The 144,179-nt window shown below is 42.9% G+C and overlaps 3 protein-coding genes across 4 annotated transcripts; all 3 read right to left on the bottom strand.

The window, feature by feature from the left end:
• Positions 1 to 22,098: 22,098 nt before the first annotated feature.
• On the bottom strand, positions 22,099 to 51,682 carry TRIM36 (tripartite motif containing 36). Of its 2 annotated transcripts, none has more exons than XM_054186633.1 (10): positions 51,590 to 51,682; positions 42,369 to 42,603; positions 34,756 to 35,099; positions 33,086 to 33,232; positions 31,920 to 32,015; positions 30,725 to 30,978; positions 30,076 to 30,200; positions 29,246 to 29,539; positions 28,691 to 28,988; positions 22,099 to 27,174 (listed from the first exon to the last, which is right to left on the bottom strand). In XM_054186633.1, exons 1-10 carry the CDS (start codon positions 51,650 to 51,652, stop codon positions 26,820 to 26,822), a joined length of 2,211 nt encoding a protein of 736 aa, XP_054042608.1. In that variant the 5' UTR covers positions 51,653 to 51,682; the 3' UTR covers positions 22,099 to 26,819. The 2 variants fall into 2 exon arrangements, with proteins under 2 accessions (XP_054042608.1, XP_054042609.1); XM_054186634.1 differs by lacking the exon at positions 51,590 to 51,682 and adding an exon at positions 43,653 to 43,782.
• A 10,837-nt stretch (positions 51,683 to 62,519) lies between these two features.
• PGGT1B (protein geranylgeranyltransferase type I subunit beta) lies at positions 62,520 to 108,666 on the bottom strand. The gene is made up of 9 exons (XM_054185925.1): positions 108,403 to 108,666; positions 102,682 to 102,800; positions 94,751 to 94,818; positions 89,040 to 89,191; positions 79,753 to 79,885; positions 73,215 to 73,260; positions 71,500 to 71,684; positions 71,109 to 71,217; positions 62,520 to 66,372 (listed from the first exon to the last, which is right to left on the bottom strand). Exons 1-9 carry the CDS (start codon positions 108,603 to 108,605, stop codon positions 66,197 to 66,199), a joined length of 1,191 nt encoding a protein of 396 aa, XP_054041900.1. The 5' UTR covers positions 108,606 to 108,666; the 3' UTR covers positions 62,520 to 66,196.
• Positions 108,667 to 109,731: 1,065 nt separating this feature from the next.
• Positions 109,732 to 122,281, bottom strand: CCDC112 (coiled-coil domain containing 112). Its single transcript, XM_054186167.1, has 10 exons — positions 122,048 to 122,281; positions 121,060 to 121,175; positions 119,367 to 119,488; positions 115,270 to 115,359; positions 113,885 to 113,960; positions 112,903 to 113,293; positions 111,657 to 112,073; positions 110,770 to 110,865; positions 110,077 to 110,179; positions 109,732 to 109,989 (listed from the first exon to the last, which is right to left on the bottom strand). The coding sequence occupies exons 1-10, from the start codon at positions 122,096 to 122,098 to the stop codon at positions 109,955 to 109,957; spliced, it is 1,497 nt and encodes a 498-aa protein (XP_054042142.1). The 5' UTR covers positions 122,099 to 122,281; the 3' UTR covers positions 109,732 to 109,954.
• Positions 122,282 to 144,179: the final 21,898 nt, after the last annotated feature.

The raw sequence follows: 144,179 nt of genomic DNA, 5'->3' as shown, positions 1-144,179 counted from the left end.
AGAATTCTGTTTGTTCCCAAGAGATGACATGTCTGCTTTGATAAAAATTTTCCATTTGATGCTCAATATAGATACCAGAGATATGTGAATTTCAAGTGCTGCCTTTCTTTAATTGGCATTCTCAGAAGCAAAATTAAACTGGTGTTAATGAGTGTAGCCCCAGACAAATTGATAGTGCTAAATAAATTCTTAACAGCTGAGGATCTAGCATAGCGTAAATCTTAGTATGAGCTCAGGTATTTCATTCAAGAATCAGACCTGAGAAGACAAGTACTTCTGTAATTAATGGTAGGTGCTTCCTGCTGTAGGTTCAGATAGTTCGTATGTGTGTTGAAGCAAAAAGAGCAGAAGCTACAAAATGACACTAAGTATCTTCTTCCAGAAGCCCCCATACTGGGGCCAATCTACATACATCCTGTAGAAAGACATCAGTCAACTGGCATAAGCTTCCCAAATTACTGACCATTTATCTTAGCCCTTGATAAGATTGCTCAAGGCATTTATTTTCTCATTTTGAATTTTATGCTTCCTCATTATAATTTTGCTAGTAAATGATAAGAATACCAAGAGTTAGATACAATACCCTAGATAAGCCCATTTGTATCATAAAAGTAAGCCAGAGACCAAGCTGCTAAATCACATTTTGAAGGGCCATTGATCAGACTTCAACACATTCTTGTGGAACTTTCCTAACCCCACATATTTTTCACCATCCATTTCAATGTGAAAGCACCTAAACTCAGTTTAACCTAAGTCACCAGAACAACTTACATGAAGAACTGCGTCCACACTAGACGACAGAACAACGTGACAACTTCATGAAGCATAGTTTCTAAGGGGAAGGAAAAAAAACACGTCTATGCTGCAGACACAGTGGGAATTGCTGTACTCCAAAAGACCCCTCAGCTAGCTGGGGTTCTCAGAGCAGGTATCTGTGATTTACAGGCAAGGCTGCCTGGTCAGCTGCATGCTAAGGGTCAGGCAGCTGCAAGTAAAGGCCACCAAACTAGGGACTACACCTGAAATCTCAAAATCCTAAAGCAGGCAATCGCCAAGGCTGTGGAAGCAATGCAGCAGACTGGCATGTGTCCAGAAAAATGAAGCCCAAGAAAACCATTATACTTTTATCAACCAAACCTGTGATCTCAAGCAATTAAATTAAGTACATTTGACAAGACCTATTTTCTTTTAAGCCTTATTGACTGACATTAATTCTACTTCAATCTTTTAACCATTCCATCTTTTGGCCACAAATCAATGCAAGATTGACCTAAAATTACTCAGGTCATTTCTACTTACCTTTCTAAAAATATTGTGATGACTTTCATGCTGTCCCTAGTCTCTTGGAACATATACAGTTATAAATTTACAAGAAATTGCAGACATGGCCCAGAGATGTCTACTACAAACACAAGCATTTTTCCATCATCTTGTTACCCTTGTTGGAGTCGAAAGGATGGAAGAAACTGGAGGAACTTGGACCTCCAACCTGTGTGTTTCCTTGCCAGAGGGTGTTTGTCTGCTCCATCTTGAGAGCTGAAGATGGTACCTCATTAATCCCTACCTGCTCTCGTACACCCCTCTTGGTCATTCTGTTCTTAAAATCTTAATGCACATTAGGGTGCGGTCAGTCCTACGCTGAGAAATTTGCAATAGGTACTTCTGCAAAATTCCTCAGGGTTGTCCATTGTCCCTGTGAAGAAAAGCCTGGGTGCTGGGAAAGCAGCATGAGTCAATATACCCAGGGGAGGGAAGAGGATTTGCCCCATAGGGTGTGATGCAAATTAGGAGGAATGCAAAACCATTGAGTAAAATAAGCAAGTCCCTCTCAAATATAATTTGTCCTGATCCTGGATTATACACTGTTGACATCATATTTCTCTTCTGAACCAACACCCAAATCTTAACATTTTATAGCATTGCCAGGCTGTTTGTTCTTGGATTTACCTCTCTCCATACCTCTTACTTCTGACTGAAGTAGTCCTAAATGTCTGACTTCTTATAAAATAATTTTTCTTTCAGAACCCTGGGTTTTGTCTCCTCTTCATTCCAAACACCATCTCATTGCTTTCAAAATAGCCCTTTTCATTATGAGTACCTTAAAAACCACACCCATCAAATCACTTCTTTCTCCAGAGTTGATGGTGATGATGATAATAATAAAAAAATCAGAAGAATCAGAGTATCAGAAAAGAATATTGGGGAGTGAAGAATAGACTGCAATAGTAATTAGTCTCTATAAAATAATTAGCACTTATAACAACATGCATGTTAGACTGGAAAAAGGCTTGAAAATTCCAATCATTAAATGAAAGTGACTGAAAGTAAGAGACATAGACATCCCTGAGATGAGCATAGCTGCTACATTTCCTTATGCAGTGATTCCTCATGTAACAGACTTGTCTCTGACTTTCAGGACAATCCAGCAAACTGAACGTGTTACTGATGTCTTCAGAGAGAGTTTTCACAAGTCAAACTCACTTTGTTATGCAGCGTGAAAGCAAAAATGCACAAAGTCATGTAGTATTTCCAGTGAAGACATGCTAAGAAATAAATGAATCCTGGCACCAAGATCACAAGGCCCCAGCATGATAGGGCCCATTGCATCCTGTAAGGCCAGAGGGAGAACAGTGAGGAGCATCTCAGTCACATTAAAGTCAGAGGTGAAGCTCTCTGCTGAGGCCTGTAACACCCAGACTTCATGTTTATTTTGACAGTATGTGGTAGCTGCAAATAAAATGTATTTTTCAAGGTAAATCACTGCTTACTCCGTGCTCCAGCATCTTAGTCAATGCCATTCATTGCAGAAAACAGGTGGTTTACTGGGTTTATAATTATTTAGTTATCAATCTCTATTTAAAGACATGAACAGAATTGACTATTCTGCACTCGACCTCTAGTTAAGTATCATGACACAAGCGGCCTTTCAGACTGGTGAGGTTCTCTCTTGAACTGACCTCCACTGTGCTTTTTCACTTCTTTTTAGCTCATCTACTAGGCCACTATGTCCTTCATCCAGGTTGCAGATTCAAAAGCAAAAGCAGTGGAAGACAGTGGCCAGGTGTGAAGCAGGGCTGGGTGCTGTAAGGGCACAGATTTTTTTCTGGCAAGACAGTAGTGACTGATTCTGTCTGCTTGTTTGATGGCTGTCATCCTGGCTGCAGGAGGTCTTCTCCTTTTCTTGATATTCATTCCTGTGTTTTCAATCAGCAAGGGAATGTATGGACTGCCAGGAGAATGAATTTCCTATATCCAGGTTGTGCCAGGAAGCAAGCTAAGGAGCAAAACTATTGAAGTTGACCAGGTTGGGTATTCAGACACACATCTTTGTCTTGGCCAGTTAAATTGCAGAAACATTATTTGAGGGAAATGACATTTGCTGATAATGGATTGAGATAGTCCCTGAATCAGGAAATAGGAGTCCCTGAATCAGCATAGAATTTCACTTTAGGCAGAATGAGGAGTAAGAGAAGAATCTAATTTTTTTCTCTACTTAAAAAGGAGCCCCAGAGTACTGCCAAATCTAGAGAACATCAGCGTCTGAACTGAAGATCTGCCATGCAGAGGCACACAGTCATTCATAAAACAGGGCCAGGTTCACTGTTGATGTAAGTGGACACAGCTTTTTGTATCTCAGGGAATTACTTCTCTTTTAATCAGCAAAATGTTCTCCTCAGCATCATGGACAAATACTCAGCTCACAAATCCACCATTGCCTCCAGCACCCTTTGTGTGTGTGTCAGTCTTCAAAGAGCAATCAAAGTTAAGAAATCGGGTATCTCTCTTCCAAGGGGGAAAGTATCACAGCTCAGTGCACTGAAGGTCTCTGCCTCCTCTAATGGGACCGTTGACCCAAATCCTTCGGTATCACCCCTTGGATAACCTCCTCTGATTGACAGGCCTAGCACTGGAGCAGGCAAGCCCCAAGCTCACTGGGGCTCATGGACTAGGTCAAGAGCAATGGGAGCACACTCCCCACCCTTACCACTATACTCTCCACTTTATGCGAGGATTTCTCCCACACTAGCAGTAAAAACCCAGGTGGGTTGGCAACTCCATCACCAGCTGAATTTGTGTTGGCCATTATGACTGCAGGTACTGAATTTTAGGCATATTCTGAACTTGTAGAAAGCTTTGTAGATCAGCCCTAAGTCTGAGGGAGTCCTCAGTGCAGCTGTACAAAGACTCACGTACGCAGTAGCATAAGATAAGACACTAGCAACAAGGAATGGAGAGTTTACATCACCTTCACTGCCAGGAAGTGTATATCACACCTACCATGGAGTGATATCACAGGACCCTCTGAGGTGGGGAAACTGAGGCACGAGCATGAACGTGAAAGTACCACAAAATTTTCTGTCATTCCTCATGCAGAAGGCATTCATTAGGGCCAGGATGACTAACAGGGAAGTTTGCATATTCATTATCCAATGTGAATGTATAGCATGATGAGGAAGGACTTCAGCCTCCGCAGTGGTTTTTTACAAGAATGAAAAATCATCACAGGACACTAAATACCTCAAAGGCATCTCAGCAAAGCAAGTGTCACCATCCCATGCATCTTGCTCTATGCAAAAAGTATTGACCTTGCTAAAAAGGACCCAACAGATACCTTGCTGAGTTCACCAGCACGAAGTGGATAAGAAGCAGGGACTGAGAAGCACTGTAGCAGCCCATTTCTGAGCACGAGTAGACAGGTGCTTGGTACACACAGGTCATGTGTGTACATGAGTGATCATGTATGAGAATACAGTCAAGTGTTTGTGTAGTCTGAAATACAGTGTCTTGTATTTGAGCTGTGAATATACTGATGAAGAAACCGGCTGGAAACAGTTGCATATTTGTCCTTCAAAAAAGCAACATCTTCATGAAATCTTCATTGAAGATTGCACTGCGTGGAAGCAGCACAGCACTGACTGAGGCTGGGACACTTTATTGCAGTTCAAAACAAATACCAAAGTGTCATGACACAAGAATTTAAAAAAATATATCCATTTTTATTCCTCTAACCAACTACCTTCACAGAGCAGTAACTGTGATAACATCAAGTCCTGAAGCAGAGGAATAATGTAATGTTTATAAAGTCTCGTTTGCCTACCGGTCTGGAATTAGAGATAATTTTCCAATGTTAACTGAATGATAGCAAATAAACCCAACTGCTAAAGGAAGCAATTTATAAACTAAGGACCATTATGAGGACATCTTTATAAACATCCAGGAAGAAACAGATCTCTAAGAATGCTTTTCTTAAGCGATAGCCACTTGTTCTTACACAAAGGCATATACCACATTAAACATCTGCATTTGTGTACAATCTCTACAGCTGTATAGGCAAAGTTGGAACCTGGCAAATATTTTATTGTTTCCTGCTGTTATCTGGCTGTAAGGTCCCACTCGGGATTCAGGTATGTGGGAGCTTGGCTCTCAGAACTGTCCTGAAAAACAACCCCCACATTTCTCTGCAAAGTCCCAGACTGAGATGTTACAGATCAAACTTACAAAAGTTTTCTGCTGTTTGCCCTGCCATCGCATACACATACAGTCTAGATGAACACTTCCCTCTGTGGAGAGTGAAAAATCTCTGCCATGTGACATTGTACTACTGCAGCTGCCAGGTTCCCCACAGCCCTTTTCCATGGCTTTCACCCCCTTGGGGCCCCAGCAGTGCTCCCAGACAGGGTGGCCTCCTGCAGCCATGCTTGGCCAGCCAGCACCCATGCAGCCACCTGGCCACCACCACTTCTGAGAGCCGGCTGCCTCAGCTTACCCTGATGCACATGAGCAGGCAGGACTCCTCGTGAGGGAGCCTGCAGGGACTTGTGTGCCCTTTTGCCACCCCATCAGGATTATTTTAGCTATATTTTCCAACATAAAATAACTACTCAGCCATCTGTGGAGGAAATTCTCTGTTGCACCCTGATTCAGAAGCAGGCATGGACCATAACAAGGCTCTCCACTATTTGATGAGTTAGCGTCAGCAGGTCAAAAGAGTAAGCAACACAGTGCTCAAAATCACTGCCAGAAGAGACTTCTAAAACACCTATAGAAACAGCTCAGGGAGTAAAATCAATTCCCATTCCATTATGCAATATATAAATACTTATTTTTAATAAGACGCTGGGCTTTCAGTCTGCTAGAGGGGACTCTGCTCTGGAGGTCAGTGCTGATCACTAGTTCTTAGGCTCCCAGTAGGCTGCTTAGTGTAGCTATCAGGAAATTGCTTATCTCATTAAATTACAGCATAATAATGGACAGAATCCCACAAACCTGGCAACATCATTTATAGTCAGCACCAACCAGAAGAGATCAGGACTGAAATAAATCATACAAGAAAAAAGAAACGAGAAAGAGATCGCAGAGATCACTGCATGCCTCTAGCGGTAGTTTGTTATAGAGTATCTAGCACGTAATTGCCTGTTACCTTTTCATAATGTGGTTTCATTGAAAATGACGTTACCCCCTTCCCATTGCATGTTGCTTATTCTCATCCATGCAGTATCAGTCACCATCCTTTTGAAAACCATAGGCTGGGGGTCTGAGGAAGGGGAAGCTGGTGGCAGTGTGGCCAGAAACACCTTAAAACAGTTCTGCAGCTGAAAAATATGATACAGAATTACATCAGTATTCTTTACAGAAAATGTGACTTAGCAGCCTTGACCAGAAACAGATCCCTTCTTCACTTATTCATGTTGCAGTGCTGATGGCATAGTCCTTAAATAAGTCACAGATGCTTCAGAGAAACGAGCATGCATGTGTCAGAAAGGAAGAGATGACTACAACAATTTCTGTGCTAATTGTAGAGTAGACTCATGATGCTCCTGAGTGGGGCTAAGGAAATAAGCCACAACAAAAGCACAAAGAGAGGAAAAGCAGGTAAACAGATGGGGAAATACAGAATTAGCACCCTGGATCCCATGGAAATGTGAGCCACGAAAGACTGAGGGACATTGCAACAGCTGAACTTGTCAAAAACAGTCCATTCCTCTCCCACAGTGCTCTTCAACCACACAGTCTATAAAACAGGGGTATCGAGTCCTTGATGTTGAGAGACTGGCTTGGTAATGCCAGGTGAAATAACAGTCTTCTGGTCAACTCCTTCAAAAACACTAGTTTTATAACTTCCATGTGTCTAACTAACTGGAAGTTTTCTGGTCTGCCCCTAGAGAAGCACTTCCTTCTTAAATTCATTTTCTTTCCTGTTTAAGAAAAAATACATATATCTGCTGAAACTTAAAGACAGAAATTTGTTGAGAGTGTGGGGAAAGAGACATCGGTAATTCAGACTTCATCTCACAGGCTTGCATGTATGAGACATATGAAGCAGCTTTCTGTTCTCCCCAGATATGGATTCAGTTTTGGGGCTGTCTTTCCATAAAAATAGAAGCTGCTTGAGAGGGTCCAGAAACAGGCTGAGGATGGCAAGCAATCAGCAAGCTAGAAAGCATGACTTTTGGAGACAGATTAAAGAAGTTGGGGGGGGGGGGTGTACTTGAAAAAGAAATGACAAAGGAGGAAGGGATGTGCTACAGCTCTGAAAAAACTCAGGAGACTTCTGCATAGAAAAAGGGGTGATTTGCTCAAGTCCATCATGCATAAAACTTAATCAGGGAAGCCATGCAGCTGCAGGAGAAGGAGAGAAGGAGACAGTACCAGGATTGTCTAGAGAGTCTGTGGAAACTCCCATGCTGGGGAGGGTTAAGGATACTTCAGGCAACGCTTTGTCAGGACAGAGTTATCAATGGTCCCCCCTCCAAGCATGGCTCTGGACCCTTCTGGGTCAATTTTCCTTATATTTGTCTCTTTATTATGGAGCAATCATTTACTGAGCTGATCTTGGAAAATTTTTTATCTTTTATATGTTGCAAAAAAGAAAGTAAAAAATTAATACATATTCTTGCATGTATACTTGCCAGCTGGCAGCACCCTGCAGGTTTCCTTTCCCACCCTGAAGAGTTGTATTGTTTAGTAGGAGACTCTAAGAGATTCCGATATCCAGGGAACTGCTTTAGATGGCTACAGGCCCATCTGGACAACAAATTTAGAAATTGTCCTCTGAACTGATGATGCTGCAGCATAAATGGGTGTTATGTCCCCTTCCCAGCTATGTTTTCATTAGCAGTTTAAGAAATAGTAATGTGGTCTTCTCCAAGTTCTTTGGTTTTACAGTTATTTATTTTCTGAGACACACAGTGACTGCAAACTGAGTGTTCAGTATTAGAACAAGCTACACGTCCTTCTGGAAATGTAATGAACATATGCCAAGAACGGCCTCCAGCTGGGGCAACCAGAGCACAGATCCTGCTTGCTCAGCCAGAGGAAGGCTCCGCTTCGTCCCACCTGGGGCAGCTGCTGCCCACAGACTGTTTTGTTCCCTCTGCGCTCGGCAAGCTCAGGGCTGGGGGAGCAAAGGCAGTGGTAGGCATTTGCAGGGAACAGTTGGCACTGTGAACAGGACACTGCCTCTGTACTATGACCGTGGGAGGGGTGCCGAAGGGAGGGAAGTCGGTTTACTCCCAAGTGGAGAAAAAAAAAAGGGATTTTGAAAACTTGCTTGCAACTCTGCACACTTTTGGCAAGCGACAAGGTGTGTATCCTTTTTGACTGGCTCATGTACTCATACAAGCAACCCCTGATCACCTGGTGATACAGCAGTTGAGAAAGCAGACTTACCACACAGTGCGAGCACCCCATTTTGGTTGCTCCTGCATATGGTGGCACAAAGCTGAGTGCTTCTGGCATTTCTAAAGAGAGATGAACTGTAGGCCTGAAGCCTGGTTGGTCAAATTCAGGAAGGAATCTGTTCTGCTGTCAATAGCCCTGCTCCTCAGCACTGACAAGTGAACACATACGCTTTTCCTCTATTATACCTGTCTTCACTTTATCCGTCTTATGTGTTTGCCTGCTGGTTAGCCTTTGAAATGTCTCTTAGCTAAATGAACTAGGGAGCATTTTTACCCCTGTAAAAACGTATACCTAATGTGTATATCCTGCCTAATACCTAGTGTATACATCCTGCAATTTGTTCTTGCGCTTTGAACGAGTTTTCTTAGTACCAGTGCAACAAAAGCAGATGGATTACATATCCTGCACCTCCTATCACATCTGTGGCCCACAGATGGCCCGCAGATGGCCACACCACTATGATGCAGATTCACCTGTGGCCCTTCTGCGTGGGAGACATGGGTGAGGAAACCCTCAAGAGCTCTTCGTCAATCCCGGGGTGACTTTGCCTTTGCCATCATCTGATCTGGGTGGGAACGTGCCAGTACAGCGATTTCTCTGCCACATCTCAGCTCTTGGAGGGGCTGCAGCACTCCCGGGTGCTCCCCGTGAGGCTGGTCGTGGCTGACCCTCCCCGGGCGATGCTGGCGGTGCTGCCGGAGACAACCCTGCACCGAGCCGCCGGCATCGCCGGTGCGGGGCTGCCCTCTCCCGACAGCACCGCGGAAGAGCACACCAGCCTCAAACGACTGTGGGTGCTGGCGACCAGACACCCTTTGGAACAGACCGTTCAGATACTGCTAGCCTTCAGTCTTCTAGGTATATGCTCCTTTTTTTCCTCACTGACATTTAGAAATGCTTTGCCTTTACAGTAGCTGATTTGTACTGAATTATATATACCCTAACAGAGAGCTTCCTCTATCCATATATCACAAACCAATATATCTATACCTCTACCACCTGCAGCAATTCGGTAACTGAGTTTGAACAGTGCTGTATATTGATTGTAGCTGTAGGTTTTAAATTTAAGCAGGCATCCTCCTTTCAGTGTTCCCTTTTCATACCCCAGCCCCCTTGCCTATCATGGCACCCCAAGTATAAATGCATGTTCCCTAGCCTTTCACATGATCTAATCACATTTTTCTTTATGGCATTATGGTCTGTAATCAGCTCAAACCAAAAGGAGACAAATCTGAACCTCGGTTTCTTGTCAGTATAAATCCACAGCCTTCTCCTGGATGTCCAGGAGGCCACTGTGGGGACACTGAGTGAGCTGCAACAGGGCAGCAGCCCCAGACCAGCAGCGTCCCTCAGCTGCTGGCCAACCGTGCCAGGGTCAGGATGCAGGCAGGGCCTCACTGGTACCCTTGCAGAAGGGATCCCTGTGAGGTCTCACCGCACCTTTCCCTAATAATTCACCCCAAGCATCCGCCTTGTAGACACACCGGGAGGGCACTCAGTATAATCCCCATTGCCCAGCACTGCCCTCTACTAACCTTCAGGCTGGTAGTAAAAATGGTAGTAAAAACCAAACCAGACACAGGGCCGCAACTTTTGTGTGCAACATGCAATGAGCAAGAACAGTGCCAATGGCCCAGAAAATGGGCTCTGGCGACGTAGTTTACTTGCTTCGTGCTTTCAGCAGGTCTCCTGTAGCAGGCTTTGCTGCTTGCTTCTCTTAAAAATAGATAAATAGCAAGGCACTAACTTACAGCTTCTACCTATTGCTTTCCAGTATTTAACAAAAATATATTTAATGAAAATAAGGGACTGAATCCTTTGCTTCACTTGAAATTCTGTTTAAGAAGATTTCTGACTGCCCTGTACCCACAGCAGTTCACAAGAGGTGTTGTAACTGCCAGCTGCATGATTTAATGACAGCAACTTAATGGAACTTAGCTCATGACTTCATTGTCAGACCTGAAAGGCTGCAGACTGCACAGTGCCACAGAAACCTGGCTTTTCAGCTGAAGAAATACCTATTTCAAATTGAATCTGAGTGTTCGAGTAGAAGCAGAGATGAACATGCTAATTGCCCAGAGCCATGATCTCAGAGATTAAAAGTCCAGGCACCTGACATCACTGTGTGTAAAAATCGTCATGCAATGAGAGGTAAAACATGCGGGTGAGTGAGGAGAGAAACAGCAGACATTTTTGGAACACAAAGGAGTCTAAGACTATTTCTTTGCAAGAATCTAGTTTTTATTTTTAATGTGTTATAGATCATGGCTGTCGTTAAGTAAAGATCTTCATCATTCCATGATGTGGGCATTCATCCATGTGGGCAGACACTCACATCCCTCCAGCAGAAAGTTAATCTGGAGTTGAAGGAAATATGTTGTTCTTGGCTTCTTTCAGGGTCTGTTCTGGAATTTATGAAGTTACTGAAAAGCTGTGATGAGGTCTTGAAGCTAATGCAAGCAAGATGGGTATAAATTACCTTCTCAAAGCTTGTTCTGTTCCATTTGCTTGGCTTTGTCTTTGACAACCATGTTGTATGGAAAATGTTTTGCAAAAGCAAATGATCAGTTGATGTTTTGTCAGTAGAGTGCACTTTCTTAAATATAGGAGAGCTGAGCTTTCCTGGAGAGGATTAGCTATATTTCAAAATAAGAAAGATTATTTGATATTTTCTGGTTGAGGCTTAATACATATTTTCTCTCTCTTCTGTTGAATCCAGCAACAGATTTTAATAATTGAATGTGCAAAACTTAGCACAAAAAAAGAATCTGAAGCTTGTTAATGTTAACAGTGTCAAATGATAACTACCCAAGGATCAAATCAGAGTTTGTTAATGAAGATATAGAACACAGTTTTCCTTCCTCTTCAACAAATAGTTTGATAATTTGCAGTATTGTGGTCTTATCCCTTTGACAAGATTGAAAGCTTCAGCTGTTAAACAAAACAACCTAAAATTAATTATCTGTTAAATATTTTTTCCACTGTTTATGTCAACATTTACAATATTTTGCAAAGCTACTCCAAGAAGGGGAAGGGCAGAGAGATATGAAAGTTCTGGTCAGTAGCTCAATTAGGGAAGAGAGAAGTAAAAATTGGCAGGCTCCTGTATGACAAGGTTATAACACTTCCTAAATTTTCTGCAAAATTTATTTTCATATCCTTTTTTCTTTTCCAGTATCTTGACTTAAAGCTGCTCTTCTCTGATTTCTTATTTGCTTCAGCAAACCTTGGAACAAAGCCCACTTCATAACTTCAACCAGTTGGGGACTGAACATGTTTTGACTCATTCACACATGATATAAACAGGTTTGAATGAAACCTAAGCTCGCTTTGTTAAATTAGATAAATCCAGACCATAAAAATAGCTATGTTGGTTAAAGAATATGATTAAAATCCTGTCTGCACTGAAAAGGAGAAATAATTACGCCTGCATCAGACATCTGCTTTCTTAGTGATGTCTCAGTTCAGGAAGATGCAACCCGTAGGATATTATGGTCACTTTTTAGACTTTTGTCTTTTTTAAATAAAATTTAACATTGTATAGAAATTAGAAAAAGTTGCTTTTTTTTTTTTTTTCTCAATAAAACTTTCTTTTCCTTTAATACCCTCAGCAAATGATGGAACCACAGGGGGAAAAAAGAAAAAAGCTTTGTGTCATTTAAAAAGAAATTACCAAGTGTAAGAAATTCACATTTTGCTAAATACACAACAGGAACAAATGTCATCTCAAGACTAAAAAATCTGCTTCATATCGATAGGGAAAATTCGTCTTAAATCAGAGTTCATCCTAATGACAATTTAAGAACTTCCAGCAGATTTCTCTGTAATCTGTGTAGAAGATGGCAAAGCCAAACCTAAATTTCTCGTTACAAACACATTGCAAATGTGAGCAACATTGATCTCAACAGTGAAACACAATATAATCCCCCCCAGAGTCGCACTGGGGAGGTGCAAGCTTTTAACTTAATTCCCAACAAGTTGGTCTCTGCAGAATTACTTGTTGCGCTATTTCAACAGGCTGAGTATTGCTTAGCATAACAGCTGTAGAAAATAAGAGTATGTTTTCTCTGGTCCTTTGCTTCTCAAAACCTTTTGATTGTCACTGTCTAGCATTTCTTTGCATTGTATGTGCCATATCAAAGGGAACAGCAGCCACTGGAGCAGTGGCTTCACCATCAGGTTTGCATTTCAAAGGAGAAAAACCATTTCCCAGATTTACTTCAAAGCAGCCAGCCCTTGTGCCTTTGCATGTGTTCTGTGGAGAGCAGCCCCATGCCACCAGCAACTCTGGAAAATACATTAAAGCCTGGGTTGGTCCCATGTCAAAGAGCACTTCACACAATCTTAAATCTTGTGCCTCTACCTTGAGAAGTAAATGGGTATTTGTGAGACTGCAGATTGTATAAAGCAAAGGACATACTAACTATACATGAGCTGCACAAAGCGTGCTTAGCCTGTCTCCGGGGAAATACTACGAATGGCTGCTGTGAAACCACACAGCAAATCTCTCCTAGCTATTTTAATTTTTACTTATCAGACCATATACCTTGATTATGCATTCTTAAAAATATTTCGACATTTCTTCCTTGCTGCCCTGCTACATGTTCCGGTCTCACCAACCCATATAATGGGCCTTATTGGGATGAACCTGGAGCTAGAGGTCCTATGAGGAAAGATGTCCCGAAAGGTGACCGGGGGCAAGTCGAGGGTAGGCGCAACGCTGCAGCAGCAGCTTGAGCTGAGACTTGGCACTAATACTGGTTGCTGTTGCTCAGCTTTTCCTGAGATTTTCGGAAGTGGGGAAAGGCACAGGGACCCGCAAGGAGCCATCGGCTCCCAGGAGAGCGGCTGAGGAGGCGGTGCCAGGGCCAGCAGCGGCCACACCCCCTAAAAAGGCAGCGCTGGGGATGGTGAAATTTCTGTCTGTCCAGACAGACTTCAAATGCAAAATTTAAAGGCCTTTTGTACATCAGCATAAAGATAATGAACAGGTAATCGTTCAGTTGGCAGAACATTTTAACCATTCGGGGCATTATGTTCAAAGAACAAAATAGGTTGGAAGCACCAATGGAGAACAGCTATTGAGATCAAAGAGTTTAAAGCCAGAATAGACCTGTTAGATTAGCTTGCAAATATTTGATGCAATCTCTGAGCAAGGGAATGTGTCAGTGAGCCGAATGGGCCACCTCTCTGCTGCAGTCCCACTGAACGAGGCTCAGCGTACTGCACTTAGCGCTTTGCTAGCCCGTGTCAAAAGAATAGGGCTGATCAGACACCCTGGAACAGTAGCTGTACCTCAAACAGAAGGTAATTAAGATACCTGACATGAAGTTGTTTTGCTGTTTGAACAAAACAAGACGGATCAGTTTCTTTCAGCACTTCTTGAGCATATCCTACAAGGTCATTATTTTCCAGGAGCCCTTGATATTCTTCGGCTTGTGTTTGCAATTTTTCCAGCCTTAAATTCTTAGAAGCTTCAATTGCCCTAAGAGCTGCAGATTTCCTCTCTTCCAGGACATGAGATAATTTCTCAAAACACTGAGATGCTTCTGAGCTGGTTACTGGGGAAAGTTTGTAGCAAGATTTGTTAAGTCTACAAGAAATAGATTAGTGGAATCGGATCTTACCTCCCTGAGAGAGAAACCAAAACAGCCACCAAAAAAAACACAAGCTAAAGAAGATTCACTACGCTCCCTCTGCCAGGCTGAAGGCAGTGGCCATAATGAGAGGTGTGAATGGACGCAAGTCCCTGCTAGCGGCAGCAAGCGATCCCCCTCCTTGCCCGCCTCCCCTAGCCAGGTGCCTCTGTACAATGGGTATGAGGGTCTTGAGGAGGCAGGCCAGCTCATGGATGACATGGAAGGCAGTCTAACCATACCAGAAGAGTTGCCAGGACCGGAAAGGCCTACCCTCTGTTTAACAACCACCTCCATGAAGAAGAAGAGATGGGTTGTAGTTGTAGGTGACTCCCTTCTGAGAGGAACAGAGGGTCCAATATGGCAGGCAGACCCTCTTCTTAGGGAATTCTGCTGCCTCCCTGGGGGCTGGGTCAGGGACATCACTAGGAAACTCCTAGCCTGGTTCGACCCTTAGACTATTACCTGCTGTTGCTCCTGCATATGAGTGGTGATGAGGTGGCAACACGTAGCCCAGGGGTAATCAAAAGAGACTTCAGCACCTTGGGAAGGTTAATAAGGGAATCTGGGGTGCAGGTTATCTTTTCTTCCCTTCTCTCAATTATAGGCAGTGACTCTGAAAGAAGCAGGCATGCTCAGTCTGTCAACACGTGACTCCATGGCTGGTGTCACCGCAACAACTTTGGGTTTTTTGACAATGGGATGGCCTACCTGACACCAGGCTTGCTGGCGTCAGATGGTGTGCATCTTTCTGCAAGGGGGAAGAGGGTATTTGCTCATGAACTAGCGGGGCTCATTGACTGAGCTTTAAACTAGATGTGTTGGGGGAGGGAGATATTATCAGGCTTGCTCAGGAAAAGCCAAGGGATGACACTCCAAGGTCCAAGGGATGGGTCACTATTGAAGGCCCTCAACCTATTGGTCTGAGATGTGCTCGGTATGCTGCAGCACACTCGAAGACTCATGGAGAAGAGCCAGGGGCTCCTGAGGCAATAGGAACCGGAGGGTCACAGATAAAACACCTCAAAGGAAGGCCGTGTGAAGAGTAGCATGAAGGAAATGCAGCCACTCTAGCCTGTAAGTCAGCTTCATCAGGTGCCTGATGAGCCTCTATGCAAATGCACGTAGCATGGGAAACAAGCAAGAGGAGTTGAGAGATGTGCACACGCCTCCAGGGCTATGATCTCATTGGCATCACAGAGATGTGGTGCAGCAGTGCATGGAGCTCCACCTGGGGACAGATGAAGAGCTAACGCAGAGTTTATGGGTCAAGATTAAAGGAAATGCAGGGGCAGGTGACTTACGGTGGGGGTCTGCTACAAGCCACCTGACCAGGATGACAGAGTGGATGAGGCCCTCTATAGACAGATAGGAGCAGCATCACGTTCACAGACCCTAGTCCTCCTGGGGGACTTCAACCACCCGGATATCTGTTGGAAGGACAACACAGCAGGGCACAACAGTGGTCATGAAACGGTAGAATTCAAGACCCTTAGGGTAGCCAGGAGGGTGCACAACAAGCTCTCTACCCCGGGCTTCAGGAGAGCAGACTTTAACCTCTTGAGGGACCTGCTTGGCAGGGTAACATGGGAAAAAGCACTGGAGGGGAGAGGGGCCCAGGGAAGCTGGTTAGTATTCAAGGATTGCCTTCTCCAAGCTCAGGAGCGGTGTATCCCAAGAAAGAAGTCAGGCAAAAAAGCCAGGAGGCCTGCATGGATGAGCAAGAAGCTCCCGGGCAAGCTCAAAAGCAAAAAATGAAGGCCTACAGAGTGGAAACAAGGACAGGTAGACTGGGAGGAATACAGAGAAACTGTCCAAATGCCCAGGAACCAAATTAGGCAAGCTAAAGCCCAAATAGAATTAAGTCTGGCTAGAGACATCAAGGACAACAAGAACTTCTGTAAGTATGTCAGAGATAAAGGCAAGACTAGGGAAGAAATGGGCCCCCTGTGGAAGGAAATAGGAGACCTGGATATGGAGAAAGCTGAGGTACTGAATGACTTTTTCTCTTTGGTCTTCACTAGCAAGGACTCTGACCACACCACCCAAGTCACAGAAGGGAAAAACAGGGACTATTAGAATGAAGAACCGCCCACTACAGGAGAAGATCAGGTTTGAGACCATCTAAGGAACCTGAAGCTACGTAAGTCCATGGGACCTGGTGAAATCCATCCATGGGTACTGAGGGAGCTGGCAGATGATATTGCTAAGCCGCTTTCCATTATATTCGAAAAGTCATGGCAGTCTGGTGAAGTTCCCACTGACAGGAAAAGGGGAAAAATAACCCCCATTTTCAAAAAGGGAAAAAAGGAAGACCCAGGAAACTACAGGCCGTTCAGTCTCACCTCGGTGCCTGGCAAGTTCATGGAGCAGATCCTCCTGCAGTCTCTGCTAAGGCACATGGAAAATAAGGAGGTGATTTGTGACAGCCAACATAGCTTCACCAAGGGCAAGTCATGCCTGACAAATCTGGTGGCCTTCTACAATGGTGCTACAGCATTGGTAGGTAAGGGGAGAGCAACAGACGTCATTTACCTGGACTTATGCAAAGCGATTTACACTGTCCCACATGACATTCTGGTCTCTAAATTGGAAAGGCATGGATTTGATGGATGGACCACTCAGTGGATAAGGCAGTGGCTAGATGGCCGCACTGAAAAGGTTGCAGTTAACGGCTCAATGTCCAAGTGGAAAACAGTGACAAGTGGTGCTCCTCAGGGGTCAGTTCTGGGGCCAGTGCTGTTTAACATCTGTGTCCGTGACATGGACAGTGGGATTGAGTGCACCCTCAGCAAGTTTGCTGACGACACCAAGCTGTGTGGCATGGTTGACACACTGGAGGGAAGGGATGCTATCCAGAGGGACCTGGACAGGCTTAAAAGATGGGCCCATGCGAACCTCATGAAGTTCAACCAGGCCAAGTGCAAGGTCCTGCACCTGGGTCATGGCAATCCCAAGCACAAATGCAGGTTGGGCAGAGAATGGCTTGAGAGCAGCCCTGAGGAGGACTTGGGGGTGTTGGTGAATGAGAAGCTCAACATGAGCCGGCAATGTACGCTCACAGTCCAGAAAGCCAACCGCATCTTGGGCTGCATCAAAAGAAGCGTGGCCAGCAGGTCAAGGGAGGTGATTCTGGCCCTCTACTATGCTCTGGTAAGACCCCACCTGGAGTACTGTGTCCAGTTCTGGAGTCCTCAGAACAAGAAGGATGTGGACCTGTTGGAAAGGGTCCAGAGGAGGGCCATGAAGATGATGAGAGGGCTGGAGCACCTCTGCTATGAGGACAGCGTGGGAGAGCTGGGGTTGTTCAGCCTGGAGAAGAGAAGGCTCTGGGGAGACCTTATAGCAGTCTTCCAGTACCTAAAGAGGGCCTATAGAAGAGATGGGGAGGGACTCTTTATGAGGGAGTGTAGCGATAGGATGAGGGGTAATGGTTTTAAACTGAAAGAGGGGAAATTTAGATTAGATATTAGGAAGAAGTTCCTTGCTGTGACGGTGGTGAGGCACTGGAACAGGTTGCCCACAGAAGTTGTGGATGCCCCATCCCTGGAGGTGTTCAAGGCCAGGTTGGATGGGATTTTGAGGAACCTGGTCTAGTGGGAGGTGTCCCTGCCCATGGCAGGGGGTTTGGAACTAGATGACCTTTAAGGTCCCTTCCAACCCAAACCATTCTATGATTCTATGAATATGGACTACACTTTTAAAAATAGTAATGATAGGTCATCTTTAAAGTAAAAAAAAATCAAGCTCGTAAACTAGGTTGTGGAGGTTTTTTTAAATCATTGCAAATAATAAAATACTAAAATAGGCAATAAGTCAATACTTTAAACAAGTGAATATTAGTATTTTCTCCTTACCAGATATAATTTTACAAGTGATTATGTGGTCTCCAAGGGTATGTTCTTTCCATTGCTTCTCTAAAAAAACCTTTCTGCTTACGTTAACACTAGAAATCCAAGACCTGGCTAAATAGAAGAACCTGAGGAGAAGGAAAAACTAAATAGAAGGTGAGACACTAGAAAATCAGTGAAAGTGAAGCCTACCCATACTTGGGTCTGCTTACTCAGCTCCAAAATCAGCACCTGGGACCCAACAAAAAATTATGTCAGGGCCCTGAGGAAAGGCCCCCCAAGCCCTTGTGTCCTGTTGTACTGGCTGCTCTCACGGCAAGTTAAAAAAGGTGTGCTGGAAGATACACTCATTCTCTTGAATGCGTTTACACTGCAAATATGCATGCCGTATGTTACTGCCCTTTGATTAAAGAAGTAATGCACCTGTCTGGGTGCTGCAACTGCCAGGTGCTGGATGGTTCACGGGGAACTGGATGGGACTTGGGGTGATGCCAGCCTGCCTCCATGGACCCTGACAAAATACAAGCTGCAAAAAGTTAAAAAAAATAATCTGTGAATTAGCAAGTGAATTGAGGTATTTAGAGATGAAGTAGGATTTGCAGAGAGAAGTCTTACCAGTACATCCTTTCCTCGCTAGTGTCTTGAAAATGCTTTTTTTTTTTGTAATTTTTTATGCCTGGAAGTGCTCTGAAATGAAATTAAAATAGCACAAGCCTATATGTACTATACGTGATTTTTTTCTCATAACAAGTCCCAGTCTTATTCATCTTTATTTTTCTGTCTCAATAGTTCTCTAAAATGGAGTCTATTGTCATTAAAAAAAAAAAAGGAAATTAATTAACATTCCGAGCTAGATTTACTTTGTGTAAGGGTTTGCCTGTTCCCTTGTGAGGCAGAAAAAAGTTTTAAAAAAATCAGCATGAATGCACACCTGTATAAATACCCTGAAGTATTAGTGTGTGCCTGATACATAGTACCTTCAAAATAAGGGAAGAAGTGACAAATTCAGGTGAAGTCTGGAATGACTGTGCAAAACCAGCTTCCTTTGCCAGTTAGCTCCCAAGTGGTCATCAGAGAAGGCTTCTTCTGCACAGGCAGATGCTGTGGGGGCCCAGATCCTGCAAGGGCGTCCTGTGGACGTGGCCATGGAGTACTTCTGCCAGAGCAGAGCTGCAGGAATCGGGCTTGAAAAGTAATCCCCAGCATCATTCCCAACTCCAGAGTCTTCTTGTGAGTCCCAAGAAACAGCAGAGAGGGAGGTGACAAGCGTCTGTGGAGGTTCAGTGAAGAAAAGCTGAGGAAAAATCATCTGGTCAGCTCTGCTGGGGTGCAATGTCACACTTTCACACCTTCTTCTGGCTTAGCATTCACGTGTACAGGAGATGCACCACCAGCACCATCCCGGGTCCTTCTGGCTCACGGTGAGCAGTCCCTTCAGCCCGTACATCCCCAGGTGCATAGGAAAGGACCACCCTCTGTCACCTCACATAGACTAAATACCTGGAGGTGGTGAGCACACCTGGCCCAGCAATATGCAAAATCCTAAAATGGTCCTAAGAACAATTGTCAGTATTATATGAAGGAGCGTTGTGTTTTCTGACCTGCCTAACAATTTCATGAGTACTCAAGTAACTTTCCAGAAAAAAGAGACCTGCACATACATACAAATACAAATGCATACACCCACATGTCTATATATAGGTAGGTTCAGTGATGAATGAAATGGAAGTGATGCTCGTTTTCCATAGTCAAGTAGTTAGTTTAGATCCCTGCAATTCTCTTATGAAATGATTTCTCAGGTGAATTCTTAATTTTTAATCTTCATTCATCACTTAACTTGGCTTTGAGGAGTATTTAGGAGATTATTTCTTAAAGGGAATTTTTTCATTCCATTGTTTTAGTTATGTTGGTTTTGTGGCATGCTATATAACTAAGTATGATGACTCATTTAAATTGCAGTAATATAAATTCTACTCTTTGTTACACTGCAGTTCTCTTTTTAAGGAAGGATGGACAGATATTCAGACAAGTTTTTTTGCTGGAGATGGGCATCCTTTAAAACAACTGACACAGATAGAGGCCAAACATAATCTTTTTACTTAAGCTCACGCAGAAACAAAGTTGTCTGCACATTATGCCATATAGGAAGAAACTGGGCGGTATGCACTGAACTTTCTTGTTTTAGCCCACCAGGTCGCAGTGGGTTACCAGCCCCAGAAACAGCTATTTCTGGACACCATGCCAAATTGTGCTGCGCGTTGTACACGTTTAGCAGCACTGGCGGGAACCTGCTCGACCACCCATGCAGAATGGTCACTTGCAGGCCCTGAGGAAGAAAAGTCATTTTTAGTCTCCTATGAAACTATTTTTTTTTTCTGCCAAGTTAAAAGTTTTCTGTCTACCTAGAGCATTTTCTCTTCATCTCTTACTGATAGTTTTAAGGATAGCTCCACATTTGTTTTCCTCCTTCCTATATCAGTTGCAGTGCATGGAGGAGCAGAGGGCGCTTGCTGAAAAGAGCAGGAAATCCAGTAGCTGCACCAAAGCTGAGCTGATACGGGTGTGATGGATCAAGTGAGGCAGAATTTAATAACCAAGCAGGAAAAGATACATTTTTTAAAGAAATATTTTTTGATAGTGTTTAAGCCTCCCATTTTTCCCTTACAAATGTCTTAGGGGAGACAGGAGGAATAAAAGGGTTAAGAACAAGGACTAAGCCTGTCAAACCAGGCAGGCTAGCTAAAACAAAGGGATCCTTTCATGCTAAGTTGGATTTGCCCAGTGCAATGTTTATAGTTGGGCAATAAATACACAAAAAGCCTTATTATTTTGCCAAGGAGCTAGAAATATCCTTCAGGCCAAGTCATAGCAGCTTCTTTCTAATTTGAGACTCCGGTGCAAACTGAACTTCTCTCTTACATAGACGCACGGTTTGTTTTTATGAACATCAAAAATAAGCTTCCAGAAAGTTGTTACTGAGCAGGAGTTGAGCCAAAGACCACGCACCATCTCAGTCTTCCCCCGATGGCACACACCTGGGGAAGTGCCAGTCAGCTCTGCATTCATCTGCTGACGTGGCGCCAAGAATATTCTTCAGCCCAAGCCCTTTTCAAGTACTTCCTCAGCCACCCTTCTGTCTCCACAGTGTCGGTTTTACTCAGCTTCGAGCAATAAACAAACCCGTTATTTGCACCATTGAGGGCAGTCAAATCAGAAAGTTGAGAAAATTCAGCAGTATACTGCACACAGGTTTCAATACTCCTGCTTTCCCAGCAGCGTCAGCCCTTCTCTCCTAAAATACACACCTAAGTAAATTGACTGTGTGGCTGCTTTAGCAGCGGGAGCACAGCTGAGAGGACATTCGCCGTGAATACAGCCTCCAGTGCTCGCTGGCGCACAGCACACACAGCATGCCTGAAGGCAGCAACCACCAGAAGCTGGAACTTGAAACATCATGAAAGCAGCAGCATTGTACAGTACACGGATAAACACTGAATTTTCAAAGGGATGCAGATTTAAGCAGCGGCACCAATTTTCAGAATTGCAGAGAATGGCAGGTCTCTCGGCTGGGCTGCTCTCTTGGAGAGCTGAGCAGCATCTGCTTCCTCCCTGAAGGAATGGGTAGGTTCCCCTGAAAATGCCCAAGAGCCAAGTTCCTTCTGGACACACATTTTCTTCCCCTGCCTGGAGCCCCAGGCAGCCACATTCCTAATATCAGCATCTTAAGTAAAAGCTTGATGTGGCAGTTAGTCCAAACTAGACTCTTTAGTCCTCCTAAAATTAGAGGTACTGGTATATGGGCAGACTTGGAAATGAAAAGCAGTGCTTTCTCCCTGCAAGTCACCTGTTGTCATCTATTGTAAGAAACAGTACTTCAGCTGGTGTACTTCAGAGCTGGGATGTAATAATGTGAACAACCAAGCTACTGTATTTTCAGCTTTTATTAAAAAAAAAAGACAACACATTTACATATCAGAATATTTTTTAACAAGGCCTTTTTGTTAAAGCTTTAGATATCTAAAAAGTGTCTACATGATTCACACCTGCATGGAGCTTTGCAAATCACACAGTAGTCACCAAACAGCTATATTGCACAAAGATCCACACAATACCACACCATTCTTAGCTTAGTCTACATTGTAAAGTGCTGTTTTGTAGGAAGAAACTTGTTCTGGAAAAGTAAGTATCTGGATAGGCAAGTACCGCTGAACTGTATTTCTGAAAGGTGACACTTCCATTGTAGTGGAAAATATCTGACAGTGTGTTGTCAGTGTGTCTAACAGTGTGGGGTTTTTATTTAATAAGCTGGAGTAAGCACCATAGAGTACTGTAATGAATGCATCCTAAGTATTCAAGTAACACCAAAAGCCAAATCAATTTTTAAACTCAGAATGAGATAAATACAAACAGACATATCAAAAGGTAGATAAATGTTTAAAGTAGCGTCAGTCTCTGTCCCGTAAAACAAGTAATTGCATAGCACAGCACATCTTAAATGAATGTAAGATAAAGCTATAGTAGAAAAAGAAACACTACATTTTTAATTTCTTACTTTCATATTCTTAAAACAGTAAAATTTATTTTTCTTTAAATAAATGAGTGTGAGAGACTGTCTTCATATCTAAGACCAAATGTTCAATTTATAAGTATTTCCAGAAAGTAATGAAAGGCCAAAGCCTGGTGATACTGGTCCAGGTGCTTATAAAGAATCCAGATGTGGAAGTGTGTAGTGCTAACTGTGACATAAAACCTCTAATTTAAAACAGTTTCTGAAACAGAGGAATCAAAAATGATATAGTCGCCTGTGGAAGGAGATTTGGTCTGGGAACAACAAACCAGAAAGTTCAACCATATATTCTACAGCTTTGAGGCCACACTAGGTTTGGTAGATGAACAGACAAATAGTGATTATACAATGGGGGAAGTCACAGCTACCGAAGAAAGAATGCTTTCTCCTGATTCTATTTGACAACTGGGCTCACACACACAATAACATGAGTCACCTACTCTACAGAAAGTACTAACGTGTAGAAGTTTTCAGTGCTTGACTAGCTAATCATGGTTTAATAAATGACTGAGGGGAAAAAAAAAAGTGGAAGGAACACTAAATTTTAACAGCAGAAAGAGATGTGCTGCATCTCACAACAACTTAAGTTGCTCCAAGATCTGCAAAAGCAAGCAAACGAAAAAATGACCACGTTTGTGTTACCTCTGAAGCTACTGAGGAACATTCAAGTCTAGAAGTAACTGAAGAGCTGCAGGAGGTCCTCAGGAGTAAGTGACTAGGTAAAAGAGCAGATGAAACTCAACATTAACAAATGCATAATAACACACAAGATGGGGAAGCCCTGTATGTGCACAGCTTGGTTACACCTAACCATCAAGACTTTGTGGAAAACACTGCATAAGAAACTTTGTAAACGTCAGCTTAGTGTTCGGTATTAACCAAAACGGCAAATACGTTTTTAGGACTATAGAAAGAAGAAAAACCTAGAATTTTGTCATCCTTCACAGCAACAGAGTGTCTGTATGGAGGGCTCCTTCAGTCAGCCTCACAAGGCAAGAGGAGAAAGAGATGCAGCAGGATGCTCACCAGTACAGAATGGCTTCCATCCAGTGAGAGGAAACATGAAGTGGAAGGGAGCATAATGGGAAAGTAAGGCTCTCACAACCAACTATTACAAAAAGAAATGACCTAAAGGATAACTAGCAAGGGACAGTTTGCCATTTCTCCTGCAGGAGAAAGTTTCAGAAGACACCCAATGCTTCACACCTGCTGCCTGGGACATCAAAGTGTTTCTCCAACAAGGACACAATGCAGCTGTGGAACACACTTCCATCAGCCTTACCAAGGCAGAAACATTAGCGAGTGAAACCCAGACAAGAAGTTGCCCTTGCTGGGCCTTTCTAGCCCCGAAAAGGCTTACATGCTCACCTTGGCACAGATTACATTTCTGCCAATTTCTCCCAACAGTTGCTACCAGAGGCTTAGGAGAGAGGACACTGGGAGGGCAAGACTCCAGGTCAGATGAGTAAAACAGTTCAAACAGCAAAGCACACAAATGTTTTGCATTATGACCTACATTCATTTAAATGTGATTTTCAGGTCCCATTTCGTAGCTCTACAGCTGTATACATGTACTTACTAAGCATACTTCACACACACTCATCAAGGTACAACACTATCCCCAAATTAGAAAGCATATCCCCAAATTAGAAAGCACCAAGTATATATTAGAACCATCCTTCACTTTAGATCCTTATTTTTCCACAACACAAATTAACAGTGCAAGTACCCAAATGTTTTTTTACATAGATTTCTATGAACAGATGCAGTCCACCTCCGTGCCCAGTAAGGTCATGTAACAGATCCTTCTGGAAGATACATCAAAACATATGTAAGACAGGGAGGTGATTAGAGACAGCCAACACGGGTACACCAAGGGCAAACCATGCGACTCATCCAGTGGCCTTCTGTGATGGAGTGACTGCACCAGTGGACAAAGGAAGAGCTACAGATGTCATATACCTGGACTTCTGTAAGGCCTTTGATACGATCCCCCACAACATTCTTACCTCTAAATTTGAGAGATTTGGGTTTGACGGATGGACCGTTCAATGGATGAGGAACTGGCTGGATAGCCACATCCAAAGAGTTACAGTCAACAGTTCAAGTGCCCAAGTGGAAACCAGTAACAAGTGTTGTCCCTTAAGGGTCTGTACTGGCACCAATACTATTTAGTATCTTCATTAACACAGACAGTGGGATTGAGTGCACCCTCAGCAAGTTTGCAATGACGCCAAGCTGAGCAGTTCATTCACTAGAGGGAAGGGATGCCATCCAGAGGGACCCTGACAGGCTTAAGGAGCAGGCCTATGTGAACCTCATGAGGTTCTCCAAGGCCAAGCACAAGGTCCTGCACCTAGGTCTGGGCAATCCCCGGTATCAATACAGACTTGGGGATGGAGAGCAGCCCTGCAGAGATGGACTTGGGGATCCTGGTGGATGAAAAATTGGACATGAATCAGCAACATGCACTTGCAGCCCGGAAAGCCAATTGTATCCTGGGCTGCTGGGCAGGCAGGAGGGCAAGGGAGGTGATTCTCCCACTGCTCTCCCAAGACCCCACCTGGTCTGTAGCGCATCCAGCTCTGAGGCCACCAGGACAGAGTGGGTCCAGAGGGCCACAGAAATGATCAGAGTGCTGGAACACTTCTCCTGTAAAGAAAGGTTGAGAGAGTTGGCGTTGCTCAGCCTGGAAAAGAGAAGGTTCCGGAGAGACTTCATTGCGGCCTTTCAATATATAAAGGAGAATCGTAAGATAGACAAAGAGAGACTTTTTACCAAGGCCTGTGGAGACAGGACATGGGGCAACAGTTTTAAACTGAAAGAGGGTAGGTTTGGGTTAGATACAAGGAAGAAATTTCTAACAACGAGGGTGGTGAGACCCTGGCACAGGTTGCCCAGAGAAGTTGTGGATGCCCCATCCCTGGAAGTGTTCAAGGCCAGTCTGGATGGGGCTTTGAGCAGCCTGGTCTAGTGAAAGGGGTCTCTACCCATGGCAGGGCAGGGGAACTCAATGATCTTTAAAGGTACCTTCCAACCCAAACCATTCTGTGATTCTATGATTCTATGAAAAACTACTATGTGATACAGCTTTTAACATGAGAGGAACAGAAATTTGAAGGGAGACATCCTTTAAGGCAGAAATTGGGTCTCAAAACTTAATCAGTGCATTTTTAAGATTCTTACTAAAAAACCAAGCTGCTACTAGATCAAAAAATTAACTTATAGAAATAAGTATTAAAAGAAATACCTGATTTTTTTTTACAGTTCACATATTATTACTCATGTCAATAACTCACTTGCTTTTGCCTAAATACCAGGTACTATTACTCACGCATGCAAACACTTCTGATTTTCGACTCTAAAGTCTGATGTTTAAGGTAGAATTGCACTTTATATATTTTATATAGCCTACAGTAAAAGCCTGGAAGAGTAAAGAAACTTGTCATTATGCCACCAACTATATGACACCAGGTGTCAGAATTAGTTTTAGCTTACAGTCATATTAAAGGTACATGACATGCCATCAGACTCTAGTTTATGCTCCTCTTTCCAAATGCAACTGTCATAGTTTGGTTCTCTTTTACCTCAAACCAGGACAACAACGTAAACGTTCAGCTGCAGTTCTGTTGTATTTTTGCAAGTTATTTCACACTGAAAGGCCCAACCCCTGGTGCTCAGGGGTTAATTGGAAAGCATTTGACCCCTCAGAGGCATTCAGGCAGATTTCTTAAAAGGAGAATGGCAATCACACACTGTCAGCTTTGACTTCATTAAATGCAAAACTGACTATGTAAGGATTTAAGTTACATAAAAGGCAGATTTCTACCCCTGAAGAGTAATTTTGGTTGCTAGTCAAACTTCTTCCCTGCTCCCCCCTGGGAAGAAAGTCTGTGGAGAAGAGCATTGCACAGATCACAAGAAAGGCAGGAGAGTTCCACCATTTGTTTAAAAAAAGCATATGGCCCAGAGGCTTGTGAGCAACACATAAATAGAATGTAACTACTCAGGACTGAAAATTAAGGTAGAATTTTTCTGCTCTCATTTTCCATCTCAGAACAGCAATCGGAAGGGATTCATGCACTAGATGTCGTCGTGGTACTCGCCGTACTTTGCTGTCACAGCTTCCTCAAGATGAACTGCTGCACCACCCATTAAGGCAAATGCTGGGTACATTACGCCAGAGCAGTCCACGTTGCACTCATAAAGGCATTTCATACAGCCTGCGTCATAAAACCCCAGCTTGCCTTTGTCACAGTCGAGGCAGATGCCCAAGCACGACGGCAAGGGAAGGATTCTGCTCGCTGGATCTTTGGGGGCAGCAGGTGTCATAGGGATAAAGAACTTCTTCATGCCCAAAGTGACCAGTGTGAAAGGCTGTGATGAGTCAAAGAAGGCATCTTCACTCCCACTGTCATGACCACTGTCTTGCTCGTATCTAGAATAGAAAAAACAACTATTTGTTTTTGTCAAATTCTGAAGTGAGATCAGTGATGTGAACTGGAGAAAACTTTTCTGTAAGCTAGGTAACACCACACGGTCACCCACAAAACCTTGCTGGGTAAAAATATACCTAAGCCAGGAGGTAAGATGCACTTAGTAGGTGGAGAACGCTCACTTGGGCCACTTCAACCGATTCGTAACTGCTAAACACTAATGAGGATGAGACCACAGAAGCTTTACTAAGGAGCAAATATATCTAAGTGTACTCATGCTAGGCAACCATTAATGAACCTAGAGGTACAGTAAATTAGTTAACTTGAGAAGTAATTTAGCGCATATGACTAATCATGACTCAACAAGACAGCAGTAAATACATTTAACATTACTATTGTCCCATGAGTTTTCCACACTACTGCTGTATTACATTGTCTTTAAAATGCACAACACAAAAAATAGTGACTTAAGTTTTTGGGTTGTTTGGTTGCTTTTTAAAAAAAAAAAAAAGTGCTCTGCCTGGAGGCTTCCCTGAACCCCTGTTTCCCAGATCGTTACTGGGGAAAGTCTGTAGACAGATTTGTTCAGTTTACCTGCTTTTCCCTCTACTTCCATTCCCAAATGAAGACAGACCGGAGAAGCACACATTCTTCATCCCTAGCTAGGTTTGCATTTTTGGGGTATCTGGGGAGAGGTTGGATGTGTGTCAGCTAAAGATTTCCAGATATTTGTGTGGATAAGGAGAAAGAAATCAGGAAAACAGGATCTAATTTCTCACTTTTCAAAAAGGCTCCCTCTGACTTTCAGAAGCTCAAGACAGTGGCTTTTTCACACTTGCAGTACGTTATGCAGGAGAAAGCCAACACATTTAGATTCATGAAACAGCTGAGAGCCCCTAGGGGATAATCCTCCCAGCCAGCTGTTCCTAGACACATCCAGGCTTACTACAACTGTAAGTGAGAGCTGGAAATCTTTTTGCTGGTTTGTCCATTGTACTTTGGCTTGTGCTCAGCACCACTCCAGTACTGTATGCAAATGTATAGCCTGGAACAAGCCAGTGACTTGGCATCTACCCTGACGCAAGCTACAGCAAAGGTACGCAGATAACGCACAGTGAACATTGTACCCCTGAATGGCTGCCAAACCTAGTACGCTAAGGGAATTAAGGCAGAGTCTGACTACTGGCAATGAAGCATTGATTCAATCTTGCAACTGATGCTCTTTTTTTTTTTTTTTTTTTTTTTACCTTCTTACTTTAACTGACATATCTTAATATCTACAGGAACCTGATTTATTTCCCAAAAAGAAAGAAAACAGAACTCTGGATAAGTAGAACATCTTTCTACTAATAGTAGGGGACGAACAGGACAACCTGCTTACACTATATCCTTCAAATCACTTTTGACTGGCTAGGTTCACCTTGTGTACTCATCAAGACCAGACTCGCTCTTAATTTGTTTTTTCAAAAAGCCATCTCCTTATATAAAACATGTATTAAGCAAGAGTCTGCAGTTTACCTCGGGCTGGTCACATCATGGGTATTATGGAACAACTTCTGTATCTTGTTACTAGAAACAACTCCCACTTTCACCAGGTATGAATAAGCTTCCACACGAAAAGCCCAAAAGTGCTTTCCTTTAGCAATCCCAGTGTCGCCGATGATGTAATCCAGGGTTGTGTAGCATCCAACCTGCATGCGGTCAGATCCCAGCAGCAGAGGAAATCCAGCCCTGCTTTCCACAGAGGTTCTTCCTGGGTTCAGCAGGAGATGTTCACTGTTGTACCCACACTTGTCATCAAAAAGAAAACTGAAAACTGAAAAACAGTATCCAAAAAGATTCCTCTTAGTTAAGTGCTTGGCCTTCTGTGCTTATAAACTACATTTTAAGTCACGCTGGCATTAGAACACAGTCTCAGTACGCTACCTACTTAACCTGTTTGTTAACTGTGCTTCTAATTTATGCAACCGGTAACAGTGTAGTAGAAGTCTGGAAGCTACTGGAAACCACCTACAGCTCTCAACACCAACAGACACAGATTCAGCAGCTTGTGGACATAAGAAAAACCAATACCTGGAGCTGGAGGCGTATGCAAAACAACTTCTCGGCTCCAAGGGCTACAGATGGACCCTTTATATCCTCGAACTCTGAAGGCATAGCTGCTGTCATCATCAAGATCAGAGATTATTTTGCTCTTGCTGCAAACTTCGACCTCCTGCCACGTCGTTGTCTCCTCTTCTCTATTCAGTTTATGATACTCAAGAACATAGATATCAGCTGAATCTGTCTTCCCAGGGCATTCCCAACTGATCAGAGCTTTGTTGTACATTTTGCTCTGCTTTTCATTGATTTCTGGTATTTCTAGACCTGGAATGCCAGAGATTCAGGAGAAAAAAGCCTCAAATTTAGACACACGTTGCTTTAGAATTAACCATACAAGCCCTTTGTTGAGTGGCTATAGCACTGGGGCGGGGATAGCTGACTCACTCCGTCAAAGAGTGCAGATGGGGATGTTTCTGTTCATGCACTTAAAATAGATACCTTACTTTCTGATTTTACTTTGAAAGTTGTATTATTTATATTTGCTGGCAACTAAAAAAAACATATAAAACCTATTCTTTTCTGTCATACAACAAAATACTTCTAGAAAGACCTAGTATTACTTAACTACAATTTTGGAAGCCAGTGTAAACCGGTACTGAATGCAACAGCATCTTCCCTTCTTTACCAAAGCTGAAGCTAACACTGCTGCCAGGTACTGCCTTGTGGATCATGGAAACAGAAGGGACAATGAAAGTCACAAGACTGAGTTCTGCAGCTGCAGCCCTGCATAAGTTATGCCTCTTTCCAGTGAAGCCCTTAAAGTTGTAACTCGAGAAAGACATGAAGCTCTTGCAACTCACCATTGGAATGGAAGGACAAGTCACCAAGGATCTCTTCTTGCTTGGCTATGTCCACCACAAAGTCTTCAAAAGTAGTTTCAGCTGCTGGCCTGAAGCTCTTCAGAGATTCAGTAGCTTTTTGGATTCTGAAAGCACAGAAGCAGAGGGATGGCAGAACAGAGAAAAGGATATTCACATGTGTGCATTCCTTAAAGTAAAAATGCTAGGTTTTCTGTTTTCATGTACTTACTGATGTCTCCCAGAAATTTCTGTCTCTCTAGACAGAATTCAAATGCAAACTTTAAAGGCCTTTTGTACATCAGCATAAAGATAATGAACAGGTAATCGTTCAGTTGGCAGAACATTTTAACCATTCGGGGCATTATGTTCAAAGAACAAAATAGGTTGGAAGCACCAATGGAGAACAGCTATTGAGATCAAAGAGTTTAAAGCCAGAATAGACCTGTTAGATTAGCTTGCAAATATTTGATGCAATCTCTGAGCAAGGGAATGTGTCAGTGAGCCGAATGGGCCACCTCTCCGCTGCAGTCCCACTGAACGAGGCTCAGCGTACTGCACTTAGCGCTTTGCTAGCCCGTGTCAAAAGAATAGGGCTGATCAGACACCCTGGAACAGTAGCTGTACCTCAAACAGAAGGTAATTAAGATACCTGACATGAAGTTGTTTTGCTGTTTGAACAAAACAAGACGGATCAGTTTCTTTCAGCACTTCTTGAGCATATCCTACAAGGCCATTATTTTCCAGGAGCCCTTGATATTCTTCGGCTTGTGTTTGCAATTTTTCCAGCCTTAAATTCTTAGAAGCTTCAATTGCCCTAAGAGCTGCAGATTTCCTCTCTTCCAGGACATGAGATAATTTCTCAAAACTCTGAGATGCTTCTTCTTTAGCTCTTTCACTGTTGCACTAGGAGGGAACAAAAGACGTTTTAGACAGATTCCACAGCACTGTGGCTGTGTACAGAAACATACTCGGGGTTGTTCAAGATATCAGAACAATCTAGTCATCCGTTTGACAGACAAGACTAATGAGCTTTGTTACGCACTTCAGCACTGAAAATGCCATCAGCACTGCACCCTAGCTAGTAAGCATCTACTATCTTAATAAAGAAAACGAAGAGCAGGACAGTATTCCTCTGATTATGTCTTGAGTTATGCATGGCATTTGTCTAAACAGCTCATGGGAAAGCACTGTAAAAGCAGGTCAGTCTCTGAAGTCTTCACACCCAAGAGCTAGGTGCTTTTCCACCTTCCACAATCACCCTGAACTGGGGGTCCAGCTCACCTTCTCACGTACGCCCTCAGAACTGTAGCGCCATCTCTGACTAGTGCCCTGGCTGAAAGGAACTACAAAGCATGGAGACCGCCTGTATCAAGATACAGGCAGGGCCAGGAGCTCCTACAACTTCTACCATCGTGTTTTTCGGCTTGTTACGTGAGCTCCCAGCTCTGTGATTCTTCTGCAGGGAGATTTTGCCCTGAATTTTGACTTCACTGCAACATCCTCAAGGTAAACAGACAGCGGAAATTGTGCAGCACCATTAATACACAAGAGCTGTAAGACTAACCCACCTCTCTTTGGTTAAGGTATCAAATAAACTTTATGTCAGTTAAATTCCCAGCAGCACCCAAAACTTAACTCCCCTGTGTATGCTGCCCAGATTTCTCATGCTCTCGGGATTAGGTCTTCCCGTGCGATTCAGGACTAACAAAAACTCTTCAGAAATTGTTTTACTGGCTAAGTGAAAAAAAAACCCCAAGGATCTGAAACACTTCACTGAAATCAGTTCAAATCCTTGGTGTGTCCATGCAAGGGCCATCCCCAGACAACCCGCAAGCCAGCCTTACCTCTGTTTCTTTCAGCAGCAGATCCAGCTGTGTGATGTGAGCTTTCACCTGGCTCTCCTTACTGATGAGGTAGTCGATATCCTTTGAAAGCTTCTCCTGTTAAAAGAAAAAAACAACAGCCAAGCTGTCAGGCAGAACAAGGGCATCCCACCCAAACTGACAACCAGCACAGGCAGGCCATCCAGCTAGCGCTTGGTTTATCTAGCTACAGGGACAAGAGCCTGCCACCGGTTATGAGCAGCAACTCCATGGAGAATTGCTGGGTGACCTTCGACGAACTGGCCAGGGACATGAGGCCACTGCTGTGAGGAGGACTGGGGCACAGGCCCTCAGGAGAAGAGGTAACAGCCTCAGCCGGCTCACTCTTCCCCAGCCACAGCAGTCGCCCTCTCTCTTAGGCTGGGAACATGAGGCTGTGAGACGTTACGAAAACTTACCGAAAAGCCTCATTAGTTATTAACTCATTTGTAGTCAGATTTGCTAGAAAAATGAGAGGTTTGAAACACAAGCTTATGAGTGTCTCTGCTCTTCCTCAGTTGCAAGAGTTAACAGCTCTACAGGAAAAGCCTTGCAAACAGGCGAGGAGGCCAAAGAGCACAAGGCAGGCTGGCCTGGTCTTTCTTTTTTTTCCTGTGAGCAAAGGAGGAAGAAAAGGAAGAAGAGGAGGTGGTGGCAATCATTCTTTAACAACAAAGCAACGTTTGCAAGTCTGCCCTGTTCCACTGTGCTTAGGGGAATTAACAACTACGCAACTTCAGAAACATACAAGGTCCCAACAGATACTTCAGATGTCGGTTCTTCAGGAGTGCTTCTGAAGTATCAGCTCACCGGAGCCATAAGGACACATATCTTAAAAAAGTTAGATTGTAAACTATTAACTGCTTGAACCTGCATTGGTCAGTACTGCTGTGAAGTTGACTAAAATAAGGTAGAAGTACTTTTAAGGGGTCAAGCCTCATAGAAAATATAGTTTGGTTTCTCAGACGTGCACTATGTCACACTGATACATGTACATTAACAGAGGTTGCACAACAGCGTGGCCCATGACTGGTTCAGCCTCCTCTAAACACACGTCCTGGCCTCCTGCCAGAGGGAGTTTGCCCTTGCACCAGCAGCTCAGCACTCTTCCCCTTCTCAAGACCAGGTCCGACAATATTTAGTTTTACCTTAAGGGTTTTGTAGGCGGTGCTCATGGTGGTTACTCGATGGTTTGCATGACATCCACCCAGTTTACACAGATGACAAACAGGCCTCCTGCAGATTTCACAGTACATGTTTACCCTCTCCATTTCATGTTCTGGACACATCAAAATCTGGGGAAAAAAAAAAAAGAGAGCAGAGAGAATGCAGGTGTACTTCCAAAAACTGAGGTGCTCAACAAACCATCAAAACACTCAATTATCCCACAGCAGCGACTGATTCATCAGCGGATTTTTATATATTCAGTTCATCTTCCACATTTGATATTTGTCCGTGCCAGTGAAAGCCAGCAGATGAAAACACACAATTTCACGAGGTTTACAGTGAGTAAACCTGTAGCAATGCCTGTGTACACATCACACGGCCTCCACACTGCAACCAACCCGTTTGGTAATCCCTGAAGCTGTTGGCATGGCTCAAGCTCCCTACACTCCTGTTCAGAGCTGTAAACGCAATATACAACACATCCACCCTGTCAAATTTAACTGTGTCCACACTAGCATCTCTTGAAACAGCTATGAACTGTTCCTTAAAGCAAGACCTGACATAATACTGTAATGATTTTTAAGCATAAGCTAGACTCTCATGAGCCACATAGCCATTGCTGCTGGAGCAACAAATGAAATGTAGCCACCACCACCGGTCACAGTTATTTTAAAGACAAAAGGCTTTCAGTGTTTCAATTTTCCTCTCTGACTCCAATTACAAGTTATTCATGCTGAGCGCTAATTCCAGCATCAGCTTAAACAGCATTGTGAAAAAGCTGGTGTTTGCTGAAACTCATCTTTCAAAAACTGAGCATGTTGGAATAACTGCTCAAAGAAGGAAAAAAAAAGTGCTGCTCAACTCCAAGATTAGGCAAGAGATAAAACCATTTAAAAGGTGCATAAATAGCACAAATACAGACACTCTAAGCTAAAATTGCAGACCATCTCCAAAACCAACTCTCAAGCCCCAAATGTTATCTTCGGCTATGATGAAAAGCCCAGAGACACAGGAAGCCTTCAGGAAAATCAGCTGTGCAGGCAGACATCTCCAAAAACCATAGTCCTGCTGTTAGTCTGTGGAAGTAATTCTTCCACAGCAGTGCACAGTCACACCTAACAGAAACCACAAATTTTTATTCATCTCCACCTATAAGCAAGAATTACAGCCTGCAAGCTAGAGACAGAAGAGGTCAGCAGATCACCTTGTCCAGTTCTCTCAAAAGTCAACAACAACCAGCCCAGTATGTACCTCGCCCATCCCCACCACACACGTCACAAACTGCTCTCCAGTCTGGTTGTAAATTAAAGCGATGACTGGGAGCATTGTTTAGGAGACCAGCAAATACTCTATGCGTTCAGTTCAGGTCTTAACAATGCAACGCAATGCAAATATGCACCCTTCTTTCTTTATATTAAGCTCAGACAGTCCTCCAAAAAATTCTCTGTAAGAGCACAGTAAAGATCAGTTTACTGTTGTTGGGAACTTCACTTCAGCATCACAAACCACAAAAGCTTGTGTTCACTCAATAACTAACAGCAATAGTCAATAAAGCAACAACACTCCTAAAAAGCAACTGCCACTGCACAGATATGGCTGAAGCTATATGTGAATGCTGCAACCCAAATTCTGTAAGATAGGGTTTGCTTACCTTGGGTCTGAAGTTGGTGGTTGGTCCTACATATTCATGCTGGGCTTTCAAGGTCCCCCAGGGATGGTGTATTTTGAAGCATTCATTGCAATAGCTTGCGCTGCAGTCCATGCAGCTCTTTGTGGACTCTTGAGGTGGGGGTTTGCAGAAGTTACACATAATAGCAATGGCTGCCCTGGCTGCCTGCCTGTATCTTTCCACGATGGTTTCCAAAGTAAAGTTGCGAAATAAGCCATTGATGCCACGTTCTCCAAGATCGATATCCCGCTGACAACCAGGACAAGGAAACAGACTCGATCTAGGAGTCAGTGAATTGCGTTTTCTGCCCGTGTAGATAGCAGAACCTGATTTAGGAGGAGCATAAACAGAAGATGTTTAGATTTTAAAGGGAGAAGCACAGGAATTCGTGAACCAATTCCAAACTATCGCAGCACATCATCCAAACCAGTACAATACCAACTCATACGCAGTCTGCCAAGCCAAAGAGAATACATTTGCCATGACAAGGCAGTGTAATGTCTGAGTCCATGGGACATTACAAACTACTACTCTAAAACTTAATGCTATGTTAAGATGAATTTAGCTCTCCCAATCCCATAGTTTTCATCTAGTTTTGGATGCAGTCAAGCTGCAACCTTTCGAAACAGCAAACACAAAACCTTCCAGAAACCAGTTGGGTTTAGGTTAAGTGGCTACCCATATAGAGAGCAACAGCTTCATACCATACTGAAGCGAAAGATGCTTATTCCCAGAATGAGACTAGTTATTCCGAGACAAATATAGCCAACTTCGAGCTCCCTGAAGTTTGCTTTGGCTAAGTCAAACTTATCTGGCCCATCCCAAGAGGCATCATAAAAAAATAAAAAGGAAAACAAGAGAACTAGGTATTACCAGTAGGAAATCTCAGCCAAATCACTCAGTCAAAATATGCAGAGACTGACTTGGCCCTGGCTCAATGGCTTCAATAAAGGAGAGCTGTTCAGTAAGCCCTGCATACCAAAGGGCATGCTGAGATGGTTCTATCTGAGAGATTCCTCTACCCTGAACTGGGGAACCACAGATCTGGACAGTCATACAGGGTACACCTATCGCTTTTCATTCCAAAAGGGGACAGCAGAGAAGCTGCACTCCTACCAAACAGCTACGTGAAAATTTCCCCTCCTCTCCAAAATAAAAGTGACCAAAGCCCATGGCAAAGCCACAAGCCTATGGAGCCTCTTCAAGGGGACGGCTCACACAGACCCAAAAGCTACTTATGGGGTAACGCTTTGAGGCTACCCAACAGGTAGTCCATCCCCATGTCTCACTCATGAACCGCACAACCACCAAAAAGAGTCCTTTACATATTTCTGAAGAAGGCTAAACCAGTGTTTAGCCTTAACATGTATTCTGTCAGCCTCCCCTTACAAAAAAACATCCTCTGTAGCTGGAGCGTGGTTGTAAGATCCCTTTGGGAGGACCGTGTGTTGGTATAACTAACAAATTTGTAAATGGAGGTATGACTTAAAGCTGAATTCTTAGTGTTGAAATTGGTTCTTCGTCAGAAAGGGAAATTTGTTCTCATCTATTTCTTTAGTCAATATCTTCCGATCAGAAATGCTGATGCTACATTTCTTTCTGAGGTGTCCTTTGATGATACCCAAAAGACACTTGTCTTGTGCTGCTCTCCCACAGCTGCTTTACCCAACAATCCAAAACCTCCCTTTCTATCCTGGCCTTTCCAGTCTCTTTAAAAAAACCAAACAAACAAACCAACCAACCAACCAACACTCCCATAAGGAACTAGTTCCTTTAAAAATCTTTGAAATGTGCGGCAGTCTCAAACTCAGCTGGTCTCATGCCTTTCTGTAGGTTCTGAGCAGCACAACTAACCCTCTGGGCAAGGGAAGCAGAGATTTTTTTTTTATTTTTTTTTTTAAGTACTTACTCATTAATTAACTACACAAACTGTACGTCCTGCAGTACCTGTAACTTGGCACACACAGCAACACACGCATGCAATGCACAGCAGCAGCAGTGAAACGCAAACTGTATTTCCCACGTGTGCCCCGAGCCAGCACTGTACACGGGAACACGGGGAGATCTACGCACACGTCTACAATGGCCGCAACGAAAAGATGATTCCGCATGCAGTGCCATGCAGTCAACAGCTACAGAAAGGCATCTGCAGTACTTACATTTGCTAAAACTAAGAAAATGAATAATGGCACAGTGTCGTATGCACAGGGACTGCCTACAAGCAGTATGCTATACCAGAAAGCAAGCAATGACAAAGCGAGATAACAAGAAAAAAAAAATAACAAAAACCAAACACGGTGCAGTGGTCAAGTTTAAAAATAGAATCTGAAATTTGTATCCAGTAGCATGCTTTTGAAGTCTGGCCCAAGCGGCTCAAACGTGGAGGGGGTGTTTGTTTGACTCAAAGGTGAGTTCAGCTCCATCCCAATGGAGGCCTTTCATTCTGCCCGTGGTGGACCGAAACCAGACCGTCATCACGAGCCATGCTCTGCCAAGTCTGGTGACACCCTGCTTACGGAAAGCAGCCCAGCACCAAGAAAGTCCTGGGCACCTTCAGATGTCTTATCCCTTTTCACTGTCACCACTCCCAAGAGCCCAGGGTTGCTTTTTTCCTCCCTTTGTTTTAAAACCTGGAAGTTTACTTGCTGAGCTTCTCGGCGTGTTCTGCCGCTTCAATACATAAAGTATGGAAATACTCTTTTTTTGCCCAGTGAGTGTTAAAATATTAACATGCAGTAAGAATTAGTCTGCTTTCTGCTTATAGGATTTCTACACTCATATTTTAAAAAGAAGGCACTGATGAAGTGATAAATTACTTCAAGCACTACCTTTCCTATCTGTATTGTGTCCAGTTTTCTAAAACTGAATTCTGCTTATATTTAAAAAAAAGCCCCCAAAGAAACAGAGCAGCAAAATCCATGGTTTTTGTAGTCATATTAGATGTGCAGCTCAGAGAAACTTAGGTCCTCCCTATATTCCCTTTTACACTTTGCCAATCATGTTTACAATAAACAAATATCTATTTTGTGAAATATCAGGAATCATCACAATGAATTTTGCAGTGTGGCTTGTAAACTGACTGCTCCACTTGCAATGAAAACTCAATCAGTAACTAAAAAATTAGCACAACATATGCTCGTTCTCAAGACTCCAAGCTCACACATATTAGGATACAGATTGCAAAGACTCAAGTCAAAGAACAATCTTAGGTATGTCTTTTAAAGACAGTGTTCAAATGTCCTCTTCCCAAGGAGAGGTACCAGCACTTAAAATGTTGAAAAGCTCAACCTGCAGCTGATGGTTTGCAAAGGGATAAGACATCTTAAAGACAAAATTGTGTTTTCCAAGTAAACAGTATCACCAGAATTCTATGGTTATGGAAGACATGGAAGTTAAATGCGTGAGAGTTTAAAAAAAATAAAGATTTTAAAAGTCAACTGGATTCTCATAAAAGTTCTTTTCAAAAATATCCACGTGTATTTCCACCCCCCCAAACTCAGTTAATGCTTTTGGACAGATTTTTAAGAAGAAGGAAAAGAAAAAAAAAACATGCGAGAAGTCAGTAGCTGCAAAATGTCATGTTCAGATACTTTAATCTTTGTCAAAATCAAGGGTACTTTCTGCAGAAAGAGCAGATAAAGACAGCTTTTCAAGAGCTCTGAGGGTGTCTACAGTATCTTTGTTTTATGACACTTTCAGTCTTCAGATGAGAAATTTAAACTTCCCCTTCCGATTAGCTGCTTTGTCCTCCACCAAATGTAAAATTCAGATTTGTGTTTAGTTCAGTTCACGTCTTTCTTGAAAGACCCAATATTTCTATGGACTGCTGACGTGCCTGCCAATATTATGGCAACACAGAGCTTTGGGGTTTTTTTTACCTTTTTGACAGAGCATCACATCAAAAAAAGTATTTATGTTATCAAACCCACACAGTGGCTGAGATGCTCAGACTAGCTCAGTTTTGAAATTACAGATACTCAAAGCAAGGAGGCATTGGCTATCCTTCGACCTGACTGTGCCACTAAGCTTGCCATGCTTAGTGTATGAATGTGCCATACACTTGCCAAGTGTATGAATTTAAAATATTTAGTTTTCCTTATATATTCATGTGCTGTGATAAATTGCGAGAACCAGAACTACCTACTAAAATTAACGTGGTGTAAATTTCAATCTGCTTCTTTATCAAATTAAGCGGGCTCAGATAGAATGAAGAACAGGTATTACCTTCCATTTAAAAGCGATGGCCAACCATGACCTCTCAATGTTACAAAGATCAACCTAATAATTACACTTCACTACCAGTAAGACAGCGGTTTTACTGAAACTTGAGCAAGTAAACTCTTGAAACTTAAAAAGCATGGGGTGGGGGTGTGACTGTTGGGATTTTTCTTAAAAGGGAAGAGAGAAGGTGGCATTTTTGCACCCATCAATATATGTTCGGTCATGCATACACACAAAAAAAAATATAATCCAACCCTTAACTGAATTCCAGTCCAGTTGACCTTTAAGTCAGTGTTAAACAGAATGAAAAGCTTTCCTTATAGAAGTCCTTTGCTGTACCTTTGCTCACTGCAAAAGCCATTTTGTGGACTTGACCACTGACAAAAAGCTATATGCTAACCAACAATATTTAACTCGAGATCTAAATGCTAGACTATCTCTAGCCAATACAAAAAGTGAAGCATTTCTACCTCTCCACCCAAAAGACCTCCTCTGTGAGGCTGCGAACAATGAACAGAAAGCTGTTTAGAAATCAAAAAATGAGATATACCATTGGTTGGCAATGGCTCAAGTGAAAAGCATCAACTGTTTTCTCTCCTGTGGCTGTTAAACTACTGCAGGGCTGAAAGGCAAGAATGTTTAATTTCCTAGCGCATGAAACAACTGTAATATTTAGGCAGAACAGAAAAAGGGAGAAAGAAGAGATTTGAGGGGGGGCAGGGAGAGATATTGCAAACATTCAGCTTCTGCATCATCCATCAGTGCTGCACAGTTGTCAACATAACCACATTATATCCTTTACTCTAATTACACCAACGTGGTAATTACACTAACATTATAGAAAATGGACTAGCAATAAGAAATATCCTTTTTTTTATTTACATGCAACATAATTTTTAAAATTTTTTTTTAAACCAACACATTAGATTTTAAGAAGCACACACACTCCATTTCAACTGAAAAATAATGAGTTCCAGCCTTTTTACATAAATTGTATTTGTAAATGCGAGCTGTGCACACACAACAAATACAGAATGTGGACCAGTTCCTTCTGGCATCTCAAGAATTTAAATCCCAAAATCATTTTAAATAGATGACGCTCCTCATGGAGATAGCAGAGATCCCATAAGTGGAAAAAAAGAAAAAAAAAAAACACAGAGGGAGCAAGGTGTCATACGCATTTTCAAATTTAACAGTAACGTCTTGACAGCAACATGCCCTGCACAAGGCTACCAGAAATTCTAGTGGGTTTTTTGTTACACGCGTGAGGCCCCACTTTGGATGTTTTCTTGTATGTTTTCTCTCTTACGGGGCTGTTTTATTACAAATTCCTCTAAGGATCACAAAACGAATTAGGGAAGGCAGTGCACAGTGTGGGCCCTTCAGACGCAAGATGAGAACTGTACGAATACAACCTGCAAGCTGGCTGAACATTACCGGTACCAAACGTCTGAGAGCAAACCTCACACCCCACGCAGCAAGGGAGCAGGAACGCCTCGAACATTAGAAGCAAAAGACAGTATAACCTGAATGTCCAAATGCATTCTTTAAAGCTCCCATTTCCATATGCTTTTCATTTTGCAAATTCGAAGTGTCTGAGATCATAATTTTCCTGCGATGTGCATCGACCCAGTGCTCTTTGGGGGGGAGGGCGGCACGGTTAAGAGGGGGAAGCCCATTATTTCCAAGCCTCAGCACTATCTTGCTACTCATCAACCTGGCATGAAGTCCTCAGGAAAGCATTCATCTCCCTCTGCCAGCACGTCAGATGAGGAGATAACACATGTGTACATAACTTCCCATTGGTTTGCCGGGATGGGGGCAGACTACTATGGATTTAAAGATTACAACCCCTGAGGCAACTTGCGTGCCTGTATCTTGGGGTGAGGGGCAGAAGGACTAGAACTTTCTTGCCCCATCGTCGTTAAGGGGGGAAGGAAGCAGTAAGGCTGAACCCTGTGAGAAGGGCAGCCAGCAACCACGGCAGCGCTGCGAAATGAGCTCTGCAGATCTCCTCGTGAAAACCCAAAGCGGGACAGCTGCAGTGGAAACCGGCCGCCGCTTCACCCCGAGCAGTCGATGCTGTGCCAGAACACCATGCTCCCTGAGGAAAAAAGGGAATAGACTTGGGCTTGAGAGAAGGCAGCCACCAGTGAGCTCTCTTCATTCAAACTTCACGAGGACTCAGAAAGCAGCTGGAGCCTACGTATGTACATCACTTAAAAACTGACTGTGGGGCTGGGCACCCCACATCGAGAAAACGGGACTGTAATGAAGACAACTAGCCATCTGGTTTGGGGAGTCCCTCAAATCATGTAAACCTCATCCGGCCAAGCTACAGTAAACGCTCTTCGATGGGCATTCGCTTATCAAACCAATTTGAAAAAGTACCAGTACTAACAATTCGGGAGTTGTTTAAAAGAAGTGGGTGAAATAAAACCTTTGAACTTGGAAGACTGTGATTTTGTTTGAACCTTGAAGACTGAGAAGGATGAAAGTTAGTAACGTATGAAATGCAAGATGCAGCTTTAGGGTTTGTCTTGTGGGTGGATCTTCCAGAGCGCTGCGGACTGTGGTTTTAAAGTGGATAATTATGTCAGAAGGAAGCCTAAAAACCAAGAGGAGGTTTCTTTCAAGAAGTGTAACATGCACAAAGTACTTTTGATGTGCATCTGTAAAAGCAGGCCAGCTCACCCGTGGACTACACAGACGGCTGTCAGACTCTTTCCAGTGTGGTATCACAAAAAGCATGAGGAGTCCTACAGCGAAGCACTCCTCAAGCTTCGAGCAGACCACACTGAAAGGGGCTGTTGGCGCAGTCTTCTTACAGTTGCCTGTCCTCCAATTCTGCAACCGTGCAATGATCATCATCTATGGAAAATGATTTATTGTAAGCATATTGAAATGGGTGGGACAAACCCGTCAACTGTAAAGTCTGCAGAGGCTCAGAAGGAAGCTGGAACTACTGAATTTAGGCTGGCCAAACCTGAGAGAACCACCTCAACAGTACTACTGACAGGCAATTTTTTTGCCTGTCAAAAAAAAAATTGCTGAAAATCACATCTCAAACGCTAGTGAACATGATGCTATTGCATCCTGATGTAACTGAAATATGGGGATAAAAAACCACAATGGTTACAAGGATTTACAGGATGCCACAAAGACAAATCTATTATATATGAAATAAAGTGCATTGTCCTTAAAAATATTCCCATTGTTCTTGCCACAGAATGAACAAAAGTTGCACTATCTTAAGTCATCTCTTTGACCGTGTCAGGAGTACTGGGAAGACATTTTACCAATGCAGATACCATTCAGCTCAAGTCAGTCTAACACATAAGATTAGGAAAACGCACAAAAATTCTGATACGTACCTGATCTACTAATCCTGTCAATTCTGTCCGTGCTAGGAGAAGAGATTTTAATTCGAGGGCTACTCTGATTAGAGGATTCAGAGCCTGCATCAGCAAAAGAGTCTTCAAACGTAAAGAGTATTTCTTTCACACATTTGTGACAGACATTGTGCTGGCAAGGAAGGATCAGTGGATGGGTAAATAATTCCTTGCATGCTGGGCAGATGAGCTCTCTTTCGATACCCTTAATGGCAACCTTCATGACAGAAAGGGGGGAAAAACAAGTGTGAGCGCAGAAAACGTGAGCCAGCAAGACTTCACCGCACAGCTGTATGTCACTGTGTCACCATGTCACCAAACCCCCAGCTCTGTTAGAATAATCGTTGCACACAGTTTTAGCCGGTTTGAGGCACTCCTCTGGCTAACACTGCAAAAAAATCTCAATTAACATTTATGAAGGCACTGACAACGTTCATTTCAACCGAAGCGAAGGCTGCCACGAGGCAAACTCAGTTCATCTTTAGGTCATGTCTGCATTGCAGGGGAGGAGAGGAGGGGAGTAGTCTTAATTCCCAGTCAAGGACCTAGTGAAATGAAAGCAACCATACTTCTTAACAATAGGAATCCACGCGTTTAACTCGGCTTGCTCGCTCACTTTTCAAGAAGGGGAAAAAAACAAACAAACAAACAAACCAAAAAACACCTAAGAAAAAAGAAATTAAGTGTCAGGCTGGTTAAACAACAGGCTCTCCCGCCGTATAATAATCCACATGTAAGGACTGAAACTGCCTCGACTTCATGGGGCTGATAGTTCGAGCCGGGGGCGTTGTTAATTTGTTAATTTATTTATTAATTTCCCGCACAAAGGGCGTGCAGCCCGCGGATCCGTGCCGCCCTCCCAGCCGCGCACTGGCCCCGCGGCCACCTGGCACGGGCTACCCGCCGGGGAAGCCACGGGCCAGCCAGACCTCGGCCGAGGAAGATGCATCAAGTGGCGAGCGCAGGGCACACCGGGCTGGCCCGGCGCCCGCCTCGTCTCCTCCCGGGTCCCTGGTCTCTGCAAGCCGCGGGACTAGATCGATTTTAACGATGTCCCTCCCGGGGAGGGCTTTCGCCAGCCCCCAATGTCTCCCTGCGAGCCCTGCCGCCGCCGGCCGCGCAGGGCGGAGGCTGCCGGGGTACACCGGGACGGGCGGGGGGACACACGACACGAACACCCCCCCACTCCGCTCCCCCCCCGCAGCTCCACCACCCCTCGCAGCACAAGGCGACCCCGACCCGCCGTCCGCCTCCCCCCGCGCTCACCGAGCTCTCCAGCCGGTCGCTCTCCATCCCCGCTCCTCCGCCGCAGCGGCTGCCGTCCGCCCGGGCCGGCGGGAGGCTGCCGGCCGGTGGGGGCGCGGCGGGGGGGTGCGGGAGGGGGTGTGTGTCTGGGGATCGGGGCGGGGGCTGGTGGGGGGGCGCTGCCGTCCGCCGGGCGGGGCCAACGCCGGCGCCCAGCGCACAATGGCACGGGGCGGGGCCGGCAGGGGACAGCCACCGCCCTGCCACCGCCCCCGGGGCGGGGCCCTGTGTCCCCCACCCCCACCCCCACCCCCACCGGGCCGTACCCCCACCCCGGGGCCATCCCCCCCTCACCCCCCGGGAGCCGCCCCCCCCATCCCCCTGCAGCCCGCACCGCCACGGTCCCCAGGGAAAACTGGCGCGCTTTTTAAATTTATTCAGTTTTTAAATTTTTCTTTCGCCAAGGGGCACCGGAAAGGTCGCCCAGCCCAGCGGCGGCGGGGGTATTTAGTACTTTCCCACTCAGCCCCCCGCTCTTTAATAACATATCCCGGTGACACGGGCGCGCGGCTGTCCCCCGAGAGAAGAACATCACGGTACGCTGGGCACGGGAAAGCGAGCCGGGACGCGGCACTTTGAGGGCACAGTAGGCAGGCTCCGGGTAGATTTGGGGGCAGCTAGGGTGTAAAAGATGTTGGGGAGGTGATTCTGCTTGTCTGCACCTCCTACCCTCCCCTTGGAGCACGTTTCCATCGGAAAAGGTGCAGCAAACTTTCCCTTTTCACCACCAGCCAGGGCAAACAAAAATTACTCTTAAATCTCCAGCTTCCTCAGGTTCTGGCAAGGGCAGAGACACAACACTGTCTGTAGTTAATATAGCATTAGGCTATGGGAGAAAAATCACTAGTTAGGAAATTCAGAGTGAAAGCATACAGTGTCCTTACATTACACAACGGAAGGGGGTTTAGTTAATTAAAACAGACGGAGCCTGTACTACATGAATGATGAAATGCCGTCAGTTTGACTAACCCTAAATTTGACCTACTTGCCTATTTAAAAGACTAACATCAAAATAAGAAGTTCCTTTTTCCCCTCAGAATTACCTTCCATATGAGTCAATAAAACAAGCACGCTTGAAACGTCTTATTTGGGTTTTGGTCATTATTTACATCTGGGCTTCAGTGGCCTGGACATGAAATTTAAATGGAAAAATACACTCAGAAATCATGAAGACAGACGTGATGTTTTTGCATGTCCAGCACTACAAAGAACTTTCTAGAGAATACGTGTAAAGATGTTATTTCACATTTATTTTAGAAACCACCCTCATAAAATACAGAGTGCTGTGCTTGAAATGCTTCTGATAATGCCAGTAATGCACATTATGTATATTCAGACTGAAACAAATCACTTAACCGAGCTGGTGGGGGAAATGGGTTGGTAAGGGCAAGAGTTGTCATCCTTCCAACTACCTTTTGGGTCATGATTTGCAAGCATCTGAATAACTATATTATTCCTTAACTACCTCTAGTCTCCCCACATTTCCTGATGTTACAGGCAGACTTTAAAGGATGTAGCTCTTGATAAGCCCTTGTCTACATTAAGCATGCTACCTACCTATTGCTGACACCGGGAGTGGTTGATCTGGGGCGAAATAAACTATCAGCTGCAGACCAGAACAAAGCCCCTTTGCCTCTGCTGCCACCTTGGAAGCAGCATGAAGAAATTTTCTCTTTGGTGGCACAGCGAGGTGAACCGTTCTGCACTTCATGCCAGGGGTGTAGGTGCCAGCAGAGGCACCTAGTGTGGACAAACCTGAAGCACGCGTTCTCCCCTGGCCCTCCCACAGCCTTGGGATGGACCACAGTGCCAACTGCTGTTATGGCCAGCACCTGTGAGTGACTCTTTGTTCAATCCTTTAATAGATCGTTAAGGTATTATCTTGTTTGTGTGCCTGTTTGCTCAGGCTTCGGGGTACTTTAGAGCAGGATTTTAATTACCACCTCCTCCTCATCCACCACATTGAGGTGTTACATGGATGACGAGGTGCTCGAAGGCCTCTGCATGGCAAAACTCCCCCTTCTGCACTCACACTTTTTTACTAGCCTTTTGACCCATCCTCTGCCTAGGACAACTGCATTCACAGTGCCAAAATCCACATTAGCTTTAAGGTACCGTGAGGCAAAAAAAACCCAAGTGTCAGGAATCACTGGTACGTTAGAAAGATAAGAGTACAAACCACGGTCAGAAGGGACTGCTGTTGTTGGCCTCTGCAGACAGGGTTAGTAGGACCAGCCTGGCCATGGAAGTCAAACCTACCCTGCTGCTTTGTTTCCAGCCACATGCGTGCATCGATTGGACACTCCTTCTGCTAACGAGGCACTCCTTTTACATCAAGTAATACCTGGAAAGTGCCGAGATAGTTCAACACACCCTTTGTAACTCACTCCTGCCCTCTCAGCAGGCAGGGTCTGTCAGGGCATTGCTGGCATGCTCTGCATTCCCAAAAGAGCAGCACAAGACAGAAACTGGAGGGGAATTTGTCATCCTATTTTCCCTCCTACCTCAGGTTAGATGTGCTTGTTAATTTGATCAGCGCTGCGCAGCAGTCTCCCAAGCACTTGTTTGCGGTAACCACCAGCACAATTCACAGAAGGATGTGTCACTGGTTTTCAATGAGCCAAAAAAGTCCTACACCGGGTTTTACAAAGCAGTGGGGATCCTGCTGCATGAAGCAGCACAGCCCTGCCCCAAAGCGCTCGGGACAGGCTGGCAACATCTCCCCTGCCTTCAGGGGTCAGGTCCTCAGAACCAAAGCTTTCCAAGACTTTTTTTCTTTTCCATGTGGCTTTTGCAGCCGTGGCTCAACCCTGAGACCCTTCCAATTGAACTGCTGCTACCAGCCTGGTGTGAGGCTCCCATCGGAGCAGAGATGACATGGAGATACGCAGGTTGAAGAGTGAGATTTGTTCCTGTGCTAGTGTGACTGTCCTGGGGACTGAGTTACCAGAGAGATGCCCTTCTCCCTGTGCCATGGAAGTATTTTCTGTCAGGGTGGATGCAGTGGGCTTTTAGCCTGCACCTCACTCTCTGTAAATTGTCAGTGATAGGATTTGCTTCTCTACTTAGCCCTGAAAAGTTGAACCTTGAAGATCACTGTTTTCCCCAGGATTTTCTCAGTCATGCAGGCTGAAAGCTCTATCGTTCACTCAGCAATAAGGCAGGAATTCATGCTGCCTGAGAGAAGCGTGCCTGTTTGGGCTCAGGAATACAGGCTCATCTTTGTCTTCTTGATGGCTACCGTTCAATTGCATCACCCTGAACGGCCAGCGAGGGCCTACTGACCTTGGGTGTTTCAAAATTAAAATGATGACTTGAGGATTTCTTGTCATAAAACAAAAATACCAAAGCTTAATCCTTTCATTCTGGTTGTTCATCTGCTCTGCAGAGATGTGCTACAGGCCCATAACCCTCATGGTCGGATGGGTTTCCTAACAGATCCCATAACCTGATCAGCTTGGACCAAACAAGTTTTGAAGGTCACACCAGCCACTGCTATGCACAGAGCACTGAGCCAATAAAGACTACACTCACCGAACTTCCAGAATATTGGGATGCCGATCGGCTTTGTGTAGGATCTGTAGCTAACACATCTCAAAGTGTGATAAATTGGCCCAGTGTATCTTTACTTTTTCACTTACTGAAAGTGTATAGTACTCTGCTTCACCCCTGGACACCTGCAGTTGCAGGGGATCCAAAGAGCAGCTATAGACAACAGTCCATACAGAGGACTCTGCTGTTTCCCTCCATGCATTGTAACCACTTGCCAAGCACGTGAAAGAATTATAATGAAAAAGCTTCCCAAAAATGACATTCAAACTAAAATACCCTCCAGCTCTGAACTAAGAAAGAATCATACCTGTAAACAAATTATTACTGCTTAGTAGAAATGAAAGGGAGTGGTTATTTTTAAAAGGATTTGGAATATAAGAGATTTAAATTTAAAAAAAAAAATAAATAAAATTTACAGGAAGCCCAGCCATAGACTCAAGTTTCTGACAACATAAAGATATGGCATGAAAAATATGAGTAGTACACACGTAGCACACGGGGAATGGCTATTCTGTCCCGCTGCCTTCTCTCCTGCGCTGCTGGTGGTAGCTACCCCTGTCACGGAGGGCAAGGCTGGCAGCTCGCCCTTGCTGTGTCACACCCCATCATCAGAGAAGCCACCACTGGAGTGATGAGGACACATCTAAGCTGTGGAAACACACCTTTGTCACACAGGCTGACTAACCCAGCTGAGTAACTCAGATTAAAAACTGTGAAGACAGGCAAGTTGGATTTTAACTCCTTTTAGCTGCTAGATTTCAAACTCAGACTCCTCTGCAGTATCTAACTTAAGCTGTTACCTGAAATTGAACTCCCAAGTTATCTTTACATGCTCTTTTAACCCAAGTCACCTTTTTACGCAAATACACCTCATAATACAGACATAATCTGGGCACGCTTCTGGATACTCCATCAACAAAAGAAAGTTGCTTTTAAAGTGACAGGCTATTCTCCTCATAGGGACCCAAACCCCAAACAAGCGCTTTCCTACACATAAGCAAGAAATACGTAAAGCTTTATCTTCTGAAAGATAAGGAGCAGAACTTCAGTTCAGCTGAGTCAGGCAGCCTGGAGCAACCCACCAGCCCCCACAACCACTAGTAAACTTTGCTGTATTTCCTCTCTCCAGTTCCTCATGCGATTCGGTTTTTGCACCCCCACATAGCTCTGTCGCTTACCCTCGCCTGGAGAAAAGCTGAAATGCCACCACAAGAGAGTTGTGCATTGGTCACTACATGAAACCTGGCAGAAGGGAGGGAAATAAATCAGTGTCACCTGCAGTGTCCAGGTGGAGAGCACGCAGAGTTTAAAATGCTCTGAAAATTATTTCTATGCAGTACTCATGTTCACATCATATGGGGTTTTCGGCTTTGTTTTAGTAGTATCTATTTCTTTAAGTGCTTTTTCTGGAGAAGTATTTTTAAAGCTGTTCCTGAATCACAAAATGTTAGTTTCTACAAACCATGCTGAGGGTAAAACAAAGCAAACGAGTGAGGGAAAAAACCGAGAGGACCAGGGATTTGATTAAAAAAATGGAGTATGCCAAGATGCTTATTTCAACAAAATCAACAGCTACTGCACAAGGACAGTGTCAGTGTTGCTAGCCTCTCTCTGACACTCACATTGGTTTATATCAGTTTATTGATTTTATTCCACTTGCAGGAAAATGCCTGAAAATGGTCCTACAAAATGGATGACAAGTATTGGTATCAGTTACCCCACCAGACACAAATATTTCTTTATAGAATTTTCTAAAAATTCTTTTAAGTTAATACTACAAGAGAAGCAGATGCATTCCAATGAAGAAAACACACATCCGTGCAAGTAAAACAATTTTGGATGGAGCGAGGGTGAATAATTGTAGGGATATTTGTGGGCTTGACTACTGCAAAAGGAAACTTACAGACAGTGAAGAAGAGAGAGGGAAAAAAAAAAAAAGAAGCCTTAAACCCTTTGCGGAATATTATGTCATTTTGAGACAGTTGAGTGTCCGTCCTTGCTGTGATTTTAGCTGGGATTTCAGAGTCCTGAAAGAAGGTCATACAATCTCCCTCTGCCTCAGTTCCTCTGCTCCAAAATGCAGTTAATTGCTAATCTATCTCACAGGGTTATTTTGGAGTGCTCAGATGCTGCTGTGACGTTTGTGACAGGTGCTTCGGAGGCCCAGAATACCTCACAGAGTATTGTGGTGAGCCTAAACAGATGTTACGGATATATGGATTACACGAGGACTGTCTTATTGGGGCTAAAAGTGTTACACTCATCTTTCTGTCCCAGGTACAACGTGCCAGTTGTGTGTGTGAAACAGAGTCACAGGGGAGTAATTACTACAAATCGTTAAAAGAGATAACAGGTTTTTGAAGTGACATTCCCCCAGGGAAAAGTGATATATAACGATTTGCCCTGTTTGAGAGGCCTGACTCTCGAACTGCAAACTAAGGGGAAAAACAGCATGAAAACAGCATTTGAGCACCGAAAGATGTCACATGCCCAGGGTCTACGAGCTGATGTGTGGTACCTGTTGGGACCCCATGCAGCAGTGAGGTCAGTGTGCGAGTGCCAAGTATTGTTACTACATCCAGTTTCTCTGATAGTTCTTTGTTCAGTCAAAGCCAGATGCTTAGCACTTAATTCAGAGCATGTTAATGCTCTCAGGCTTTGTTGCAAAAGCTATATTGACATGGCAGGACAAAAAAGGGAAAACGGGAGTGCTGGGACCTCTAAGCTGTAATACCCTTCCCCATAGCAAGTACAGTTTACCGTGCGGAAGAGTCCTTTTGCTGGCATGATTTATGTCACTTGAGAAAGAAGCTTAATTATCCCAGCAGAATGCCCACAAGCTCCTGGATAACATCAATAAATTACAAAGGGGCTGTAATCTAAACCCCCTGTCCGGAGTTAAAGAAATGCAAAAGGAAAACGTGGAGCATGAGAGGTCTCAGAGTTGGCCCTTGGAGAGCCTCAAGCAGTGACCGCCACGATGGAAAGTCTGTGAAGGTCAGACAACTGCTACTGCTCCTCTTTTCTCCAGGCACATCAAGTGTCTCTGAGGGTGGGACTTGGCAATGTGATGCTCGATGTATAAAGAACAGCACTGTTTGTAATAAACATGCATATTTCACACAAATGTGCTAACTCGGCTGTCTACCAAAGCATATGCTCTTGCAGAGGGTGTCTGATTCAAGGCTGCCAGCACAGACTGTTTGACTGTGAGAGAAGGGACAGACATCATCACTCCCTTGTGGGGAGATCGCAGGCAAAAGGAGTTTCTTGCCTGAAACCCTTAACGATTTTGTGTATTGCATAAAATGGACAGGAACAAGATGTGGCCACCTGAATTTTCCTTTGGAGCACCAGGCATGGTTACTCCTGGGCAAGGAGAAGCAGAAAATCACCCAGAAAACTGCTCTCTCGTCCACTCCAGAGGTTCATCCATGATTTTTAGAGGAGGCAGCGGGGCAGAGGGAGGGGGAGGAAGGGTAGGCACAAAAAACAGGGTGTGAAGGCAGCCTCTGGAGGTGGGCTGGAAGGTCTTCAGAACAAACAGTCTTTCGAATAACACCACTGTTTGCCACACTTACTTTTAAGTTTGAAAATACGGCGACTACTTCATTTTTTTTTAAACCCACCACAGCAGAGTCTTTGGGGGAAGGGCACAAAAGTGCTCCCTGTTTTTCATATGTATCAGCATCTCACAAATACAAGAAGTTGGATTCCCTGCCCCCCCACCCCACCCCCCACCTTCTCCTTTTTCTACGAAATGCACATGCTAGTTTCCCTCAAAATATTTGCAAATTCTGAATCATTTCCTGGCGGGCGGCACTTTTCACCCCAGCATCACCCACAGCCACTCCAGCTGCGGAAAACAGAAAAAGCACCCCCCCACACACCCCCTAACAGGCTGCCGTGGGGGGCAGGTTAAGCGTACCGCATCCACAGGTTAGCAGAAGGACAAACTGTCGCACGCACGGAGCAGGAGGCTGCAAAAATACCAGATGTCGGGCTGAGTTTTAATTTAAAAAAAAAAACAAACCGCCAAACTTTTGCATCCGACAGCCTCAGACGCGTGCGGCGAATACTAGGCGAGCCTGCAAAGTGCATCAGCTCTGAAGACAAGTTCCCCTCCCCAAAAAAGAAAAAAGAATTGAAGGAGGGGACCGAGCCCAAGCGCATCGCCTGCGGCTCTCCGGTGCCCGTCCTGCTCGGCTGTCCCGGGATGCCCCACCGCCGGCTGCCCCGCGGATGCCTCACCGCAGCCCCACGGAACCACACGCCGCCGCCGGGCACTCCCGCCGGCAGCCGCGGGGACCCCGCAGCGCCGGGTCCCCGGCCGCGCCCGCCCCTACCTTCTCCCGCTTCAGCAGGTCCAAGATGTAGCCGAAGCGGCCGCCCTCCGCGGCCCCCTCCATGGCCCCACGCGTGGCGCCGTGTCGCGGCAGGGAGACGGCCCGCCGGTCCCTCCGCCCCCCCGCCCCCCACTCGGTTCTCTCCGGTCTGGGGCGGGGGGAGCCGGCGTGGTGGGAGAGATGCTCTCCTCGCCTCCGCTCCCCGCCCCCGCGGAGGATGCTGACGGGAAGGTGGATGCCCGTGGAAACCTCCCACACAGCAGCAGGGCGGGTGGACCGTCCACGGACAGAGCGAGATGCCCACAAACACGGACTCTGCTCGGATGCTATGACTGCGAGACCTGGGTTAAAGCTGGTGAGGTTATTCCTACTCATGGTCTCGCCAAATCTGAGTGTTACCGTATGAATCACTCTCCATCTTCACTGAGGCCGTGGTGTGGGGCTGATGCCACAGACGGGTCTGCCCAGGGCAGCACGCAAGGTGGGCATGCCTCTTTCCAAAGAGAGGGAAGCACAGCTTGAAGTGGGATGGATGCTGAGGTACAGCATGATGCACTTGTCCCCAGGCTCCATCTAGTTTTCTTAAATTCCAAGCTTTTGTCTAGGTGAAAAAACATGTCTAAACACATCTGCAGAGAAGAGGACCTGGTAATGTAATGCACATGATGGCGTGTATGATCTGTCTCGTGAGTTTGCACTTGACTGGTGGCATGTCTGCGGGGTAACTCAAACAGGAAGACTACTTCACCTACTTTTCTGCATCCCAGGCCTGATACTGCCACTTGAGATGAGATGGATACACCACGCCTGTGTACAACTGTGGCAGAAAAACTGGTCGCAGCAAACTCAAGCACCCTGCATTGCTTGAGGAAGGCAACCCTCAGGGCTCGCTGAACCATTCACACAAGTCAAGAGGGCCAGCCACCAGGACAAGCACTGCAAAACTCCACTCCGACACAGGGAGCAAGAGGTCCCTACAGGATGGGTGGGGAATGGTGTTTGAGACCATCGCACCCCTGCTCTGTGCCTGTGTCCACTCCACGCCACTGCGATAGCTTCCTTCTGGCGGAGGCACCACTGGTCACTTCAGCCAGCAGCTGGCTTATTTCTTCCTCCTCTGGTCTCAGACTGCCCCGAACCCAGACATCCTAGCCACCCCCAAGACCTGGGGGAAAGGGGCAGGTGAGCGGCCCCTCCGCTGCTCCTTCACCAGATCTCTCCCAAACTGAGAGGTGGAAGGGGACAAGCCACCCTTACGCTGTAGCTATCAGGTGGCCCATGGAGCGCATCACCCCTGTGTGGTGAAAACATAGCAAAGGGTGTTTTGTAACAGTATAATGTATCCCCTTGGAGGCTGTGTTTCCTAAGCGTACTGATACGGTAGTAATCTTATCCCAGACTCTCTCTACAGGTTACTCACCGAAACAATAAACCTTTCCTTTCTCAGGAAACGGGACTCATGAATAGCTACCAGACTTTTCTGTTACTAGATACAGTACAATTATATGTATCAGATGACTCATTAATCAAATATCTCGTTATTGGGGTATGGACAGGCTTTCAGCGTTCCACGTATTGCTTTTGTGCAAACAGCCCAGGAATAAACAATGGGCAGCAGCGCAGAGGACAGTCAGCTGTCATCACCCATGTGGCTCAGAGATCCGCAATACATAATTTAACTCAATGTGAGATATTTTGATGCTCTAATCCAGTTCCAGCTCACCAAATGGCACTCACGTAGGAAATATTAGCTAATTTCTTTGGGTCGGTTTTGAGCACTGTCAGAGAGCAGGGCTGGCCAAGGCTGGCATGAAAGACAACCTGAAGGAGTCCCTCACTTCTCCCAAGCTGCTCGAGTCCAGTAGCCATCTGCAGGACACTGCGCTGGTGGTGGCCTCAGTGACAGCGGCGTTCCCATGTCAAGGAAGGTTGTACCATGGTATCAATGTGAATCTCCAAACGATAACCAGCATCAAGCAGCAAACATACCTTTGACCTTACTGCTCAGTAATGATGGGCTGCGGGGAAAGCCGAGGAATTTACAACCCTTTCCGCTCCGCAGTGCAAGACAACGTGCAGTGGTTTACTCCACTGAAACCCTTTCAGCTGGAGGCATGTCTGCACCTGAATCTCATTGCGGCTTTGCTACGTTCATGTTAAACATCCCCCAACAACCACCTCCCAAAGCCTGTGAGACAAAGGCCTCCCCTGGTGCAGGCACCAAGAACCTCCCCTGAATCGGCCGTTTTGTCTGGCATTCTTTGGCCACGAATCACACTGGTATTTTGAACTATGTGCCCTGAATTTCTGCCTGCTATCTCATATTTTTATTGTTGCACTGGTGTGATAAGTTTTTTTCCTTCTTCTTTCTTTTTCTTTTTCTTTTTTCTCCTTTTGTTTTTTTTTTTGCTTTTTCTTTTTTCTTTTTCTTTTTCTTTTTCTTTTTCTTTTTCTTTTTCTTTTTCTTTTTCTTTTTCTTTTTCTGTTTTTTCTTTTTTCTGTTTTTTCTTTTTTCTTTTTCTTTTTCTTTTTCTTTTTTTCCCTTTCTGCCACAGACTGTAGGTTATGGCCAGTCTGGGCTGAAATTCAAGGACTTGGGACAGAAAGGATATAGTTCCTGGTTCCCCTCCTCGTTCACCTCCTCATGTCCTGCTTCCATAAATTGATAACACCCCAGTCACAGCTGGGTTGTGCGGTCCTCCAGAGCAGGGGTGTGCTACGGTTCCTCGTTAGAGCGTTCCGTATATGTAAAGAGATGTAAATGTAGCTCAAGTCGTGAAGTCAGCCAGGGCAAGAAGGATACAGGAGAAGGCAGAAGAAGCTGACGGTTCTTTCATGCGCTTTTCTTGGAGTGGTTTTGTTTCAGCATTAGCTCTGTCACCGTGCCAAGTTTGGGTGGCTGCCAGCGACAGGCGAGCAGGGGGATGCCACAAACCACTTTCTGCATTGATTTCCCAGCTTTGGCAATGGCACCCTCCCCAGCCGCTCTTGCTGGGATGATCCTGGCCCCTGTGTGGCCGCGCTCTCTGCCACCAGCCCTGCAGAAGAGCTTGTTTCCACAGAGTCCTGCGAGGCTGGGCAGAGCCTTGTGGGCGGTTCAGTATCATTAACACGAGCTGTCTCCATAGATCCAGGGTAGCTAGGAATTTGGGACTATTCTCTGCAGCAGGTATCAATTCCTGTAGCCATTCTGAGGGATCCCCTTCACCCCCCCTCAGATGGAAGGAAGTTTGTGCTGGTCTTTGTCCTGGGGGTCTGCGGGCTCACAGGGGAATGTGTGCTCGGAAGGCCGGAGACAGAGGGAGAAGCTTCGCAGTGCAGCTGGTGGCCCAGGGACTTTCACCCCTCTTGGTAACCGTCCGCTGTGTTTTACACAACCTTTACTGAGGTAAGGCTGTATGTCAGAAATAGCTGGGAGCTCCTCACCTGTTCTGCATAAATCATGGATATGAATTTGCTTCTCACGCTTTTCCTCCTTCTGTTTTGTCTCTCAGGTCGGTTCCTTTCTGTGGAACCAGGATGTCTGAAAATGAATTCAAACCTTGGGTTGTCATGAAATTATCAGTCTCAGCGCATGCCATATTATGTTAAAATGAATCAGTGGAAGGATTTAATTTGCTTTATATCACTTCAGCTTCAAGTAGGTATACAAAAAAGCAAGGATGCCAGGCTAGATTATCCACTCATATGAAATAATTTGCATAATTTTATACCAATGGAAAATCTGGCCCTGTGAAATGTCATGCAACACAGGGCTTTGTCTTGGCACATTGGTATAAAAATTAAAATATGAAGGGAATTTGTGTTTCCTGACCTGTGAATTATGTTAATTCTCTGAGGACAGCAATGACAGCCCTAGATTTTCTGGCTGATCTCCTTCTCCGCCTTAGTTTCTACTTCTGAACTACTTCTGAACTAAATCTGAGCAGTGGGGCCTGCTTAAATGCTTTTTTCTTTCTGCACCCCTAGGATGGTCAGGTGTTTTCCCATTTCCATTATACAGGGAATCCACCCAAGCATGCACCCTTGGCAGCCGTGCAATGTCCTCAGCGGGGGTCTTCCCCCACTGTGCAGCTGTACACCACACTTGAAGTTGTTGGCTACCATTACCTGAGGAAATCTATACAAAAAGTGCCTGAAAGCAGTTGCAGCTGGGATATGGAAAGGGCTACCACAAATAATTCAGTACGGAGGAGGGGGAACGCTTCCATTTTACGGTATGCATGGGGAAAATGGATCTGTGTAGACGCACTTCCATCTCAGACTCTGATGTCACCGACAATTGCAATGCCAGAGCCATGGAGATGGCAAGAAAGATGATGTTAGTAGTGGAAAATCATGCCAGTATTCAGTACGGCCTACTTCAGTGTTAAACTGGACATTTGAACAAACATTTGAAATGATGAAAAAACCCCACCACTGATACATAGCCATATGTGCGTGTCTCTGGTAAGGATTATGACCTGCTTTTACTCTCTTAACAATGTTCAGAGGCCTGCATCCAGCTTGAGCAATACTAAAGAGAATTTGTGTAAATAGTTTATGAATTTTATATAAACTGTTTCCTTCCACAGGGAGTGATGTAGATGGGAACTGTCACTAGCAGAAAAAAAATTGCCACGAAACAGATGAGACCTTCTGATGGCTGTAAAGGTTTTACAAGCAGAACAAATGAGACCGAACTGTATTTCAAAGCATGTAGACCTAACCCTCTCCCTGCAATAAACCCCATCCCCTCTAGATCTTTCAGGCACCTCAGGGGGATTTTTCATTTTTTCCGCATTCCCACCTGTGCTGCTCTGTGAAAGAAAAAGGAGCACAACTATCTGGAGTCTCGTGGTGAGCGGTCAGGGAGCGGTCTGCTTCTGCGTCCCTTCCACATTCAGCTGAGGTCCCACCAGGGCCGCCTCAAGCAAACTCCTGCACCTTCCCCCTGACACTCACCCCACTCAGGATTCACATTTAGCCTGTGATTCCCTGGGATCCCCAGATCTCTCCCTGCGATGCAGCTGCCAATTCACATCCTCGCTTTCTGTTGGAGAATTTGATTTTTACCTCCTCAATGTCTCCAGCCTTCCTCAGTGATGAAATTTTTACTCCCCATCACCACAGACGGAAGCAGGGTTTTATTTATTTTTGTATACTTTGTTCTAATATGTACTGGCAAAACAACAATGTTGCTAAACACTTTGCTAACACTAAATACGGCAAATAAAGAGCAACAATCAACGTGAGATACTGAAGCGGTTCTGCTGCTGCTCTGTGGCGTCGTCACCCATTGCCAACGGCCAGAAGAAAGAGTCTCACCCTTAGCCTGCACCTCTCATTTCCTTTACTTCTGGATGTAGGTACTCTGGCAAACGCAAAAGTAGTAAAACTAAAAGGTGAATTTCAAATCCACAATATTTTGGTGCCAGACCTCTGTTCTAGCATGCTTAGACCTTTTTGACACCAGAGGTATCTACCTCTAGTCTTGCTCCATTTAAAGACCTCCGTCCAAATACTGTAAACACATCCATTCAATATTTGTGAGGCAAAACCACTCAAAAAAAAGTACGGAGTGAAAATTGCATCTGTGCTGTGTGAAAAATTATCTTTATGTATGATTTCCTCCTAGCCTGTCCCATGTGATACTAGTACAATATCACACGCCCCCGGGAACAAGCTCATTTAAGAAATATGGGTTAAGTATGTAGAGTGCTATTAATATTTAATGTATTGAGTATGTTATTAGATATTTATAAGGAATCAGCTAAAGTACGTAATGATGCATACCATGAATATATAATGTAATTGCCATTTTTTGCTACAACTACAGTTAATCAAGTTTGACAATATAAAGAGAATTTTGTGTATCTAGAGTTTTAACAAATATTAATTGAGCAAAACACAGCAGGCTCGAGTCTATTAATTTACTGATTCTATTCATTTACTTGAAAGAATGTGCCTAATGAAGAAATCAGAGACATGCAAATCAGATAAAGATAAGGGAAAGGTGAGCGCTACTGAGATCTGCATGTGGCTGTGGTGATGTATGTTTTAGTGATTTTGTGTGTTTTGCAGAACAGTTACGTCTGTAACAGCAACGGCTCTGACGAAGGCGGCATAGACCCGAAAGCTTTTCAGACTCGGCTGGCCCTCAGAGGGTATTACACTGCTCTACAAAGCTCGTCCAGTTCATGCCTTCAAGGTTTAAATGCATCCGCTGGGCTCCTGCACTTTCCTTTCAGCTTAACTGCAGCAGGATTAGGTTTCAGTTAACTTTTCCTTTTTCAAAATGGCATGCCCTGTGCTCCTGCAATGAAATTCTTCCCCTGCATTTACCCGTGGGTTAATACAGTCTTTAATCCCCACTGAAAGTGGATTAAGCTCCCTGGGGATTGAATTTGCAGGGAGCGAGACCAGTGTGGACCCCGCCAGACTCTGAGAGAGCCAGACAAGTGCTGACCCTCCCGGCGTCGCACTGCACCAGAACGAGCCTGACCCTTTACCCACGTCCCCTGCAGGTGTCTGAGGCTCTCCAGACCTTTAATCCCAATAACCTGATTTTAACACTAGCATCCAGCTGGGATCAGCACTTGGGCAGATGTTGTGCCGTTGGAGTACCTACCTGCAGTGCTGCAGTGCAGTGGGGGGACTCTCACAGCTGGCCTGGGCGGGCAGCATGGTGCTGATGGTGGTTCCTGCTTTTCCTTGCCCCTCTGAAGACCCACCAAGGTGCTGGTGACCCCTCACTCAACTGCTGGCTAAAACAGAGTTGGCTTGTGTATATAAAGGGACGTGCAGTGCTGAGGAAAAGGCCAGAAATGTCACCTGGGGGAGTTCATCTGAAGCCACAACCAAGCCAGTTGTTCCTTGTAGCGTTAACAAAAAGCCGAGGGTGAAGTACAGCAGCATTCCTGCTCCTGGTCCCATTGTCTGGGGCGCGGAGAGAACCTGGGGCAGCAATCTGTCCTGGATGTGAGCTGGATGCCAAGGCTGGCCAAGGGGCCCAGGGAGGAAGGAGAGCACTGTTTGGGGCCAAATCCCCAAAATGGTGGTTCTGGCTGTTTCCCCATGTGTGTTGTGGTGCAGGAGGAGCCGAGCACCACAAGGTGCAGAGCCAGCCACAGGGTGTAGCGTAAGAAAACCACAACCCCGAGGGCTTTGCTGTAGCTCTGGAAGACGTTCCCGTCCCATACAGGGTGCAGAGTCAGCTAGTACAAACCTCGCTGCGTGACCTTGGTGGCTTTTATCACGTGGGTGATATGCAGAAGCATGGCCCCTGATGATGGGAGTCTGGGCACTACCATGGGCACTTATGGACTATTCTGGAGTTTCTAGAAAAAGAAATCTCCCTGGTTTCCTGTGCAAGTTTCTTTTCATTCCTTTGACTTCTACAGGCCTCTTGACAGCTCCAGCAGTTCTCCTCGGCATACTTACAGAGGCCTCCCTGATGCAGCAGCCTAACTGAGTGGGACAGATTTCCCTCTGATTCCGCTGTACTTCACAGAGGCACGCTCGCTCTGCCCTGCTGGGAGGGAGAGGAAAGTCAAATGCATGTTGGTCTGCCAGGGGCAGCTCCTCCCAGAGTCCTCCCTAAATAACTTGCCAGCCAAGGACTTAAAACTGGTTAAAGGTAAGACAAACCCTTCTCCTACTAGCTAGGAATATCACGTTATTTATGACCTTTTCACTGTATTCGCATAGAGTGAAGGTGGGTGAAATAAACTATGTTCGCAAAAGGACATTTTAGCCTTGTTTGGTTTTATTTATTTATTTTTTTACAATTAGTTTAAAGCAATCAAGAACAATCTGTTCCTGACTGATGCCAGCAGATGAGCAGAAGTGTGTAGGCTAGAGCTGTCTCAGCCTGCAAGACAAGGCACCTCCGAAGTGTCTGAATCTTCCTTTGCCAGTGTTTGCAGTGTACAGCCCTTCACCAGAGCGACTGACATCGGAACATTTATTTTTGAAAGAAAAAAAAAAAAAAAGAAAAGAACGATATCTGGCTGCCATCAAAAAGCACCAGAAAGCTCAGCTTGTTCTGATGGCAAGAGTCACCCGTGGGTCGCTGGAGCAGGCTGGGCATCCAGCAAGGGGATGGGAGGGGGATCCAGACTGGCTACCAGATCAACAGCTGCTGCAGACTTTAATTTCCTTTTATAGAAGGGATACCGTGGGAACCGTTGCTCTTCATAGCTGCGGAGTCTTCAGCTTAAAAAGCTGCCCTCCCCGGGGACCGCGCGCTACGTCACATCCCAAATGCCGGTCTGCGTGTTTGCTGCTGTTTGTGCTGCAGCCAAAAGCAGCATGCTTGCCTCTGCTTCGTGTGGGGACCTGCGAAGCCTCCCTGTTCTGTGGCTCCTGGACCACGGCTTGGAGTCACAGGAGGTGAGAAAGCCTGCAACAGCCCGGAGGGGCTACGGGTGGGTGGTGAGGGAGATGCAGAGTTAGGGCCACCTGGGAGCAGGAGGAGAAATTCCTTGGGAGCCTTCCTGCTGCTGTGCATGGAGACCTGCTGGGCAGAGCGTGGGCTTGGTGCCTGCCTGGCTCCTGTGCTGAGGGGCACCGAGCACAGGAACACAACGCAGCCAGTACAGGGCTGGGGAGCTGCTTTCCCACCGCACCTGCCATTCCCAGCTCCTCCTCCAAGCTGGGAACCCCCCTCAGCACAGAGTGGTGTGCATCTCAGGCAAAGCAGAGAACATGTGCCTCGGCTGGTGCTTCGTATCTGCGTTTAATAAAAACTGGGATAAGCCTAGGGCAGCCGAGGGGAAGGGGACAGGATTTGCATGTGTCCAGGGAAGCTCACCTCATTAACACAGCTTACACCTTTTCTTCAGGTGCCCACCATCCCAGCCCTCGCCCTTACAAGCAGCTCCTCCATCTGCAGAAGGAAGTTGCTTGAGGCTGGAGTCTATTTACGCTGAAGACAAACGTCAAGGCGGGGAGCCTTCAGACAAGTTTGATGGCAGTAGCAGTTTGCGTGGTCCGTGTTGGAAGCTATCTATAGCAACTGGGAAGCCACAGAGAGCACATGCTATCACCACTCTGCAGGACGCACTCTGTCTGGCCTTATATAGGGAATTATATATAGACCCATATACAAAAATATAGAAGAGCCCCGTGGTTGTGTTGGAAAGCCTCACCCAGACACAGCTCCAGCAGAATCCTGTCCTTGGCCCCAGCCAGGGAGCTGCATATTTCAGAAGGATGCTGGGCAGCCAGCACCGCCTGGGGACAGCTGATCTGTACGGCACAAGTGTACAGGCTGGAGTCCTTCTAAAACTTACGATGTCCTCTAAAGTATCTTTGTGCTATTTATAGAAACATCCCCCCTCCCCCCATTCCCACCTATGCATCTTGCAGATCAGCACTACGTTAAACGGTCCCACCAGAAAAATTCTAATCCTTAATTTCAGAGTTTGCAGTCTGGAGGGGGGAGAGGGTGGATTAAAAAAATTACAGTGTGGAAGTATAACCAAAGAACTGCAAAAAACAGTCCAGGAGGGTCTTTTGGGGTTGCTTTTGGGCTACCAAACTGCCCCAAGGCAGGGTCAGCTGTCCCTATGTTTTTTCCTGACAATTGTTAGTGTAACCTGGTGTGAAAGAGCACCCCTGGCGAAAGCTCCTGGGGGAGCGGGGGCAGCAGGTTCGCTCAGCGTGATGCTCCTCCACAACAGGTCTGAAGTTAAAGGAGGCTTTAATGGTACATACAATAAGCAGTACAAAGGCTGGGCTTGAGATTTAAATGTAATTTTGTAAAGTGAGCCTATTTTTGTAAGGCGTAGTCATAATTTAAAGAAGGTTGCTAAATGAAGACTCCTGGACAGCATACCAGCAAATAAATATAGCGCAGTGCTTAGGGAAACCTTTAAAATACCCTAAGGCAGCTTGTAATTTCAACAGCAGTCCTGCCTATTTAGCTTTCTAGGCAGGATAAGCACCACTCCTTTCCCAAAGCACTCAGGGTGGGTGACGAACAACAGAAAGCTGGGCCTTGGCTTCTATTCTGTCATTTTCACGTCAAATTGCCCTTTTGTGGATTCCCCATAAAAGGATAAGGCGGGATCCTCCCTCCCAGGGTGAGGAAGAGCCTCTGATAGACGTGCTGTAGGAGAAGGGACACGGGGAGAGGTCTGGATGGAAACCCCGGGGTGGCTCTTGCAGAAATAGCTTCATGAAGGCCTCCGTGCTCGCTCTGATGAGTGTTTCAACTCAGACTGCAAGCATACGAGGTGGTTGGTTTAACTGGTGTACAGAGGAGCTCCCGGTCCTCATACCAGAGCCTGGTTATCATCACTGTTGCACGTCAGCACAGAAGCCACCTTTACGCATCTATATGACTAAGTGGAAGTCTGTCAAAACACAGACTTCCACATGCCTATCTCCCTCCTTTCATTTGTGAGTTTAACATAAACAACCTAATCTGGCAAGCTGGAAGCTCTTTCCTTACCACAAACATTTCCCCTCCCGTGCACATTTTGAAATTCTCGAAGTGAGAGGTTGTAGATTGTTCTCACACGGAGTTTCTATTCCCTGATGAACCTCCCTTTTATTGAGAGGCAGGACTGCTTCCTTCCTTGGGATCCTGCTCGTTCTCTAGTGATAATGGCCACTTCTGTCCAGTCCCAAACCCAAGTACAGACCTTGTACCTACAGACGGACATTTTAAAGGATATCCTCGCACTGCAAGTTACCAAACAAGGCACTTCTTCAGTGCCTCTAAACCAAACCAGTAGTGCGGGGTTTGCTGCCTTTAGTGGGTTCATCTTGAAAACCTTTGGAGGTTGTCATTTTCTGTGCCTTTGAGAAGATGCTGTGTGGGCAGTTCTTCACCCAGGAGATCTGACTGGCTTGCAAAAAAACCCACCCCACAACATCTACAGCTCACAAGGAATAATAGAGTTTTCCTGCTTCCAAAAGCAACAGTTCATTGATTTTTATTAAATTCATAAACTAATAAGGCAAATACAGACCAGGAAGACAAAAGCTTTAAGATGGTGGGCTGAAAGTAAATCTCTGACATACTGTAACCACTCAGTGGAGTAACTTATTAGTCATTTAGTGTAGAGATAATGAGACTTTCTTCTCTCTCACCCAGTGCTTGTCTAAAGCGAGGAAAACTTGCTTAATGTTCTCTACTTGCAACAGCAAAACAAGAGTTTGTTAGAATACGGATTCTGACACCAACCTAAACTCATTCAGCTGATGAACTTCAGACACAGTTCACATCTTAGTTGCAGCAATAGGATCTCCTTACGTGGGGGGTCTCTCTCCTTCTCATGTCCCGACAGCCAGTCTTCTACATCCACAGGGTCACCAATAGCAGGGTTCTTCCAAAATGCAGGGAGATGGGCTGTCCACAAAAGCTCTGACTTTGGGAATCACTGTTCCTTCCCTTCTTCACAAGGTGACCCCAAACTAAATGGCTGAGGACTCACTACAAAGGTGAAATGTGTTTTTCTGGGAACACTACTGTTTCTAAGGGATATTTAATTTTTCAGACTGGCTTCCGTGGTGAATGGCATAGTTGATGTATCTTCTTCAGCTCTTCTTAGGTTGTCTTTTACTTTGTTACAGGGTATTAGAGCACGGAGCAATGTAGGCTTAGTATGTGCTTCAACATGTTTTTCTTCAATGCCCAATATACTTGTTAGTTTTTTGCACAGCTGATGATTGTTCCACCTAGAACAAAACTTCCCAAGATGAAAAAAAAGTTCATAAATACAAACATACTCAGCAACAGTCTTCCAAAATGGTGTTATCGAATCTGCCAGCAGCTATGTACAAATCAAGTTGCTGCGAAAGCCCGAGTGATGATGTTTTAAACCTCAGTCCTCTGATCCTATTGAAAGGATACATTTAACTTCCTTCGCTCAGCACAGCTGTTTTCCTGGAAGAGGAGGTAGAGCAACAGACATAGTTTGTGAGCCTTTCAGATAAGACAGGGGCACCCAGCTGGCGTACGTCTGTCAGACTAAGCCAAAATCCGCAAGTCTTGGGTGCTGATGAGGATTATATAAAGCATCAATTTTATAAATACAGCTTTGATAAACAGGAAGAATTAGGGAGCTGGTCTGTTGTACAGCACCATTGCCAGAACATCAAAAGGTTGTGGCAGGGTAGCTGTTCTGCACAGTGCAAGCCCCAGTAGCCAAGATGTTTTTTACACCTTCAAGCATATGGTAGAACCATTAAATTTATTAATTTATTGTTTAGGTTCAGCCTCAGCTATGTAAAGCTGTGGTTAATACGGCATTATTACAGGTGGATAGCAAGCGTGTGGTTTGCTTTTTCTATCTACATTTAAGCTTTGCAGTTCACCTTTAAGTTTTAGCTGCATTTGGACGCCTCCTTTTTAAACGAGATTTTAGGTTATGGACTGTTCTTCTTATCTGTGAAATTGTTGCTCATCAATTTTTCATTTGACATTTTTCTAGTCAGAACACATGATAACCACAAAAAGAGGAGAGGCAATGCAATCTAGCATTAACTGCACAAGTCAGTCAGAATCACAGGAACATTCGATGTTCACCATTTGCTTGCCCAACATCAATTAGGGACTTAAGAATGGCAAATCATGCATGCACAGTTGGTTATTATCACAGAATTTTGTCAACTTAAAATAGATTAAATATTTCAAACCAATTAAAGGAATTAGAGTCTCAGTGTGGGGTGACAGCATACACAGTTTGTTGGCTGCAGAACAAGCTACGGGAGTTAATGAGAAGCAAATATGCCTTCTGCAACCTTTGGAAAAGGAGAACTGCTGCCAACATTCAGCCTTTAAGATGCTGTTATTGAGCTGGGGCGGGGACTAGGGGGGGAAGTTGTAGAGTAACTGGGGCCTAAGATGTGAAATGTAAAATCCATATAAACAACTCAAGGTAGCTTACAGACACAGAGACCAACGCAAGAAACATGAGCTGCTTTTTGAAGCAGAATACTGCCATGATAAATTATCTAGTTGTTCACAGAATATGATTTTTCATTTTTGTCCATATACCTGATGCCCCTCACAGATGAGAACCTGGTCGCAGATAGGGAAGCTCAGGATTTTGCAAGTCCAGATTTGTCTCAAGATAATCAAATACATCATTCCTCATGAAGCAAAGTAAGAAAGTATCAATATTTGGGCTGTTTCCCAGCAGAGACTTAGGGCACCTTATTCAACTCTTAAAATTCACAGCTACTTCCTCTAACAGGGGTGTACTAAATGCTAATAAACTGTTAGACAGTTCTCCAGCAAGGTAGAGGTGCACAGGTAGTGATGGGTAGCTACAACCGCATCTCATCTTCATTGTAACTTCACCACATTCCAAAAAAAACCCACCCCAATCTACCATGGGTCCATTTGTGGCCACCATTTGATGTCAAGGACAAGCAAATACTATTTTGAATGACTTTTAGCCCAAGGGTGGTTTTTTGTTTGTTTGTTTTCTAATGGATTCTCTTGCCCCCAAAACCTCAGTCTTCTGTTCAGGAAAGCTACCTCAGCTGGCTTGAGATCTTCAGCTACCTGTGTTTGAAAGTCCTTTAGAAAAAAGAATGTGCCTTAATGACTGGCAAGTAGAAAGACATCCTGGTGTCTACTGAATGCCTGAAATGCACAAACTGTCCTGCCAACAGCTGCTAAGTTACTACTTTGATTCTGAGCAGCACTTCAAGCAGAGGAAGTAAGGCACTACGACGACTAAATAAGCTGAGAATGCTCATCATATCCCCAACAGCCAGCCCCTGACACTTAAAGTCCAATGTTTCATTCTTTACACAGAGTGGTTAAGAAACTAGGAATTTTTTCAAACTAAAAGGGAAATACGTCTAAAAAAAATAACTAGAGTGGAGTTGTAAAATTTTAATGTATTGCAAAGACTTGGCTTCAGAAACAAGGTTCTAACACTACTGTCGAACACACCTACTCTTCCAAAAGACTGTGCTAAATATCTCTTACTGACATACATCAATATGCTACACTCTCATTGATTTCCACATGGAGAGCATTTCAGATAAAAACTCTTTGTCTGACTAACGATTCACTTCATCTATGTAGAAGCTACTCAGAAGAACTGTGATGTTCATTTATTAAGACCACACAACTTTAAAAGTCCAGTATATTGCACAAAATAATTTTATTTTTTTATTTATTTTTTTAACAAAGTTTATGGAATCTGAAAGTAGACCATAAAAGATAGTTTTTAACAGAGACTTAATATGGGAGATTCTCTACCCAAAAATATGTCAAACTTTATGATCATAAAGAACTCCAAGGTTCTGTGCTATACTGTATGATATGTAAACAGATTTTGAAAATACTTCCCCATTATATATTTTGACACAGTATGCACAAATTCAAAGAAATGAAGTTTAAACGCCTCAAGGGATTTCTTAGAAGTAAAGCCATTTGAAGAGCCATTTACAGTCTGCGGAGACAAAATTCTATATAATCAAAATATTTCCTTTTTTCACAATGCAGAATAACCTGCTGAAGGCAACTCCCTATCGAAGTGATGCCAGCAACACAGATCTGATTGTATGACTCCAGCACTTAAAAGAGCACATTGGTTATACATGGCTTTTAACCTTGGGCTACAATTATGCTACCGGAACTAATTCAAGTCTAAATCAGTCATGTAGAGAGGTGTATGTCGTCTTTAGATTTCTTGTTTTCCAGATTTGATGAAGGTGATGAAGGCGCTCTGAGGTTCTTATGCTTACATTCAGGGCGGGATGAACTTTGCAAATACCAGATTCTCCAATTAATGACAAACCACAGATCCCAAAGTATGTATGTAAAGCATCTGAAAGAAGGACAGAAAATAAAAAGAAACTTATATCAGGCTGTCACAGCCAAGTGTTCCAACACCCCATAATTATCACAGCCAAGGGAAACAAACTGGTGCTACATTTTAAATTTGAGTTCTGACAGAAGAAATCAATTTCTGCCCAGAGCCATCAGCATGAACTGATCGTCTGCAATGTCTAAAACTAGAGTCTAGTTTTGTTTTATAACAATTGTTGCCCACTACTTTATTTCTTCTGAGTGCTCAGGCCAAACAGCAATGGAAATCTGAGGAGCTGAAAATAACTTCTGTTGACAAAGCAATTATTTTTTTTCCCGAACATGAAAAATTTTTTGACTGATTACCTGGTCAACAGCTGACTACCGAAACACCAAAGTTAGTGCCAATAGCTGCCAAACAGCAAGATTTAGAAGTATGAAAGAAGCTATTACTTTACCTAAACTTCTCCCCTTCCTGAGAGAACACCCTAAGGATAGGAATTCATGAGGCGGCTTGATCAGCCATAAGAGATGACTGCGAGAAGAAAGGGATGCTCTTACTCCCCTATCCCATGCTGCTCCTGCTGCCTACCTTATACCAGCACTACAGCTTGCTGAGCACCCTCCATGACCTAAAGCAATTGAAAAAAGATGGAAGAAAATTAACCCAAGCAGGAAAAAATGGACAGTTTGCTGACATTTTAGTGAATTAAAGTGGTTTGCAGAAGGTTTTGATATACACCAAAGCTAGTGCAAAAAAAGGGGAAAGGATACGCAGCTGTACTTGGGGAAGCTGGGAGGGAGAGAAGTGAGCATGCCTCCTCCAGGCAGCAGCAAGCCGTTAGATTGGATTATCTGCCCATGAAATCACAAGCTAAAGATGGAAAGAGGATGCGAACTTAATATGCCTTTACAATTGCCTAACTGCCCTTACAAATTCTCAACACTTAGTAATCTTTTCAGTAAATTCATATTGACTAAAATGGTATTACAAGAACGTATCTGGATAGACAGATTCTGGAAGAAGACTTCTGCTTCTCAGCATTAACAGACAAAACAGCAGACAAAAGCATGCTCAGCACATACAGTCTCTACTGACCTTGCAGAAAGTATGTCAGGCAAGGAGACCTCAACTTCAGAAAACACCATATATTAACCCTGGCGGACAGATGTGTTGATATGCACTAAAAACCATATACAAACCTAATTACCTATATACGGCTATTTGTGGGTTTAACCACAAGGTTCAACAGTTGTACAAATCCATTCTAACTTAATACTCAAGTTAGTTCTAGCCAGAACACATATGCAGCCTGTGTACTCCTCTGTTTCAAGCCATGAAATACACTAAGCTCTTCAAGGTCTAAAAACATAGGTCCAAACATTTTGTTTCATAAGTAACTCAAAGGCAGAATGCAGCATGCAACCTCCCAACCTCTTGGCTGCTGTCTTAAAAACATAACAAAGCACACTGTATTTATAATTCTACCAGAGCACATCTCACTTCAGTGTTTTACACATAGTAACTGTGCACACTTATATTCATCCTCTCACTCTTACATTAACCTCTTGATTTTTCTCTTGCACAAGCTGTAATTTACACGCGCTCCCAATTCTTTTATACTGCGTATCATTTAAAGATAACAAGCAAGATCTATCAGAGTTGCAGTGCAACCTCCTGGGGCATGCAGCAGTACATCTAGTAATTTAAAAGAAAAGTTTATTTAAATCTCGTCATGACCTATGCACTAGTCTGAAAAAAAAAAAAACCAAATTGCTTAGGTATGTGTTTGAGCAAAATGTTGTGGCTTAATCCTGGCAGGCAGCTAAGCACTGCACAGCTGCTCGCTCACTTCCCCCACTTCGCCCCCACCGGGAGAAGAAGAAAGGAAGAGTAAATGTGAGAAAACTCATGGGTGGAGAGAACAACAGTTTATGGGGAAAGAAAAAGTCACGGGTGCAAGCGAAGCAAAATAAGAAACTCTTTCACTACCTCCCATTGGCAGGGAGGTGTCTGGCCACTTCCCAGAAAAAACACTGCAACTCCAAAAATCCCTCCCTTCCTCCTTCTTCCCCCAGCTTTTATTGCTAAGCCAATGCCATGTGCTACGAGGTACTCCTGTGGTCACTGGTGTCAGCAGTCCCATCTGTGTCCCATCCCGACTTCTTGTGCACCCCCAGTCTAGTAGGGCAGTGTAGGGAACAGAAAAGGCCTTGACACTGTGTAAGCAGTGCTCCATGGCAGCTAAAACATCAGCGCCTTATCAACACTGCTTTGGTCATGAATCCAAAACACAGGACCATATGGCTGCTAGGGAGAAAATTAACTCCATTAAATCCCATTAATGTGGTTTAATGTTTGTAACAAGTAGTATTAACACATGGTAGTGGATCTAAACGCTTAACATGAAATATGTATCAGTCACTTGTAAACAAAGAACACAACAAATACAGTACGTGTTCAGCTCTGGTTTGAGGTTTGAGTCTCCCTACTACCTTCAGTGCCTGCTTTATAAAACAGTAATACTACTACTACTACAGTGATATCCAGAAGCTCAAGTTTTCATGAGAATTACTAGCATTTAAGAGTCTTCTGACTTTTTAGATTCATTTTGAAAGGCAATAAAGTTTTCTGAGCTGAGTGCTCAGTAAGCACGCTGGTCCAAACAGTATTTTAAAATCAAGAAAAAGTGTTAAATAATGCTACTGGCCTCCAGAACCAACAATGTTGGATGTGTGTTAGCATGGGAACATCAGGACTACAAAATAATATTTCCCTGAAACATAAGTTGTGAAAAATTATTTGCAACTTTGGAAGACCATGTAATACATAGATTATCACAAGCCCTTAACAGTTTTCTGCAATTTCTTCTAGTCTTCTTACTAAGAACATTATTGCACAGCAAAGGCAGGTTGACTATCCAAATTTAAACAGAGCTTTTTATTAAGTAGGAGCTGCAGAAGTTAAAATTCTGAACCTATCTTAGAAAACACCTTTGGAAAAACCAGCACACTCTTATTTTGCCAACTTCACCTGGAATATTCTGTCACATCTGAGTTTTGCAAGAAAACCAAGTTGAGGCTACTGCTATCAGCTTTACAAATGCTAAATGCTTCAAGGAGAATTAATAATTTCTGTCCATATTGAGTCTCAACAGAACTATTAACTCCTTCGCAAGATGACCCATACCACTCTCGTTACCTTCACATTTTGCATTTACACTGAAGTCGAGACTCTGTACGCTTAATCAACAGTAGGCTTTTGAGAGCACTCGAGCTGGGCTGACACCTGATGTCAGTAAAGTGTGAGATCTTTACTGTGGAGACATACAATGATCAAAAGGCAGTTTGCCCTTCAGATACTAGCTTGTAGGAAATTCAGCTTTGTATGTGTGACAAAGAAATCACAGTGCCATAGAAAACAATCTCTGCAATGCTGCATTTATAGTCATTCTTCACATTAGAACTGCATAAACTTTTTTACTCTCCTTCAAAACATGAACAGACTTATGTCACCGTCTGCCTGAGGAAAGAATGCGGCAAAAAGCCCACCTACACAACAAACAAAAGAGACAGCAAAAGCTTGCTTTATAGGCAACAGCAGTGTTCAGGCTGAAACACCACAAATCAAAGGAAAACAGCTTTATTAGTAGACTTGCCTTTCTCAAATCTTATCTCAAACAGTCACACCTATGTCAAAAGACAGGTTAAGGAACTGTGCACATTAATGGGCTTTTAAGCAGTTTTTTTTTTAATTACTAGCTCACTAAGTAAATGGTTCATCAAAATAAACAGAAATATTTTCTCCAAGTGATACTGACTGAGCTATATAATGCAGAGTAAATTCAGTTAAGTCCTCAGCAATCCTAAACTGGCTTTCAGGGGAGTCGGTGCAGCACATTTATCACAAGCACTGTGTTTTCACTGTGGGTCCACCTTGAAAAATTCTCAACTGTTGTTCAAAATAAAATGATGAAAGGATGAAATATCAGAGCACAGATTCATCCTTTATTATGACTGCATTTTTATCTTCTTTGGTCAGTTTACAGACTGTTTATCTGTTTATGGCATTGTACAAAATGCCACTGAGCAACACTAGAGGCAGAAGTTTTGTTTTCACAAGCTTGCAATGCCTTCATTGGTTTCTAGCATCTTTTAAAATTATTTCAAACTAAAAGCTTTTAGCATCTTCTCAAGTTCTTCACTACTTCAAATTATCCAATTCCAAAAGGATAATAATTAACTTTCAGATATACTCTCTCTAATTGCTACGTGTAACTACAATCTGTAAATCATTAAGATCTAACTATGTAAACTTTGCCTGTTTCTACATACATCAATGACTTCCAAATAAGTGTTAAAGATTCCTTTATTAAGGAAACAAAATTTTTGAAATATTTTACTCAGGTGATTTACAGAGATACCCACTGCACAATATTGCCTTTAACTGCGACAGTTATACACATATGGAAAGGCTTGTTCAGCTCTAAACAGAAAGTGATACCCCTTTAGCAATAGTCTAAACAACAGCTCACTTGCTCTGTGGCTGCAAAGGGAAAAACTGTACCACTGTGTTCCTTCCACTTAAATCACAACAATCTCGTTACATTTTACTTTTTTTTTTTGTTTTAATTTTTTTCGATTTTTGGAAGGAGACTGAGGTGAAAACTTCCTTTACACCTCTCGGATGTTTGACTGCTGGAATGTATTTCTAGCTTAGAACACACTCACCGTAACTGTGAAAGTTAACTTTACCTGGATGGCTATCTGGCCACTTGGCAAATCCACCAACAAGGCGATCTTGAGTTGACAGGATGTAATTTCGGTTTTTCTCAAAATTCGTGTATTGGAATATGTTCAAGAGCTGAAAAGAAATTAGACCATTACAGTAATACGCTAAATGTTAATATATTTTTAATACTAAAATATAGGCCCTATTTATGAGATAAGTAGTGACAGCAGATATAACGCTAATCTGGTAAACCTCCATATCCTGCCTTTTTGCAGGATGAGAGACCTTTATAGTGGTCTGTGGATGTACATGCACTTGTGTCAAACATGTAACTCTTTCAAGCAAAGAAACAGTAAGACACTTAAAGAAATCAAAATAAGTCAGTAACTATCCTGTAGCTGTTCTGTACCCTACCTTCAATGTTGCTCCCACCCAAAAGGAATAGCAAGTGTCTACAGGTTTGTTGGGTCGTCCCTGGTAGCCAGTCTGTTGTCTCATTATACACCACCTTCTTATCCTGTTCAGTTCTTTTTCTGAAAAAACTTCCTCCAGTTTACCCATCAAACACAGCGATGCAATACCACAAAACGTAGAGCCACCTGTGAAGAGAGAGTTGTTTTTGCAATGGTTTGACACCCAGATTTTCACTGAAGCCTGTATGATCTCAGTCAGAACTTTAACCACGGTAGTAACAATTAAATCACTGGATTTTTAAAAGTATGAAAGTGTTAATTTTAAGTCTAAAATCCAAATAAATAAAACCACTTTAGTTCAGCACATGTGTCAAAGAGGGGGAAAAAGCCTCAATCCAACTCTTGCACAAATAAACCTGAATTAATTTTCTTAAAGTTGGATTGCCTCCCAGTGCTGTGCAATTTACCTTACACAGCAGTCTCGAAATAGGCAAACTGCAATGCAACAGAAAACATTTCTTCATATGTAACTTAAAAAAGAAAGCTGTTGGTATGCCAGCAATCAGACTGAAGCAGAGATGCCAAAGGCAGTCTCAGACGCTATCCCCCAGAGGATATAAACAGACAGGAGTGTCTGATGAGCAGAAAGCCAAAATAAAATTAAAAGCATGGTTAATACTGTGAAAAGAGTGCTAGACTGTCATGGTTGTAGTAAACAAAAATTATGCTTCTAAGGATTTTTTTGTTGTCAAGGAAACTGCACGGTAAAATTTGGAATTAGAAGAGAAACTCATGTTCTGTGTCTGTCTAATGTGGCCATCGGTTTTTAAAGCCCATCAAAACTCATCCTGAGTCTATTACCCAATATGATAAAATTACAGCCGAGGAAACATCATAAGGCTGTTGGTACATGACTTGGGCCCAAAGTTTCTTACGCTATCCTGGTGCTAGAAGACCCCAGGAACTCTAAAGTTATTTTCATTTTGAAGCTGACATGTAGCAGCAGAAGGATGCCGAAGTAATGCTATCTGTTACTACTAGTGTTCTACAGTAACATAGTTAACTATTTTTTTAAATACATAGGGGTATAATTTAAGTTTCTCAACTTTACCCATCCTGCAGGAAGAAAAAAGATGAAATCCTATCAAAACTCAATACTAAGGATAAAGATAGCAAACATATGATAGATGTAGGATCAGTCACATAAAAGTCAATAGTTTTCTGTCACAAGCAGACCACTACTTCATGTCATAGAAACACTTTGCTTAAAAATACCAGTCTCTTGGGAATTCCTGTCTTCACAACTATCAACTGTTTACCAAAATTAACTGCTGCTTCAAGATTTGAGCCCCCAATGGATGCTGTAATCTATCACAGGAAATATTTCTAGGTTTTACTAATAGCTGCTGAAACTGGAGATTATCAGGTGCATTGCACAAAGTCTCTTGCAGATAAATCCACAGCCAACGCCTTTCAACAAAACATTAATGAGGTAAGATTAATGGAGTTGATATAAAAAGAGCCATCTGGTCTGATATTAAGTTGGAACTAAGGGAAGAAGACACATGATATCCCGAGGCATGTTTTGGATTTGGTCTTCCTCATCCCACTTCCTTAAAATCAGAAAAGAAGGAAAGGCATGACATACCCTGCACCTCTCACAGCGTTTTCAATCCCAGTCTTAAAAATAGGTGTAGAACATTTTATCATTCTTACCATGAGATTCCAGTCCAGCTCCCTGTGCCAGGCCATTATCGTAAGACTGAAGAAAAAAACCACAATCCAGTTACTTCAGAACAAAATCACTGTCACAGACATTGCAATTTCTCAGTTTACTAGCAAAATTATCATCAGACCATTTAACCGAACTGCGTCTCAAAAAAGCTCTTGGCAAAAAGCAGTTAACAAATCAGCCTTGTTTCAATGCAGGCAGTTCTTACAACTTCATGTCATGGAGTTCATTTTAGTTGTGACGTGTCTTAGAAGTCTGAAAATGGGTAAATAGGTCTATGCCAAGAAGGAAACGCATGTTATGCGGGTAACCATTACAGAAAAAACCCAACTTTTTTTATAAAAAGAAAAAATGGATATGTAATTTCAAACAAAATTAAATGGATAAATTAAATCTGTCTCTAACCCACAAGCTGGTTAACATACAAAAAGGCAAAATACAAGGTACTACTGTGTGTACAATACTCAAGTATAAGAAATGCTTTAGTAAGGAACAAGAACATCAGGCATTAACAAAATGAAGACTGGGGAGGGCAGGGAGTAGGAAACCAGAAGCAACAACATAATAAAGCATACTATTAGACTAAAATTAACCTGCCCTATAAAATATTACTGTCAAAAAACACCTTAACAATGCTGAAAAATCACTTTAAGTGAAAGAAAAAGGAGAAACTCGAGTCTGACGAACAAAGCACCAAGAATATAGTACAGTTATGTTACAAGCAGTCTCGGAGCAGATGATACTGTGTATGTAGGAATAACGATCTTTCTTCCCTAAAAATTCATTGAATGATTTTGCATGATAAGAAACAAGACATCAGAGTTATTCATAAAATGGAAAATGTTTATTTTACAAGAGTTCATAGAATAATTAATAAATTATCACTGGACAACTAACAAACTGTTTAGCAGGAACAGAAATGAAGTTTAACTTTTGAAACCGAATCACACAGGTCCTACATCTTCTGTATTAACTGCTCAATTAATGATTGTTTCAATATCTGATCAGACAGTTAGAAAACAATTTTAACTCACACCCCACTCCCCACACCCAGTCATAGTGCTGACTATGAATTTCTCATGTTTTCTCTGAAACATTTAACAGTAGCTATTAGATACAGGACACCTTGATAGACCCCTAATGACTCCCATAGTCCTAACCAAAGAATGGCTACAGGACCTAGCATGTCTTTAGGAATAACCTAAGGATTATTTTGTAGATCTGTTTTTAAAGTTGACATTGGAAAGAAAAAAAGGAAACAGTAGCAGACAAAGAAGCTGCATTAAAACTATATTCCTCATTTTTTAAGTTGCTGCTGAAAGCTGAAGCAACTAAAAAGACTAACATCTGATGCATACACTTCAAGCTGCAGCTTGACCTTCTAAAGTTTGAACCAGTCAATTTTAAGTAATCCCTATGAACATCTGAATGTTGAAACGCACAGTGTAAAGTTACTTTAAAGTCTTTGTACTGCCTTTTGAGAATGCAATCCAACTGTGCTGCCACACTCCGCAGGCCCAGTAATTGCTAAGCAAAGGCAAGCTGATTAGTAAAGCTATGCTGGCAAAGCTAATTAACTCTACAAACATTAATTGTAAGAGGAGGTGGTTTGCTTTATGTATGATGAAGTAATTAGCTCTGGAGAAAAGCTGTTAAGTGTGCATCCCAGACAGTGTACTATGTTGGGCTGTACAATTAGCTTGAAATTTTAATAGACAATAGTTGACCTTTGGCTGACTGGTGCCTATTTACAGACAGCAGCTGCTCTTTGGGGACTTGTGTGCATTAAGGAACCTGGGAAATATTTTTGTTTCTTTGTCTTTTTGAAAAGACCCAGGAAATTATATGCAAAAGAGGCTCTAGGTTACTGCAACATGGAAACTGCATAAATAAATACTATCCTGAGGAAATGTGTAAATCCAGTTGGGTACATTTGCTTCACAGTCTGAAAGTTTCACAACAGCTTAATTATATCAACAGACTCACATACCTGAGTTTCAAGAGGACTCTACTATACTAGAAGCAGATGCTATACTTAAAGCTTCTTGAAATATCTCTACTTAAAAAACAAACTTGTGATAAACCAAACAATGTTGCAAAAAGCAGTATTTTAGAACCTATGGAATTCATTTGAAATTTCAGCGTTGTAGTGTGTCTGTTGTTTTTTGATTAGTGATCTACCTGACTTGAATGTGAAAGCCAAAAATCAACCTATGCTCATAGAAATTGTGTGACTGGAACTTGACTATTTCACTGACAATAAAACTCATCCAGAATTATTTTTGTCATCAATATTGTACAAACACTTTTTAGTCAAGTGATAACAAGAGGGCTATCCATTCTGTATGAAGATTCAGCTCTTTTTAACAGAGTTACTTTTCTGAATAAAGCAACACCATTGTTTCATATTCCAATCTTGCGCTGTTCTTGACATGCCTTACTACACAAACCTGCTTCCTTCTTCAGCTGTATTGAACTCTCTCTGTCGTAATTCTTATGCTACTTCAGTAAAGAAAATAAATTCCAACGAATAGCTAAAGTATCCAGAAGCTTATTACAAAGATTAGTGTTTAACCAGTCACGTTACTCTCCCATCCAGATTAGTTCCACTTCACATGTATGCCAATTTAAGTAAGTGAGAAAAAGTTTGTGAACTATCACTTGCTTCATCTATGTGCAAATGATGGCATATGACAGTAAAACAAAACCACACCTTTCTGTCACAGCAGTTAACTACTGAGCAATGCGATCTATTTTGGTTTATAATTAATGGAAGTACCGGAACGAGGTAACATCATAGCAAAACAGGAATAAGCATTTGCCAGAGAGTCTATAGCGATATTCACTGTATAATTAGTTAAACAAGGAATAAAAATGAAAGAATCTCCAATAGAATTTACTTTGAATTGTAATATATATAGGTTATTTTTAGCACCATCTATGAAATCTTAACAGGAGAAATCAAGCTAACATTCTTGGGTACCACATTTCACATTCATTGTACTTAAGAAATACACCTTAAGAAATACTTGGTTCATGTGATAGGTACATGAATTGGAATACATCTCAAGAAAGGCTGTGGAAAGAGATGAATGAGAGGAAGGAACAGCCACCACTGTGAAATGATTTTTCAAAGGGCTACTCCCTGATCATTTAAGACTTCTTCAAACACATCTTCAACTCTACAACATGACCAAGCAGGATGCAAAGATTTTGTCTATTTGCCTAGAAGTGCCAGACACTTTGCAACTGAGTTAGTGCATTGAAATACTGGTCTGACCAAACAGTGCACACCCAGAAAACCCAGACAAAACTACTGTACGTGTGCATAACAGCTCTGCAGTGAATTAACTGTATATCAACGCTTTTAAAGAAGTCCTACTGAACACAGTGTATAGTCAATATACCAACTCACTGTACACCTGGACAAAAATATAGCATCTCTTGTTACACATTAGCACATGCTAAGAAGGCTGCTGCCTACAGAACACTGCTTACAGGATCTCTTCAAGATACTTCCGAGCTAGACAGGAAAAGACCCAGTCTTTGTGATAAGCCACAGCATCTTCTGGACTTCAACCATGCCCAGATCCCAGTTTTACTTCACTGGTCAACTGAACTATTATTAAGAGCCCTTTCAAGAGGTTTTCTTCTGTGGCGACATCAATTTTTTTTTTTTTTTTTTTTAAAGTGGTGTCAGTTTTCCCAGCAGGAACATAGCAATTTGAATTTGCAAATACAAGGATGAATGCTAAGGCTTAGAAGCAAACTATAAGTTTGGTTCAAGATCACTGTAGACAGTAAATCTCCAGTGCCATTTCAAAGGTCTAAACTTTCAGAAGATCTCTACTTGCCTGCTCTACTAATGGCCTCATATGATGCCCTCTAATTCTTTTCTTAGAAAGAAATAATTGTTCCCTGCTCACTTCATCTTTTCAGTTGCTACTTATTACTTTACATACCTCTGTCACACTCCACTTAATCATCCCATTTACAGAATGAAGAGTCCTAGTATACTAAATGGTCCTTTTACACAAGCTGGTTCATACCTCTGACAATTCAACTCAACTTTCTTTGTACCCTTCCTAGTTCTACCATCTCCTTTGGGACCAAAACTGCACTCACGTGTACAAAATGCTAATAGTTCATGTGATGTATAGAACACAATGAGGATTTTGTTCTTTGATTTTCTTCTCTATTCTTTCTTAGTATTTGATTTTCCTTTTGCATCTCTGCTAAACTATCTGATTAAAGGCCAATCTCAGTACTAACACAAAGGCCCATCAAGGATCAGGGAAGGAAGAACTTTCCTGACCTAATCAGTGAAGAGCGAACGCCCTGACTTGGCTGCTCCCTCAGACTGTGAAAGGAGGACAGATAAATCATCATCCCTGGATGAAACCCACAGAGAGGAGCCAGCATGGATCTCCTCACCGCAGAAACTCATACTAACTAAAGTGGGCTACTAACTACTGGGGTACAGAGGCTCTTATAGGATGCAGGGGAAGAAAATTCTGGGTTGTATAAAACCTGTTATGGGGTGTTTTCTGAGGAATGCAGGGGTGTGCATAGTTTATTATGGGATGGCTAGGGAAAGGACCAATGGTGAGAAAGGCAAAGATCAAAGCAGACTGGGGAGGAACAAGCAAGGGAAAACAGAGGGGAAAATGGGATAACGGGTGCTAGTAGAGCATGACCAGGCTGCTGGTCTGTGTGCTCTATCACTGAGTCCTGCCCTTGATCACCTCAGTCAGTACAAGACTTATTAAATCCTATTTTTAATAATCTTCAGTGGACGCGTGCTATCCATTCAGTGTCTGTGTATGTGAACACTAGCAAACTTCAGGCCCAAATAGCTGGTGGGTAAGACAGGTGGTCTGAATACCAGCAACTGTAGTGGGACCACAAATCTCAGGGGCTTGCAGTCTGACCTGCCAGAAGTGAGGGAGACATAGGTTGCAGGGGACAGCTGTTGGATGGACTATCAGCACCAAGCACAGCATCAAGGCTTTCTCTTTTTTTCCACTTAACCACTCCCCAGCGGGCAGGCTGGGACTGGAGAAGTTGGGAGGGGACACAGCCAGGACAGCTGAATCCAGCTGGCCAAGGGGATATTCCATATCTTGTAACCTCATGCTCAGCAATAAAAGTGGGGTAGCAGAAGAATGGGTGAGCAGGAGGGAGGCGTCTTTCCAAGGCAACTGATGCTTGGAGACTGGCTGGGTATTGGTCTGCTTGTGGGAGGTGATGAGTGACTGATTGCCTTTGCATCACTTATTTTCTTCCCCTTTTCTTCACTTAGATTGAACTGTCTTTACCTCGATCCACGAGTTTTCTTGCTTTTGCTCTTCCTATTCTCTCCCCTGTCCTGCTGAGGGGCATTGAGGGGAGTAAGCAGAGTAGAAACGTATTAAAAGGCATTGAAAGCAAGTAGGTGTGACAGTATAAAGTTTTGCTTATACTCTCCATTCTAGTATGCAGGCTAATGTCCTGAATGCACAATGTATGAATTAGACTGATTTTACATTTTTTTAAAAAAAAAAACTTATAAAGAAAATTATGTTCCCAACTAGTCTATGGCAGTGTGCCAGAAAGCTTCTTGTGATGTACAGTAAGAAATGCTTATGCATCTACCCACCTCCTTTAAAAATAAACATAGAATAAAAACCAGTTTGGTCTGAGGTAGAATATTAAGTCTTTTTTAGACTTGTTTCTCACTTAAATTTTACAAATCTCACTGCTGACAGCAACTACTAAAACATACTCATTTACAACAGAAGTTGTATGTCATCATAAATTTGCCTCTTTTTTTTCCAGACTGGAAGAATTTACTGTATGTGTTTACTCACATTCAGGGAACTGTAGTTTTCAAGCTTACTCAGCTTCTTTGAAAATAATTTATTTTAATCTCGGAAAATGAAACTCAATTAAACTAATGAAAACATGAAAAAACAACATGAAAACACTTTTGCTCCAACCAAATATGAAGACAGTTTGCAAAGACACAGAAAAAAATGTATATACCAATATTTTCCTTCATTCCAAACACTTAATAAATAAATAATGAAGTGCATATCTGGAAACATTTATTAAGCTTGAACTGATGTCAGTTATTAGTTTTTCCTTTGATCCTGTATATCATTTAAAAAGCAGGACTACAGCTAATTGAAATATAAGGATTTTATTGATGCAGTGCTTTAGTTATGCACTTCAAGTTACAGGAACAGCAAGCAACAGTTTTCAAAACCTTGCTTTCAATTTTAGAGTTTGGAAGAAAAAAATATCAGATTTAATTTGCAGCGAACATACCAAATAAATGCATTGTGGTGTTACACACATTACAATGAAAATAAAAATGCAAAAACAATGTTCTTTTGCATTTTCAACTCAGTGAAGTAGGAACAGAAGAGAAAGAAATTACTAAAACATTTTGGTTTGGATGGAGAGATTTTTAATCATAGTAAAGAAATACAGCTAGTAACTTTAAAATGTAGTAAGAAATAACACTTTGTGAATACTCACCATACTTCTTCTAATGTAGTTTATCGCTTTTTTCATATCCATGCCTGACCAGTTATCGAGTATGTAGCAGATGCAGGAAGCACAGTACACAAACCTCATATCATTCTCACTTCCTTCCAGCACTGCACAGAAACTGAAAGAAACTTTTCTGTCATTATACACCTTACAGCCTGTTACATCAGAAAATACAAAAAGCAGTTCAAGGAATTGCGTAATTTTTTCCTTTCAAAATTAGTTATTTCTATTTACAGTATTCCTATAAATATAACCCTAAACTATGCTAGTTTTCTTTTTAGAAGGTATGATTCTAATTAAGCCAAGCAAGATGAATACAATTGCTAACATTTAGGGTCCTGGATGACTTTATTTTCACCAATACAATGACAGTGTCTTTATTCAAAGACATTAATGCTTACATTCTTTCACATATCACAGTACAGACTGATGTATAGCAGAATTCTTTGCCTTCCTAGAAAACTTCATAGCTTCTTTCCTGAATGCAACTTCAGGATCAGTTTTCCATGTATGTATAAGTGTAATTGTTATTACTAAAGTTTCTAATATAAATGGTGAAAATTACCTTCAATCCAGTTTTTGATTTCTTACGGCTACAATCTTTTCAAACTCTATGAACGTTTTAAAGTTGTTTTATCTGGGTTATCTAGGTACAATTCTGTGCTCTCTCACAGACCCTTAAAATGAATGCTGTGATTTGCTGTCTGACAAGCCTCCTTTTTGTTCAAAGAGCTAGTTAGAATATTCTTATGAATTAATCATTTGCAAGAAGCCAGCACAACAGAGTATCTTAATAAGTCCCCCTGTCAGATCTCTAAAAAATAAAGAAAAAAAAAAAAAGGTACTTCTGACTTTGAAGACAGCCTTTTAAGCATGACCATCACCACTATGACACTCCCTCTTTGACCCTGCAATTCAAGTATGTACCCCTTTATCCTCTTGCATAGAAAAGCCTTTAGTGGGAGATACTTTCATCTTTCCTAACTGCAACAGTGCCATGCCTTGCTGTTTGCAGCTGAGATGGGGATGACCTCTGTGGCTTTCTGGATATGGCACAGGACATTCTGGAAAACCAGGACACTTAAGATTTACCAGTACTGTTGTCCTGGTTCCGGTGGGGATAGGGTTAACTTTTCCTGGTATTCCATGCCATGTGAGCCACGCCCACCCTGAGCTGCCGGGGGAGGGGGCAGGAAGTTGCTGCTTAAAAGCGGGCTGGGGCGGCCCGGGTCCGGCCGGCGAGCAGCGAGCGGCGGGGGGAGCGGCGGTTCCGTAATCGCGTTTGTATATTCCCCTATCCGTGTTGTTGTTGTTGTTGTTTGCCTGTTCCCTTTGCTGTTCTGTTAAACTGCCTTTGTCTCAACCCAAGAGTCTTGCCTTTTCTTACGATTCTTCCTGTGTTTGGAAGGCACGAGCGAGCGACACGTGGTTCTTTGTTGCCGTCTGAGGCTAAACCACGGCAGTCCTTTTTGGCGCCCAACGTGGGGCTCGAAGGGTTGAGATAACGACAGAATCCAACTAGAACGTGGAAAAAACGGTTTTGGTTTTTTTTTTTTGTATGCATTTATTTTATTAGGTAAGTAGTCACTGGTCATCATGTTGCTTGGTTTGTTCTCATGGCTGTGTTACATAAATTCCTATATGGCTTATGTACTCCCTGCGATGCTGTTTACCATGTCTGGAACAGGGATGAGGATTATCATTCTGCTGTCCTGTGCGATATCTGTTTATGATATGATAACATCACTGTTCAGACGGCTATTTTGGGGTGTTTATGCGGTTTTGCTGTCCTGTCCGTACATTGGACACCGTCTCTCAGAATTTGTTAATAATTTCCCCAGCCCTTTTGCCTCCCTTTTCTCCTTCGGGTCAGGTATGACAGCTTTTGAGAATTTTGAATATCCTTGGGATACTCAAACTAGCGTGTTCGTAGTGCTATGTCTCCTGAATACGTTCCAGGTCTTGTTTAGGGTTAAGCGACTATTTAAGACTACCACCCGGAGATCTGCTCCGAGGCTGGATAGTCAGGGGTGGCATGGCATGTGGGAGAGCATGGGCAGGTACCTAGAGAACTACTCACCTCCAATGGTCTGGGACTTCACCCCTGAACAATTACAGGACCCTGATAAAGTGGTAGAATATTTGAAGGGAAAATGCTGTGGCTATTCTAGAGAGGCACAACTCACCGCACTGTGCTGGGCCCTGGCCAGTATCTACCAGGCACTGCTCAGAATTATGCAGCACCCTCAAGGGGAAGAGATGGAAACCAGACCTGCGGCGGCCCCTGCTGCAGCCCCTGCGGCGGCCCCTGCGGCTGCTGCAGCCCCTGCGGCTGCTGCAATCCTTGCGACGGACACTGCGGCTACTGCAATCCTTGCGACAGACACTGCGGCTACTGCAACCCCCGTGGTAGCCACTGCCACTGAACCAGGGAACCAACCCATGCCAGTATCAGTTGCCCCCATACAGAAGAAGAAGCACACAAAGAAATCAGTTCGCTTAGTAAGAGATGATGATGAACCAGGGCCATCACGAGAGCAGGAGGAAGAGGCAGAACCAGAGATAATTACTCGATCCCTATCCTTGAGTGAGCTGCGGGATATGCGAAAAGATTTTAGCCGACTTTCAGGCGAGCACATTGTCACCTGGCTGCTCCGGTGCTGGGATAATGGGGCCAGTAGCCTGGAATTAGAGGGTAGGGAGGCCAGGCAGCTGGGATCCCTGTCTAGGGAAGGCGGCATTGACAAGGCGATCGGGAAGAAGACCCAAGCCCTCAGCCTCTGGAAACGACTCCTGTTAGGCGTGAGGGAGAGGTACCCCTTCAGCGAGGATGTTGTATGTCAGCCAAGCAAGTGGACTACCATGGAAAGAGGTATCCAGTACCTGAGAGAATTAGCCGTGCGGGAGATGATTTATTATGACTTGGACAATGCAGACTTACCCACAGACCCTGATGAGGTGCGATGCACAAGGCCCATGTGGCGGAAGTTTGTACGGAGCGCACCATCGTCATATGCCAACTCCCTGGCAGTAATGGAATGGAAAGGTGAAGAGGGACCAACGGTGGATGAGGTAGCTGGCCGGCTCCGGCGATATGAAGAAAGTCTCTCTTCCCCCCTTGTCTCAGCTGTGGAGAAACTGTCGCGGAAGGTCCAGCAACTTGAAGAGAATATGTCCTACTCCCCACCTGCACGGGCCAGCATCTCAGCTATTAGAAGCAGGCATTTCCCCACTCGAGAGAGAGTACAGAGGGTACACACCACGAGGCACCCTGTGGTTCTACCTGCGGGACCACGGAGAGGACATGAGGAAGTGGGACGGACAACCTACTTCGATCCTGCGGACATGGGTACAGGAGTTGCAAGGAAGGACAACCACAAAAGGGGATCCCTCCAGGAAAAGTGCCGCCCCAGTTTCCAGTGGGCCGTTCCCCAGACAAAGCAGAAGGCTTGATCTTGCTTCTGATCCTCTTGAAGGAACTTCCAAGTCATTTATGCAAGAAGTGAGTAATGGATACTATGACCAGTATTAGGGGGGCCCTGCCTCCGGCCAGGTGGAGGAAAGGGATAACCGGGTTTATTGGACGGTGTGGATTCGATGGCCTGGCACATCAGACCCACAGGAGTATAAGGCTCTAGTGGACACGGGCGCGCAGTGTACTTTAATACCATCAAGCTATAGAGGGGCAGAACCCATTTGTATTTCTGGGGTGACAGGGGGATCCCAAGAGTTGACTGTACTGGAGGCAGAAGTGAGCCTAACTGGGAATGAGTGGCAAAAGCATCCCATTGTGACTGGCCCAGAGGCTCCATGCATCCGTGGTATAGATTACCTCAGGAGAGGGTATTTTAAGGACCCAAAAGGGTACCGCTGGGCCTTTGGCATAGCTGCTTTGGAGACAGAGGAAGTTAAACAGTTGTCTGCCTTGCCTGGTCTCTCGGAGGATTCTTCTGTTGTGGGGTTGTTGAGGGTCAAAGAACAACAGGTGCCGATTGCTACCACAACGGTGCATCGGCGGCAGTATCGCACTAACCGAGACTCTCTGATTCCCATCCATGAGCTGATTCGTCAACTAGAGGTTCAAGGAGTGATCAGCAAGACTCGCTCACCCTTTAACAGTCCCATATGGCCGGTGCGAAAATCTAATGGAGAGTGGAGGCTAACTGTAGACTATCGTGGTCTGAATGAAGTCACGCCACCGCTGAGTGCTGCTGTGCCGGACATGCTAGAACTCCAGTACGAACTGGAGTCCAAGGCAGCCAAGTGGTATGCCACGATTGATATAGCGAATGCATTTTTCTCAATCCCTTTGGCAGCAGAGTGCAGGCCACAGTTTGCTTTCACTTGGAGGGGCATCCAATACACCTGGAATCGACTGCCCCAGGGGTGGAAACACAGCCCCACCATTTGCCATGGACTGATCCAGACTGCACTGGAACAGGGTGAAGCTCCAGAACATCTGCAGTACATTGATGACATCATTGTATGGGGAAACACAGCAGAAGAAGTTTTTGAGAAAGGGAGTAAAATAGTCCAAATCCTTCTGAACGCTGGTTTTGCTATAAAGCGAAGTAAGGTCAAGGGACCTGCGCAGGAGATCGAGTTTTTAGGAATAAAATGGCAAGATGGACGCCGTCAGATTCCAATGGATGTGATCAACAAAATAGCAGCTATGTCTCCACCAACTAGTAAAAAGGAAACACAGGCTTTCTTAGGTATTGTGGGTTTTTGGAGAATGCATATCCCAGATTACAGTCAAATTGTAAGCCCTCTGTATCAAGTAACCCGGAAGAAGAATGATTTTAAATGGGGTCCTGAGCAACGACAAGCTTTTGAACAAATCAAACAGGAAATAGTCCATGCAGTGGCCCTGGGGCCAGTCCGGGCAGGACAAGATGTTAAAAATGTGCTCTACACTGCAGCCGGGGAGAACGGCCCTACCTGGAGCCTCTGGCAGAAAGCACCAGGGGAGACTCGAGGTCGACCCCTAGGGTTTTGGAGTCGTGGATACAGAGGATCCGAAGCCCACTACACTCCAACAGAAAAAGAGATATTGGCAGCATATGAAGGGGTTCGAGCTGCTTCGGAAGTGGTTGGTACAGAAGCACAGCTCCTCTTAGCACCTCGACTGCCGGTGCTGGGTTGGATGTTCAAAGAAAGGGTCCCCACCACACATCATGCAACCGATGCTACATGGAGTAAGTGGATTGCACTGATCACGCAGCGAACTCGAATGGGAAACCCCAGTCGCCCGGGAATTCTGGAAGTGATCATGGACTGGCCAGAAGGCAAGGATTTCGGAATGTCACCAGAGGAGGAGGTGACGCGTGCAGAAGAGGCCCCACCATATAATAAACTGCCAGAAAATGAGAAGAAATATGCCCTGTTCACTGATGGGTCCTGCCGTATTGTGGGAAAGCATCGAAAGTGGAAGGCTGCTGTGTGGAGTCCTACACGACGGGTTGCAGAAGCCAGTGAGGGACAGGGTGAATCGAGCCAGTTTGCAGAGGTGAAGGCTATTCAGCTGGCTTTGGACATTGCTGAGCGAGAAAAATGGCCAGTACTTTATCTCTACACTGACTCATGGATGGTGGCAAATGCTCTGTGGGGATGGTTACAGCAGTGGAAGCAGGGCAACTGGCAGCGCAGAGGCAAACCCATCTGGGCTGCTGACCTATGGCAAGATATTGCTGCCCGGATAGAGAATCTGGTTGTGAAAGTACGCCATGTAGATGCCCACGTACCAAAGAATCGGGCCACGGAGGAACATCAGAACAACCAGCAGGTGGATCGGGCCGCTAGGATTGAAGTGGCTCAGGTGGATCTGGACTGGCAACATAAGGGTGAACTATTCATAGCTCGGTGGGCCCATGACTCCTCAGGCCATCAAGGGAGAGATGTGACATATAGATGGGCTCGTGACCGAGGGGTGGACTTGACCATGGACACTATTGCACAGGTCATCCATGAATGTGAGACATGCGCTGCGATCAAACAAGCCAAGCGTTTGAAGCCTCTTTGGTATGGAGGGCGATGGCTGAAATACAAATATGGGGAGGCCTGGCAGATTGATTATATCACGCTGCCACAAACCCGTCAAGGCAAGCGCTATGTGCTCACAATGGTGGAAGCAACCACTGGATGGCTGGAAACATACCCTGTGCCCCATGCCACTGCCCGGAACACTATCCTGGGCCTTGAAAAGCAAGTCCTGTGGCGACATGGTACCCCAGAGAGAATTGAGTCGGACAATGGGACTCATTTCCGAAACAGCCTCATAGACACCTGGGCCAAAGAGCATGGTATCGAGTGGGTGTATCACATCCCCTATCACGCCCCAGCCTCTGGGAAGATAGAACGATACAATGGACTGTTAAAAACTACACTGAGAGCAATGGGTGGTGGGACTTTCAAACACTGGGATACGCATTTAGCAAAAGCTACCTGGCTAGTTAACACCAGGGGATCTAACAATCGGGCTGGCCCTGCCCAATCAAAACTTCCACGTACTGTAGAAGGGGATAAAGTCCCCGTAGTGCACATGAAGAATATGCTAGGGAAGACAGTCTGGGTTAGTCCTGCCTCAGGCAAAGGCAAACCCATCCGTGGGATTGCTTTTGCCCAAGGACCTGGGTGCACTTGGTGGGTGATGCGGAAGGATGGGGAAGTCCGATGTGTACCTCATGGAGATCTGATTTTGGGCGAGAATAGCCAATGAATCAGATTGTGTGCTGTTAATTGCTAAGTAACACTGTCACTGTATGTCCTCATTGCTATCAGTTGTACTACAAGTAAGGCACAGGGATGATGGGATAAGAACTGATCTCAGCAGCCGGCGCCCAGCAGTTTCCTCAAGATCTACATCTTCAGCCCACGGACTGCGTGCATGAGCCACACCAGGTGCACCAGTCACAAGCTCCGAAAAATACAGCATGCAACAGACCAGCACCACCCAGCATCTCACCTGCCCTGAGAGACTGTTCTAACAGATGGAGCCCAAAGCCGTGGATTAAAAGAACTCAACGGACACTTTGGAGGGATGACCCATAAACTAAGGGTATTATATGTGTGTGTATATATATATATAACAGGGGAAAGTGGTGGCAATTCATTGGAACCTGCTGGGCATGGCATAGATGGTATGGAATAAGGGGTGGATAATGTCCTGGTTCCGGTGGGGATAGGGTTAACTTTTCCTGGTATTCCATGCCATGTGAGCCACGCCCACCCTGAGCTGCCGGGGGAGGGGGCAGGAAGTTGCTGCTTAAAAGCGGGCTGGGGCGGCCCGGGTCCGGCCGGCGAGCGGCGGGGGGAGCGGCGGTTCCGTAATCGCGTTTGTATATTCCCCTATCCGTGTTGTTGTTGTTGTTGTTTGCCTGTTCCCTTTGCTGTTCTATTAAACTGCCTTTGTCTCAACCCAAGAGTCTTGCCTTTTCTTACGATTCTTCCTGTGTTTGGAAGGCACGAGCGAGCGACACGTGGTTCTTTGTTGCCGTCTGAGGCTAAACCACGGCAACTGTGGTTTACAATCTCATTCCATCCTCAAGTGATAACTGCATTGTATGTTATCCAGATACTTCAAATCACATTCAGCTAAGGTAGGACAGAAATCAAAATACACACATTTATTCGTAATGTAAAAAGAGGCAATATAGCTACAATTTTTAATTTTTTGTTTGTTTGGTTTTGTTACTTCACACAGGTCTTTCATTCAGACTAGCATACTTATGCTAGGGTAACAACAGAAAAATGTCTCTTTCCCTCATTCAGCTCACTTGCTGTTCCTATCCGGACAAGATGTTAGCTCAAGTTCTAGCCTTCACACATCCTTCCCCTTTGGGGCAGTAAAAGCAGTTTTCGTAAGTGGAAAATGTCTGTTACAGTGGAAATTGACTCCTGCCAAAGTAACAATTCTATGCCAGAGACCTGCAAAGTACTCTCCTTTCTCTCTAGGGTCTAGCTGGCACTCTTCAGCAGGGACTACAAAACACAGAACCATGTATAAGAGTTATCAGACTGCACATTACATGGTACAAACACGTAGAAGAGGTTAACTGCATGTAGCTTATTACTGTAACCAGGCAAGATGACAAGTAATTACTCTAAGATGCCAGGGAGCAACTCCTTCCTTTCAGATATATTTTAACAACAAAAATGGTCCGACTTATAATAGGAATGCTTAAGAGCAATGGAACAGGCACCTCCACGTGCTTGAAGAAACTACAGCAGATCAACAAATACATGTATATACATCTGTATGTGTGCATTAGGACTTGGCCTATTAAGGTCAATCTGCTGTTATAAATAACAGAAAATTGTACACCATCTAGTTCATATTCACTGCTTACGTTCTGAACATTCTGGTGGCTTGTGTTTGTTTTTTCTTTTTAAAAAACACATGCAAAGACTGCAATTTAATACCTGTGTTTAAAAAAAGTTTTAATTATATTAAGTGTCTAGATGATACAAAGCCATTTGACCAAAACAAAAGCTTTCTTAACTCATAAATTGTGACAGCAATTTCACTGTGAGGTCAAACATAACTCCTTCAGGAAGAACATTGGTATAATTCTGCATTTTTAAAGTTCTCTTTCAAAAATAACATTCAGTAAAATTTAACACCACTGAGAGATCATGTGTCCTAGCAGAAGTTTTCATTAGCTACCAGTCTCAACCTGCATTAAAAAAACCAAACAAAATAATCCACCAACTAAAGTAGATCAGGGGGTATATACCATCTATTAAAAGATGCATACAAAAAGAATGTCTCTCACGATGAAGTTTAATAATACTATATTCCTGTTAGAAATAATATATAGGCTAATTCATCTTGTATATTGATATCTTGAATCTCTCAGAATTAAACAAAGCTCAGCCTCCCACAAAGCACAGCAAACATCATCATAATGCTGTTCCAGGGCCTTGCAAAAAACAGAGAATAACACAGAAAACCTCACTTACGTGAAGGACAGATCAGAAAAACTACTATCCCCAAGACATAAACCAATCCATTAACCTTCCAATTATAGGTATCTACAGTTGTAAGCAAACATTGTCATTCTAGAATACGAAAGCAAATCCATACACAAAATGCTGTTTGGTCCTGTAAACTCGCTTGTGTTCTATTACTGATAACCCATCAAAGTACTTTCTACTAGTAAGAAAATATTATACAGTTACTTTCATAAAAGACATGTTTCTTATGTTTCATTCCGCGCCTCAGTTTTCTATTAACCTTCTGGAGAGTTGCAGAATATAAAAATATCTTTTACCTTCCATCCTCCAGCTGGAGAGCTCTCAGTCCTGCCAGTATGGCATCTTTATTTACTCGACTTAAATCATCTCCAAGAATGACCAGAGATGACAGACCTGTATAAGTCATTGCTATGTGCCCACTATCATACGGATGAGGTATACCTGGACCCTAGAAAAAGGGGGGGGGAGGAGATAAATATTGAAACATCGTAAGACCTTATATTACAGTCAAGCATTCATTTTTAAAAAATAAGAGGTAAACAAAGTTATTTTCCCTGCAATCATTACGGTATAAAGGCATCCCACTCAACTTTTCTGAAACTTTTCTGCACAGCTCTGCTACCCTTGTAAACAGTTGGTCAGTAGGAAGCTTTGGAAAAAAGTTTTGCCAAGACTGGTATTTATGCAAGTTAAGCAAAAAGATGGGATGTGCTTAATTGTGCCTAAGTTTACCCTGACAAACCACTGGGCAGTAGCTTCCTGGCAGCTGGGTAAGCACTGTTAATCAGCCAAACCTCTGGAGGTGCTTTCCACAAAGGCTTTACAATCTAATGATCTACAAGCAGAAAGCAGCGTGAGGGATTACTAGTAATCTCTCTGTCAATTGAAGCAATACCAAATTAGCCTCACGTCTACTTTCATGTCTATTCCAAAACAATAATCAGAGCTTAAACAAAGTATTTATATAGCAAATAATGTCAACTGAGAAGATAAAATGAGAGTTAAATGCTGACTAGTTACACAATACAAGTCACAATAATGGGTGGGTGGGGATTAATACAATTGTGCTAAAATTATTATTTTTTCCTTCTGATATTTTATAGGCACATCCTGGACTGTACTGCTTCATGACAACAGAAACCACATGTAACAAGATGACTTTGGATACTCGGGATGGTTCAATTTGGAGCAGCTGGAAGACAAATTTTTAAAGAAGATAAAGTTATTTGTCTCTACTGAACAGTAGAAACAAGCAAGTTTTTAAACCACATTTTACTAGGATTCTTACCAAGTTAGCTGCCATTTTTATTTTGCAATTCACCATAAAAACACATGCAAAAAGCAGTATAAACCAAATTAAATAAGATTATATTATATGTACATGGTCTTTTTCAGGCAAGCCATGCTTATTTCCAAAGCCAAGAAGCTTTGTTTCTAATAAGAAGCTGGGAGAAAAATATTTATTACCCACTAGGCGGCAAGAGACTGTTCTCACACTAGGCAATCAAACACAATTGGGAAAGGGAGGCAGAAAACAAGGTGAAAGTGGCTGCAGCAGCACTGACAAAGCTCTAGCTACGCAACAGAGAAGGGGAACATGGGAGTGAGTACTGAGAGCTCCACCTCCTCTCCCTCATTTCCAGCCCTGGACTCTTTGTTGAGAAGCGGGCACAAATCTCAACAGCTCTCACTCCTAGCCCTGAGCTGCCAGTGTCCCCATGACTGTCTCCTGCCCTGCACACCCCCCAGTCACACACACAGAGTCACAGAATGTCTGAGGTTGCAAGAGACTCTGGAGGTCATCTGGTCCAACCCCACCTGCTCAATCAAATTGGGTTACCCAGAGACAAGTGCCCAGGACCATGTCCAGACAGCTTTTGAGTATCTCCAACGATGGAGACTCCACCACCTCTCTGGGCAACCTGTGCCAGTGCTCAGTCACTCACAGTGAAAAAGTGTTTCTTAATGTTCAGAGAGAACCTCCTGTGTTTTCCGTCTGTGTCCATTGCCTGTCACTGGGCACCACTGAAAAGAGCCTGCCTCTGTCCTCTGTGCACCCTCCCTGCAGGTATTTATATACATTGATGAGATTGCCCCTGAGCCTTCTCTTCTCCAGGCTGAACAGTCCCAGCTCTCTCAGCCCTTCCTTGTGGGAGAGGTGCCCCAGTCCCAGATTTCCCCATGGGGCACCCCACAGATGGAGGACAGCTGTGCCCTTAAACAGGTTAGAAAAACCTGTTAGAAAAAACAGGTTACTGCAGTCATGAAACATGTTTTTCTAACTTGAATGGCTCTAATCTCAGAAGGAGCAACCTGGCCTATGATATCAATTTTAAACATTTTAAATCTAACAGAACCAAAAATCTTCCTTTCAGAATACCTTCCCCTTAAAAAAATTATTATAACCAGCTTGACCCTTGTGATGCATCAACTTATTTCAAATGTAAATTTCTGCTCCAAAAATCCAGACATATAGGGTGCCACAAATTTGCCCTGCACAGAGAACTATTCAGTTTAATGTAATTCATTAATTTACTTATAAGCAAAGCAAGTCTCTCTATTCTAAAAAGCCAAATTTGAACTAGTTCTTACCCTAAAAGGATTCTCAATGTCCCAGCTCTGAAGCTAAAGCTTCTCACATGTTTTGTCAAACAAAATACAAGACACACACACGCCAATGAAAAATAAGTGGAAAGCTTCTCCAATATTAGGACCAACTCCTTACAAAGTGTCCCAGCAGTTCCCACCAGCAACTACAAAGAAAACTAAGTTTACAAACACTTAAGTCATTGGAGTTAAACTGGAATTAGAAGAACACTTAATTTCTCCCTACTTGGAATAACCTGGTACAGAAGATGCTTCTGCTCAGTTCATACAATACACTGAAAATGCCAGAGCCTGCAAATCAGTGTTCACTGTGCACCACTGCTCTGTTTACACGCTTTTATAGGTAGTTCAACTCCATATCAATACTGACATCAGGAATAACAGATCAGTAATAGATACAGTGAAACAGTTCACCTTTACTTTTGAATATATTTTCTCCAGAGGACGACTACATTCACCAAGCAAGGAAAGTTTATTGTAAGGATATTCAGACTTGCTTTTTAAAATCGTATTTACAAAAACTCTATCCAAATGTTCCAACTACTAAAACCGTGTTCAGGTATTCAGGATATTTTCTAAGGTATCTATAGTTCTCAAACAACATTCTCCTTCAAGTGACAATCTTCCACACAGTGTCTACATGAAGTAACTGAAAATTCCTTCTTCACAAGATTTATTTTTTTAATTGTACTTTTCTATACGCATGCTAATTCCATATTGCCTGTACAGCTTTGGTAGCCTACAAACATGGTTAAATGACTGGGCCCTTACTTTTTAAGAATAAAGGCATTTCTGTTCCACTATGACTCACTGCAGTAAAAACAGGCTGCAGACGAAGTATTGTAAGCACATATACTGTATGGTCCTGAAACTAAATAATACCATCCTGCCCAAACAAATTGTATCAATCACTACAGTACCTGGACAACATAAAAATTCTATGTGTACTTCCTTTTCTGTGCAAACATTTCAACACGTACCAGTAGCACACTCCTTTTCCAAATAGAGAGTTTCAGCAACACCAGAGCTGTACAAAATTTTGCAAGCTGGTAGTTTTAATAAAGAGCACAAACTATACTTGTATGATGCATATAAAGCAAACAATAGTGTATGCTGCCTGTACACACAATCGTGAAGTTCACAGCTAAATTAGTACTGCCATGTGCTTCTGTCCTTGAACAAACATACATGTAGGTACAAGTAACACAGAAAAGACTGTTAAGATACATGATTTTCAAACATCATCACACAGAGAATCAGGCAGATGGTCTCAGCATTCAAGAACAGCTGTTTGTAGGTCACACAACTACCTTAACTACTAACAGTTTTCTCTTATCACAGGATTATCATGTGCCAAGTAACTAAATTTTTTATATGATAAGTTGGTGTACTGCTGGATACCTTAATATGCAATTACTAAAAAAGCCAGTGGAAGTGACAGAGGGTCCAATGCCTGGAGAACATTTGGTTTAGGGCCAAAAAGTCCCAACAAATACAGCCAATATTTCAATAAAATTAAATTAAACCAGAAGGATCAGTATCAAATATGAGATCATACAGGAATTACTACAAGGCATACTTGAAGGCCAACATGATGTTTCGTACGTGTAATTACTCTAGAATTCTGGAACCTTTTGAGAGCCTAACAGATGTTTGTTCACCACATGTGGTTTAAAAAAAAAAAAAAAGATATTCACCAGAAGAACAAGAATAGAAGAATAATATATTCTGTACACTAATCATAATTGTTCAAATTTGAAGTGCACTTTTATTCACTTTATCTTCTAAATTCCATGTAATTATTCCAAGCTCATTGTGACAGTACTTATAAAATTTTATGTTGTACCTACACACACCAACGTATACTTCACACGCTAATGCAGCGAAACACATGAGCCCAAGTAACAGGATGTCTTTGAGGGGGCAACAATCAGAATAATTGGACATTTCAGACAAAAAAGAAACCCCAAACAAAACAACACCACCCAAGAAAACAATAGTTTTTTGCATAACACTGAGAATCCATAAAATTTTTAGAAACTGGCCCTCTGGTAATTTGCTATGACAAAGCAGGGCTGGAATGGCTTTTACAAATGCAAAAGAGTACAGCAAGTCTCAAAGGTTTCACAAGATAATTACTAACACCTCTAAAGTTCGCATGGTTGAGAAGAAGCGTTACTAGACTGCCTCTGCTATGAAGGACAAAGTAACTCAGGCATTGTGGAGAAGCCTGTCCTAAATTCATTAAAGATACCGTAGTCAATGCAGCTGATTTTTAATTGGCATAAAGTCATGCTTTTAAAAGTAAATACAAATAAAGCCCAAATAGGCTGCTGTACTACCTTCATATTCATTAGTTCAACCATTTTTACACTCAACTACAGTTAATAGTGTATCAGATGTCCATCCTTGCTTTCAATTTCAGATCCCAAGATTAATTCATTTATATTTAAAATCTTGCTATCTGTCCACCACAAAAATAAAACACTTGGTGATAATTTAGTGCTTTTCCCAGATTTTTCATCCACTCTTTAGTGAGATTTGACTCTTTGCTCTCAAACACAGGATAGAACTACTGTACCTCTTTCACAGTCCTTCTTGCACGCTGGCCTCTATTTCCCTCTTTCAACCATATCAGACCTTCTGTACCATCCATTCTATGATTCTATAGTTCTGGATGCCCTTCCCTGGAAGTCTTCAAGGCCAGGCTGGATGGGGCTTTGAGCAACCTGGTCTAGTGGGAGGTGTCCCTGCCCAGGGCAGAGCTGTTGGAACTAGACGATCTTTATGGTCCCTTCCAACTCTAAGCATTCTATGATTCTATCTTTAGTAGCCTCTTCTAACCTCCCTTCTCTCTTGTATTAAGGGATTCTTGTATTCTTTTTGTATGTAGATTTAACTCTTTTGAACCTCAGTTCCACAGGCTTCAAAGCATCCTCTCTTATCATCATGATGAACTCGGATGGGCAGAGATTTGCCTATGTTTGAATGGATACCAGCTGCAATCAAAAATGCATGTTTCATCACAGGAAGAAGAATACGGAAGAGCATGTGCTGCACCACTTTATACAGAGCAATTCTGCCCTTCTCTACCAGGTGATAGTTCTTGAGTTAGAGAAGTTTCCCTACTTCAGTAACAGATCAGAGAGGGAGCAGAGTGCACTGAGAGAAGCCACAATTTGTATTCCAGTTTCTTCACTGCCCTGGAAACTCAAGCAGTACCATTTTAGTATGTTTCTTACGCATGTTTCTTAACAGTTCTGCAAACATTTCAGTGTAATAACAGTGCAAAAATTCCTGCTTCCCAGATATTCTGTTATTATCAGTTAATGTTATGCAAAAGACACAAGATCATTTATTGCCTATCTGAAAATACTTGTCACACACACACTTAACTGACCTTGGAGGGATTGAATGGCATCCCTAAATATGAAGACCCTCTGAAGCCACAGCGATTCAAGTTTGAACCTGGAAAGATAAAAAAAGAAAGACTCAACTAACTTGCTTTCCTGAAACACTCATTATAAACCATAATTTTCTAGGTCAGATCAAGACCTGTTAGTTCAACACTATTCACAGGGTTGCTAAATTTTGCATGTCCTTTCAATATGTTCCCAACCTCAGTCTGATTAATAAAAAACAAACAAAACCAACAACCCACAAACCAAAGAAAACCACAAGCAAATTCAGTTCTGCTATAATGAAAAAGCAACAGATTTTTTTGATTTGGTGGAAATATAGTGTTCATATCAGTACAGAATTGTCTTCCATGCTCACAAGGAAAAAAAAAAAAAAAAAAAAAAAAATCACTCCTCTGGGAAAGTGCCCAGAGTTAACAGATTTGGTTTTTTTACCTCTCTGGATTCCTGCCTGGTAATACCGTCTGTTCCCAAGCAGAATTGTTTTAAGGTCCTTTGCAACATGTACAACATGCAACAGGACAAACAAACTGTTCGCAGTTTTAAGCTAGCACCGATCTAACTCAGTACTGTCAGAGTGAAATAGTTAAAATGATGTGAAAGGCAAATTTTTAATTGGAGTCATTCTTCTCTCACCCAAAACACAGGTAGAAGAACACTGTAGTTATCAAACAGTTCTATTAGTGATTCAGTATAATTTGTTTTAAATGTGTCAGAGTACCTGAGCATGCAGTACACAGAAGCGTGCACTGTACACTGTCTAGAGCTGAGCTAAGTACAGGTTTGCAGGACTCAGATCTGCTTCTGCACAGCAAGAACTCAATTACTTCACTCCTCAGCCTCTGAAAGTAAAAGCCTAATGAGTGCCTTAGTTCAACTGCATTTGGGTGTTCTTAAAAATCTCTCACCTGCTTTTTTTTTTTTTTTAGCTCTTCAGCCTTTAATCTGAAAATCCTCATGGAGATTAGGGAAAATTGCGCCAGACTAACCAAACAAGAATAGCTATAAAGCTGAAAGTCCTAAAAAAGATCACTATGCAATGTGGTCTACCAGTTCTGCTATCATTTCTCATCACATTAGCTTCTAGCTTTAAATACACTCTGCATGTATGCAACACTTAAACTAGAAGCTGTTATCAGTCTAAGTACTTCAATGTGGTTAAAGTATGCAAGTTGCTGTATCAGACAAGACTTTGGATGTAATTTACATGGAGTGAACTACTATTTAACAGAAAAAAACAACCCCACCTCTATTCTCCACTTCTTCTACCTTTCAATTAAGAGTACTTTTGAATGATTCTACAGGTGTAATGGAAGTAATTTCAGCCTGCATCAAAAACTGGTATCTGCTACAGTTTTACCCACTAAAAGAAAATAGAAAGAGTCACTGTATTTGTAGACATAAAAATGCATAACTGGTATATTTTGTTATAATCTACATCTTCTCAGCAGAGGACATTTGTCTGTTAACTCCTGGAGTCAAATACTTGTATTTCATGTTGTAACAGGTTCTGGAATGCACAATAAATGTAAGTCTTAAGGACTAATCTAAGGTCCTGAAGGACACTGCCCAAAAAGCACCACAATTTGAAAAATAAGGAAATGTGGATGAATCAGTAAGAGGAAAAACAGAATTCCTACTTCTTAAATACCAGGTTTCCCAGCTAACATTGTAGAAAAAAAATCATCATTCACTTGGCCCATCTTCAGTAAAAAAAAAAAAAAAAAAAAAAAAAATCAATCTGTGTCTTAAATGCTTAAGTAAACTACAAAATTCACTTTGAAATAGCACTAATATAGACACTCTTCATGCAGAAAACAGTTGCTAGCCCACTAGCACACAGCTGTTCTGGCCTGCTGCAAATGAAAGTGCTACAATTAGGACAGCTCTACAGTCAAACAGAACTCAGCTGCCAGTTGTTAGACGGAAGGATTCATCCCAGAAAGACTGATGCCCACCACTGGCCTTTTAGACTGTAGCTTATAATTCATTATCAAGGTAGAAATGGAGGTATGAAACCCACATGCAGTGTGCTGTTAGTGGGTCACTTTGGCTTCTGACTTGACAGCTACTACGAAAAAGAGAGTAAAGTACATGAATGAAATCAGGATCTATTTTTCCCTTCAGGTGTTCAATTTTCATGTAATATTTTAAAACTTTTCTTGTACTACTAAATTGCTGTCAACTAAAACCCAGAATTGGTAATTTTAAAATACTGGATTTCTAACTTTATCGCTACCATTGATTTAAAATCTATTTTGAGTCTTTATGTCAGTGACTTCTGATCTACCATCCTAGACTTTATGCACTGGCTCCTAGGAGAAACTGAAGCTCTTCAATGTCCTTACTACTGCATAATCTTTAAAGGGAGTTTTATCCCCTCCTCCAAACAAAACCACATCATTAATGTGCATGCAATAGATGCTTCCTAGACCTTCAGCGTTACAAGTGAATTGCTAAATTTCCAGTTTCCAATTCTTGAATTAAAAAATAGAATGCTGAGCTGATAAAGGAAGTGATAAAACAGGAAGTGAAAACAGCTCATTTCTAACCAGATGACTATGGCACATTGGGGTCATGTCTCAATTTTTTTTTTTAGCTTCCTGTGAACATACGAGTTCAAAACCAAATGGGAACCAAAGAGGAATAAGGGAAAAAACACTGTCTTTCAGTTTATGAACATCACCTCACATTCTGTGAGGTTGGTTTTACTATTTTATTGCAAAGTACTTGTACTACCTATCTTATGTAGTAGCTTAGTAGTGCTAATCAGACTCTTGCCTACTTTCCTGAACCACAAACAGCCTGTCAGAAGCAGCAATAGAGTTAGAAATTAAACATACCCTAATTAAAAGGATATAAACATAGTTCATGTCCCTTGTAAAAAACTACTGGAGTGACCAGTTCAGCTCCAGCAGTCTCCTAAAGCATCAAGTATAACTGCAGCTATGAAATGGTACCACCTAGTGTTCGCTTTCAGAGTTACGCACATTTAACCACTTTCTGAAAGAGCTTAAGACAGAGCAAAAAGTAATAAGTGTTCCATCAATCACTGCGTGACTACTCTAAGCTGAACAAAACACGCCTGGAAAAACTCTTCCCATTCAACAACAGAACTTAAGAAAATTGACCCTTTTGCCAAACCAAAAGACCCCACACTTCAACCAAGAGCTGAGACTTTCCTGTGAAGAAAACCACGTTACTTATGTGCGCATCAGCTAGAAAAGTCCTTAAGACATGTAACAGAGCTCCACGTGGTGACCACAGATGGCTTATCCTGAGAGCTCTTTTGTTACAGACAGAAAATTTTTGTTATTTATATTTTATGATTTGTCTTGCATGGGGAGATTGATAACTCTTACCACTACTTCTTCCCATTCAGGTTACTTAAGCATTACTCTGGTTCCAAGGCTTTTCTCATTTTGCCAAGTACAGAAGAAACCTTACATACATCATCAAAATCTTAATATAAAAAAAAAAATAATCACAGCTTTAACATAGGCTGAAACAGTCAGTACATGCAGATAAAAGTAAGCATAAGCAATTCTTATTGAACTAGAGCTAAAAAAGAATTATTCTTATAAATCAAAACACTATGATATGTCATAAAATGCAAAGTTGCATTCTCCAAAATGAAAGTGCTTTATACATACAGATAAATCCTTCAAATTTAGCCACTAAAGAAAGTTATGTTGGAGGCAAGTCCATATTTCTGCTCAGGAAACTCATGATCAGAAAGCTCACATGTAACAATAACCTCAAAAACAGTCGATGACATTTTATCCATTTTTTTCAGTACTGAAAAATACTTCACACACAAGTGAAGAAAAAAGAAGCATTATTACAAATCTAAATTTAGACTTTGACAGAAGATCGTTTTAGGTCCCTGATGTAGTATAATGCTATGCCCTGGGGTCCTGGGGGTTCAGACTCACAAATGAAATATGTCTCAGCCCTCCTTTTGGTGCCATTTCTTAGTATAGCAAAGCATCCAGCTGTCAAAAAGTACAATCTTCTTCCCTTACTGGGCTGGCACTAGCACTCCCAGCCAACAAAGTTCACCAACAACACAAAGCTAACACTAGATAATAGATGCATTATTTAGATAATAAATGCATGCTTTTCTGCCACTTCAACAAGCCAAACCAGCTCCCAAGCTGGGTCAAACAAGTGACAGTGTCGCTATGAGGGAGGATGGTGGATGAATACGGCCAAGGAGTGTGACTCCACTGTCTCTGTGTAATTAGTTTACTTGAGTACAGAGCTCTGGATTCACTATCTTTCAGAAGTGCTGAACTGTGTTGTAATGTAACCTGCAAGAAAACCCACAGAAGAATACAGTCTTATCCTAACAGACTTAATCCTGAGCTTCCTTTAGTGCATTTCCATTAGGCTCACAGAGAATATATTTGCTTTCAAAGGCTACAAACCTCTGAACTGAAGCTTTCATTATCCAGACATATCACATATCAATAAATGTAAGCATGTTACCTAAAACTATCACAGTATATTATTGTGAGACTCTAAGTAGTATTCTAAATCACCAAATTCTGAATTTTCTATCAGGTTCTGTAACACCCCGTTGTAGTGGGCTGACGCCAACCAGCAGGTAAGCGCCCACTCGCTTCCCCCTCCCATGGGAGGGCAAGAAAACAGAGAGAAGGAGAGAAGACTCACAGATTGAAACAGAAACAGTTTGATAGATGAAGCAAAAGCTGTGGGCACAAGCAAAGCAAAGGAGGGATTCATTCACTACTTCCCATCAACCAGGCAGGTGCTTAGCCACTTCCCAGAAGCACATCTAAGGGTTACTCAAGAAGAAAAATGCCACAACCTCAACCATCACCCCCTTTTTCCTACTTTCTCCAAGCTTTTCCTGCTGAACATGGTGTGAGATGGTATGGTGTCCTGGCTGCATCCCTTGGCTGCATCTGCTGGGGCAGAAGGGGTGCAGACGAAAAAGAGACAGCCTTGACACTGTGCAGGCACTGCTCAGCAATAGCTGAAACACTGGTGTCTTACCAATGCTGTTTTAGTCACAAAAACAAAACACAGCAGCATGTGGGCCACTATGGAAAAAATGAATTCTAGCACAGCCAGTATACTTACTAGAACAGTTATTGATAAAAATGAACAGATACTGAGTTTGCAGAGCATCAACTGTTCTGTCTCCTGTCCATTGGAAAAACAACAGTAAGGGAGCAGTAGGTCTCAAAATAATTTGAATTTGCCATCTTAAAAAACTGGTTTAAATAAAAATGAACTAAAATGCTATGGATATGGAAGCTTTGGAGAGACAAACATGATCAGCAGAGAAATTTATTTTTCTGATAAGAATGACAGGAATTTTCATTTTGCTCATTTTAGGAATAAGCCTAAAACCAGTAATGCAATCAAAAAGAAAGAACCAAGATTCTGTAATAATATATTCCAATTTAAAATGTAAGTTTTAAATAGGTTTTTATTTTTCTGATAAGAATGACAGGAATTCTCATTTTGCTCATTTTAGGAATAAGCCTAAAGCCAGTAATGCGATCAAAAAGAGAGAACCAAGATTCTGTAACAATATATTCCAATTTAAAATGTAAGTTTTAAATAGGCTTTCAGCCCCAGAGCCAAAAGTAATGAAGACTTATAGAGTACAATGCAGTTAATTAAGGCAAGATTACTGGAATTCACCATTCCAGACACTACATAATAAAACAGCATTATACTATAAACATCTGAAAATCAGTTTTCCAAGGAAAGAGGGATTTATCAGCATGCATGTCAAAGAAGTTGCAATAGAATTTTTCTTTAAAAGCAGAGTAAAGATGCTACTTCTTCCAAAAAGCCAAAAGAGGGAGTCAGAGCTATACTGCTGGGAGGCTGCCAGTTAACAAATACTGCACACCCAGGATTAAAAATTAGAAAAATCAATGCATTTTATTACAAGTAGACATCACGGGAAGGTATACATTCCTTTCTGAACATTTAGTAATGCAGTATCCAACTTGCTGCTATTGGTATCATTTACATTTTACATCAGCTATTGGTATCATTTACATTTTACATCATTTGTTGTCCATTAGATGAAGTAAAAGTGGAATATAAACAATGTTGACGTTCTGGGGATTAAGTGACCAGATAGAGTAGTGTTATTGCCAAAAGCAAGAGAGCTTAAGAACAACAGAGTTCTCACAATGTGACATAAAAATGCAGGATTGGAGGGAAGTTTGTTCTTCCAGTAAAAAGCAGAGATTTATTACCTAAAAGCACAGGATACACTGTCAAAAGCATTCTCTGCAAAACTACTGTCCTGTAATCTTATGATGGGATGATAGCTAGAAAAAGGCAGAGTACATCTCAGCTGCGCCCTGGACTGTTAGCCTGCACACCTGCATGCTGAGATTTATACTGCCCTCTCTAGGAAACTCTTGACAATGAGACTATTGCAAACATTGGCTAGGTAGAAAAAAGCCTTATTGAGAATTACTGCATGCTATCAAAGACAAACAGAAGATGCCTCTTTTAATCTCTCTTCTTGCAAACTCCACTGTTCTTTCAGAATACACTCATGAAAACTGGAATAAAAACCAGGAAGTGAGCAATTCCTAAAAACAAAGCATGTAAACCCTAGAAATATTTTAATGCTAAGGGACCGGAACCTTCCCATGATTAAAAACACTGTGGGAATAATTATGTGATCCAAACCCCTAATCTTCCATAATCAGTCAGGAGTACAACACAAGAAAAAACAAATCTATTAGAGCTAATGCCTGGGGTGGACCTGATGGTTTGTAAATTGCCAGAGTAAGAAAAGGGATCTTTTTACTACTGTAAAAATCAAGCATCAGCAATCTTGACTTTCATATGCTTACTTCATAATACTGGTTTTATTTTATAGAACCGCTTTTAGGAAAGAGACCTAATTTGCAGTCTAATAGTCTAATAATATCTAGTCTAATATAATTAGACTAGATATTATAAAGAAGTACCATTTTCTTTCTACAGCTATCCAACATACAAAGTATGTTCATGATTTTACAGATGGGCACTGGAATTATCTCTTCTCTAGAGACCAGCCTGGGGCTAATCCCACACCAGCACTCAACATGCCAGCACCTCCTGTCATACAACACCAGTGCCTCCTCGCCCACATCTCCCTCCCTCCCTTCCACCTCCTCTACTCCTATTAGCCATTTACCTGCACTGACACGGAAAAAATTGCCAATACCACCTGGCACACAGAAACAGAACCTCCATGACTTCTGCCAAGTCAGCAGGAAAGGGATGCTTCCCATGTGCACTCTCCCCAGCCTGGATCTGCTATGCACCTTCCAATCTGAGGACAGCTGGGATGCAGCAACAGCATTACTCCTAAAAACCTTAGGTAAATTTAATACTCGCAGATCTAAGGAACAGATTTTTCATTTTAAAGCAGGAACAGTGTTTATCCCTTTTGCTTCTTAACCTTGCACCTCCCATTTTCCAAAAGCTATACCAAATAACCACACCTGTGCTCAGAGCTCCTGGCATAGCTACAATTAATGGAAGTCAATAATAATCACTTAGACTTGTAATACATATAACATATGAATTTCTTTTAGGACTAGGTGAAACATTCCTCCAAGATGCTTAAAGATGCAACTTCATTACTATTCTATACTGTCTTATCTTCAAATTAGTTTCACAGCTTCACCTTGTATACATAAAAGAGCCAAACTAATCACATTTTCTACCTTTATTTCTTTAGAGGGACTATTTCTAGGATTTGCTGGATATTGCCATCTGAAATTATCAGGACAGCACTTCAGGAAGGTCAACCTTGTATTTTACAAAAACCAAGAGCCATCCACTATTCCCCAGGTGAAAAAAAGGCAAAAGTAAAGATGTTAATACCAATAAAAAAAACTAAAAAAAAATCACTCACTGTCTTCTGTGGGAAGGACCTGCAGGGAATAAATCCATTCTATTATATCATCTTTGTTCACCACATCTAAGGAATCCAACATATCCAGACCAGAGAGCGCGAAAAATGCAATTGTCAACCTAAAAGAAAAAGATAAGACTTACACTTCCCACCAAAAATATCATGGGAAAATTAACAAACGGTTGCAGAAACAGAAATATCCATGAATTCTCAGCCTTTGACAGTGGTGCAACACATAGAGCTTAGCTCAGAAAACATGAAATTTATCTACGAGACAAAATTATATTCTTTGTGCTGTAAACATTTCTCTGTCTCAACAAGGCTTTTCAAATAAGCCACCCCTCCTTTTATATAGTAATGATACGCCAATTCAGACATTAACCTAAGGGCCTGATTACCTGAAAAAACACACTAGAAAGTAAACTAGGTTATTAACATATGGAACACTAGTTCTCTGTGATAAATTCTTACATGAACGATCCCCTAAATACGCAGTAAGTGCAAGGTAACCCAGAACTGCAGTAAGCTGTCTGTCATTGTGTCCCAAACCCGATTTCAGACGCTTAGAAGTTAGGAGTCAAACAGCAAGGCCTCCTTTGTAACCAATCAATGTATAAAGAGGCGTACAGGAAGAATTACCATCTAGAGGTCTTCATTTCTTGTCCTTTGGTATAAAGGAGGTTTGATGACTAACTTAATTAAACATTTAAAATTAAGCACGTCAAATCTAAGTATAAAATAGAGGAGTGCAGTATCTAGCATGTCAAATGTCTTTCTTGCCCACAGTTTGTTTCCTTCCATAAACACCTGCTACCATACCCATTAACCAAAACCTTTTTTGAGGTTTTTTGGTTTTGCCTCAAATCATTGCAGTCACCTAGCTTACAGCATGGCTCCTCAGTTGCATTACTTGCTCTGACAAAGCACCAAAGCAACAGCACTGGGCTAGGAACTTGAGATAGCTTTCTATAAGAGAAAATGTATACGTAATGGTACCTTGGATGTTCTGACACTGATTAAAATTAGCTGGATGTATATTTTGCCACCCACACTTGCATCTGCCTGTCCTTCTAGAAATTCCTGCTCTCCTTTCACGAGATACAATGATGGATTGTGAAAGAGCTGCTACACAGGCAGAAGCTAGTTCAGCATACTAAGGAAAACCAAAAGTTAATGCCAGCTTTCCTTAGGAGACTAAGTTATAATTTGCAGTTACCTCACAAGCTGCTGAACCACCTTGGTCATCAGTAGTAGGCACCTCTGAAGATGAGGAGACAGATGTGGACAGAAGCCTCTACAGCCACTTAATGTCTGCCTGTGGTTCTGCATCAGAACCACAAACAGTAAGAGCAAAGAAAAATGGTGATGTGAGTCAGCCCAAAACATGCCTCCAGAAGAAATCTTCTAATTAAAACACAGTAGCCAAATGATGCAGCAGACACTGATGTCAATAAAATGGCACGGCCTCAAAGGGTGACATTCCTACCAGTGGGCTGACCGGCTGCTACAATCATCGTGTAGCCATTCACAAGCCGAATTTAAGTCAACAACTTCTGCTTCAAAACTGTTATCGTTTAAGATTATGTAGCACAAGCAGTGGTCACAGCTCAGTTGAATAATGGTGACTTAGGATGAAGTTACTTGATTTTACTTGGACCCTCAGCTTTTGTATTTCCTTTCATACCACTCTTACAAAAAAGAGGGTTTAATCTATGATCTGCTTGAATATTGAACATGAACACTCCTTCAAAAATAATCCCTCCATGCAACTCTAAAGTCCTCACAAAAAAAAAATAATAATAAAAAAAAAATCAAGCATGGAATAGTGTACAGCTCCATTACAGCAAGTATTCACGGCCAAAATAAAGTTTAAACTTGCTCTAATCATTGGATTTTAATATGTCTCTCTACTATTATTATTACAAATAAAGTTTTTGAGTAGATAGAGACAAAAAAAGTTTGTTGCACACAAAGGTATTTCTGTGTGGAACAAGAGTATCTTTTAAGCCATCTGATGACTAAAAAAATTGTCTTTCAAAGTGTAAAATCAACACTTCAAGGCTTACATCAACTTTTGCCACTGATCAAATCTGTGTAACCCAAAATCTGACTCTGGATAATAGCACACTATTTCAAGCAAAACCACTACTTTTATAAAAAGACCAAGGAATTTACTGTTCTGTTACACTAAACTATTTCTTTGAAACCGTGCATATATTTTCTGATTTTCACAAAGTTTGACAATCTTTTACTGTAACTACTTCAAGACCTTTTGACACTATGTTACACAGCTAAGCTACTTCCAATGAGGCAGAAACAACATATGAACTCCAGCACTAGAAACTGTTGCAAACTAGGCCCAAAACCACAAGGCTGTACATACATGACGGACTATACTTAAAAATACATATATCAGATAAATGAACGTAAAAAGTGTTCTTACATATAGTTAAGTTTCAATTTACTTATTTAGCGCAGATTGTCTGCGTTATTAGCACCAGCATGATTAAGGAACAGCCTGTGCAGTGTATTGGAATTCACATATGATGTGCAAGAACATGTGGCACCATGGGACATAGACAGGTCCTGATACAGCCATCTAAATACTGAATTGTTATTCCGTATGCCATTCTGCCTCACAGAAAATTAACAGATACATGTTCTGAGACTAACAAAGACAACTCTTAGCAGCACCTCAGCTGACACATAGCATAAAAACTTCACGTACAGCAATTTCCACACAGGGTAGCCCTTTGAAAGACAAGCCCCCAAGTTTGGCATCACTTTCCCTGCATCTCTTCTTGATGCCTTCTACTACCTTACTGCATGTGTATTAATTTAGGAAGTAAAACATGAAAGTTTACGGCTGAAATTTATCTGTTAACTGACCTACTGAAAGCTTACAAAACACGTATCATTTGTCTTAGTTCCCCCCGCCGCCAAGACAAGCAAGTAAACACATTTCTGATGACAGATTCATAACTCTTCATCTTCAGACATGGACAAAGACTCCAGTTTCTCAGCAGAATTCAGAAAACATTTCTAAAGTGACTGATTCGAAAAACTGAATGAGCATGCACCTGAATAGAGCCCCATGAAGAGCACCATTAACTGCCTAAAGAGCACCATGAAGTACCACAATCTGAAAGACTTCAGAGATGAGGAGAGTTACATTCTCCTGCAAAACCTCACAGTACTGACTGACCACGTATGAAACACTATCAACCAGATTGCTTAAAAACTACCTTTGCTGATGCTGCATACAGTAACTAAAGACAAAAATAACTACGAAGGCTCTGAGCCAGTAAGTTGAGCAAATAATGTGAAAACAGATTTATCATTGTACCTACTCCTTTAGTGTTTGACAAACCGCAGCTTCGGTTAAAAAGCACCAGTGCTGTGTGGAAAATGCAGTTGTTTCTGCTGCAGTGCCGTGAACCAAAACTAACTCACTGATGATTTATTTTTTTTTTTTTTTACAAGCCTGTTCTTCATTTAGTTGAGTTTCCATATGTAATTAGCCATGGAACACCACAAATGTAGGAACAAGAACGGTTAAGAATAAAAGGGTAACAGCACTTCTTTCTGCAGAAGTACCAGCTCAGGAGGCTTGCTGAACTCAGTGACCTTGAAAATTGTCTAAGACACAAACTTAGTACCCTAAAGGTCAAACTAGGGAAGAAACATTTACGGTTCAATCCCATTTAGAATTTGTTAACAGACATGTAAGTACATCTGCAGAACACTGATCTAAAAAAAACAGTGTAAGAGAAATGAAAAAACCTCTGTCTCAGTAAAAAAAGCATGACTTCAAAAAATGCATGAATAGATGACCACAATTTTTATTCTAATTGAAGGTTTAGACTTTGCTCATCAGCCAAAAACTAAGGCATCCAGAAATAGTTCCAAACTGGCAGTTCCAATTTTCAGAAAACTGTATTTTCAGTGTTGCACAGCCATTATGTACAACACACCGCACCAGCTGTTTAATGTGTTGTGGCTACGACGACCACACATTAAATTTAAGTTCAGACAGCTCATTAATTTCTCAAGAGTTCTCAAAACAATTAGCGTTATTATTAGCATTACTCAGTAAAATTGGGGAAGACCCCATGTAAACTAGAGTGTCTGTTTCAGCTCAGTGGCAACCTGCGACAGCTTGGCAATGTAAATCACAGAACAAAAATGTTTAGGTCGCTAAGGGTCTCTGGAGATCACTGGTCCCACCTTCTGCAGAATGCAAGGCCTTAAGCGAGATGACCCAGGACCTCGACAAGCCAAGTCTTCAAGGGTGACTCCAGTGCTTCATTGGGCAACCTATTTGTAGTTAACTGCTCCAATGGTGAAGAACATTTTTTCTACATCCAGACAACTTTCCCTGAAGCAACTCATTCCCATAGCCTCCTGCCCCGTCACCCTGCTCCCTTGTGAAGGGTGCACCTCCATCTTTCTTTGTAACTTGCTTCTCGGTATTGGAAGACTGATCTGATCTCCCCCTGTCGAGGCTGAACAAACCCCATTTCTTTAGCCTTCCTCCATGTCCGTGTGGCCGAGCTTAGCCCTTTGTGTTATGATTCTAATGCATCCACACACGTTATTGTAACTTTAATGCCTAGAAAGAGTTAAAAGTACGGCATGCCTAGGCTTCCTCTTGCTGTCATTTAAAATAACTGATGACGTACACTGAAATATTTGCTAATTCTTAATGAATAAATGATTTACATCTGAAATAAAATTTTTTAACTTTCCTTTTTAATATAAAGTTATGTGTTATTCCACACGGAGGTCAGCACTATCCATACTAGTCCTCACACATTTTTGCCAAGCATTTGTACTCTCAACTGAAAAAGAAACTTGATTTAGCAGGAAGACTTGATCAAACAAATTAAGCATTCCTCACAGCATGACCTGCAGGAGATTACAAAGTGAAAGCATCTAATGATTATATTGGTTGAGTAAAAGATTGAACCCTCTACATGTCTCCAAGTTTTTCTCAAGTGCAGCTTGACGATCAAATTATTGATCCCCTTGTGCCCCAGATGCAACTGACTACCTTACATGAAGGCTCTAAGAATCTGAAGTAAATGCATTCTGAAGCCATTATGGGGACAAACGTCCCTCTAATTCAAAGTGAGGAATGTATTTCAGTAGTATTTTAACTTTTATACTAGCTAATGAAGATTTAAACTATTCCTGTTACACCACCAAGAGTCTTCGGCATGCTGCTACAAAAGGTTTAAGTCACTTATTTTAATACTCCCTGGCTCGCAGTGAGGATTAAGAGAGCGAAGCGCAAGACTAGAAATAGATTAAAAGCCTAAACAAGTCTTCCCTCGTGGATATGGGGGAGTTTACGCCAGCACAGAATAAACCCTTACACCCAACTCGTATTTTTTGCCGGCCGCCTGCTGCCGGGCAGATCGCAGGGAGCGCTCTCCTTTCGGCCACTGCCGCCCGCCCGGTGCGGTCCCGCAGCCTGCCCACAGCCGCGGGAGGCCGGGCAGCCCTCCGGGAGGCATTTCCCCGCAACGCCGCGGAGGGGAGAGCCGCCGCCTCCCCGAGACGGGCGCCGGGCGAAAGGCAACAGGGTCCGTCCGGCCTTCCCACCGCACGGCCCGAGGGCGAGCAGCGCCACGACCCCGGCCCCCATCCCAAGGGCGGGGACCCCCGGTCCGGCCCACCTACCGCCCCTCAGCGGTGGGAGGACCCCGGCCCCGCTACCTGCTGGTCTCCAGGGACGAGTAGCGCTCGGGCAGGATCTGGAGGCAGCGCTGGAAGAACCGCACATGCCGCTCCCGCAGGAAATCCAGCGGCTCCGGCTGCGGCGCCGGCTCCGACTGCGGCTCTGGCTCCGGCTGCGGCTGCGGCTCTGGCTCCGGCTCCGGCTCCTCCAAACACGGCAGCTGCGGCGCCGCTTCCGCCATGTTGCCGCCGCCCGGCCGCGGCGCGCACCGACTACATCACACGCGACGCCGGACACGCCCCGCGACGGGACGTGACGGCCGACCGGCCCCCGCCCCGGTCCCGGTCCCGGGGGAGGAGGAGGGTCGGTGGTCGCGACGTATGTCGCTGCCGGCGCCGTGCGTGGCCGCCAGCGGGTGTCAGCCTGCCGGGAAGGGAGTTCTGAAGGCAAAGGGAAAGATGTGCCGTCACTCAGAGCCCGCCGGTCTGACGCAAGTGACGTCTTAAATCTGTCATTCACAAAATACAAGGGTAGTACACATCATTGTTTAACATCTTTATCAATGATCTGGACGAGGAGATTGAGTGCACCCTCAGTAAATCTGCAGACGACACCAAACTGGGTGGGAGTGTTGATCTGCTTGAGGGTAGGAAGGCTCTACAGAGGGCCCTGGACAGGCTGGATCAATGGGCCAAAGCCAATTGTATGAGGTTTAATAAGGCCAAGTGCCGGGTCCTGCATTTCGGTCACAACAACCTCAAGCAACGCTACAGGCTTGGGGAAGAGTGGCTGGAAAGCTGCCCAGCAGAAAAGGACCTGGGGGTGCTGCTGGACGGCCAGCTTAACATGAGCCAGCAGTGTGCCCAGGTGGCCAAGAAGGCCAACAGCATTCTGGCTTGCATCAGGAATAGCGTGGCCAGCAGGAGCAGGGAAGTGATGGTGCCTCTGTACTCGGCCCTGGTGAGGCCTCACCTCGAGTCCTGTGTTCAGTTCTGGGCCCCGCTGTACAAGAGGGACATAGAAGTGCTGGAGCGCGTCCAGAGGAGAGCTACCAGGCTGGTGAGGGGTCTGGAGACCAGGTCATATGAGGTGAGGCTGAGGGAGCTGGGCATGTTTAGCTTGGAGAAGAGGAGGCTGAGGGGAGACCTCATTGCCCTCTACAACTACCTGAAAGGAGGTTGGAGAGAGGTGGGTGGTGGCCTCTTCTCCCAGGTGAATAATGACAGGACCAGAGGAAATGGTCTGAAGCTGCAGCAGGGGAGGTTTAGGTTAGATATTAGGAAGAATACTGAAAGAGCGGTCAGGCCCTGGAACAGCCTGCCCAGGGAGGTGGTTGAGTCACCATCCCTAGATGTATTTAAGAAACGTCTAGATTTGGCACTTCGGGGCATGCTCTAGTGGCAGAGATTGTAGGGGTTGTTTGCTTGGGGTTTTTTTTGTGTGTGTATGGTTGGACTTGATGATCTCGAAGGTCCTTTCCAATCATGAAGATTCTATGATTCTATGATCGTGTCAAGCGAATTTTGTGACAAGTCCCGAGGACGGCTGGCCATTGTGCAGGCGAGGCAGTCGTCATCCTGCGACAGGTGCTCATCTACGGCCCTTGTCTCCAGGCTGGGGCAGCTCTAAAAACAGGGCAAAAAAGCACAATGCGCTCATAGGTAACTATTTTTTGTCATGGCTGCGCATCCCATCACTCTCCCCTCACCTACTGGGAACAGGTAGAAATGTTTCGGAGGCTGCTGGTGCCATCCCTTTCGTGCATTCCTCCCAGCCCTTGGTACGTCTGCGGTCACTGGTGACACGAATCTCCACCTCGGAATCAAACAAAAAAACATAAAAAATTGTTCTTTTTCACTGATGACAGAATGAATTGTGTCCATTCATTAGATCTTCATCGTATGAATAGCTGCAGAGCAAATGGAATGCGGCTGGACAGCCAGAAAGAGACTTCTCCCTCCACACTATCACAGGCAACAGCAGAAACACAAAATCAAGTAATTTAAAAGGCTAAAGCCTCAAAACCCAGACAATGTTCCCAAAACTCTTCTGACAGACGGCCTCCTTATTTAACCAAGGGTAGAAAACCATTTAAAAATTAGGAAAAACCCCACCTACATTGCAGCTTATTTGTGCAAGTTACAGGCTTTGCCCAGAACAAGTATTGCCAGAAGATAAAATCTCTCTTGCGCTTTTTAAAAATTTATTTTAAACAAAAGAACAACTATACCTGCTGTATTTTTGTTTCCTGATAACAAGCATGGTAACTATTTAAATTTCTTTTTTCCTTTACAACCATCTAGGTACATAAAAATAATTGCTTTTTAGATCACTGAGGAAAAAGGTGGTTTAAACAACCAAGCTGCAAACACCTCTGATTACAAGGAGAAAAAATGGTAAATTACCTTCTCTCTTAACTTTGCCAACCTTTTTTCTTTTTCTCCTTTCTTTAATTCTTTAGCTTGTTTCTGTAGAATCCTTAGCTCCAGTTTATGTAGATCCTGAAACATATAACAAATGGAAAAGCAAACTTTTCTTTGGAAGTGAAACAAATTGTATAAAAGTATATATGTAGCTTTTTCACAGTTAATTTTTTTTTGTTTAAAAATTATTTTGTCATAGTACAGAATAAAGTTACACCAGGTAGATAATTGCTATAGCTTGTCCTGCACACACAAATTATAGTTACGCAGTTTTGAAAAAAATGGACTGTAGTAGTTTAATCTCTGTTTATAAAAATGAACTTTAGTGTTGTCCTGGTTTAAGGTAGAACAGAAGCAACTTTCTGTTCAGTAATTTTACTTCTCAGCTAAGCCTCTTCTAACTCTGAAAACAATTATCAGTTCTCCAGTAATGAGATTTACATTGATGAGGGATCTGATTTAACCTTACAGCTACTGAAACCTGCAGGATCTTCAAACATCTCTTTTTATTTCATATCTGCATACAACGATCAACTCTCCTGATGTTTTCTATAGCACAGAGTGCAACAGAGCCCAGGCTGTTTTTCCCAAACATTTTCACATTGAAGTAAATAAAACTACTTCTATATGTAGAAAGAAATTCGGGGTTGAATAATCCCATAGAATTTAGATACTGAGGAAAAGGAACATCTTTATCTAAAATAAAGTTTCATACTGTTTCTTGTATGTAACAGATCCTGTTATTTATAGTGAATCAAAATAGATTTAAATGAATGAAACATGGATTTTTAAAAGTGTTTAACATTATATTGTAGGAGGAACTAGGCGAATTTAAAACAACATGCATAACTGGAGATGTAATTACGCACACGCCCTTGAAACTTAGTAATTTCTTCTGCAGCAATTCTTTTCCTTTCCTCCTTTTCAGCTTCCTCTCTCTTCTTGTTTTCAAGCTTTTCAAGTTCATCCTTCTCTTTCTTCTGCAAGGTATAGCTTTCCAACAGTAACTTCATATGGAATTGGCGCCGGCGTTCTTTTCCTTGTTTTTTCTCCTTCTCTTCTTCTAGTTTTAATTGCGATGCTTGTTCCATTGCAAATGCTATTGCTTTCTGTTTCTTCCATGCTTCAATTACTGATTGTTGTTTTTTTCTTTCTTCTTCTGCTTTTTGCTTCTGTGCTTCTTCACGCTGTAGCCATTCTTCGTTGAGCATTTTTTCTGCTTTCTCTTTCTCCTTCAAGTTTCCTTCTTTTTCTTGCTGCTGCTTTTCTTTCCACTGCTTAATTGACTGCAAGAGAACATCAGGAAATAAAAAAAAAAACAAACAAGTTTTCATTACAATTTTACGCATTCCCATTGATTTGGTCTGATGAAAACATATGTTCTGAGGATACAAACTGCAGATAGGAATTAGAAGTCTACTAAAGGCAAAACTTAAGGCAAAGAAGCACCTATATCTGCTTTCTCACAATTTTGTTTTTCTATTTTATAGGTCACACAGGCAGGTTTAATATGTGCCTGCTAAAATTATTTAAATTATGTCATTCATATTAACTTTGGGTAGTTATGAATGCTGGTGTAATATGCTTTTTTTAATGCAAACATATTTCAGGTCTTAATTTTTTTCTTCAAATTAACAATTTCACCTATGGTTTTATAATTTGGTTTTTATGTCAGCGTATCTTTTATTACTTGGATGGATAGTTCTTGAAGGAATTGTAATTTTCTATGTCAGTATGGCATAGGTATATTGCCTATATGGTGGGACAGACATTCTTAGGGACAGATGTAACAAGTACTGCAATTTCAGATAGGATCTTACTTACTGCTCTGGGATTGGCATCTAACTTGCTGGACCACTGCCATCAAAAGCATTTTTAATATACTTTGGCAATACGCAGCCCACTTCAGTGTGTCGTTAGGTCTATTCTTATTGGTAATTCTTTAAGACAAGTATTTTTGGAAAGTTGAGGATGCTAAAGTTAGATACCATGAGCTGTAACAGAAATCCACCTAGCACTACCACCAGAGGCGCAAATACAAAAATAAGAAATGCATGCATTTTAAAAATAAGTACTTTTTCTTAAGCCTTAAAAGCCCTAGAGGGGTTATTTTACCTCTTTCTTTCGTTCGTTTAAAATTAGAAACTCTTGATACCATTTGCAATGCTGTTCGATATCTTCTTCTGTTCTACCACAGAGATACTCAAGGGCTTCATCCATGTAAGACAGCCTTCCTCTGTGTTTTGTCCATACTTTCAGAAAATTTTGATGATCATAATCATCCCAGCCTCCTTGCCTCCCTCCTGTTTGCTGAAGAAATCTTTCAAACTCTACTACTTCTTCAGGTAGATGATTTTCCAGTGTTTTATCAACTGAGATCCTGGCTGATGGTAATTTCAAAGCTTTTTCCATTGTTGAGCTGCCTAACGCCCACAGTTCCACTTTTCTCTCAAAGACACTGAGCTCATTAATGGCGGTTTTTTCCTCCTTCAAAAGCTGTTCGTATCTGAAAAGAGAACACTGAAATGTAAGAAAATAAGTCCAGTATTCATTGTTCATTCACTGAAAATGAATTTTGGAATTGTTCAATACCACAGAAAAGCTATTCTTCAAAGATTAAAACTGAAATGGTAACACAGATGACAGTACGGTTGTAATGATCCCATAATAAAGCACTACACAATCAGATTTGTTACCCTTTTACTGAAAGTGTTTATGGCACTCAACTAACAACTAACTCAATCCCCTCCTGACACCAGCAGAGAGAAAGGGAAGTAAAAAACCCACCCACTTAAAAACCAAAACAATAGCAAGAACAAAAAACCCACAATCTAATCTCTTCTGCAGCCTTTCTCTGAAAAGCCTTTTCATAGGGAAATGATTATTACATTGGATCACTGCAACAGCTATATAAACAGCCTCTCTAAAAGGCTGCTTATCAAGCTTCTAAGGTTGATAGCTTGAGTTTTGACTTACATACCACAGGAATCACTACCAAAGGAGTAAATCAAAAGAATCGTTTACTTGATTAATGCAAAGTTTTCACTGTGTCTTATGAAAGTACATTTTCTTGTAGCTGAAGCATGTATAAACATACATTTGTCTCTGTTCCTCTTTAAAAGCATTGATTGCATTTTCAACTTCTTCCATCATTTCCTTGAGCTTGTCAACAACTAAAAAGGAAAAGAAGAAAAGAGCATATCATTTAAGAAGTCTACAGTATTTACCAGTAATTCAGCACTACCCAGAAATGTAGCCACTTGCAGAGACCTCTGGGACGTTTTTATTTCCCTGTACAAAAAAGTATGCATTTCCATCTCAAACAGCCTTAAAAGAGAGACTCTTGTTTATTCAAAAGGTGTGATTTCACAGTGATTTAGCTAACTGGATGCAAATCCCAGCGTAAATGTTTATTTCCATTAAACAAGTTCTCATTCTGAGTAACCTTCAACCAATTTACAAAGCCAGCCTTATCCTAAAAAGCTTCCACATTTGTTTTTTATAACAATGCAATTAATGACTTAAGAAGTACACTCAAATCTTTGATTTATACCAGGCTGTAGCAACCCTATTTAACCTACAGGTCACTACTTTCACAAAGCTGACAAAGAAACATCAAAGTAAGACTTTATTCTGTACAGTCACCATGCTGTAGTCCTGATATGGAGAATGACAGCAAGACAGCCGTCTAGAGAAGATCTATTTTGCCATGGTAGAAAAAAGTTTTAGAATCTGTTTTAAATCAGCTCAACATCTCTGTGGACACACGTTAAACGCATAGTTTAACTAACCTGGCTTTAAAAAATAATAAACTAAATTGGTACAGTTATATCTGTATATATATATATGTATATCTGTATGTACACTCTTAGTTCAGCTTTCATGCCTTGTTAGTTCTTGTTATCTTTGCAGACAGTTTAAGAAGATAATGCATTTTTTATAGAACAGACACTGAATAAATGAAGTGAGGTGCATCTGGCTCTCATCTAATAGGAAGGCTTCAGCCAGAGCTTCACACGAGGCAGCAGAGTATCACAGAAGAACGGTTCTTTCAGTGCCTATTTCCCAAAAGTTTCTAAATATCCAAATGAATGAGTTGTTTCAGCATTTTCCACAGAATATTCCAATTTACCCTTAAGGGCATGTGTACAACCAAAAATGAGTTACCTGGAGACCCTACCCTGTGACCTCTTACCAGATGAAAGGTACTAGAATACTAACTTTAGTAAGGCAAAGAGTTACATACAGAAAAGAAACAAACCCACACCACTTCTAAGACAGAGACAGTTTCTCTGTTTCCATGCAGAACGGCACCATCTTTCACCATTTCTTACATTTTTATATTCTTCTCTTTCCAGATTCCTGCAAAAGCAAACAGACTGGAGAAAGAATATTCCAAGTCTGCAGAAGAATCACAAGCCCAACTGTGCAGGAAACCTGTCTATAGAGGAAAATGTTTTTAAATCTGTTATCACGACTTACATTCTGGTGTAGGCTTCACATCTTTTAATTGTCGCTGAAGTCTCTTCACATTATTTTGTATTTTTGATAGCTGCTGCAGGATTTTTGCTTCTGTTAAAATAAACTGCTGATAGTTCTAACAGTTTCTTTACACATTAAATTCAATACAAGAACAAAAGCAATAAAGTGTGCAAAATAAACTGGCAATTTCATCTAAGCAGGGACACAAATTCTGTTTTATCATAAGAAACTGCCATAATACTAAGCATTTTAACACGACTGTAACTGCATGGGCCATGTATTGCCCCACACAGTGTTAACAGATTTTAAATTAGTAGCTCCTATTTTTAAAGGGGTCAACAGGACAGTCCTATCTATCAGTTTGGGGCTGTTTGTTTGGGTTTTTTTTCCCCCAAACCTTTAATCAGGTGTCCAGAGTTTGGAGAATATTGCCTATGCAGATGAAACCTCCTCTAGAATTTTGAGGGAGACTTTGACCTAGGCGTCAAAACACTCAGCAATGAAGCGCAATGGAACTCAGCAATGAAACTTGGTAAGCACAGTACTACTTCAACAAGATTTACTTATTTGCTGTGTTAACTAAAGTAGAATCGGTGTTTTCACGTACTCCAAGCATGCATCCGCTTATTTGCTTTGTTACTACATGGCTCCTCATCAGTCCATAAATACAATTCTGAGGAGAATGAAGTTCTGGATACATCTTAGGCACTAAGGAGTTGTATCTTCTATCCTAAAAGATTTGGGTTAAGGAAGGGAAACAGAGTCCAAGAGTTAAATGTAACAAAATGTAGCTAAGACATGACCCTACTAGTTCCTGCTGAGACCACAGAAAGTGTAAAAGCACATAGGTCATACTGAAAGACCTGAACATAGAAAATGGCAAGTTTGGGGGTTCTAGTACACACCCTAAAAGATCATACTGTAACACTCCTTCACAAGTAGCGCCTTATACCTCTCATCTTTGTCCTCTTTATTATCTCACAACAATATCTCCATCCATACTTCCATGTGCCCTTTTTATCCTGGAAAATTTTCTGAACGTTTTGGCTTAGTCATTCCTCAGAAATATTTAAATTTCTTAAGGATTGCAAGATGTAAAGGGTATGATATTTCCTTAATTAGAAGATAAACATTAAAACACATACAAATTTGTAAGGTGAGCATATTTTTAGTTGTCTTTATGGGTCCTTTCCCTTCTTGAACTTATTTTGTTTTGATCTTCTATATCAGAAGCATAGCATGATTTATTTGATTACTTTTGAAAGAATCTAGGTACTGTGATCAGGGAGTCACTTTTTTTCCTGAAGTATTTCATTAATGCATAAGTGGAACAGATATTGTAGGACAGACTGTGTACCATCTGACAGCACTATTTAAACTAAGAATTCATTATCCAAGAATTTGAAAAATGCAGACACAGAACTGTTTAGAAATATATTGAAAGGCAGCAATCAGTGTGTGAAAAACTTATGTTGTGGTAAATATGTATTTATTGTACCTTAGCTAGACTACATTAGATTTTGCAATACACACGCAAAATGGATTCCAGGTTTCTAAACCAGTAACTTTCCACCAAAGGTTTTCTGTCTGCTACATTCAAGATTAAAAGAAAACTGTTAATAACACAGAAGGTTTAAAATGTTTATGCTACTGAATTTTGCAAGTGAATTGTAGAAGTCTTCTTTATAATCAGTACACATGCTGAAATACCACACTTGTATCAGTGTCCACGTTCAGTCTAAACTAATCTCTTTGTACTACTGATTATTGAACCACTTAGAATCATAGAATAGTTTGGGTTGGAAGGGACCTTTGAAGGTTATCTAGTCCAACCTCCCCTGCAATGAGCTGAGACATGCTCAGAGCTCCATCCAATCTGACCTTGAACGTTTCCACGGATGGGGCATCTACCACCTCTCTGGGCAACCTGTTCTAGTGTTTCACCAACCTCATTGTAAAAAGTTTCTTCCTTGTATCTAGTCCAAACCTTCCTTCTTTTACTTTAAAGCCATTACCCCTTGTTCTACTGCAACAGGCCCTGCTAAAAAGCCTGTCCCCTTCTTTCTTATGAGCCTCCTTTAAGTACTGAAAGGTCACAATAAGGTCTCCCTGAAGCCTTCTCTTCTCCAGGCTGAACAATCCCAACTCTCAGCTTTTCTTTATAGCAGAGGCGCTCTAGCCTTCTCATCATTTTCATGGCCCTCCGCTGGACCCACTCCAACAGGTCCATGTCTTTCCTGTGCTTAGTGGTCCAGAGCTGAACGCAGTACTCCAGGTGGGGGTCTCACCAGAGTGGAGTAAAGGGGCAGAATCACCTCCCTCGAGCTGCTGGCCACCCTTCTTTTGATGCAGACCAGGATACAGTAGGCTTTCTGGGCTGCAAACATACATACAGTTGGCTCATGTCCAACTTTTCATCCACGAACACCCGTAAGTCCTTCTCAGCAGGGCTACTCTCAATCCCTTCATCCCCCGGTTTGTATTGATACAGGGGGTCACCTGACCCAGGTGCAGGACCCTGCCCTTGGCCTTGTTGAACCTCATGAGGTTCACATGGACACACTTCTTGAGCCTGTCCGGGTCTCTCTGGTTGACATCCCATCCCTCACCACTGCACCACTCAGCTTGGTGTCATCAGCAAACTTGGTGAGGGTGCACTCGATCCCACTATGTCATTGATGAAGATATTGACTAGTACTGGTCCAAACACGGACCCCCAAGGGACACCACATGTCACCAATCCTCAGGTGGTCCTGAACCTGATCTTCTCTTACAGTAGGAAGGATTTTTTTTCCCCCAGTCCCTGACTTGTGGGGGGATTTTTTTTTCCCCCAGTCCCTGACCACTGGAATGGTGTGGGGAGAGAGGTTGCCAGGGAAGACTCGGGCAAAAAAGTTGTTGAGGACCTCAGCCTTCTTGTCTGTTGTTACCAGTTCACCAGTCTTGCTCATCAGGGGGGTAAGCTTTCTTTGACCTTCCTTTTCTGGCTGACATACCTGTAGAATCCTTTTTTATTATTCTTTGTATCCCTTGCCAAGTTGAGCTCTAGCTGCGCCTTGGCCTTCCTGACCCCATCTCTACACAACCAGGCAGTGTCCCTATACTCTTCCCAGGATATCTGTCCCTGCTTCCACTGCCTCTGCATCTCTCTCTTGCCCTTTAGTTTGACCAACAGGTCTTGACTCAGCCATGATGGTCTCTTGCCCTCCTTTCCCGATCTCTTACACCTGGGGATTGAGAGCTCTTGCACTCTGTGGGAAGCATCCTTCAAGATCTACCAGCTCTGTTCTGCTCCCTTGTCCCTGCAGCTTCATCACCACCCACGTGGAAGGGTAACAATGGGTAACAGTCCAAGGGCTGTACCAGGCTAGGAAGTTTCCTAGTGATGTCCTTAACCCAGGCCCCAGGGAGGCAGCACACTTCCCTAGGAGGAGGGTCAGACTGGCATATCAGACCCTCTGTTCCCCTCAGAAGGGAGTCACCTACAACTATAACCCATCTTTTCTTCCTTGTGGAGGTGGTTGTGATACAGGGAGTAGGCCTTGGCAGCACCTCTGGTGAAGATGGACTGTCATCCACATCATCATCCACTGTCTTTCTACATCCAGAGCCTTGTACCTGTTCTACAGAGGCACTTGGGAAGGCAAGGTGGGCAAGGAGGGGGTTTGCTACTTGCCTCCATTCACTCCTCTCATTTAAGCCTTCAGCCTGTCGGGGTATGGGGGGCAGGATACAAGATCCCCTTGATCTTGGGTTTTTCCTGGTGATTATTCCGTTTCTGTCTCAGGGAAGGCAGAGTATGGCTTCACTACTCTATCTCTTTCTTGGACTCCCTGATGCTCCTTAACCTTTCTACTTTCTTTCTACTTGTAGCTCTGCCACCAGGCTGAGCAGATCGTCCACCTGGTCACACCTCACACAGCTGTTCTCACTACTGCCATCCTTTACCAGCAAAAAGCTCTGTCACTCCCTGCAGCCAAGACCTGGACTGCATGTTTTTGTGGGAACAAACAAACAGTAGTATTTCCTGTTTAAACAAACAACAGTATAGTTAAAAAAAAAGGACAAACAAAAAACCCAAATAAAATCCCACTTACTTTCAGTTTTCCTGCTGACAGTCATGGTACGTTCCAGTTCCTCTAGTATGCTGTATTCTACCCTGAAATCACTCTTCCTATTGTAAAGATGTCCATTTTTGTCTTTTTCTGTATTTGCAAGCCTGGAAAAAAAGGTTGCCACACTGAGTAAGACACAAATACTTAGCAAAGCCCCAAGACTTTCAAAGGTTAGAATCCAGCTGAGGATGCGTCAACAGGACTGTCTTAGATTTTATACAAATCACTGGTTTGTTCCTACAGCTGTTTTCAAGGAAAATCTTTCTGCAGTTATAAGACTACACACTGAAGTAATGCAAGAACTTGAACAAGAGAAATGCGTTAAGAAGGAAACTACCTTGCCGACAGGCAGTGGTCCACACACTGAAATAGCCTGAAATTTTATCTGTATGCTCACTATCAGGGAGCCTCATGAGAATTTTCATTGGAAAGCGCAGGGACAGAGTCAGGCTGTATTAATGCAGTTGCACACATAGATGGAGCCCCAGCACAAACAAAACAAGTACATGCTCTCAGCCTTAACACTAGCAATAGTGCTACTGTAACTGAAGATTCAAATTCAAGTTCATTAGCATTTAAATAACTTAAACTATGCATTATGTACAGTACAGAGAGTTTTATGACTTTTGCCTTCTTACTAAGGTACAGAAACATCTGGTAGGATTCTCAATGCTAAGCAACACTACTGACAGCCCAAGAAAGCCTGTCTCTTGGCAGCAGCTTGGTTCTTCAGCAGACTATTGTTGCTACATGGTTCAAACTCCTATATAGTGCAGTTTATGGTTCACAGTTTAAATGCTTTGCTGTCCACTAGAATTCACAGACCAGACCCAAGTACCAAATCTCCCCACACAGTGCACTAGAAGCCTTTAGAGCACAACAACTACAGAAGGACAGTGTGCCAGAGTTAAATGGCATGCCTTGTTTGGAGCTGCTTGGGAACATCTACATTACCCAGCAGTCAATTTTTGAGCCATAACTGAGGATCCAGAACAACCAAGGAAGAGCTGATTCAGTCAGACAGCATAAACACTCCCGTGAGACTTAAGTGTCACTGTTCCTTCAGGATTCACAACTACAAACCTCTCTTTCATCCGTGTGGCTGCATCAGCTCTGTCTACTAAAGCTCATTCGTGCAAGAAGAAACCTTCCTGTTCTTTCAACTGCCAGTGTAGTTGTTACAGCATTTACTCAAGATGTGAGGAAACAGATTTAAATCACATCTGTGCCTGAGATGTTGTGAACCCCCATTTTCCACAGCAGTGGCCTGGATATTCTAGATAAAGTGCTTTCAATCTCCTCTGAGGAAGCTGTTGTAATGCTGCCGCAATTCCCCTTTTGTTGGTATGTCTTAAGGGCTTTAGGTTCTTAGAAGGCTAAGCACAGCTGAGTGGTAAAACTGAAAACTCAACTATGCCACGTGCACTTTCTTTTTCCTGCATCTAGTCATCCACAGAAGATGACTGACCAAAGTCCAAATAGTAATTACAGCAACAGTATATTTGGAGCTCACGAGCCTATCCTGAACTATTTTAACAGCCACAATAATCTGCCAGAGCTCCTGGAAAGGGAATCGTAGCCTAGAGGTTTCACTACCATAAATTCTTGCCTTGAACCTTCAGTTATATTACCTCCAGAACATCATGAAAATATATTTATGATGTGCTTAACTTACTGGGTTTTTAGCTTTTCTGCAGTTCTTATGAATTCAGCTTTCTTAGATTGTTCATCCTTCATCTTCCAGTTCTGAAATTGTCGACCAGCACCTGCAGTACTGGAACAGCTGTCATTCTGTATGTAATAAAATAAAATACTATTAAAAAACCAATATTTCTTTTTAAAATGTTCATTCATTATTTTAAAGCAGACAACACCACAGTGCAGAGTAACAGCATTACTTCAGTTTTATACTGGCACACTTTAAATATTTTTAAGTCACACAGGTATAAAACTGGAGTAATGAGTGACAGCAAGCTGATGACTGTACAAAAAATGTATTCTTCAACAGAAAAATTGAAAGACTGCAACATCAGCTTGCTGTAACGGAGACAGCTCACCACACTGCAACTGCCTTGCTGCTGATGGCAATCAGTCTGATGAGTCAGAGTTACTCCCTACCTGACCATAAGCAGGTAATCTACACTAGGCAGATTACCCCCATTTCATCTCGTTCAAGAAAAGCACTAGCTTAACTTCCGAAATGCGCTTAATGTCCCTTGCAAAGTGCCAATGCTTAGTGATAGCAACCCTGAACATCCTTAACGTAACCACTGCTAGGAACGCCGATGATGGAACCCCCTGTTCAGGTTATGAAGCTACCATTTTGCAGCCAGCCCGGCAAACCCGCTTCTTACACGTTTCTTTTTAACCTTTATCCCTACACCTCGTACGAGGTTGGAACTCCTCAGCGGCTGCTGCCCGGTGGGCCTGAAGAGAGGGGCTCCCCTCAGAGAGGGGCTGCCCCCAGAGATGGGGTCCCGTCAGAGAAGGGCTTCTCTCAGAGAGGAGGTCCCTGCAGAGAGGGTGTCCCCTCAGAGAGGGGCTGCCTGCTGAGATGGGATCCCCACAGAGAGGGGTTGCCTGCTGAGGTGGGCTCCCCGCAGAGAGGGGCTGCCCCCGCCGGCGGGTTGCGCAGCGGCTCCGCGCCGCGCTCCGGCCTTTACCTGTTGCTGCCCGGCGGCCGCCGCAGCGACGGCCGTTGCCAGGGCAGCCATGTTGGCGGCGGCGGCGCTGAGGGGCGGCCCGTGCGCCGGCGGTTTAAGCCTCCCGAATTCCTGGGATTTCGACAGAAAGAAGGAGGAGTTTTACGCAGAGGGTCTGCCCCGCGTATGCCTGAGACAAGCGGTGCCTTTGTGAGAGGTGCCGCCGTCTTGGAGGGGGAAGGTGCTGTCCAGACTGCCGGCAGCTGCGGAAGGTTCTCCTCAGAGTGCGCTTGAGGCGGTGAGCGTTTGGAGAAGACAGCGGCCTCAAGAGGGCCCAGGCTATACTCCGGCGTTGTTCTAAATCCTAAGAGGTGGCTTGAAGAGCCGGGGCCACAGTCTGGGTGTAACAAGCAGGTGTCCCGACAGAGTGACATGCTGAAGGCCCGGTGGGCAGCACAGGCCTGAGCTGTGGGCCGCCGGGGAGCCCTGCATGTGGGGATCCATCACATGTATGGCAGCAAGTGGTGCTTGCTGTGGGGTAGCACTATGTCCTGCTCTTCCCCCAGTGGCTGGTGGTCATTGGGAAGAGCCATGCGTGGTTGTTGTCTGGCTATGGCTGATTAACTGTCTTGCATATATGATTTGACACTTTTTTTTTTCCTTTCTCAACTCGTGGAGCACTCTTGTTACTGTCTCCGGTTTCATTTATGTTGGAATTTAAGGTTTTGTATTGATGGCTTCCTTCAGGAAGACCAGACTATATTGTCATTATCCTGACAGAAAATCATGAAATCATAGAGTCTTCATGGCTGGAAAAGACCTTTGAGATCATCAAGTCCAACCATACACACACAAAAAAACCCCCAAGCAAACAACCCCTACAATCTCTGCCACTAGAGCATGCCCTGAAGTGCCAAATCTAGACATTTCTTAAATACATCTAGGGATGGTGACTCAACCACCTCCCTGGGCAGGCTGTTCCAGGGCCTGACCACTCTTTCAGTAATTCTTCCTAATACCTAATCTAACCCCCCCCCTGCTGCAGCTTCAGACCATTTCCTCTGGTCCTGTCATTATTCACCTGGGAGAAGAGGCCACCACCCACCTCTCTACAACCTCCTTTCAGGTAGTTGTAGAGGGCAATGAGGTCTCCCCTCAGCCTCCTCTTCTCCAAGCTAAACATGCCCAGCTCCCTCAGCCTCTCCTCATATGACCTGGGCTCCAGACCCCTCACCAGCCTGGTAGCTCTCCTCTGGACACGCTCCAGCACTTCAATGTCCCTCTTGTACAGCGGGGCCCAGAACTGAACACAGTACTCGAGGTGAGGCCTCACCAGTGCCGAGTACAGAGGCACCATCACTTCCCTGCTCCTGCTGGCCACGCTATTCCTGATGCAAGCCAGAATGCTGTTGGCCTTCTTGGCCACCTGGGCACACTGCTGGCTCATGTTAAGCTGGCCGTCCAGCAGCACCCCCAGGTCCTTTTCTGCTGGGCAGCTTTCCAGCCACTCTTCCCCAAGCCTGTAGCGTTGCTTGAGGTTGTTGTGACCGAAATGCAGGACCCGGCACTTGGCCTTATTAAACCTCATACAATTGGCTTTGGCCCATTGATCCAGCCTGTCCAGGGCCCTCTGTAGAGCCTTCCTACCCTCAAGCAGATCAACACTCCCACCCAGTTTGGTGTCGTCTGCAAACTTACTGAGGGTGCACTCAATCCCCTCATCCAGATCATTGATAAAGATATTAAACAAAACCAGCCCCAAAACTGGCCCCCTGAGGGACACCACTGGTGACCGGCCACCAAGAGTATTTCACCCCATTAATCACAACTCTCTGGGCACGGCCATCCAGCCAGTTTTTAACCCAGCAAAGAGTACACTTGTCTATGTCATGATTCGCCAGCTTCTCCAGGAGAATGCTGTGGGGGACGGTGTCAAAGGCCTTATCAAAGTCCAGATAGACAACGTCCACAGCCTTCCCCGCATCCAGAAGCTGGGTCACATGGTCATAAAGAGTTTCACATTATTCAATAAATTTTTGGGACTCTCAGGATCTTGTTTTTCACTCATATATACCAATCAAACTTTTAAGGAGTTTCCAATTAACATTTCTGCAGAATAGAAATAATCTATTCATGCAGTGGCTTTGCTAGCTAAAGAGATTTTACGAACTGGTGTTTTCCCAGCTGCAGAACACAAAAGTGTTCACAGATGCTAACCAAATGGCCTAAGCTGAAGACATTTTATTGCCTAATTGATGTTTTTAGGAGCACTTTCCTGATATATTTTTCCTCTTTATGTTTTATGACTGTGCTTACGTTTGATTTCTTTGTATTTGCTGAATAGGAATTAACAAGTAAAGGAGAACATTTCAAAACCTGAAAATAGCCATCAGCATAAATTAAGGAGGATTGTTCTCACACATTGCTACCTGAAATGGCTTGTAAAAGCATTAGCTCCACAGCAGTGTTTCAAAGTCTTCTTTGTCTTGTCCTTCACTAGTGGATGTAAGAGAAAAAAAGCGTGTTTTCTAGAACATGTTTGTATTTGCTTTTCTTTGGTGACTGTTAGCCCTTCCATGGTTTCTGTTATTAGGATCAGCAAACTGGTAACTGGTCAGGGATTGCTCCACAGCAAACACCTGTTTTCAGCAAGCATTTTAACAAGGTGGCTCTGGTCATAGTGTAATTCAGGTACTGTTTGCTATTTCACCAGTTTCTGGGTGGTCAATCTATGTTATTGTTTGCCACAAACTTCACTCGTGTTACTCAGAATCCTGAGGACTTTATAAAGATGCCTTGGAAACCATGTGCAGAGGTATTTCAGGTATTGGAGCAGAGCTAGGCTTGGCTAGTTCTGGCTCTAAGCACCTGCAGCGTTCAGGCATCAAGTTGTGGTACTGTGGTACAGAGCGTTCAGCTTGGCTAGGACATTACTTAATTCCCTGTATGGAGCAGAACCCATCTAAGACAGGATATGCTGGTGATGGGAATATCCCTTTGGTCAGCTGTCCCATTTGTGTGCCATCCCAACCTCTGGCCCACACCAGCCCACTGGCCTTTAGGGGGGAGTATTGGAGAGACAGCCCTGATGCTGTGCGAGTACTGGTCAGCAGTATTCCAAAAACTGGGGTGGCATCTGCACCCTTCTAGTTACAAACAGAAAGCCCAGATCAATGTGGATTGCAGTGGGGAATGTTAACTCCATCCCAGCCAGACCAAATACAATGCCACAGCTCTTGGGTAGCCTCTGCATGCTTTTTGTAAGGAGCTAATCTAGATCCAGAAGAAACAAGCTAGATAATTACGTAGGGTAATTACATCCTGACCTCTCCCACACTCTCTCTTTCTCAGCTTAGTTCCGTGTTTGAAGTTAGCAAATCCCTGCCTTCCGTGTGTGTTTTGCTTCATAAAAGCATTCAAGATTTTGCACAAAAATAAAGCGTGGAAATACACCGCAAAAAACCAAAGCTGTTAAAATTTAAAGGAACTAGGGATACACAGAACAAAAAAGCCCAAATGTCAGGAGAAAAACCTGTTAACCTGGAAGATACAATGCCAGCAATCAAAGAATTGATCACAGCCACTTTTCTTTATGGAAGAGGCCTCATCTGTTACAGTGTTGGTTCAGCAGTATCTCCCATTTTCATGAAATACAGGAAAAGAGATACAAATAGAGAAAAAAGACCGCACAGTAGTTGTATTCATATCCATGAGATCCTTCAGGAAACCACCTATCTTATCAGGAAATGTAAGCATCCACTCACTGGATGTGGATCCCCAGAAGAAAGGCTTTCCTAAGTAGATGTTTTTCTCCAGGTGAACTCAGTAGGTTTTTTTTATTGGTACTTTATCTCTGGGTCATGAACAAGAACACATGAGGGCAGTTGTAAAGTGTCAAGCAGAAAAGACACCCAGTGTTAGAGAAGCAAACTGGAAGTAGTTTAAAAGAGAAAGATTAAATTAATGATCGGAAGAAATCAAAGCCTTTATACCTATGGGTTCAACTATCCACTTATGAGGGCATTTATAAAATTGCCTACATATCCTAGACTATAGAAGCACCCAGTTGCTTCTAACAACATGGGCTTTCCTTGTATTTTTATTTCTGAAAACAATGTCTTCGCTCTGGTCTAGCCTCAGACTCATGGGTCAGAATTAAACCAACACAGGGCATCAGCCAGAATATGGAAAAAAAAAAAAAAAGGAAGCAGGTGAAAAAAAAAAGCACTATTACAGGTTGATGGATGATGGATGATATGTGCGTATTCTGAGACACTGTAATAATACAATCTTGGGGGGCAGGGGACAAGGAGAGTAGGGAGGGCACCTAATAGGTACAGCAAGAGTAAGTGCAGTAGTGAGCAGGGATGGTACAGTTCTGCACTGCTTTCATCTCTAGTTTTTGTCCACCAGGTGTCATCTGAGAAGCACCTGATAGCTACTAAAGGCATAGCTTTTGTATTTTTTCTTTCTAGAAACCAACAGCAAGCTTTTACTGTCTATAGGTAACATAGCCTGCACTCAGACCTTTAGCTGGCTCTATCCCTCTTTACAGGATCTGGCCCCATACCGGAGCCATCCCTTCCCTTCCCTTCCCTTCCCTTCCCTTCCCTTCCCTTCCCTTCCCTTCCCTTCCCTTCCCTTCCCTTCCCTTCCCTTCCCTTCCCTTCCCTTCCCTTCCCTTCCCTTAAAACACAGCCTGTATCTTTCAAGAAAATAAACCTTTCTTTGAACCCTGATTGAAGTCTACATTTCTAGTCTAGATTTACACCAAGAGTAAAGTGGAAGACCAAAAGGAAAATGAAAAAAAACTGAACAAATCCATGTAACAAATCCAAGGGTCCCAAATGAATAGGAGCACGTCATTTTAGTGTTCTTTACTCTCTCCTGATTTATAACTGTGTAAATGACAAATGAATCCAATCACTTAATAATTCATCCCAATCCTTCCTTTTTACCTCCAGTTCTTTCCTTCTTTTTCTCATTCTCTAAAATTTCCTCACGTATTTTCACATAATCTCCCATTCTTGGCTTTTCTGTAATTCTCTCCTTGTTCATCTCCCTTTCCTGTTATAAAAGGAAAATGTTTCCCGCTACTGTACTTGAAACAAACAAACAAAGAGATAGCAGGCTTGCCAGTAAAATACAAATATTTCCTAATGTGTTACTTAAGCCTCAAAGGTTTTCTTAAAATCATTCTGAATGTGATGAAGGTGATAGTCCTAAATTCAACTCCCAGTCTTCCAAAATACCTTTCTTCTTAGATCTGGCAAGCAGAGGACAGAAATGTGCTCTGGCAAAATCACAGAAAGTTCTAGGCTTGGCCAAACCTCAACACAGCAAAAAGTTGGATGCTCTCCCTGGTACACATTTGTATATTCAATCAACAACCTTAGCAGCTGCGTGAGTTTGAAACTGGCACACTGCATAGGTCACACTACTGACAGCATCAGTCGTGCTGGGGCTTCAAGACCTTACTCAGCAGCTGTCTCTGCCACTTCTTTTTCATCATGAGTTTTTAATTTATCAGCTCCTGTACTACTTTTCTGTAACGGGTTATTAATGCAGCCAAGTGTTGTTAACTTGCTTATGCGTTTCCTTTCATGGGCCTTTTCTGTGGCTTCAGTGAAAAACTGGCTGCCTGCTTCAGGCTGTCAGGAACTTTCCTTCCTCCTGTCACATAAAAGCCGAGAGTCTACTAACTCAAGCCACTCCCAGCAGTACTCCAAAAACCTCAAATACGTCAGAGGCAGATAAATGAGTATTCATTACCAACATAATGAAGGTTCTCTGAGGAAATGTGCCCTGCAGAAAAGAGCGGGGTTCCTAGGTGCATGAGGAAAATGGCTGGCTGTCAATGCTGACCTGTGCTAGGAGCAAGTGCAAGGATATTTGTGCATGAAAGCAAAGCTGCCATAGACAAAGAAAGAGAATCACTGGGCCTGTCACAAGTGTATGACCTGGCATTGCTACAGTTGGAAGTGTTTAAAGGCCTTGGCACTGACTTCATAGCGGGCACATTCAAACTCTAAATTTTTGTGATGGCTTTTATTTTTCTCAATTCTAGTCCCTACAGCTCACTATGGTAGCTATGAGAGTTAAGTGATTAAATTAGTAATCAGAATTAAATTTTTAATCATAATGAAAAAGCTACCATTTTGAATGTTGTACTTCTTTTTTTATTTGTAGTTACTGTAAGTCCTTATGCTTAAGCAGCTAACTGGGCATGTGTGTGACTTGGGACTGTAACTACCCAAATGAGTACAGCAATACACATATGTCAATCAATCACAGTCATAATTTTTGCATCCATTATTCTGGATATATGGCTGAAACATGCAAGACCCTCACTGCTGGTTAACATGGAAACAAATCTTTGTAGTTTAAAAAGAGAAAATATAAACAAACAGTCAATTTACAGCAAATTCAGATTGAAAAGTAAACTTGAAATAGTGAGAACAATTGCTATTTTCATGGCCACCGTAAAGCAAGCCCCAGTTTCACAGATTATTCCAGATTTCAGTAGCACTGAGGTAAACATTGTGGGTTTCACAGCTCTACTCTTGCAGTGAAAACTAGCAGTTGGCTAGCAGGTTTTATTTACATTCACTGAGCATTCTTTGACCAACAGCCATTTATCAAAGAGAAACACCTTCCATATTAAACGTTGCCTCTAATCTCACACCTGGTCTCAGAACAGTTTACTGTAAATCATGACACTATGTGTGTGAGAATATAGCTGTCTGTGACAATATTAGGTCAAATAAGCGTTTCAGCAAAAATGCAGTAAATTTTTGTGGGTGTAAGATAGGATCTTGGTACTATTTTAGAGGAAAGGATATGGGGAAGACCCTCAACACATTGTCTTGCTGGCTTGCATGATGTCTCTCATCTGGAGTGTACAGTCTCAAAGGTGTAGGATGCTGGGATAAGTACTTCTGGTTTCTGTCCAGTCCTGGCCAAACGTTTGTCCCAGTGAAGTTAGTAGAAATGTTGCTGTCTGAACAAGTTGACACAAACAGCATTTGAGTCTAACTTGATGCTTTTTGCTAAAGTTTTGGACAGGTTTTTCAGGCTTGTAACACTGCCTTCAGGTTTTAGGACTTCTTGTGGTCAGGACTCAACCACAAATACTACAGAAGCAGCATTTACAAGCAGTGTGAGAGAAAACAGAGAGCTCACAAGGCTGCGAAGTCCTTCATTTACACTGTTGTCTTCATTTTTAATTTTCCTGGTTTTTAAAACAATACTTTGAGCCAGAAGAGCCCCAGTGTAAAAACTTTAGAAGCAGAATCAGATGAGACAACAGGGCAAGGACAGACTACCTGTTACATATGGAGGGACTGATCTGGTAGCCTGCATACCACCCCTACAGAACTGTGTCTGTGGCAATACCTTTTGGCCCTCCATGACACCAGTGTTGTGGTTGTCAGCATAGCTTCAGGAAGCTGAGGCAGTGATGGGAACCTGGAAAATACTCTGTGTAGATGATTTGCAGATGTGTTTGAAGACGCTGATTCTGTATATATTTGGCCAACAAGGAACATAAAGTGACAACAGTTTTTTTTTTTTCCTTGGATTACTATCACTGCGTAACTACCTTGGAAGGATCAGCATGGCCATTATTGATTTTTGTCTGCAGTAGACAGAAATTAGAAAAGGTTTGAAATGAGCCAAAAGTGAGAATGAGACCGAGGAACATTAGAAGTACTCTTCTGTGGGAAACCTTCAGTGTCAGACACATGTTGTCCTAACAGGGGTTGAAAACACCATAATCAGTAAGTATCCCAGTGTAAAACTGTGATCAGTAATTAGCTTATGTTCTTGTATTTTTTATTCTTTCCTATTTGGGTTTTTTGCTTTTCTTAGGGTATCAGATTTTTGCCCCTTTCAAAGTAGAAATAAAAAGCAGAGCACTTTTGATTAGTCCCTGCCTGTTGTCAGAACAGCAAAATAACAAGCTGTTATTTTCAGTGGCAATGAATGGGCTATCAAGATGTATGAAACACAGTCACTTGCATGTAGGTGCAGAATTTTTTTACATGCATAATGTGATATCAAATATACAAGGCGCTGGAGACAGCTGGAGTGAAATAGCTCATGGTGGAGGCATGGTGATGCAGTGGGCCTGGAACGGTGACAGGGATGCAGAGGATGCCACTCCTGCCTTCAGCACTCCAGCCTCCAGCTCGGGGGACCTGAGGCAGGTCACAAAGGTGTCACCTGACCCTAACGTGGACCAGGCACTCTGGGGTGTAGTGCCTGGGGACCTTGCATGGGTAGCGCTGCGGCATTGCTGCGCGCCATAGGAATGACAGTGTTGAGAATTGCACGTCGTCAGCATTTGGTTAACTGTTCACTTTGCAGCACACAAGATCAAATAAATAATCATCTCTGCATTTGTACTTCTCCTGCTGCTAGCCACACCTGTAAAATATATGATCTAGAAAAAAAACCCATGCAAACATACGTAGAGTGTGTGTATTATATCCTGTCCTTGGTAGGTAACATGCACTGCAAGCCTGCAAGTCACAGCAGACCCTTAGATCATCCACAGAAATATGTTTGGCTGAAAAACCCAACATTGTGGGGCAGAAATGAGAAGAGAAAATGAGGTACTCTTGCTTTCCCCTCACAAACAAGCACTTGTAGCAGACTGTGCCATGCTTCAGGCAATTGATAAGAAAATGCAGGAAGCCATAAAATGAGCTTTTTCCCCTACTGAAGCGTGCAAGTAAGGGTAATGCTGCTGATTACTCCTGTGAGAGGAAATAGCTTGCCATACATACTTTTGGAAGATGAGAGGCACGAGAGAGGTGAGAGGCCTGGCTATATGTTACAGAGCTCTCTGTCAGGTTGGGGAGAAATATGTAGCACAGTATATTGCATAGTTCCAGAATAATACAAACAGGTAGTGCTGTTAGTAGGGGAATTTGCAAGGATAATTCATCAGCAGACAGCCCAGGATAATTAGGTGGTTTTAGCTGCGTATAAGCATGGTCCAAAAGCTAAAGGTCAAGGTGAGACTGCAGGTGGTTTAAATGCTGTTAAGAGTAGTATGCTTACAAAGCCAGGTGCCAAACAGGTGTGTGATGGTGTAGGCTGTTCTGTAGCACTGCTGATAATAACATCCACAGGTTTCCACATTTTCCTGTGCTTCCAGTGGGTAAGAGTCATAGGCAGCATCCACTCCCCACATAAATATTCACAGGACACTTCTGAACTCCACTCAGACGGGCAACCCCCAGAACTGAGGCAGCGTAAAAGATTGCTTAAAGACACTTTTGCCCCTGCCACTCTCCTTGCCTTCGAGCTGAGTGGTCACTTCAGTACCCCCAGGGCAGGGAACACACAATGAGCCATAGGACGTCAGGGCTTTTTTCTTGTCAAAAGGCACATGTCTCTAAAGTGATGAACATACAGTGTCAGTGCCCTATAAGTAAACAAATGGCAATTGCTACTTAAGCAAAATAAAATACAGATTGGCACCCTTTACAAATATTTAGCTGAATCTATGTTGAGATAAGTATCAAACCCGTGAGCATACAATAGTGCATTTGGTAGCACATTCTAGATTGGTATGTGATAAAGCTGGAAAACATCCCTCAAGCTCAACATTCTCCTTGGAAACGATTTCGCTGCACAACCACACCATTAAGCAAACTGTTATATGCTCTGATAGAACTTCTCAGGCAATTTTCTCCATTTCCAAGCTAAGTTAATATTTTTTTTTCAGAGTCATTTTTTTGTTTTATTGGAGAAGTCCAGTAGGACTGATATGCTCTCTCTCTTCCATCCATCCCCTTTTGACTTCTGTCAAGAGCTATTCCCCTTAATTATGTCTTGTTTTAGGGAGAGCAAATCTGTATCCTGACCAGTCCTGCAAGTCAGATTTTGCTGTCAGGGCATGCCACCCTATTGAGAACCTTTAGTGTCTCAGTTGTATCCTCCAGCGCTGAGGATAGTGTTTATGGCAGGGTGCTATGAGTTGTCTGATCCCAGCTAAGCATAAGATGAGTTGTCCTTCTTTTTGACTAGACCTTTCCTGACCTTTTGGGGTTTTTGTTTGTTTCGTGATGTTTTTCTGTCACAGCAATACACTGAGCACTCAAATGAGTGCGCTGTTTGCTAGGACCCAGGGAAAACTCATATGGCAAAGGAGCTTGTGATTAGGCACACCAGCTCTCTGACGATGCTGATGTAAGGTGATGTGAAAAGTTCCCCCTCTTGGAGAAGTCTACGGCAGAGAGATGCGTGGCTTTAGCATGATCTTTGTGTTGGAAGCATCTAAACACATCAGCATATACATACTAGCATTTCAGTACCTCTTCAAAACAAAAGCAATCCTTCTAACACTCTACTTTTGTGCCTGTGGCATTGGATCCTGCCATGCATTCAGGTCACTTTGTGTCTTTTCCCGAAGCTGGCTGAAATGACCCAAAAGGATTTTCTCAATGCACCCATATCCCTGGTGGCAAAGAGCTGACATCCTGTTAAGGAGAAGCCACTGCCTGAGCACTCCCACCCCACTCGAGGAGGGGCACACACACCACCGTAGTCTTTCCCATCTCGGACCAGGGTCCCTTTGCAGCGGGTGACCCCCAGGAGCTGACAGGTGCCCCTTCCCACTCCTCACACACACATATGCTCACTCTCGGGCAAGATCCCTCCTTCTTCAGGCTCCACTCTGGGTTTCCCACAGCAGAGTCTCAGTCATCAGATTTTATAAAATAAGTAATTTAATTGAGAGGTCCAGCAGCAGGGTCAGCCCGGTCTGGGTGCCTCCAGAGAGGGACCTCGAACAAAGAAGTCCCTGGGCAATGACACCCTTGCGATCTCTACACCCACCCCTCACTCATTCTTTGCGCATCTCTTAGTCCAACGGTGATTTTTGCTCTGGAATCTTCTGACATATCTGGAATTCTTTTTCTGTGTCCAGGCAGACTGTTGACTGCTCTTATCCTGTTGATGTCTCTGCTCAAGGTTGTCGCCTCCTTATCTCCTGGTTTACGCTTCTTGTGCACTTGTGCTCCCTGGCAGAAAAGTCCCAGACTTAGGGAAAACACTACCAAAACATCAGTGTGTTATCAACATTTTTCTTACACTAAAAGACTAAGCGTAGCCCTGTACCAGCTGCTGTGAAAATTAACTCTATTGTGGCCTAAAGGCTTCAGCAAATCTGGCTACTCATGCTAAGTAAAGCTAGGCAAACAGCATAAATCGCACCATGTTATAACTCTTAAGTAATTTATTCTAGTTAAAACTTACTTATATAAGCTAAACTGCTAATATCTCTCAACAATTGTGTCTCTCCTCTTCCCCAGCTATGGGCTTAGGGCAAATAGCTCGGGGAGAAACTTTTTGGAAGTGTAGGAGGCCACATACCTGGAAACACCCGAGTTTGATGGGGATCTAGCTTTATGACTTAAGCCCATGGGGACCATGGTTTACCTACATACCAGCATCTGCGGTTCTCCTGTCCATCCTGCCCTCAGTCTCTGGGTACAATCGATGCAATGTGAGCATCTGTCTGACAGGTTATTTTTCACACCACAAGTGCTTCTATCATGTTTGCGCAAATAGAGATTCTTGCAAGGATAAAGGTACAGGCACAGAGGTGCATCCACGGCCATGAAGTCAAAAGGAAATGCTGGGCGTTCAAATCTGGCTCTAAGTGCCATATCACAACTTAGTCTCAGAAGTATCCAAATGAAAAGTGACCAAAATGTATTTTAACCCTTACATTTCATGCAGCTTTTACATAGCTTTGCTTTTATCAGGTGAGATTTTACTTGGGTGGATGAAGCAGCAGGTACTGACAGTGCCCTACCACTGCTGCTGGACCACCTGCAGGAAACAGGAGCTTCTTGATGGCCATGGAGACACCCAGTGAGCCTATGCCTGTCTGCTGTGTCATGTCACATGCAGTCTCCATCAAAATTAAATCCTAGTCCAAGTGCCAAATCCCATAACCAGGTACATGCATAGATAACTTGTCACGGTTGACAAATATTTGTGGGCTCAGATTCCAAGGTGCTGAGGAAAATGTTACACAATCCCTATCCCAGCACTGACTGCTAGCCTCAAGACACATTCTTGTGGGAACCTAGTGATACATATATATGTTCTGGTTATAAACACTCTTCAAATAAGCTTAGCTGACATTCCTTATCTAACAGCTGTATCTTATCTCTCTTTATTATACAATATCAAGGTGCTTCCCTTATAATGCTATGTCTGGTATACCAGAAAGACTGAAATCCTCTCTATAAAGAGGAGCAAGCGGAGAAAAAGAAAGATAACTGCTTGGGTCACAGTCAGCAATTGTAGGAAAGAAGAGCAGCAGGGGAATCTACAGCTGCTTGTGTAACCCTAGTGCAACTCCTGAGACTGAATGCACAGGAATTAATATTAATCCAAAACACAAACCTCAAGTTCTTCCAAATGCTTTTTATTCATAACACAAAAATGTTGAAGGTTTCAATCATAGCGTGCTTTAAGTGTGCTTGTTAGTGAATCAGGCTACACTCTCAATATGCACTTCTTCTGACTTAACCTCCAGCTGACCAAAAAGATGTTGCATAAAAGACAGTGTCTGCAAGTAAATGTGATACAAAATTGTACTGAATGGGCAAACCCCAGACCTACGTTGTAGCTGCCTTATGTGACACTCGCAGCACAGAGTGCTTTAAGCGTTCCTCTTCGCGTATGCAAAGCTCTCTGAGGGAAGAACCAGAGATGGCAGCTGCCGTCAGAGCTCACCAAAAAGCATCAAACCTACCTGTTTTGTGTCAGTAACTGCCATTTTCTCTCCTGCTGTGGTCCTGAGGACATTTTCATTCTGACCATCTGCACACCAGTATGCCATCCGCTGAGTATTGACCGGGAGGCACGAGCACTGTCTGTGCAGTTCCCCCATGCTGTCCTGGCTTGGGGCAACCCTGCACACAGCTGGTGCGGCGGCGTGGCAGCTGAGCGCCCAGAGATGGATGCCCTGAGTATTCAGACGTATTTTCCAGTACCAGATTGTAAAACTACGCACAAACCACTCAAAAATGCACAGGCTGTTAAACTGCCCTTTTTGTCAAGTGTTTGCACCAAACTCTCAGTATTTCTGTAGCATTTTAGAACGTGCCCTTCCCCACAGTATCTGTGCATGCACCTGTATAATGGAAGTAACATCTGTCTTTACAAACCTGTGTCTGCATTAAGCTCATATACATTTCAGTGTGTTACATTATTTTATAGAACTGGCCTGCTACTGAAAGTGAGACATAATTAAATTCAAATATCTTTTATTATAGTGATTAAGAGCTATTGGGAGGTAAAATTTTGGGCTTTATTTGTAAAAGAAGTATTCACGCTTTACTTGCAAAACAGCCACCGAGTCTCAGATATGCCATGACGTGCTAAGACCGTCTGAGGATCGAAATTCTTTTTCTTAAACAACTAATATCCTTACCAAGTACAGAAATATAGTTTTTAAGTGGGTTTGGGCATATTGTCATGTGCAAGTCTTTTGAAAGCCTATGTTAATCAGGGGCTGAATCATGGATGTCATTTCTACCTAAACCCACACCGTAGAGGGTACAACTAACTTAGGCTCTTTTGTTCCAAAGCCAGATGCTCCCCATTTAAACTAAAGTAGATGTTCCCCTAATTATAAAGACTAGTAATAGCACTACTGATGAATTTCCCTACATTTGCAGCAGTACTCATAGTGGGTATAATTGAAAAGCTGGTTTAAAGTGGTTAATGTTACATTTTCATTTGAAATGACTGAGCAAAAGCCAGTTGTCTAAAAGCCAGAGATGGATCAGTATTAGAGGTTTTATGCATTGCTTGCAGAACAGCTCCAGAACACTGTGCATTCCAAAAATATTAATGACATAGCCATAAACCAGACAGTAAACACTTTTGGTGCATATGGAATTAGGGGGCTTAGCTGCTGTTATCTTCATAATTTCTTAAATTATTAGCAAACCAGAGCATAACGGTGTTTATGTTTTGAATAAAATACAATCCAACATAAAGATTAACATAAAAAATTAAAGCTGAAAAAAAATCCTAGCTCCCTTTTGGAAAATAAAAATAAGAAGTAATCTGATATTGATACAGAAAGTAATCAAATCATCTAATGTCGAATTGGACCAATAGATTGTATTTTCACCTTATGAAAGTTTTGGTCACAATCCAGAAATGTACAGGCCTCTCACTCTTGCTGATAGCAGCAAAAGTTGCATTTCTAAATACATTTTAAAGTTCTTTCTGTCTAAAAGAATATAACACCTGGACTAGTACAATGTGAATCAGGAAGAGGAACATTAAATTCTGCTGTCCAAGGCATCCGTTTCAGTAGTCTTGAGGGCATTATAATTTTCTTGGCTTTTGTCACTGTATTAAATGTCTTCCAGAAACTTTTCTTAAAGAATAATATTAGTGCAGTTAATTGTTTTTCCACAGCATCTAGACAAAATCGATGTGGTGCTATAATGTCTGCTCTAAAATACATCAAATATCACAATGCTTGAGCAGCAGCTCAAATTATCTATATAAATACACGGACCTCTGTTTTCTAGTTTTTATTTGTTTTTTTTTATTGTTGGAGTTTAAAAATATACTAAAATAAATTTAAATACACACAATTTAAATATATGAAATGTTAAATGCATTAAATGTGTCAACAACAGAAGTTACTGTCCCAGAAAGATGATGGTATTAGGGTCATGTGAGGTAGTTCATAGGAAAAGACAAGACTTGTTCTCTGCTCTTGCATGTGGCGAATTCCTTAGTGGTCATGAACAAGCTTCTGAGGGGCTAGCTGAGAGGGAAATAAGAAAGGGAAAGGCTGCTGGTAAAACACAGACAAAGCTCATGGGGAAATGACCACCGTGCAGCAGAGTGGCCACTGTCACCTGGAAGCTTACATCAGGACAAACACAGAAGTTGCCCCTGAGGCTGCTGAAGGGCTGCAGTGTGGTGGGAATCTGTGCTTGGGATGGTGACCACCTGTAGACACAGGGATGCCCCCCTGCAAAGCCAAAAATAGCTGACAAAGCTGATGAATGGACTGCAGACATGATAAGTACACATGCTTGACAGGTATCCCCTTGCAGCCCAATGCATCTAACAGATGTTTGCAGAAAAAGACTCCATTGTTGTCCTCTGCATCATGTAACTTCTGCTATGAGTGACATCTTTGTAATTTAGCTTATTGATCTCTTTAACAGGAAAAGATTTAGCTTTTATTTTACCATCTGGAGCCCTGTAAGCTTTGTTCTTCTGGGAGATAACGTTCTCCAAATGCGTAAACTTGTCAGTGCCCTCATATACTTCCAATACTCCGTTTTGTGGGCAGAAAATAATAAAAATAGTCAACTGTGAAGTTAGAGTAGGAATTCTTTAAATTAGAACCTATTCAAATTATCCTTGATTGTTCAGAGCATTTTTTCTCATGAGGTGTGAAATCTTTTCAGCTGGGCGCACAAGGAGGAACACAAATACCATTAGTTCTAGCTCCGTGCTGTTCTTCTTGCTTTTATCTGCAATGCAGCAACGAGCAGAGGCTCTAACAAACATGAGGGGCCCTGTTTGTTAGAGCTGGTCTATGCTGCAAGTCTTGCCAGGGAAGGTATGCTTTTTTCTGGTTGGGCTTGTGAACCAGCCAATGTTTGGATGGTAAAATTTCCTGAGAGAGACAAGGCACAGGTATTGGTCAAGTGAAAGCGCATTTTCAGCCCTCAGAACTTACATCAAACATGAAATAACCTGAAAATTAGGACTGAGAAGGGCATGAGGGCCTGTCCAAGGGCTGTCCATGGGAAACCCAGGGAAGCATTCAGGCTGCTCTCACCCTACTGCAGCCCAGGCACCTGGATCCTGCATGTCTTCTAATGTTAGTAGTAAACCCCTTAACTTAAATGATGGTTGGACTGACTTTGCAGATAAAGTTTGCAGGTCCTTTACCAAAGGGTTAATTAATCTGCAAAAATGACAATTTTCCCAAGGGAAACTGGAGCTCTGAAATTTTGAAAAGAGAACAAGCCCTTTGCACTTTGATGCGTGTTTCTTTCACTGGGGCTTCTGTGGGAAAAGATTTTGGAAAAAAAAAATTTCTTTTTTTGACTCCCTTCCAAACAGCAAATAATTTTTTGCTATTACTTTCTGTGAGGGCTTGGCTAACCAGCTGACAAGTGACTTCTGCACCACCACAGTAACGCAAGTTCTGATGCATTTCTAACAGTTGTAATGGAAGCAATGAGAATTATTGTATCTCTTGTTCCTATGCTATTTTCAGCATTTCCAAAGGAACTATGAAAGCCTGAATTTGTAAAAATTACTAAGCGTTTTTGAACATCTGGAAGAAAAGGAAAAGAGGAAGCAGGCTTCCTGACTTGTTTTTCAGAAAAAAAAAACAAAACAAAAAACAACAACAACAACAAGAAGAAGTTAAATCAAGAAGCAACTCAATTTTTGAAAAGAAGTGGCGGGAAAAAATGGATTTCTATATCAAGGGGAATTTCTACACAGAGGGTCTGTCCGCTGCTGCAGGGAACAGCCCAGGCTGTCTCTTTAAGCTCGGAGCCTGGGGGCCAGCAGGGCAGAAAGTTGGACACTATACCTAACTTTCCAAAGTAAAATATAAATTACTTATGGCGAATAAAAAAGAGCATTAGTTTCACGTGGATTACTTTTATTTCTTTGGATTGAGTGCAGTTCATGGCAGACATATAATCGTTTACTTCAGCTCAGTTTTAATACTGACCCAGGAAGCTGCAAATAGGCCGAGTGTCTCCTTCCAGCTTGACCAGCCAGTATCATGCTTTTAACTTTTGGATATATATTCCATTTCTCTGGTCTCCCAGCATTTCCTGCATGCAGTGGGCTAAGTCTGATTTAATCAACACCTTTTTTGGCTGATGTTCTCCTGTCGACTTCTGCACAGTTGGTCTGGTAGCAACTAGCTAGCAACCATACGATTAAAGGCTCTGCTACCTACAGCAGTGCAGCTGCTGCAGGATGTGTCTCAGGCAGTCACAGATCTGCCAGAAATCCTATTTAAAGGCTCAGCTGCTGAATTGTGATGTGTTACACTAACAATTTTTTCTCTGATTTGTGTAGAGCTAGTTTAATGTTAGCTGCGGAATGGATAGACCGCAGCCACAAAGAAAGCTGACGACTAGATAGGCAGATGCAGTGTCAGGGCAAAAAAAAAAAGAGCTGGGGCTATTTACGTGGTGCCTCAAATGTTGTGGTGTAGGAGAACATATTAGGAAGGCTTGATCCCATACCCTCTGGACTCAATGATGGTCATTTCATGGCTTTACTGCAACAGATCCTTAGACACAAGTAATAGCTCGGAAATGTTTGAGAAACGTTACTTTGACAAAGAGTAATAATAATAATCCCTTTGTTTTCATATCAGGCTTCCCCTTATGCAGTTGTGATTTCAGTGCTGAGTAAAGATACGCGCTGTGCATCTCCTATGCAAATAAATTCATGGGACCGTATTGGAAATATGTGCATAAGCTTTAGACATAATCATACAAAGACTAAGCCTGAGAAAAAGCTAGGATTTATAAAGCAACTTGAAATGAACAATATTTGCAAATGCAAATGTATATTGTTATGGTAATTTCTTTCTTGATTTTGCATATTACTTTCTCTCGTTAGAAAATCTCACTTTCTTCTTTGCAAAAAGTCTGTAGATATCCCATTTCTTAGAATAAGAGAAGAAAACACACGCAAAAAAAAAGTTTTCCTTCAGATACCTGGACCCAAATGCAAAGCAACATACTGTTCTGTCCCGTTCCTAATGGGAAGACACTTTAAAATGAATCTGAAAATACTTGCCAATTAATTTGCAATTGCTAAGAGTGCAACTGCATTGGGACTTCAGTCTTGCAACATTTCTAAGGGCTGAATGCTGATGTCTCTTTAGAAAGGCATTTTAATGCTGTACCTTTGAAATGACACACAGCCAAGCCTACGGTGCTACAGACACAATCTCACCTATTAGAGCTGCCTGTGCAGCTCCAGACTATGGTGAAATGTCTTTTTGATAATGAAGAGTGACCAACTTACAACTTAAAAAAGGAGATGTACAGGTTGTGTTTCCCATATACCTTTAATACCCTTTCCAGTATAAATACTGGGAGACTACTCTCCACTGGTGAAAAAGTCACAGAGGTAGAAAGAAGTCATCAGTTCTGAAATTTCATGGTAGTAAAGCTGTAAATGCTTGCTGCCTGTTTGGTCTGCCCAGACATTTTGACTGTGTGGCCAGCAGAGTTCTGTCAGTGCAGAGCTTACCTCCGAGAGCCCCACGGATGGTGCCTGTGAGAGCAAGTTGGTAGGTACTGCCCTGCTGTCTAGCCCATACGTGTTCTGAAGAGGCTTACAGCTCTGTAAAGAACATTTCAGGTGCCTACCCAGGGTGACTACATATTTACTCATCACTAGATGTATTTATTTTTTATAGAAAAAGGAAGGAATTAAAAAATAATTTTCCAACAAAAGAAACATTCTCAGCTAATGGGGAAACCATGAAGACTTTCCACAGGAGAAGATCTTAAGTGTCTGTTTAGTGTTTAGTTTTAAGTATGTGTTTTCCTATGTTTCCACCCAGAAAAGGACTTTTTCTAAAATGGTGTAGAAGTTGCTGAGTGTGGCTTGGGCCACATTGGAAGGCTGATGGTCTTACCTGGCAAAAAAACCCCCGCCATTTAGGAGATCACCGTGTCTTGCAGTAACCTGTGCACCACAGAGCTGTTGACACTGACAGAAAAAAAATATGTTCAATGTGCTAAAACAGATCAGCCAGGCAAAGCCAGCAAGGCTTGAATGTGTGCGTGCAAATAGGTATTACACATTCTGTCAATGCCAGTTCCTTTTTCATGGGGCGCCAGTTTTGTATTGGCTTCTTCCAGCATCTGTTATTTATAGGCCTTACTATTATTATGTGGTATCATTACTATTAGTGTGGTATCATTACTATTAATGTGGTATCATTACTATTAATGTGGTATCATTATTATTATTATTATTATGGTATTATTATTATTGTTGTTGTTGTTTTGCTGTTGTTGTTGTTGTTGTTGTTATTATTATTATTATTACAGGGTAATACTCCAACATCTGATACTTAGTAAACCATAGACACTTTTATCGTTTATGATGGGCACATATACAGCTAATCCTTCCCGGAAATAGTCTCCAGAGTAAGCTGAACTGCTCACGTGCTCCCTGCAGACCTGCTACTCTGTTTCGTACTCTGAAGCCAAAACAGGGGTCACCAGTTGGTCCAAATGAAGATGCTCTTGACCTGATTACTGATTTTGCTTATATCACGTATACGTTCCGTATTTACATGCAGGACAGAAAAAAGGCCTGTGCCTGTGAGGTGGGAGAATGAAATACTGTTAGGCTACAAAGCTCAGCTTTGCAGAAAATGAACTTTGCACAAGTACAAACACATGTTTATCAGATAGAATGCGGACTGACAATCACCATTGCCCAATTTACCTTGCTTTGATCATATCGCATCATTTGCCAATCTTATCTAGTGAGTGAAGCAAGCAGTTGACATAAAGTGTTGCCCGAGCAGAAAATGAACTTCGGTCAAATATCAGGGAACATAAGCAAGGTACTGGACTTGTTCATATCAGCTTAAAGTAAAATAAATTATCTAGCTTTTCTTTCTTCTGTGGGGACCTGACACAGTGCACATCAAACTCAAATTATGAGGTAGGGGTTTTTTTAAACCCACAAATCATTGCAAGCATGGACATAAATCAAGAAAAAATCATAAACTTCAGAAACACATACTGCAATGACTAAGCAATCTAGATTACGCCTTTTCTGTATTTGAAAATTCAACAAAAGTTGTTTTTGTAAAGAACGGCAAGAGTGCGAATGGAACAGGACTGTATGGGTTTTTTTAAGCAGTCAAAAATTACAGGTGAGTTTGACTTTGAACCAGCAATAGCAATATCTTACTGCATTTGATTCCATTTGATTTAGTTGTCTATGATTTACTCTTCAGCTGTTCTCCCTTGGAAATGGATCCATTCGTAGAAGTCAATATATGACTAGAGTGACCCATTACAACATGTAAATTTTTTTTGGTTTCACTCAAATGTGAGTGTTTGCTTGCTTTATTTTATGCTAAGAGATTTAAAAGTCATCAGAAGAGGGCCTGAAAGCCACTTGGACTTCTCTAGGGTTGGGGTGATGGCCAGCCAGACCCCTATAGAGGTTAGAGAGAAACCTCAGGTTCTCACATCCCACAGCGGCCCAGACTGAGACACTGTCCGGACTGTCCCAAGTCATGAAGCTCCTGGGTTTGATATCCAGAACGCACGCTGCGAAACCCAGAGATCAAAGTTTTGCTGGACCAGTTTTGCTTTCTGCTCACTATTGGGTAGGTCTCACCTCACCAAAATGTAGATCGGACTCAAGGTCTCTGCGCATTGTGGCTGGTAGCAGGGCCATCCTGGGACAATGTCAGCAGCTTGAAGATTTCTGGGGCAAAAGGGTGCCTCTGTTCTGGCCCTTCTCTGTGAAATGGCCTCTGTGGGGAGCAAGAATGGTGAGGCAAAGGCAGAGCTGGGGTTCTCTGCACGTGAGGTGCCACGCTGCTGCTGTGAGCTGGGTGACACTGCTGAACCAGGGTGGAGCAGCCATCTTACAGCACAGAGTGCTGGCCTAGGTGTATTTACATTTTTCATGCCAGATTTCTTATTGTGCATGAATCATTTTTCAATGATTTGGCCACATACTGTTGAAAAAACAAAGGTCCTCATTTTCCCCAGGGCAGCATGCCTATTAACATTAGTACTGCTGTCATAGGCTCCTGTTTGGTCTATATGACAAGCTGTTCTCTTAAACGTTCAGAGGATGGAAAGTTTAGTAGATTCAAGAAGACCCTAGCAAAAAAACCTCTTTCAATGTTCCTCAAGAAATAAATGGGGGACAGATTTGCGAAGAGAGCTAATGTTACAGCCACCTGGCTTATTTGGTGAGTCCACCTCCATTCTCAGCAGTCCAGGTTCATGCAGCTTGCCCCCCTGTAGATCCCCTCTGAAGCACTGCATTTCACTCTAGCTTCAGTCCTGTGAACGTAAACAGATTATCTGCCTCTCTCTCATTTCATTTAACACCAGGTTTGTGCAAATGGAAACTGATGACTCACAGGATTGTTCTGGGACTGGCTCATTAGACTCTGGAGAAAATATCACAATGGCTTTTCCAGAGAGGACAAATGTGGTTCCCTGAATAAACACTGTGTACTAACTGGTAAGTCCCCCTGGCATGGCTGGGCTTTATTGCTCTCTGTGTTTATGTATCTTTCTTCCTGCCTCTGAACTATGCTTATTTATGTAAAGGCTACTTGTGCAAATGAAAATGCTGTTGTTCCAAAGGACACTTGTCAAGCAGTCAAAAAGTGTATTGAGTTTCTAGCTGGCATAAAACAAAGGCTTTACACAAAGAGTCCCCGACTCACAAGTAGCATGCACAGTATGACGGAAAGTGGTGGCAGAGTCCAGCATCGAAAAGCTTTTGCGTAGTTTGGAGTCTCAATTACAAGAAATCCCCCAAGTGGTGTATACACAGGTATTTCTATCTTTGTATTATGCATGTCTAATATCAACATTGTAAATAATCAACATTTGAAAAACGAGGTAAAAAGCGCTAGTGCAGCAATAATAAACAGAGCAAAGAGGTGCCCTGAAGTGTCGCGAGGTAACAGAGTGGGAAACATATGCAATGAAACATCTACAATGCTTGAAAACACCATATGTTGCTTTGCCAAGAACTCTAGCTGTGCCACTTAACTGTGCTGAGCATTAGTCATGAAACAAGCCACTCTCCTGAGAGGGAATTGGAGTTAATGATCCTGCCTTTAAACAGGCTTCTCAATGCAGGAACCTTCTTCAACCGCAAGCCCGCAGTCTTCTATTGCAGCAGGGGCTGTCATCCTTGTTAGGACTTCTTCTGTGGTATAAATGATAAAAATAAGATTTTGCAAGCCTAATTATAAAGTGATTTCTAGAGCATTTTCTAGGGTATAACTACCCATGAGCCATTCCAAGGCTTGGTGCCTTTTGGAAACAAGAGACATGCCGTAGTGGTTGGTGGGTCCCTACCAGCC

This window comes from Rissa tridactyla, chromosome Z, assembly GCF_028500815.1.
Source record: "Rissa tridactyla isolate bRisTri1 chromosome Z, bRisTri1.patW.cur.20221130, whole genome shotgun sequence".
Taxonomy (NCBI): Eukaryota; Metazoa; Chordata; class Aves; order Charadriiformes; family Laridae; genus Rissa; species Rissa tridactyla.
The sequence above is the reverse complement of the archived record's forward strand: the minus strand, read 5'-3'. Positions and strand labels throughout refer to the sequence as shown.

What these genes read in the sequence shown, in the direction of transcription:
- TRIM36 (XM_054186633.1), bottom strand. Translation starts at nt 51,652, where the DNA reads ATGGAGGGGGCCGCGGAGGGCGGCCGCTTCGGCTACATCTTGGACCTG. An exon ending in CTTGTCCTTCCATTCCAATG is followed by an intron (nt 29,540 to 30,075) that starts GTGAGTTGCAAG and finishes CTGGCATTCCAG; the next exon opens with GTCTAGAAATACCAGAAATC. An exon ending in CATGATGTGACCAGCCCGAG is followed by an intron (nt 27,175 to 28,690) that starts GTAAACTGCAGA and finishes TTTCTATTCTAG; the next exon opens with ATACGAGCAAGACAGTGGTC.
- PGGT1B (XM_054185925.1), bottom strand. Translation starts at nt 108,605, where the DNA reads ATGGCGGAAGCGGCGCCGCAGCTGCCGTGTTTGGAGGAGCCGGAGCCG. An exon ending in TCGTCCCTGGAGACCAGCAG is followed by an intron (nt 102,801 to 108,402) that starts GTAGCGGGGCCG and finishes TTTTTCTTTTAG; the next exon opens with GTTGACAATTGCATTTTTCG. An exon ending in CTCCAGCTGGAGGATGGAAG is followed by an intron (nt 79,886 to 89,039) that starts GTAAAAGATATT and finishes AGTTTCTTTCAG; the next exon opens with TTTCTGTGCAGTGCTGGAAG.
- CCDC112 (XM_054186167.1), bottom strand. Translation starts at nt 122,098, where the DNA reads ATGGCTGCCCTGGCAACGGCCGTCGCTGCGGCGGCCGCCGGGCAGCAA. An exon ending in TGTCAGCAGGAAAACTGAAA is followed by an intron (nt 115,360 to 119,366) that starts GTAAGTGGGATT and finishes TTATTTTAACAG; the next exon opens with AAGCAAAAATCCTGCAGCAG. An exon ending in AACATTTCTACCTGTTCCCA is followed by an intron (nt 109,990 to 110,076) that starts GTAGGTGAGGGG and finishes CCCTGTTTTTAG; the next exon opens with AGCTGCCCCAGCCTGGAGAC.